We start from the raw sequence: 113,925 nt of genomic DNA on the forward strand, positions 1-113,925 counted from the left end.
TAAATTTAATTTTAAGAGATTTTTCTTTCTAGTATTTACTTATCCACCTTTTAAAAAGGTATTCTCAAAAATAACATTTACTTCTAACTACTGCAGAATTTTGTTTCTGAGAATTTCTACTAAATGGTTTTGCCACAAATTCATTTTGTTTTTTCATTAATCTGTATGAATTGTGTGACTTTTTTCTATCTTTCTAGAAGAAACAGCATGTTTCTACCATAAACTGAGTATACTGGAGTACAATGTTTGAATTTTCTCTCTGAATTATTTTTGTAAAACAGTCAAGATGCTAGTTTCCCTTCTTTTAATGTATGTGAATTAGAGGTGCAGCAGCCAATCAAGTAACAATGGTGCCAGTTCTCTGCGCTGCAACAAAAGTGTGCAATTTGACAGTAGATAAAATGCTAAGTACATATGTAGCTTTAAGTGCTGTGTAACACAAATAAAAATTAAGAATGTATTATTTACCAGAAAGTTAAATTGGCTTAGGAATAACGTTATCTTTGGGATTTGAGATAGTTAATTTGATGAAGTTTGAACCATTTTTTTTTAAATTCATGAAAGTAAGTAATTATATGGTGCAAGAACACCATATTAAAAATTGTACTAAAGTGCAGTTGTAAATGGGCTTGTTCATTTGCATGGGCCCTTTTTCACCAAGATACTTAATTCTACTTCATGTCTATGTTTTACCTTGTTAGCAGTCACATTGTTATCAATGAAAGAGAATCTTGATGGGCTGGGACGCATTCCTTGTTTAACATTGCATATAAATTGGCTTGATAATACCTAGGTCATTATCTATAAAATATGCATGGTCGCTTTTCTTAAAAATTACTACTGCAGGGGAGAAGAATCGTACTAGATCTGGATGTAACTCTAAAGCAGGAAAAAAATTAGCCTTAAATTTGAGAGCTAATATTGGCACATACTGTATCAGGAGCAATACATATACTGTCTGTGTAATATGTTATATGTGCATACAAACATGTGAATCACATGCATTTTATTGACTCTGACAGCAGAAAATGGGAAAGCTTAATCAAATGTAAAGGGATGAGGGCCTCTGACATTTTCTCAAAAAGAGAAAGGAACAATTTCTCAGTTTAAACTTCATGTTAAAGCATAGCTAATGTCAGCTCTGGACTGCAGTTTGAAATGTAGAAGCCTACTGTTGAATTAACAGAAATTTACTATTTTTTTAATTTAAGAAAAGTCTAGGTTTTGGATATCTCTGATGTTTGCTTTTTGGTTTTGTGAAACATTTATCATATATCTTTTTTTAATTCTCTTTTGTTGTTCTGTTTCAGCAGTTGAATTATTCTTGTCAACTTACCTAGAATTGCGTGTATATTAAAGATACTGCCTCTTAGGGAGATCTGCATTTACAAGAAGTACAGACAGGCTTCAAAACTAACAGTACGTCTTAACCTTTGCTTAACAGAATGAAGGCACTAGTTAAGGCTAGTTTATCTCATTCAGTGTTCTGTCTTGAATAATTAAAAGCAAAAGCATAACCCCTTGTTTATCTTAATGTATTGTTAGTGAAGGATCAAGATGAAAGGAATAATTCTTGTACTTTGTGCTTGACTCATTAGTTCCTGGCTGCAAGAGCACAGTTGCATCTCAGTTCTTGATTCTCTAAAGAATATATGAACAGATCCCTCGATATCTGTGAAAAGAGCAGGATTTGGGAAAGAATGTGAGTATTCTACAGATTCTTACAATGATGTAGGCTGGAAAGGAACCTCTAGGGGCTTTAATCCTATCTCTCACTCAGATTAGGGCCAACTTCAAGCAGTTGCTCAGAAAATTGCCCGGTTAAGTTTTCAGTATTTCCAAGAATAGAGATTTCACAAAAATCTCTCTCCTTCTCACTGGTCCAAGGTTTTACTGCTCTCATTGTGATTTACCCCCCACTAATACGTAGTTAGGCTTTAAACAAACTGCATCCTACATCTATTGACTTTTGCCCGGTTAACTGTGCAACTCCCATGAAGATTCTGGCTCCTTCTCTATACTGTGGCCTTAAGTTGTTAAAAGATAAATTAATGAATTTTAATTTGTGAAGTACCTGGTAATGCGCATAGTGTAATCTGGAATCTTTAAACCACTAGTGGTTATACCCTGACTACAAGTACTGGAAATGGCTGAGGGTACAGTTTTCTGTCCACAAGTCAGCTCTGGGTTACCTCTAGCACCATTTTTTTTGGTGGATGCACACTTGGTTCTAAGTGCAGTGAGGCCTTTTCCACAACCTAGGAGCAGCTTTGTGCATTTTCAAATGAGCTGTGATTTGTTGTAGAATGGTAGAACTTTTGCTTCTTTGAATTTCTTGAAATGTTTTTGAACATCAGATCAAATATCTGAAACTTTGATTCAGAATTTGACTTGGTTGCCTTGTCTGCTGATCCTGTCAGTTGCAGTTTTCTTGTGCACTAGTAGATTGAGGTCCTTTTTATGTCTAAGATGTGCTACATAGCTGAGGAGATTTGCCCATATGTCACATTTTCTTATTACAGATGGCAAACCAGTGTTTGTATGCTGAGAAGACTGTTTGTGTTTGTTATAACACTGCCAATGTGGTTTGGGTGATCAAACATCTTGCCCTCCTTTAATTCATAGGAAAGTGACGAGTACTTTTTTTATAAGGCATGTGGATCTACGACTTGTCATTGTATGCCGTTATCTCTTACTGCTGTTGTTCAAACAAGAGGTCAGCTGATTACGGAAGTGTTGTTTTGCCTTTACCTTTTGCCCTGGAATGTTGTTAACTAAAGCAGGGCTACCAAACATGGTGGTATTGTCATTATGCTGGAAGGATACTGGTTGGATTGCACAGAACTTTTTTCTTCAAATTAACTTTATCTTCTAACTGTCTTCTGAAGATTTGTTTGTTATATACAAGACTGTTTGCCTGGTCTTTTTAAAGCTAACACTAACAGTTAGGAATTTTTTTCTTTGATTTCAAGAAACAAGGGAAAAATTCTGAGGTATTTTACTTCAGGGTTTTATTCGGGGAGGGGCAGATAGGGGATGGGAACAAAATTGGATGAAAGTTTATGTGCCTTCAGTAGTTTTACATGTAAGGTTTTTTCATATCTGTTGCTGTTTGAAGTATAATCATACTATTTTTTGGGGGGGAGGCGGGAGCAGGAATGTATTTATATTGTTAAAAATGAATATTGTTCACTGACTATATAAGACATGAATTACAGCTGTTTCAATACAGACTTAATTATCCCTCTGTCTTTACCATGGCAGTTTTTGTCTTTTGTACTGCAATATGCAGGAATCCAAGCATAACCCATATTTCCAACTTCAAATAGTAATGAAGTGTTGTGTCTGGAGTAGTCGCAAAGAAATTAAATGATTCGATAGTTGGAGGTCCTTAACAGATGAAGAACGCTTTTACCATAGCAGGCTGTCATCACTGTAAGCAGTTTTTAATTCTTGGTAACTGTACATTGCTGATGAGTGGGAAGCTACCACTTATGTATTTAGTGAAATTTAACCACTTTCCAATTATTTTTGAGCATGTGTATTGGGCCTGGCTGAGCCCCACAGCATCCCTCACGGTGCTGTGCCTGCACTGGTAGCTGGAAAGGCGGTGGTAACACACCGGTGTTTTGGCTGCTGCTGAGCAGCACTCGCACAGCACCAAGGCTGCCCCTGCAGCCTTCCCCCCGCCCCCATTAGGCTGGGGGTGGGTGAGATCTCGGAGGGGACACAGCCAGGACAGCTGACCCAAACTGACCAAAGGGATATTCCACACCCTATGACATCTGCTCAGGTATAAAAGCTAAGAGAAAGGAGGAGGAAGGAGGGGGGCATTTGTTTTTGGCAGTGTTTGTCTTCTGGAGCAACAGCTATGTGTACCGAAGCCCTGCTTCCTGGGAATGGCTGAACATCATCTGCTGGTGGGAAGTAGAGGGTAACTTCTTTTGTTTCCCTTCAGTTCCACACATGTGAGTTTTGCTATTGCTTAATTAAGCTGCCTTTTATCTTTGACCCACAAGTTTTTTTTCATCTTATTTTCTCCCTGCACTGTTCTGCGGAGGGGGGGGATGACAGAGCGGCTTGGTGGGCCGCTGGCATCCAGCCAAGGCCAATCCACCACAATGTTACCCACTTTCTGCAAAAGTTCACCCTAGAACTGCAGCAGCACAAGACAAAGGTAGCTAGCCAAGCAGATTCCTGCATCAGAACATAACTCTCTGACCAAAACCTGACTGTTCTGGTTTTACTGAGTAATTTTCCACAAAACTGAGTTTTCTGTCACGCTCCTTTCTAATGGGAAGACCCAATGCAAAGTAACCTTTACTTGAGACTACTATTGGTGGATGAAACACAGTGGCAAATGAGATCGCAATGTGAACCAAATGGTGTGAGAGAAGGCAAAAGGTTAATGGACAACGTTTAGTACTGCATTCAAGACACACAGAGCTCGGCTAAGAATTGCTGACATTCCCTCATTTTACATGATCTATTCATAAAAGTTGCCTTTCAGTTTATAAAAATTTCCATCTAGCGCAAGAAAATGCTGTAAATATTTGTAACATCATGCTTTGTTTTTCTCTTTAACCTGGCAAAAAGTGTTTTGGGGAACAAATGGAAGTGTAAGGTGTTTTTATATAAACCCCCAATTGTTTTGTATATTTCAATAAGCAACAGCTTTAATTTGTAAAGCATCTTCTGGTATTGCATAAAAAGGCTTCCATGCCTGTTGAGAGGACTTAAAGCCAAAAAGAAGATGCAATATTAAAGAAACCTGTTTTCTGACTGTGGTGTAGGTAGTTAATTTGATTTTGTTTATACTGCATTATATTATGTTTCTTTTAGGTTAGTGTATTTGCTGGCTACTTGGTCTATACCTGACTCTTTTCCTAACTCTAGGAACTTTAATTTTGTTCCATGCCTTTTAATAAATGCCATTACAGCTGTACTCACTTAAGTTTTCCTGTGTTCCTGTCTGATGTGTTTGTTTTTTTCTTGTGTTATAATTATGCAGCTAATTTTTATTTTACTTTCTTTAGCATGCATGACCATCTAAGCAAAGGGGTTTTTATATCGAAAGTATTTTAAGGGGACTAATGCAAATCTTCAACAAAAGTTGAAGTTCAGCAACACCTAAACTTCCCCCTGAGCAGGGCAGTAATTTTCATTTTCAGAACAGGAATATATTCTACAGCCCTGAGCCAATACAGCAGTAGAACACTGCTTAATTCTTTGAGACAGGGATGAGGGACATCAAGCCTTGGGGTCTCATCAGTAAGAATTCTTTTGTTTCTTCTCTTACCGTGCTGAACTTTTCTCTAGCCTTAGGATTCAAGCTTGTATCGTTTGCACAAAGATATAAAAAAATGTAAATAGTAGCTGAAAAAGATGGTCAGCTTTCAGCTTCCTGTTTCTCAACTTCCTTGTCAATTGCTTTTCTGCTTGTCTTTCTGTGTATTACACAACACTAATTAGGCCCTTTTATTCTTGTATCCAAAATTTGAGATTGATGGTAAACAGGCAATAGTATTAAGCAATAGATACAAGTATGTGGATGATGTGGGGAGTGCAGCACCTCTTTCTGAGCTAAAATTCTCAACCAATCTGACAAGGATTAAATGTCTGCCACCAAGTCCAAGCCTAGCAGGTCTTGAAGAATCTGAGGTCTCAGACATGCACTTAATGACTGCCGGTGTCTCGGGATTAGGACTACAGCACTGATCAAATCTGTGCTACTACCAATCTCTGAATAAAGATGCTTTTGCAGGAACAAAAATCTAACTCAGTTTAGACTGTACTGCAACTTTCAGCAAAATGCTTATTCTCCGAAGGCTAGCTATGTAGTGCCCAAGTGTAACTCCTGATTTTGTCCTTGATACTTAAATATTTGCTGAGCATTCTGGAGAAATTACTAGCTCTTGGTGGCCAAAATGTGGCTTCTTTATTTATTTTGGCCAAGTCTGCCTGAGGAAGTGTGGTAGGAGAGTGGACTTCCTACCTGTCTTCTCCTTAATGAAAAAGTAAAACTTCCTCTTTAACCAAAAAATAAATACCATCTCAAATTCTTGTCTGATGCTGTTGTGCTCCTGTAATATAGTGGCAAGTAATTATTTTTCTGTAAGTAGTTAACATAAGTGTACATCTTGGAAAATAAAAAATCACTTTTAAATAGCATGGATATAAAATTTTTCATACCAGAATTTGTTCTGTTACTTACAAGCTGAGACAGAAAGGGCAGTAACTGGTGAATTTGCCAACGGATAAGATCTCATATGGTTTGGATCAGTCCCAAAAGATTACTCTACTGCCCCAGGGCTTGCCCATTTACAGAGCTGGAAACAGGACAATACATGTTATAAAAATAAACTAAAAATCCCCTCTTGCATTTTCCTTAAGTGTGCTTGGATATTTGGCCTTGAGTTCTTCAGAGTGTAGCGGATGAGTATAAGTATGTGTAAACAAAAGGTATGAAAGTGGAAGTCATGTAGTAGAATATATAGGTGAGAGGAAGCATGGGAGGTATAGGCAGAGGGGAAAAGAGACCTCGGAGGAACGAATCCTCCCAGAGACCATTTGCAGACCAATGCCTTTGATGTTAAAAGATAAACTCTGCTCAGATGCTGCAAAAAACAAGGGAAATTGTCCATTGACAATGAGGACAAACCGCTTTAGTGTAGTGTAGGGTAGCAACATGAGTTGCCTGACTCCAAAAGGAGAGTAATACTTTCATCTCAAGTTAGTGATCATTCCCAGTCCTTAATATTTACTGCTTAGTCCAAGTAAGTTTATCAGGGACACCCTTTTAGATCTTGTTTTTTATTTCCAGTCTACTTCAAGTACAGCTGGTCAGTGTCCACCTGAGAGAATCTTAGCCTTTAATGCAAGCATTAAAAATTATTTGGTTGAAAAGCAAAGACTTATCTTCTGTGGTAGCTACATTAAATGTACTGTGTAAAGTAGTTTTCCAGCTATGATTTAACTGGTTCTGTCATGTGTGCTATATATTACTTGTATGAGGAAGGGTGTATAACAGTTTTTATTGAGAGTTTTGTATGTTGGATTTTTCCTGCTCCAGAGCCCACCTCGGTCTGAAAAGCCAGATTATTCCATGTTTGGAAAGTTTTTTTAAAAAAAGAGGACTGACTGAAGGCTATTGCACAATGCAGCAGGCTAGTAGCTCTGTGCTTGGATATAGTTCCTATTTCTACCTTGTGATGGTGGTACCTGGTACACACCTAGAGAGCTTATTTGCAAACACTGTTTGGTGGCTAAGTACTGCCTTTAAAAACAAAAACAAAGCTTTTTTTTAAAAAAGCATTATCTTAACACAGAAATGATACAAGGCTATCTCAAAATACAAAGAAATTATGATAAGTCTTTTGTTCAGTACTATGAATTCCGTTGATGATCTGGGAAAACTGTAGCTCCATAAACTATTTTAGTCACAGCAATGTGGGTGGGTGCTTGGAGGGAGGGTTGGGGGTTCTTTTCTAATCAAAAACTTTCAGTTAAGTATTGACAAAAAGTTGAGATTGTCAGGTTTAGTTCTCCCCAAAGAACATGGCAATGTCAGTCGCTGGTTTTTCAGCATTTCTAACCTGTTCATTCCTTCCCTCCCCTCTTATTTCCAGTTCTCTCCCACGGCCAAATTGCTCAAAAGTAGTATGAGATTTAAAAGCAACAATACAGTGTGTTTAGCAAACTGTCATTCCTGTATGCACAGAATCTGACTCATCTGCTCAACAGATTGGGAAATACCTTATGAATTTTGTAACTATGGTTCCTCATTTTACAAAGCTGTGAGAGCAGTTTTTCTGTTTAAGAGCAAAGTAAGTTTCTGAAAAGGGTTTGCTGCCTAAGTACTATATCACTTCTGTTAACTGAAAGTTGTTTCTACGTCTTCCTTCATATATGAAGTTTGCTTGTGTTACATACTCTTTTCCTTTCTGTGTGTGTATGTTTTCAGCATGACTGGATGGCTTAGAATTCTCCCTTGCTGAGGCTTTGATTATCTTGTCAAAAGTATAAAGCATTCACGCTGTTTCTGTATGTGTTTCAAGAAGTTTACCCTCTTCCTCAGAGCCTTCATTAGTCTGTCAGATACTGAACTGGTCGAAGATTTTGATAGGAGACCTATCCCAACTATTGGGTGCCTTCCCTTTCAACAGTAATTGACAATACATTATGCTATTTGAGTTCCTGAGTTTAAACATCTCCCAGGATAAGATCTTTCAGTGTTGATTCATCCACAGGGATATAAAAGTTAATACATAACACCATACTTCCTGATGCTAAGACTTGTTAAGGCATAAATGTCGTTGTCTTTCTGCGCTGGGTTGGCAAGTCACTGTCTGCCTGTCACAACATGGCCTGGGGTAATTTCACCTTCAGGGCATGCTATGTATGCTTGCAAGATTCCCAAAGTACATCCTGGAACTCTTTATAGAGCCCTTTATTCAGGATTCATGCAGGACTATGACTGCTGCTTCTGTAATTGTTTTTCTTTGAGGAAGGTATTCAGTTACTGTGCATCTTTTTCTTTAGCTGTTACACAAGCTGCTTATTCTACAGGGCTTTGATTCTCTCAACTTTATATTATGGGAAGATTATATTTTTCACTTAGTTTTTATTTTGATGCATCAGATTTTAATCAAGGCCCTTGAAAAATACCCCCTGGTGTTTTAAAGACTGGAAGGAAGTGTAAAATCACTTAACCTGGATCTTAATGCACAGTGTTATATTATTAAGACACTTATAAATTAGGATATTTGGTTTACGTACTGTATAATGTCACAGACTACTTCAAATGGGTATGAAATAAATTCTGTAATTGTAATTAGACAGTGAGTTGATGTAGTACATAGCAAGAAAAAAATACTCAGCCTAGCGCGGAACTCAACAGGCAGTAACCATTTAGTTCCCACAGACTTACATTATTCAAATCTCAAGTTCTTCTGGTGTATAGAAAGTTCTCCAAGAAGGCAAAAAGAGGATTAAGTGTGGGAGTAGCTCAGTAACTACTCCTTAGAGATGCGTAGTAGCCATATGTTGCCCATATCAAGTTTTGTTGTGGAGGGAGAGAGAAGTTTTTTTAATGTTTGCGGCTTTTCTATACACTTTTCTATGTAAGATTATATTTTTAATGGACTTTTTTTTGCCTACAGATTTAAAGGTTACAACTGACAATGCATTGCAAGACAAACTTTGATTTCTTCTGCAGATTGATCTATGGGTATTTTGTGTATTCAGACAAATTTCATTTGTCTCAGTTTCCCTCTTCATGATATCATCACAGGAGTTTTGAGAGGAATGTTGTGCATGACCAAAACCAGTTGCAATGCCTCTTCTGCAACTCAAAAATGTATTTTAATTACAGGATCAGAAAAGTAGTCTAGGTAAAGCACTTACTGGTGCATTGTATGCTTACTGATTGCCTTGTCCAGATTAATTTTGGGGGAATATTCTAGAATGCAAGTTGCCCATGCATTCCTCAGGAGGATAAGCTACAATAGATTTAAAACATGCCCAAAATTTTTATTCTGGATCTTAAATATTTACTGTAGGTCCAAGTGGTCGCTTTTATACACTTAGTGATCCTTCTATGCTTATGATTCTAAACATGATTATGTAAGTGAAAGTTGAATTGTTTTGAGTAAAGATTTTGTTGTTGTTTTGAGTAAAATATATGCTCAGAAATCTGGATTCCTAAGAACTGGAAAAGCTGCTGTTTGAGAAATGTTGTGCTGGATAGATCTGTCATTCAGAGGCCAGCAGAAAAGGACAGTTCATATGCAGTATATTTTAATTTCATGATAACCTGCAATAAAACACTTGCGTTGTCATTAAGGAGTGTTTTTTTCTGTACGAAGAGGAAAAAAATAACCGTAAAGGCAGAGTAGGTTATTTCTGAATTTCATCATTTCCAAGATGTAGCTATTATTTCTTAGGTACAAGGTAAATTAATAATGTCTATAGATGTTCCTACAGTTCTAATACGTATGTTGCGACGGAGGGAAGACACAGTCACCCAATATGAGTGATCAGCAGACTTCATTTATTGTGCCTTACAGTCACCTTTTATGCCTTGCTATAATTAGCTCATACATATTACAAAAGTTAAGCTCATTATTGGTTAGTTGCCTAAATACCAAGCCTGCCCCTAGTTTCTCTTCTGTAGTTTTCTGTTCCCACCTGCAACATTCTTTTCCCACCAAAATCTTCCTGTTACTGTGTAACAAGAACAGCCGAAGACAGTGTATTTTTGCTTTACTTCAGATAAGCTGAGAGCGATGTGCATTTCTGTCCAGCCAGCTAGACTATGTTTATGTGAACTTTTTCAGCTAGCCAGTTATCCACATACGTAGACATCTCTAAGTGTTTTTCTGCCAGCAATGCTTTGTTTTTTTCAAATATCTCACCATAACACTGATCACAATTAAGCAATAGCTTAGGTTCAAATACATTTTCCCTATTCCCTAGCTATTGTGCCATCTACGGTGACTTCCTGCCTAAATTTTCAGATTAAAGCAGGAGTGATTACATTTAAAGAACAGTTTAATTTTGGAAGTATCTTCATTTGGAAATTCTTTAATCCTAGACAGTGCTTTAAAAAAAAAAATGCTCTAAAAGCCAACAAATACATGTTTCAAATACTTGTGTTTTTGTGGACTGACAAGCAGTATCCCAAGGCCAGTACATACAAAAAGGCATTTTCAGGCACAGACCCTTTATCAGAGATGTACGCTAATCTCCCTAATTTTGGGTCTACATAAAATGAAACAATTGACAAGTCTAGTTGTGTGAGTCTTTTCCTCCAAATTTTTAGGACTCTTGAGAATGAGAACACCTGTCTCCCAAATACTTTCTTTTGCTTTTATAGAGAAGTTTCCGTCATCTTCCAGCATAACTCTGATCCCTAATTTTTATTTAGGTACTATTGACTGACATGTACTCTGTTCATGGTGGGGAGAAGCAGTCAGTAGGCAAATCCCAGTAAAGGTCAATGATTTTGTCATTTAGCTACTGTATTTTTGTGGTGCAATAACAAATGTTCAGTACTAGACAGAATTCAACCTTTAATTACTGTGGCAAGTAGTCTCTTGTTGCCAATCAATTTCTGGACAGCAGCATTATTGATAGACTTGAAGAGTCTTGTGGGAATATTGTAAACTATTTGAAGATAAACAGGGCTGTCAGCCTTGCAATTAATATTAAAAAAACCCCCCAACAACAAAAACCAAACAAAAAGCCCCCAAAGCACCAACTAGGTGACCTTCTATTGCCCAAGAAATGTCAATCTTATGTCTTTATTACAATTTATGACAATATAACAAATGTCATCACCCAGGTTCTTTTTCTTTTCTGATTGCCAGTAAATGAATTGAGTTATACCTAATCAAATTTTGAAGGACCAAAGAGCAGACCTCATGCTGTGTTGTAACCAACAAAAGCACCCTCTTTTTGTATGCCAAACATGAATGCATAATGGTATGAAACTGAAATCCAGCTCATCCTGCTGGCTTTGTGTTCCCAGAGTCTAAAAATGCAGTAACTTGAGGTGCTTTCTAATTAAGATAACAACAGTTTCTTTTAACTGGATAAACAGCATGTGAAAGCTGCACTGCCTACAACTCAGGGAGTGAAGGTCAAGGTATTTACTATGAAAGGCTTGGTTATCAGATTCTTCTCTTGCCCATTACAAAGTGTTGATGCAAATATGAGATTCCTAGGTGGCAAGAAACAGTTGGTCTGTAGGGAAAGAAGCTGTGGGAAAAGAACCCCCAGGTGCCTGAAAAGGTAGAGGAGAACTGCTTATAGTGTCTAGTCAACATTTGATTTTGCCTTCTTATAAGATATGTGTATGGATTTTTTTTATTTTCATAGATAATATAGTTTGACAAGTGCCAGTATTTCCCATTTAATGATTATAGGACTTCTAGACTGATCTTGCCTCAAAATACAGCAAAGCTAATGGTAAGAGAGGGATAATACAGTCAGTGGGATTTGGTTTTCTTCCTGTACCTATAAAAGAAACTATAATTCACTGTTGACTTATCTATTTGTTGTTATTAAGATTTGTGCAGCTGCAATAGGAAGACCAGCACCTCTGTGGATAAGCTTGGGGAGCCTAGCAGAGCAGGAAGCATTAAGCTCATTGCACAATTCTTTCTCTTCTGATTTTAGCAGTTATTCTAGGATTAGTCTGTTCATCTATCTGGAGTTAAGAAAGTGACAAGACTTTTTTTTTTTTTTTTAATCCTGTATGAAGGGGGTGCTGTTACTCTTTTTTTCTTTACTTTTCCTTAGTGACTTTCTGCCTCTCTCAACTATTGCCTTCCATCAGCATAGCCCTCAAAACAATGACAGAGCTTGTGTATGATAGCATGGAACAATCAGAAGCAATGACTAGTCAGCAGCCTTCTTCCGTGAATATTCCAAGATCCAGCAACATTAGGATGCTGCCCCATAAAGTGATTGACACTAAGTCCTTGTGGTTTACAAATTGGAGCAGACTGTGGTGACATCAAAGTTTCTATCTGAGAAGTTGACATTGCAGCATCTCATACCCACTTATATAGTATTAAGCCTCAACAAACCTATGTAGGAATATTACCTCAGTTTCACATTTAAGTGGGGGCGAGAAGTGAAGAGAGGCAGAAAGGGGTTATCTTATCAAAGGTCACAGTGAGTTTGTGGCAAAGCTCAGTTTAGGCTCCTACTCCTATGCTAAAACCCACAGATAGCAGCCCTTTTGCTCTGTAGAACTGCTTTTCTGATTAGCAGCAACTGTCAGCAGGCTTTATCACCTACCGTGCTCTAGCTACGAGATGTATATGGCATGCTCTGATGTCTGTTTCATCCAGGGCCTATCCTCCAGGGAAATTGTATAGGAGCATTCAATATTTAAGGTTCAAGTTTAGGTATCTCTCACTAATTCTTTTGCAGAAATTCTGCTTCTTGACTTCATTTGTCAGGAGTTGAGACAGTGTCATAGGGGCATCTAAGAGTACAGACAGAATTGCTGCAAACAGCTTGAGAGGTAGTATTTCCTTTGTAGCAAAAGTCATTACAAGAAGATGCTTTTCTTCCCTAAAAAAAAAAAATAAAAATACTGATGCATTTTCATTAGAAGCTGAAGAGGGTAAGCCAATTTTTCAGTTATTTCTGCTTCACAATTGCTGTGCTTATTCTGGAAATTAAGTGGATAACCAGAAACCAGTTATTAATCTGATTAAATAGGCAAGAGAGGCAGAATTCAGATGGAAGGAACCTTCCATCAGGTTGTAGTTACTCTTTTCATTGATAGCTGGAAAGAAGTGCTTGGTAGCAATATGTCTGAGAATGCAACTGCATTATGAATAGCTGAGTTATCTGTTAACAAGGATGAATTACATTTATTCACTCTGAAGATGTTTGCTGTGTCTTTAAAAATATGTTTGCTGAAAAAGCCATTAGTATCAAATATTTTGTCTTTATATGTAAGAATATGTAGCATAATCTATGCCAAACATCCTTACAAGAAGAATGTGTTTTAGATGACATAGTAACATTCACTTTCTGCAAAGGAGACAGAACAAATACAGACAGCTGGGGCAATGTTTAATCCTGCTTGCCTTTCTGATTTTCAATTATCTCCATTTAGACAGCTGCAAGGAAAAAACTGCACAGGAAACTTCCAAGTGTCTCTGGATATATTCAATTGCTTTGACCATTGCAACTATTTTCTTTATCACAAAGAAGAGAAATGGAAGCAAATAGTGGTACAGATGCCTTCAGGGTAGTGAGATTTAATTCTGGCAGGGACAAAGGAAACATTCTCATTACAAACTAGGTCCTTCAAATTTGACAGTGGAAACACCCTGTCAAGAACAGAAAATCTATGTGAATATTATCCTGTATTTTCATTACACATTTTGCATGAATTACACTAGATTTGTCTAAGCTGTAAGGATCAGCATGTTGGGACACTGATCTGTCTTACCCTCCTGAATCTTTGTCTTCCTAAATGAATTAGCTGACAACCTGGGCAGGTGACGTCAGGGCACAAGTGATCTATGACTCATGTCAGTGGCTGATTCAAACCTGGGTCCAGATCATTGTGCTGGTTTTGGCTTTTGGGAGTCTGTTGTGAACTGAAGAAAGACGTAACAATTTAACTAAAAGTTAAATTCAACCTTAGATTACCATTTTCAGATTACAAAGCGAAGTACTGGAACAGATTGCTTAGGAATGCTGTGAATTTTACATCACTGTCACTATGAAAAACAAGTTAGACAAGTATGTCAAGAATCATTTATGTAGAGTTGATCTTGTAGAACAGAAAACCAGAAAAGATGACCTCTCAACATCTTTTATGACTGTGCTTTGAATTTAGATATGGAAGCAACATGTATGTAAAGTAGCCTTTGTGTGTCATTTTAATTATTTGGTTCTGAAGTATGTCTTAAACAGCAACTAATGGGCTGTTTAAGACATCCGAGACTGGAACAAAACAAGGTTTGTTTCAGTCTACATCCTGCATTTTCTTCAACTGATACACTTCCTTGTTACTTTCTTTAAAGAATGTTTATATTGCTTTTTTAAAAACTTGTTTTCTTTATAAATATAATGATGTATTTCTTCAGGCCTCCTGCCAAAGATACTTTGCTGTTTGCTGTGTGAGGTGTTTATAATTATGAACAGGTGTTCCCACTACTTTTTATAAAAAGAACAGTAGAAATTGCACTGATTACTGGGTCTGCAACTCAGTGGGGTGCTAAGGGAGAGAAATTATTTTCCATATCATTTTTAATATGCTGTGCAGAACAATTGCTCTCTGAATCATTCTGTATAAACTACATGCCACCATTGAGAATGAATGCCTCCAATGTCAGTAATTTAAGACAGAAATATGTAGTATTGACATCTGTAGCTTGTTACTCCAAAAGCAGGGCTGCTTGTGATCTAACTGGCCAGCGCTGAAGAATCAGGTCACTTTGTACCCTGGTCAAGATGAGTAAGGGTAGCAGAAGCTGGATAAAAACGTATACACTTAAGCAGGCAGAACAGTAGTTAAAATACACAGGGACAGACCAACTTACATAAATAAAAGTAAATAAAGCTGATTGTTTTATGAAACTGGGGTTTGTTTCTGTTGAAATCAGACACAGATTGGTCTTTGTCGTGGTAGCGCACCAGGAACAGGTGGGGCTTGTGTCACTCAGATGCAGTGGTGACGGAAGCCTTGTCTGTGCTAGCACTAAAGGGCACTGACGTAACGCCAATGCAGCCAGTGAGCAAACCTCTGTCAGGAGGGTCCCTGGTGGCCCCTGGTGCACATCAAACGTGCCTGGATCCATCTTGCTGTTGGGCTGCCCCCATTCATCTCCTTGGCACTTCCCTACTGGAGTCACTGGGCGATGGCAGCTGCAAACACCCCCCCTTAGGCCACGCTCTGAAATTCAGGCTGGCAGTGCTGCAGGACCACCGGGAGCTGTCGGAGGGTCACCGTCCCCCGCAGCAGGAGCCTCCCCAGGCAGCACTGCCGGTACCGGTGACAGCACAGCTGTGGGCTTCGCCGGCGCCGCGGCCGAGGCCTGCACCGAGGAAGCGTCGCTCAGCGGCAACCCCGAGGGCCGGTGGCGTGTGGCCCCCCACCCCCGCGCCTGAGTACCGCGATCGGTGCCGACCCCGCCGAGCGGGGGGCAGCCCCCCCTGGCCCCTGCTCTCCGGGGTGCGGGCCGGGCCAGGGGGACCCCCCCCGACGGCGGTCAGGGAGCAGTGCGGCTGCCGCGCACAAACGGGCGTAGCCGCCTTCCCCAGGGATGGCAGATAACCCTTCCCGCCACATCTCCGGGCCCCGGACCCCGGGCCGGCCGCTACCGACCGCAGCAGCCCTTATCGGCTCTGCCACCCGCCCGGCCGCGGCGGAGGCGGTGTCCTGGGGAAGGAAAGGGGCAGTGCCAGGGAAGATGTAAGAAACCGAAAAGGGAAGAAAAGCGAGGGTTTTAGGGCGAGGGATCTTCGGCCGAGGGAGGAAAGGGGCCTCGCTGAGGGCAAAGCCGGGGGGGGGGCCGCGGGCGCGGCGGCGGCGATAAGGGCCGCCAGCGGGTGCCCCCGCCCCGCCGGGAAGCAGGCGCTAGGGGCAGCGCGACGCCCTCGGCCCGGGGACCGCGGCCTCCCGCCCTCCCCTCGGGCCGCCCTCCCCTCTCCTGGCCGCGGGGAGGATGCGGAGGCAGCGGGGCCACACAGCACCTAGGGGCGCGGAGGCGGCGGCGGGGACATGAGTCCGGGGGGCGGCCGGGCGCTGGGGCCGCTCTTGCTGCTGCTGCTGGCGCTGCCGCAGTGCGTGGGGCGGTGGCGGGGTAAGTGCGGCCGCTCCCCGGGCCCCCGGCCGCACCCGGCGCCGGTCGCTGCGGGCCGCGGCTGGGCCGTGAGGGCGGCGCCCCTCGGGCGAGGCGGAGAAGGCGCGAAGGGGACGGCGGCGGCGGGACGAGGCGGGCGGCGGCGGGAGGAGCGCGGCCCGGCGGTAGGCGCCTGACCTGCCGGCACGGCGGCAGCCGGGCGTTGGTGGTGAGGTGGAGGCGGTGGCGGGCCGTGGTGGGCGGCTGCCCGGCGAGTGGTGAGGGCCATGGCGGCAGCGACCCCCGCACCTGCTGGGCGAGAGGGCCTGGCTGGGGCGGGAGCTGCGCCTGAGGGAGGGCTTGGCTGGTAGGGCTGGAACCGTGTGGTGACTTCGGTGCCAGAGTGAAAAATGTTATGGTACTAAGGGTAAGTAAGTCGTAAAGTTTCATCCGTAGTGGTCGGGGCTGGGGGGGGTGGGGGTGACGACGATGACACGAGCCGTGTGTTATCTCCCGGAGCAGCAATCTGAGGAGGACACTCCCATGCCTTATCAGAAGATTGAGGTATCATGAGGAAGTTCTTACTGTGGCTGTGCGTGAATTTATTTTTCTGATCTAGGTTGGCTGCCGTTGCATGCTGACAGTTGCCTTCTGTCCCTGTTAGGAGCACACACTAAAGTATACAAAAGCATTGAGAGTTAGATGTAGGAATCAATGATGCTTCCCACAAGTCTGAAGGCACTCGGAAATGCCCTGTGAAGTAGAACTGAAATGCTGCGTGTGGAAGAGCAGTTTTATCACAGTGGTAAATTTGGTGCATAAAAAAAGCTGGCTGGAGTGTTTAGCTGCCCTCTCCTTCCAGTTACAGTTATGTATGTACACACTGTGTAAAGTTAGGCACAGTTTTGTCAAAAGCTGCTATATATGCAGTGATATTTGTATTCTGTAAGAACTGCACCATCTTTATCAGTCTTTGCTGTCTTAGAAGAGTGAAAATTTCCATACAGCTATGTGCGGCCTCATGAGATAACATCAGCATGTGCAGTATTAGTTTGATCTTTTAAAATGTAATAAGAGTGTAAGCATATCCATGCTTTGTCTACATTCAAGCCATCCATTCTGAGGTTTATAATTTGGAAAGTCAGTGCATGTATGAAGATAACAAAAAGAGCTTTCAAAAAATGGAGAGAAATGCATGTAACACATTAGAAGTATGAATACAAATGAGAGAAGCTCATATTTTATTACAGTCTCATGTATATTTATAGCCCTATCAAATTACAATAAATTGGGTTGTATATGATATGCTGCTAAACTACTTCTAATATAAAATGATTTCTAAAATGACTTTATTATAAGTGAAGTCACTGAAACCGTAAGGTCGTTGTAATGCCAGGGTGAAAAGTCTTATGTTAACTGAGGAGAAATTACTTTCACTGACTTTAAGTCATTTTCCTCCTGGAAGCATTCGCAACATCATTTTTACGAATAGCATTTATACCATATGCATGTTGATGATACAAAATACAAGTAGATGGATAAATAGCCCAAATGTCTATGCGTAAGTAATAGAAACAATAGAATAAATAAGGAAACAAAGACAAAAGGGAAAGAAAAGGAATATGGAGAAAAGATCAATGTTGGATGAAGCTGTTTATTATATGTCTCATAAGCCTTCCTAACTGCTGAAAAGCTGATTTGCTTGTTGTCAGAGACTAGATGGTTGGAGACAACTGGTGTAGTTATTTTGTTTAATCCTTTCTGTTTATTTTTTATCTTTGGTCTCTGAATACTACGGCTGTGGTTTTCTTGCAAATTTGAAAACGGGGTGGGAGGAGATAGCGTTTTATTCTATGTCTTTTAATCTGGGTGTTATCCTCCATTCCTTGCCAGTTACCCATACCAGACCACCATTATGGTCCGCTTTAAAACAGAGCAAAAAAAAGTAACTGTGTCTTTCTGTTCTTAAAGCAGTTGTGAACAGATCCATTCCAGATGTCTGTGCAACTTGCCACATTCATGCTACATGTCATCAAATTGAAGGAAAAAGTGTCTGCATCTGTAATTATGGATTTGTAGGCAATGGAAGAACCCATTGTCAAGGTAGGCTGCCTGTTCATAAAATGGCAAGAAAGTACATTCCTAAAATGTTCTTTCTTGAGTAATATTATTGAATTTTTCAAAACATGGTAAAAGCTTTCTTATTTCCTGGCAGAATTTCCAAAACAGATAATAGGTGTGGATTGTTTTCTCCATGCACTGCCCCCTCCCCTCCTGCCCAGCTATCCATGAGCTGTACTTTACTTGTACTTGATGTAAATATAATTTTGTACTTAGTTGCTTAACTATTTTATTCAGTTTCTGCTATATAGTGAAGGATTTAAATTAATTTTGTCTTAGAAAATGTAGGGGTTTACCAAACATTTACTTCTAAAACATAAAGTACTGGAATGGTTTATTTAATATTTTTTATCCTAGCTTCAGGAATAGAAACTAAATATGATGGGCTTCACTTAATTCTTCTTTTCAACCTATGCTTCATTGAACTGAAAACTAGATAATAAAACTGACAAAAGTAGCACATTTTTACTGATTTTTCTAGTTCTGGGTAACTAAAAATTAATTTCAGAGTTGAAGATCTGTTCTTAACAGCGTGCATATATACACAGATATGTTAGGTGTGTCTGTTACACAAAAAGTGTTGTTCAGCATTGTTTTACTACTGTAGCTGATATGTCCTTTTAATCCTCTCTCATACATGACAAATCAGTATGTAAATCAAAGGATGATGTCAAATGCTGTGTCTGAGTGTAGGTAATAGCTTACCACTGCTTAAAGGTGAAGGTTTTCCACCTCTTATCTCTTCCACTCCATCTCTTCCCCTTCTTTCACAAGCCCTGGCACCCACTGGGCCCTGCACAGAATTCAGTTTTCTCATTATTGTGGGAGAAAGCAAGCTGTATATTTTGCCATGTTAATTCTCTGCCAGTTGGGTAAGGTCAGCACAAGCTTCATCAAGTGCTGCAGCCAGTGTATGCCACAAGGAAGAGCAGAGGTGGAGAGCAGAGCCCTCTGGTTTCAACAGCTCATAGGTAACTCAGGCTGTGTCATGAAACTTTATTCACAGTTTCATCCAGAGACAACCACCTCTGTTGGTGTAAATACTCCAAATTAGTAGCAGTGTATACATCCCAAATAACTTAGACAAAGTCAGGAGAAGTCAGATTTCACAGGAATGAGTGAGGAGGGAAGGATACTCTACTCTTCTTAAGCTCTTTCTACTGTGTTTTAAATGTGCTGACAGATAAAGATGAATGCCAGATTGGAGCCAGCAAGATCTGTGGAAATCATACATTGTGTCATAATACACACGGAAGTTTTTACTGTGTTTGCCTTGATGGATACCGAGCCTCCAACAACAACAAGACATTTATTCCCAATGATGGCACTAACTGTACAGGTAGACATCGTGAAGGATCTTGAGCACCAGGAATCCAGAACTTACTACTGCACAAATCTGTTTTTCCCTGTCACTTTATAACTTGCTTTCCAAAACTGTATCAGAGCACTTCTTGTGGTGGATGCAGACAGTGATTTGACATCTAGTTTCTAACAGCCATGAATTAGTTCCATTTTGCATTCTTTGCTGTGTTACAAATTAATGCTTCACAGTCGCATTCAAGTGATAATCTTTCCAGAAGAAGCAGCTAGATTAGAGAAAATAAGATGACCCCTATCTTTCCCCCAGAATGTCATACGTATGTTTACTGTAGAATTAGCCAGCTCCTTGTTATGGTGGTAAACTGTTGCAGCTGATTAAGATGCTTGCAGACAGGAAGTTTTTCTGGGGTTGTTGTAGCAGGAGGTAACGCTGGAAACTACTTGGCAGGTAAAACAGAAACAGTTGAAAAGAAAGCTTGCTACAAAACTGAGAGTCTCCTCCTTCCAGATGCTTGGACACCGGGCAATGATAAGCTCCTTTGTTTCCTAGAAAAGCCATCACAAGCTACATAGAACCCATTATGAAATGTTGTATTTGTTTTAAGCTTGGGTCCTAGATTAACTAATTAAAAAAAAACAAACCCCAAATTATTACTAAGTTTGTATATATTTCTCTGAATTTTTAGATATAGATGAATGTGAGGAGTCTGGGCTCTGTGGTCCCAATGCAAGCTGCATGAATACTGAAGGAAGCTACAAGTGTTACTGCAATGATGGTTACAAATTAGAAAATGGAGAGCATTCTTTTCATCCAGATGAAAATATAGTTTCATGCAAAGGTGAGAGTCTTTGGATGCTGGTTTTGCTATTAGATAAAATCAGGTCTTATGTGATATAATAGTACCTGCTCTGACCTGTGCTTTTAAGTCTGCATGGCAGAAGCCCTCTCTGTGGACTTTGCTTGCTGTATGAGTTTTTATTTCTTGGGTTCAGTTTGTTCCAGTGGTGTGTGGATGGTAGGGTCGACACCAGGTATGATTTCTACAGGCTCTCAGCAGTGGTTCGGTTGTGTAGGGTCAGAGAAGCTTAATAATGCTCTGAAGGTGATGTAGTTAGTTTCTGAATAGGAAGAAAGTGTGGTATAATCCATTTGCTTATATATTCACAGTGCATGAAGGGGAAGGGCAGAGAGGATAAACAGCTGGTAAGAGAGGTCATAGGAATGAAACAAGTCTAGTGGAAAGGAATAATAAAATAATAGTTTAGCTATTTATTACATACTGTGGCACCTGCATAAATAAACTTTTCTGTTTATCTTGCCATAACAACCAAAAAAATTTCAGTTTGAATCTGTTCCTCCTTTCTTCTTAGTGTAGATTCTCACAGATGCAAAGTGCTAGCAGTGTAAGCTGTAGTTGTCTAGAGTATGTAATGAACCCAGGCATCCCAGGTGGAAAGAACTGCCTTGATTATGTCCAGCTCTCATTTCTGAATTATTGCAAGGACCATCAGTAAAGCTCACTGCCTGTGGTCCATCCAGTTTTTCCAGCTGGAGTGCTCTGCTTCATTTTGCCAAAATCACTGATAATCCTGCTTATCTCACAGTCTGTGTCACTTGCAGAGTTGGACAAAGGAGCTGAAGGTGTGTAGCTTTTGTATGCAGGCTGGTTCAGTGTGATGAAGGAATTGAGGACCGCATTTCATTTCAGTGCATCCACAGTGCTTCACTTTTTCCATGCGCAGGGAAATAAGGCTGTGCATTGGGGCCTGAAATTTTCCTCTGGTGTTGAGGTACCATTCAGTCATTGATGTAACGAGACTGGCACATGTAAAGCACCATCACATTGCAGTGTCTTCTCTTTGTTGTTGTGAATGGCTCCAGCTGTATGTTAGTAAAGATTTAGATCCAGTACCTGGATCCATGTGCTCCTTCAACTGTGGCCAGTACAACTCTTCAACTCTAATAGTCTACCTTTTTGGCGACCCCTCAGATTCATCAGATTTGGTGTAGTTTGTGACGTGACCATCCAGTTTAGCCCATTTTAAAGTGTTTTTTTGTTGTGATTATTGTACTGTGAGTTCTTTTGACCCAGTCTCTTTGCAGAAATTGGATGTGGTTCACCTCCTGAAATGAAGCATGGCTACATTGTAGGGAACTACAGCTTGCTACCAGGAAGTGCAGTTCATTATGAATGTAAAGAAGGGTTTTACAGCAACGAGGGGAAGTTCTCATATTGCACTGCAAACGAAACTTGGGAACCTTCCACTTTAAGCTGTAAAGGTGAGAAGAGTCTTAAATCTTTCTTAAATTCTTTAAGGGAGTTTATGCATAAGAGGAAGTGTGTTTGTGAGACAGTCGACTGTTTCCTCAGTCTGAAGGGTAATTTTCAAGATCTGGCTATTTGCAAAAAAAAAAAAAAAAAAAAAAAAAAAAAAGATGTGCCACCTCTTCTTGTTAGTGTAGTGTCATTTTTGATGCTGATTCTTGTGTTTTTATAGATATTGCAATGTGTCCTTCTGCCTGTGAACCAAGGCCTAGAAAACTAGATTTCTGTAGCCTTTCGTGGGAAAAGCTACTGAGTTGGAAGGCATCAGTGACCTTTCATGAAAAGGAGCAAATTTTCTGACAGCTTGTGAAATTTTTTTCCAGGGGTTGACAGTAAAGAGAGGTGTCATACCACCCCTCATCTCTGGATAGCCTTTGTGATTTTAAAAGCATTTGCATGACCACATTTCCCATGACCATCTTTGAAACTTCCACTTGCTTTGGTGTTCCAATTGCCCATTCTGTTGAAGTATTGCTGCTTACAAGTGAAGGATTATCTGTTCCTCTGCGTATTTAGAAAGTCTATACATTAGTTAAATGACACTTGAAGTGCTAGCTAAGAGAAGCTACAGCGTATAACAATTCTAGGGGGGAGAACTGTCATTATCACTTAGGGAGGAGAGTTCCTTCTCTCAAAATACAAAAGCCCTCTTGGTTTCTAAAACTTTCCCATTTTCTAACTAACACACAGACACACACACACACACATGAAAGTGGATAGAAATGTGAGGTTTGTGTGTGTGTCTATGGGAAGTGAATACATTAGAATAAAGATGCTAAATCACTGTGGCTGAGAGAAGTGAAATATTAAATATCACCAGAAAATTAATAAGAAGGAAAAGATAAAACAATACAAAATTACTGACATAAAAAATAAAACAGTTGAAATGCCAGTTTTCTCAAAAAATAAATAAAGGACAAGGAATCTGAAAACAAAAATGAAGTGCCCAAAGTCTCAAGAGGTCTGTAAAGAAAGCTTGTGGGATGCAGTCCTTATGAGTTGTTGGTACATTTGTTTTATATTAATATTCTTCAGTGATTGCTTTTTCATGTAGTTTTTTATATCTACAATCAAACAGTAGGCCAGGTCAGAGTTTCTGAACACATCTGTCATGGTTAATTGAAATAAAATACATCAACCACCAAGAAACAGCCCACGAATCTGAAATGACAAACCTATTTCCTCTTGGTATTGCAATCTTTTTTCCTGGACCTCAGTTAGGACTTCTCTTTTTGTAAAACCATCAGGTCTGATTTTTTTTTCTTTTTAATAGTGGCAAAGGCACCTTTAAATAGTTCTTTAAATTCCGAGAATTTTCTTGTTAATTATTTATTGCTAATTCAATAATTTCTTCTGGCCAGGTGTAATGTCTTCTTTTTCAGAAAAAGCAGTGTTTGTCTTTTGTCTTCCTTCTTATTGTGATATAGGAGTTTTGTTTATATAGTCATGATGAAACTGGCCATTGAAGGTAGGTCAGACTCGGTAAGGTGTGTGACCTAACATCAAGGTACTGTAAGTGGGGCAGATCTCCTTGTTTTATTTAAATGTAAGTGTATGGATGTAACATGTCTGTGAAGAGTATAGCTTCCCTGGAATATTAATAAAAAAATTGTCTTCAGATGAAGTAAACTGTTGAATGTGATGTTGTGTCATGCTAACGTGAGTGCCTTTTAGATGGCTTAGAAAATACCTTAGAAAAAGGACATCTTGTCAAACAAATTGCTTTTTGGTACTACTTGCTTTGTTTTATGCATTTGTAATTGACAACTTGGCATGTTTGTGAATAGACCAACTATTACAATATGTTTTGAACATCATGTAGACTCTGGCTTTAACAGGAAGCTTTTGTATTGTATGCTGTAACCTCTTCTATGGTTTTGCCTTTCTTGGGTCCTTGTGCACTTTTTAGAATTTTACTTCCTAAAGGCAGTTTCTGCTTGTCTGTCTCCCTCTGACTGTTGCTTACTTCAAATGATACAGAACCAGCTTGCCACTTGTAATCAGGATTGTAAAAGCAGGAGAATCTTAAAGATTAAAGAAAAAAAAAACAAACAAAAAAACAAAACCAGGCCATTTTCTCTATATTAGCAGCCAGGCTGAGGAAGGAGTCACAGATTTAGCAGGCCATTCTGAGAGAAAGACAGAGAAGTCATTGTGTTTGGAAGCAGCTCTGGAGTAGCTACAGCATGCTTAGTTACATTGGGGGTGTTGCAGAGGACATGAGGGAGTGAGTGTTGGGTTACTGCAGGAAAAGAGGCTTAGTTGATAACAACAAAAAAAATACTCGCTGAGTGCAGTTGTCATTTCTTATGCTGCTTGACTAACAGATTTATCTTCCTCTTTATACCTCTCCCTAGGTGTGGATTGTGGGGTTCCACCTTCTGTTTTAAATGCACATCCAGTATTTGTAACTGGGACCACATATGGAAGTGAAGTTATTTATAGTTGTGTCGATGGTTACTTTGTTGCAAGCGGCAATCAGACTGCAGTCTGCAATGCCAGAGGACAGTGGGATGGCACTGATTTGGTGTGCAAAGGTAAATGAAATTTGCCTTCAAATTTATTTGGCATAGATACTGTTACAACCACCATAATAAATCGCAGACATCAGTTAGAGACATCCTCTTTGGGTACTCAGATTATACAGTCTTCTGGCATATGAAGTTCAGTCACAAAATAAAAGTGGTATATTAAACAGGGTTTTTTTTTTTAATCTGTGCTGCTAATGAAGCTGCAATAAATTATTAAATGTTAACATATAAGACCAAAATCCCAGTGCATGTCAAGCATTGGGATTATCATGAAATGAAAATTCAACCTGAATTCCTGCCATTTTTCTATGTCAATATCTGTGCTGTGGTTGAAGCCACTGCTCCAAAATTGAACCGCTATTAGCAGTTAGTGTCCCCTTAAAATTCCCATATTTGACCAGTTACCATTTGCAAACTATGACTGCTCAAGCATGCTATTGTTATTTGACATGACTCATAAATCCCTTATGTTACTGCGATTTGGAAGAGTGCAGCCTAACAAGTTCCTTGACAAAGGGAAAAACTCAGAAAAGAAGAAGAAAAAAAAGGTATATTTAAAAAAGAACTATTTTGCCCACCAAAATGTATAGTCTATTTTTTACTCTGAACTCATTAATTAATTAATGTGACCTCAGGATAATTACAGTCTTCAGTCAGTTTTTACATTGGCATAACTTCACTTTTCCATTCATTGGGTGATAAGTACCTTTTCAGTTTAATCCAGCAGGGTAGAGTCTTCTGTTCATTGCAATCAAACATAGTAATTTTTTTGAATATGCAATTTATATGTTACAACAACTCTCTACTTTTAGAATTTTCTTTAATATTCTTATTCTGTGTCACCAGTCTAAACAGAAGGTTCAATATGTTGCACAGAAACATACTTCTGCATTTATGCTTTTCAGTCTGATTACAGGATGGCTGTGGACAGATAGCTGGAGTTAAGCAGCAGTAATTTTTGTGTCTCATCACATACTGTCCTTCTATAAACTAAGCATATTCTTTGCATGTGCATTAGTTATTCTGAATATTGTTCTGACAATTTACGGTAGGTACATACATTCATACACACTGGGATATGAAAAGGAATGTAATCGTGATGGTGGATGTATTGGCCATTGCAATATCTGTTTAACTTTTCTTTGAAAGGCTGTACAGATCTTGATTCTATAAACTTTGTTTTTCACTTCTTTGTTTTCCTTTGTATGAGTAGAATTTCAGAATCACTTATTAAACAGTTTTAAAAGCACTTGTTTTCTGCATATAAGCTTTAGTAAAAGTCAGATTTTAATTCTTACATTGTTTACTTCTTGCAAGTAAAGTGATGCAGAATCTTTTATTGGGGTCTGGTGTTCATTGTGGATTTGAAAGGGAATTTTAACCCTAGTAATATTCTATTGATTTGTCTTCACTCTCTATTCTTTTTTGTTCCATAAATTTATCATGGAAACCTCTGAGCAAATGAATTAATTTATAAGTGCTTTAGCCCAGCTTTCTAATTATCTCTAAAGTGGTCTGAATAATCCATCAAATTTTCCCCCAGAAGTGCTCTTTGTGCTTGCCTGTTCCAGCTTCTTTTTTTTTTTTTTTTTCTTAAATCCACTGGCAAAGGAACATAACCTTCTTGATGCTGTTCTTTTACATCACTCCTTGGACCGTGTGTTGTTTTTCAGATCTATTGTTCCTAATCATAGGTAAAATAAAGGAATAAACAGCATGTGGAGGATAAGACAGTGTTGCAGGGAGATAGATCCATTTGTAAAAATTTGCTTAGAGATCCTTGTTCTCCATTTCTAAACAGGATGCTTTTTTGTTTTATTTTTTATGGTTCATCTTGAAGGATAAGTGTTCCATCTTGCTAGAAAGTCTCCAGTCACAGAATTCTGGGTTCTAAAGGGCTAACCTGACTTCTGGAAATCCCTGGGAAGTGAAAAAATAGTGAAGTGTTACTTGCTGGAACAGTTAATCTCTCTTCTTAAACACATTGATATGCCTTACTTGTTTTAATTTTCAGGTTTTGATACACTGTTTTTCTGTCCCAGAAATAGACTGTGGCAAACCTTTGCTGATTCCACACACAGAAATGACCTGGGACAACTCTACCACTCTGTGGAGCAGAGTGTACTATCAGTGTAAAGATGGATATTATTCTAATGGAGACAGGAATTTTTCAGAATGCACAACAGATCAGTCATGGGAGAATATTACGTACATATGCAAAGGTAAATATTACTGTAGGAGTTGCCGTGGGATTTGCTATTTATATAGTTTCTCATTCTTGTTCTGAAGGTAGGAACAGGAGGAAGGATGAAGGCAAGAAATCCATTTCTGATTTATGATGTAGGGAATGTGGTAGTACTTTGGATGGAAAGGTCGTGGAAGAGAATTTTAACTGGGCAACAGTTTCTAGTGGATGACACAGATCTTTCTGTTAGCTGTCTAGCTTTTTATTTCAAACAGAAAGGGTCTAATGCAACTGGAGTTTTATTGCTGCACTGAGAACCTTCAGCTTTAAAAGCCAGGAGAATGTCACTAGATGAACACAAGGCATTTAACACTGTTTTTTTGTGGCACTAATAAAGTGCCCTGTGATGAATATAGGGCAATGGAATCCAGAACTTTGGTCCTTTTTTGTTTTTTTTTTTTTCCTCCTCTCATAATGCCCAAGGTAAACTTTGCTCATGGTTGCCTTTCCAACCTAGATACAGTTGTCTGAATTTCAGTCCAAAAGGATTTTCTGTAAAAGAATTGGGCCCTGAGAAGGGAGATACGTAACAAAGATGTCATAATGTGGGCTTGGAAACAGGATGTACTGACATTTTAATAGTAATAGCAAAAAAATAGCAGGTTTTAGACTATGGCTGTTGTGTTCCTTAGTGTTGTTCTGTGTCCTCAGAAAGACGTATCACAAGATAGCTCTACAACTGTCCATCTCTTGTTCTCAAGCCTTGGAACATCCACATGTTACTCAGAAGGACTTGCAGGATGTCTTTGCTACTGCTTCACAGACCAAGCATTTACACAGAGTTGCCACTTGATGCCTCTCTTGCCTCACTTCATGTCTTGAGCATTAACTGCAAGTATAAACCTGTGATGTCAAATAAAATGAGCGTACAGAAAAGCAGTTCGGTCACTTTTTATAGTGCCCTACTAAAAATGGAACTGCTGTTGTTAGAAGTAAAGGTTCTTATTTGATTCAGGCAATTTGCATAGCAGCACTGCTGAATTGGTTTTGAAGTCAGCATTGTGTAGAGTAGCTAGTTAATCAGGTGTGTCAGTCTTTGCAATGCCAAGAGTTCTGTCTTGAGCACTCTGAAACTTTGAAGGGCTTGAACCTGCAGACTGCATTCACAGCATTACTATGGATTTCAGCAAGAGCTTTGCCAGAGGCAAAAATGTAGACTCCAGTGTTGGATCAGAGGGCCAAAAAAGTCAGTTGCAGTCAAGTAGAATGGAAAAAAGCTTTTAAAAAATAACCTGACCAGTCCAGGGTTCTTTGGGAGGGGAAAAAAAAATCATGAAAGGGAAACTTGTTCAGAGGTCCTCAGCTTCTTAGCTTCTCCGTTTTTCGCACTTACTAGAGCTAAATGGCTTTGAAATGAAATTCGTGTTTCAGTAATGATGCATTTCAGATGTATATGATCTTAAGTGTGTGTGTAATTAATCAGTAATTCCCATTAAAATGAGAGAAAACCATGTACCATTCCAAAATAACTTATGATAGAAGTCAGAAAACCATTTGTCTTTTTCTACTGCCTGATAAACATCATTAGAAGTGAGAAATTCCCCTAAGCATGTCCCCCTTGGCAAATAATCACTTCTTCATTTTTTAAGAAGTGATTGCTATGGAATGCCCTTTATTTGTGTTGTCTGTTGCACTGTCTGTTCAGTTATATAGTAAATGGTTTTGTGTGTGTGATAAATATAAAAGTATATTTAATTGTAGATGGTTTAAATATGGAAAAAATTGCTTACAAAATTAATATTACTGAGAGGTGCTGATTCGATTAAGCCACCAGCGGTGAAGTCTGATGATAGTCAGCTGGATTACAGCCTTCCTTTCCCAACCCTTGATGTGTGTATAATGCAAAAATATATATATATCTAAATTCAAGTGATTAAGGTGCAGAGAACATACCAGCAATTAAATACCTGCTGTCCAGTATGCTCAACATGTAAGTCTGGACATCCTGTACAACTTGTCCTGGAAGATGAACTTTTTCCCCTACTAGGCAGAAATGCATGGTTTCATTTATTTTCATTGCAGAAATGGTGTGCTGTTATTCCAGGCATACATTGCACCTGGTGGGATTTCGTAGGAAATCTGGGAAGTCTATTTTCAGAATGGAAAAAAGATCCCCTGGGGGGAATAATATCGCTGTTTGTTACAGGGGAGGGCTATGGCTATAAAGTGCTATAGCATTCAGTGGTGGAATACAAAATCATTTGAAACAAGCTTGATTTTCCCATTTTCAATTTCAGAGGAGAAATTGTCAACTTAAACTTTTTCGGTAGTAATATTTATCTTACTGATAGAGGTTCTGGGTGTGGGCATAAACTTGAACATAAGGTAACATAAGAATTATAGTTGCTATTTTTTATAAAAGGGAAAAGTATAAAATGAAGCCTTTGCTCTCATGTTTTTCTTTTTGATAGATTCTGCAAATAAAGTTTTTTTTTTTTAACTTATCATGGCTGTAACACAGCCAGAAAAAAGGTGATTTGTGCCTTGGCTATCTGAGATACTTGTTCCTAAATCTGCACTTGCAAATGGTACAGTGTGCAATGTATATTGTAAGCTATTATCAAGTCCATGAAGTATATAATCTTGAGAAGGCAGGGTGAGGGACTGGAGGCTGTCTGAAATGAAAATATGTAAATGAGTTGATTTTATCTTTCATTGAACTTGTATATAAATGTTTAATATTAAATATTGGGAAGGACTAACATAGGTGCTGAAGTAGAATATTTTTCCCTTGTAACAGGTGTCGATTGTGTATGTGCGTGGCTGTACATACATACACACACATGTAGCTTAACTTTTGGGAACCTACTTCTTGCACATCCTGGGAAAGTTAAGATGCAGTATGGTGAATAGGGTGCTTACAGGGTTGTCTTGCTCTTAATACCGTGTGCAGCTGTAAAGCTGGTACTTTTTTCAGTCTTCATTACAATTACAAAGGGGTCAGTTCATGCACAAAGGGGGTAGTGTCTGGTGCAGTTTTCTGTGATAATTGGACAATTGTTAGGGATATTTTGGAGGGAGATAATCCTTTTACCTACTGCAGCTCTCTTCATCCTGTTTGCAGAGTCCTCCAGTGTAGTATTCATCAAGCATTTTCCAATTTCCCAGTCCCAAGTCCTAAGGACATCCTTGTCATGGGGAGAGCTTTTTCACAGTATTTAATCTATCCTTTCTGTAACAGTTGGCTCTAGTCCTGGCTATAAGCACATAGGCTGGGTTGACTGCTGCTCATTATTCTGATCCCAGAAAACTCCTTCTCTGGAAAACTCCTTCTCTATGTCTGTGTTCTTTGGAGGTTGTTAGTATTTGGTGTGTTTAGCATCTATTGGTGTGGGTAGCAACAATATGGTGTCAAGACAGACAGTTTGTCCAATTTTCTTATGTTTATCCAAGGAAAAGAAAATACAAGTCTGCATTAGAGAATAACTTCTCAGTATTTAAAGAAGTTTCCAGTAGCATTGTTATTAGAAATGCATTTATTGAAATGGTTTTTTTAATATAATAAGTAAAATACTGTCCTTGCAAAAGAAGCAGCTTCTGCACATGGGTGGGAAAAATCCATGGATATGTAAAAAGGCTGGAGGAAGGGGTGAATCCCACCTGCCTGGAAAGGTGATGTGTATTATTGGTAAAGCATTCCAAAACTCAGGCAGCGGGGAATATCTGTTGCAGTGAAAAGGGAAAATTGACCTGTGTCCCTTTAATGCTGAGTTTGACGGCACAGCAATCTTACTAGTTTGTTGTGAGAGCCTTCCAAGGTAGTGTTAATAGAGGAAAAAATGATCCAGTCCCAACATCCTGTGAACCTGGAGCTCAAAAAGGGGCAAAATCATTCTTCACAGTAGTGCACATTCTGTCTGATCCTAAGCTTGGAGCTTCTGCGTCATAACCTTTTGTGTGCATGCTGTTTTTTACCTCACCTCTTACTAAATGCAATGTTAAATGTCCACCTTTTACTAAAGGTTGGTTTTCTGTTTCAGAATGCTTCATTTTTCTGTGTTTTGACTCCCCACCCACAGAGTTTAGCTGTGTGTCCTGGTCTCTGGAGATTTTGTTGAGATAATCACATAGAACTTGGGTATTATGGTAGTGAAGAGTATCTTCAAAACATCAAGGGGATAAGGTGTTAGTTGGTTTTGAGACATTTCCTAGAAAATTGGTGTTGTATGATAGAACTGAAAATCCTAACAGGTGAAGAGAGTGGAGGATACTTGCTAAATACATGATTCAGTGATTTGAAGGTTTAGAAGGAAGAGTGGTTTGATGAATTGGTCCAAAGAAGGCAAAGCAGATTGTCCACACTGTGCACTTTAAAACACTGCAGAAAAGGGAAAGAATACTTTCATAGTGGAAAAAAAAGGAAAAAAAAAAAAAAGCTTGGAAGAAATCAGAAGCAAAATCAGAATCTAGTCTGGAATAAACAGAGCAGGATTGTCTGTCAGGTGTAATTTAATTTAATTTTAACTGTAGACCAACAGCAAAGATAATTCCCATGTAACTGAGAGGGTCTAGTTACTTACTTTTTAATCCAGAATTGTTTTCCCTTTGCTTTCACTTTCCCTTCTTCTCCTGTGCTTTATTCCTGTTCCCAATGACTGATTTCCACTCTAGCTAGAATCCTCCAGGATGTCAGTTTTTAGCTTCTCACTTGTACAGTAAGAGATGATACAGAAAGGCAGCTGGAATGTTTCTGTGTTGGCAGCATCAGTAATTTCCATACAACAGTGAATGGGTTAACTGTCACTGTCCTAATTTTTGTTCCTAGCTATGTCAACAGTTACGAGTTTAACAGAAAAGGTGTCACTCTCACATCTGTGGGCATTGATTCAAAACCCAGGGTTTGGTAGTAATAAGCTCCCTATCAAACCATTAGGATAATTATAGTCATCAGTGAAAAGGATCTGATTTGCCTTAGTTTTTGTAAAGGCCTAACTTGATGTGTTAAATCCAGACATACGTTAATCTGGTAATTTCTTTAATTGCCTGGAAAAAGGTGGAGTCTGTGTTATGAGAGGTGGTACTTCTTAGATCATAGTGATGCAACCCAGTTAACAGTTAAACAAAAAAACCCATAGCTTTTTGCAGGGCTGTTTAGGCTTTTGTTTGTTTGGTTTTTTGAAACGATGTTAATAATCACCCAGTTTGCAATGGCGAATACTAGTCTTGGGGAACCTCTTTCAGGTGGGGTAATCCCAGCCCATCTAATCCTGTCTAATGTGACACCCTTGATTGATGCATCTTTCCTCTGTAAGTATGGTCACAATTGCATCTCTTATGTTTTTGTCAGTCTGCTTCAATGCATGAGTTACTCTGCCTCCTGTTTGTCTCCTGGTAATGTTTTTAGACCAAAGGAAGTAGTAAATCATTAATTATCTTGTCTATTCCTTCCTGCATGATGGTCTCTACCTATAGCTTTTCTGTTTCTCTGTGGATTTCCTCTGTGTAAAGTTTGGGGCTGAAGGTGAAAACCTGCTAATTTTGCAATTCTAGTTAAACTGGGAGCAAGTAGGTTACTCAAAATGTGGAAAACTCATAAAAATTTATCATGCTATCCTAAATGGTATAAATACTGAAGATATGTCTGTAAAATAAATTCGTGTACATTTGAGAAAGTTATTGTGCAAGAGGTGTTTGCCTATATGCTATGGAACAGGTGCCTTGAAACAGTCTGAGCAGAAGTTCTCCTTGAAGCATTGTTTGCTCTCCGTTTAATTTCTGCATCTGAACATATGAGTGGTGCATGTTTATAGCAGATGGCACTTGCAGCATCATTCACAGTTTTCACAGGACTGAACAGGCAAAACATACATAAAAGCTAGTATTTGGATTTCTTCTTTCCCTAAATTGCATGCTTGTGTGGAGATTGGTGGTTGGAGCTCTGTGAGTTGTGCACGTGTGGATGCTCTTTTAGCTACTTGCAGAAGATGAAATATTGGATTGAAGCTGATTCTATCTGCTTTCTGACAAATACCATTTCTTCATGCAAGTTCAAAAATGCTTCACTGCTAACGTGTATCTTGGGCTGAAGTCAGTGGTAGTCAAGTGTTCTTACAGCTGTGGAGTAGTGGATTGTACGTGTGGAGGAAGTTAGGTGGTTTTAATGAGTGTTCAGACACAGGGTTGTGGTTTTTTTCCCTGAGTCAGCAAATAATAACACTGAGTACTGGGAGCTGAGCTCACATAGGTTGTTAAGTGAAGAATTAAGGTTGGCCTTTACAGCACAGGGTTAAGGCAGAAGACCATGAAAGTACAGGCATTTATGCACTGGCTGTAATTACTAAGATTTTCCTACACACTCGGGCACAGAGAGAGGCCCTGCTTCCTAGCAGAGCGTTTGAAAGGGGAGTAAAAAAGACAGACTTTCACTCCTTGTTTTCCTCTTAGAATTAATTTCTTGGGCTTTCTTAACATGATTTCTCACCTTCTGATGCTCACTGGCACTGTTGAATCACTTCGTTACTTACTTTATGTGTTTTCCCATTTTTGTTCTGTATACCAGCACTCCTATTTCCTGTCTGCTAACCGCCAGTGCTGTTTTTATCTCTCTACCCTCTCACAGATTTACCTTTCAGTATTTGACTTCAGGATCTTTTTCCACCCTTCTGCTCTGGTCTCCAGGCATTCGCATATCGCTTCTAGGACCCTTTCTCTTGGGATGGAAGGGAGGTTGTGAGGGTAACCTGGAGGTCAGTGGAGCAGCTGTGGCATCCAGTGGCCTTCTCTGTTAATCACAAGTTGACATTTCTAGTGCTGAACTATGAGGAAACTGGGGGTCGTTACTTGTCCCATCTCATTTGTGAGTCTGAGTGAAAGCTATTGATTGAAATCGGGTATGTTGACAACCTGAATGCCACTGTCTGCTAAGATGTCATACTAAGGCCTGGCATGTATAGAGCATTTCCTGTTGAGAGAGCCCAAGCTGTGGAAGACACTAGCACTGTTAGATTTCACAGAACTAACCTGTTAGGGAACCTGTTTTCCTCTAGGTGTGAGGACAGTTTTTTCAGAGATACCTTTGTGCTGTTATTGGGTTATACTGTTGGGATTAATGTTAAACCAAGCACTTGGTGTACATTTGGTTATCCAAAGAGTGTGTGATTAGTAAGAATAAGGGAGGAAAAGCAGTCTCCTCAGAAAGCCCAGGACTTTGTTGTGGTCTTTGCTCTGTGGATGTTACAACTTTTTGTCCTTTTTTGCTCCTACTTGTTTGGACTGGAAACTTTTGAGAAAAGGTCTGCCAGGTATTCTGTGGGTATATGGCAATGGCACAGTGGCTTAGTTCTTCCCAAAGTTCAGAAAGCACAACAGACAAATTGATGTAGTTACAGAAAAAAATTCTACTAGTTCTGATGACTTCTTTCCAAGGAGGCCACTGTAAAAGATTTCTTTCTGTGACTGAATACCCGGCTAAAACACTTTTTTGTTTGCCACTTTATTTTGCTTTATTTTTTTCCTGGGTATTTTATGAACTCAAAAATCAAGTGCCTGATTTTCTTGCTGAGCAGTCTTGGCAATTTTTTTTTTTTTACTTTTTATTTTTGTAATGCATTTTAATTCAGTTCTCATGGATATGCAACCATTTTCCCTCTGGCTGTGCTCAAATGAGTCATTTTTGCCTTTTGGTCTTTTAGTAAAAATTTATCTGATTTGAAGAATACAGTAACTGAACATACTCTTTTGCTTTGTGTGGGTACAGAAGTCTTAGTACTGTAGAGTTTCTAGACATTACTGTGAAACAGATAATAATAATAATAGGCAGTATTTCAATACAATTAATCAGACAGCCATATGTAAGGAAATTTGTTTTAGAGGACATGCAGATTAATCTCCTCTGTAGAAGAGGAAGCTTTCAACAACATTTCCATATTTAACGACAGCTTGTAATGTAGGAATTAAAATTAGTTGGGAGATCAACTAGTCTTGTGAATAAGGCATCTTTTTGTTGAGTATGTGGAGAGGGAGATACCGTTAGAGAACTGTTTTATGACAGTTTAATAATAAATAAAAAAAGGAAGGGGAAAAGAAAATAAAGTGCTGCAAAATAAGCAAACCATTACACTGCAGTTCTAAGTAACTACCTACATATAGGAATTTTAGAGACTATTGATGTATTTGTTTATTTCAGTGACAGCTTCATGTCCATACGCTACAAGGGCCCTCCTGTGAAATGGTAGTGAGGTTTGCATACAGAGGAAGAGCAACCTGCACTATGTTTGCTTTTACAACGGGGCATTGCACCAACTATTGTGTGAATATTTCTGGAGAATCTGCCAAACTAGTACAGGCTTTTCAGCTTAGAATCTGTATGAGCTTGGATTTGCGACCTTTGTCATGCAGTGAATGTAGTAAGAAAACACCGCTGGGCAAAGGAATGACTATTTGAAGACCAGATCACTTTGTAAGCAGAAGGAGCTTTGCTCTTAGCTCTGGGAGGATACTCTATTTAGTCTTGTGATGGCAGCTGCTCTGTGTCTCATGACAGCAGTGAGAGAACTGCCTAAAATAGAGCAGAGTTGATCTTACTGGTTCTGTCTTTTTCTCTGAGGCATAAACCAACCTTGAAAGTGTGTAAGTTAACACAGGTGTGTTGAAGGGTTTATCTATGGTTGCTGTAACTGTCTTCCCTGGCTGTGTGGGATTCATGCTTTTCATCTAGTGCTTGTTCTGAAAAGTGTTTTACTGTGGCTGTGTTACTTCATTTATTGTGAAACAAGGAGAAATGTCAACACCTTTTGAAAACATGTTGAAACCCAAACAAATAATGAACCAAACCATTCATTTAGGTACAAAAAAGCTCTTTTCCAGTCTAACACAGAAGCTTTCTTAAAATGCTTTAATATAGGTTGTTGTATTCAGGAGACTGTTTTTTTCCAAGTTTGTTGGCTTACTGGTAGCCTCTTTTTCTTACAGATAGTTCATTTAAATCTGCTTGACTGTTTTATTTGCAGTTTGATAAGACTTCTAATCCATAAGAGCCAATGGTCTACAAATCTTCAAGTTGATTTGTGAGTGACTTGTTCTTTAGGAGACAGACCATTGCATGTCACAAGATCCAGTTGCTGGCACCCAAGTTCAAGGACAATATAGAATGGGTGGCAGAAGTAGTGGAACTGGGGCATTGTTTATTGCTTTTCATTTTTGGTGGTGTAATACTGTCATAAGCACACTTTAATGGAAGACTTTGACCAGGAATACAGGAATACCTATACATGGTAGATGTTTAATGTATTATGACTAGGAAGAATGTCTGAAGCAGATCAAAATGTCTTTTATTATTGGCTTTTTTGCCTGGATTGGTCACCCAATATGAAAGGTTTTAGTACAGTATATACTGTAGGATTTTTGTGTAAGAAACAATGCTGTTGTATATGTGTGCTTTTATATATAGGAACATAGCAGTACTCTGATATAGTTAATGAGCTTGTTCCTTTGCTGTCAGGGAACTATAATGTTCCTCTTCAAGATCTGTTAAGTCATTAGAATTCAAATTGTTCTAGATTAAAATGCAAACTTAGAAAGTATTTTGTTTTCATTAGTCATGGTAATTTATGGAATTCTGGCTCTGTCACAGTCATTAGCTCAGAACATGTTTCTTCTGTTAGCCTTGTATTTTAATTTTAGGAGCTGACGCAGTCAAAGGAAAATTTACTACCTAGCTTCTGCCTACCTTGTCTCATTTTTCCTGTTTGGAAAAAAAAACCCACAACCAAACAGAATAAGGAAGAAACAAACGATGGCTCCAAACAATAAAATTTGCATGAGAAATAATAACTGTTTTCATTCTTTGTTCATCTTTTTGCTCACAGAGGAGGAATTACTAAGTAATTTGTCCATATTCAATGAAACCTGTGTGAAGTGGCGAAGGAAAACTGGAAGGCTGGGCTTGCAGGAAACATACACAGTAAGTGGGGCACCATTTGAGTTTGGGAGTAGCCTTGTCCTGCTTAATCCTGAGTCAGTAGTGGAGATATGTTTTGTGGCTTTTGTTTATATGGTAGTTTGTCTTGCTAGTCCTGGTAAAATGCCTAGAAACATAAAGCTCACTGGGTTAGGAAAGAAACAAATCCCTGTCCTAAAGTTAGTTGAAAAACTCAAAAGCTGTTGGATCCTTTTCTAGTAAATCACCTAAACATCTGCTTGAAACTGTAAGAAATGTTTAAGCACAAGTTTATTCTTTAGTGAAATTACATTGTAGAGCTCAGGGTCACATTGACATAGAAAACCTTGCAAAACTTGGATTCTGTCCCTGATATTGATGCAGGTGTTTCAAGCAAGCAGTGTATCACTTGCAGATACTGGATGTAACTTGTTTTGGAAATGCAAGATTTACTGAAGTACTGTGCCTTGCTTGGGATTCAGCCATCTCTTATTTGAACATTTTAGAACTGTTTTTCATGGAAATTGAAAGCAACTTTGGTAACTACTTTTTCTTTCTTTTTTTTTTTTTTTCTTCTTTTAATTGCCATCTATAAACATCAGAATAAAAGTTAAGACATAAAGTCTCAGAAACAAGTAGTTCAGTTAGTGTTACCGAAAGCCAAACCAACATGATAAGGATTCCCATCTTTTGGGAACGGCAATACCCCAAGCAAGGTTGTTTTTTGAGCATGTACAAATAGGGTGAAAAAGTGGATTATTTTGGATCTCCGGGGCAGTTAGGTTAATGTGGACAGTACATTTCAAGGTTGGGTGATATGCTGGAAGACAGCCTGTCTTTCTTCTCCTGTGTTGTAAATCAATGTAATTTTAATTTGCATCCTTTTATTGAGCACTGCTGAGAAGGAAAAAGCGAGTTCCCAATTACCGTAACAATGCAAAACTAGTGCTTTTCATGTACCTGGTGGTAACTGGGAAGCTGTGGATCTCCATTGTAATGTGTTCTGCACACGCTCTTGCCTGAATTCATCTACTTGCAAGACACTTCAGAATAGTCAAAACTGAGAATGATGCAGGCATAGGGTGCTTGCAGTGAAGTTCAGGACAGTCTGGAGTGCCTTGAGCTCAACTAGATAAGTTTTGCATGTCCCTGCATCTTGTACAGCAAACGGCAGGTTTCTTTTTCACTGCACTGGGACTCTCTTAGGGAATCACAGAATGGTCAGGATTGGAAGGATCCTCTGGAGATCATCTAGTCCAGCCCTCTGCTCAAGTAGGTTCACCTGGAGCAAGTTGCACAGAACCACATCCAGGCATGTTTTTAATGTCTCCAGAGAAGGAGACTCCACAGCCTCTCTGGGCAGCCTGTTCCAGTGCTCCGTCACTCTCAAAAAAGTTTTTCTTTGTATTCAGATGGAACTTGCTGTGTTTCAGTTTGTGTGCATCACCTGTGTTTTACTGTTGTTTGGTGTTGTCTTACTACTGCTTCTGTGGGGCAAGGGGGAAAAACTAGAGAAAAGAAAATAGCAACCAGATGTAGTTTCCATTTGTGTGCTGTAAACAAGAAAGAAAATTTACTTACACCTTACTACTTGTGTTGGAGGTGTTTGTAGGGTCCGTGTTATAATTTCTTCTATTTGTTGTAGAAATGTGTGAGAAAACAGTCATAAATTTAACAGACAAAATAAATTAAAAATCTAATTGATTACATTGTCTTGTTGCACAAAAACAGTTAGTCACAAGCCTATTCTCTTGATTGAGTTGATAGTCTAAACCAGATGTAATCCTAGGTTCTTAAGGCTTAATTGAACTAGTATTCTGAAATTTGGAGAGCCACAACCATCATTTTTGTTATCTCCAATAGTTTCACTTATTGGGCCAAAGATGGGATGAGAAGACGTTCTCAGAAGATGTGATATTTAACATCACTACAAGTGAAGATAATCCAAAGGTGTGTTTAGATCTTAACCCTGGCAGTAACTATGTGGTGAATATTACGGCCATCTCTTCCAGAAACACCATTGTCTCAGTTACAGTTGCAGTTCAAACAAAGGGTAAGTTGTGTTTTGTATTCTCTTGTGCTTACAGAAGAACTTACTGTGCTGCAGAGTTTACTGGTTTGAGTCTAGCAGACGGGTTAACAGGCTGTCTGCTAGACTGTATCATTCTTTGTGCTGACTACATACATGCAGCCACCATCAGCATCTTCTTTTTCTGGAGGACATTTTTGTTTCTGCTCACTGTGGCCATTGAATCGATGAGCAAACAGAGCAGTGGCAGTAAGTGCCCTTCAGAAAGATTTGGCGAACTTGCTTCAGGATTTGTCTTCTGACTGAGGCAGGATTGCTGCAGTGACGTTCCTGGCTACATGCTGGAATTTCAGTCCGTGGTGCAGTGCTTAGTGGTTTCAGTTCCTTGCCTTGAAAACTGACTCTCGGCCTGTGGGAGAATTTCCTGTTGCTGAGTTGTGTGATACTAACCTAAGTGATGTGAGCATTATAGATAATATTCCTATGTTTTGCAGTGATGACCAGTGTTCTGGCAGTTCTTCAGTAATTGTAGAGAAGACATGTTCTAACAGCAAGTTTCTGTAGTATTTTGGTTATGGAAACTTTAAGCTTGCCTTCTGACATACTGATATGGATGCAACAGACCTCAAGAAAGAATTGCCTTTGGAACACACAAAAATGCTTTTTCTCATGTGCTTTTTCCTAAAGGGCATTAACTGTGACAAATTGTTCTATGATAACTTTACTTCTATCAGAAGGTCTGAACTCCTGGATCTTTCTGTCATTATTACTTCCCTAAGTCTGGACAAATAAATCCTATCTTGATTTACTGAATAGGGTACTTGGGTTTTTCCAGAAGCTGTTTTCTCTGGAAAATGTTTGTTATCTATTTACTGTGTTTGTTCATTCAAAAATAAATGAGATTCTACCTCCTTCTCGGAACAGAATTAAAATAAAAAACTTTTTTTTGTTTTTATTTTCAGCTACTCATACTCAATTAAGTTGAAGAAGGTAAAGTTTTTGTAATAAGTTGTTGCCTTTTTTATTGTCTCTACAGTAAAGGAAGCTTTCAATAATGTATTAATTTTTAATGATACCTGCTTGAAATGGCAGAGAACTGTCAGGGGAACTGATGTGGAAGACAGATACTCAGTAAGTGACAATCTGTATTTTGAATCTACAAAACAATTTAATCAATCACCTATGTGAAAAAACCTTAATTTTTCAAACACTCACAGCTAGCAGTGTTCCTCACTCTAGTAATGTCTCTCATAAAAACCCAGGGACTATGCTTGGATAGCAACCTTCAAAAAAGAGAAACCACCATGCTGTTTTGTAATCTCCTGTTTCTTGCTTATTTTTTCCCCTGTTCTACTCTGGTTTTTCTTCCCTATCTGTGCTTTCAACTTTGTCATGTGCAGGTGTCAGGCAACTGTTCCAATTCTACAGTCAGTCCACTGTGCCCTGTGATACGTCTTCAATCTTCCGTCAACCCAGCAGGGCATTTCCACATGAACTGTCTCTGCCAGGACTTTTGACCACCTGCTGTTGTCTCAAATCTCTGTGTGCTAGGAGGTGCTCAGAGATTATCTGAAGGCATAGGGTCTGTTTAAAGGAAAATTTGCACATGATTAAAATACAGCAAGCATTTTAGTTTTCATTAACAGAGGAATGATCATGAGATGCCTAAAGTTAATAACTTCATATTGATTTGGGACATCAACAACAAAACACACAAAAAATCCAACTGAACCAAAAAAACCCCCACGGGTCTGTAAATTTGCCTGCAAATGTATGTGTCTGTAACTAGATCCTGGAGAGTACTTGGAATTTTGGCAGAGGTCAAAATTACTTGCTTTTTTACTTGATCCTCATGGTCAGACCAGAGAGGTGTTCATGTGAGCTTTTTTGACTCATTTCTATGCACTGTGAGAGTATGCAATGAGAGTGCCCTCTTACTGGAAACCTGTATGTTAGCAGGAAATCAAGGCTTGGGCAAAATAACAGTACTAATACAGAAGAGGATAGACTAGGACAAGGATAACTGAAAGAACTAGGACAATGTCAGAGCTGATCAAGAGGGACTGCAATTCCTGACAAATTTTGGAAACATTTGAATTTGGGTAACTGTCAATGCCAACGTTTTTGGCCCTCCGTATGCAGTGATGTGTTTTTCTGCTATTTCTTCTAATTTAAAGCATGACAAGACTGAATGCAAGTGCTCTATTAAAACATTGCAACTTCCATTCTGTGATTTTTCGTTTACAGTTTCATGTGCAAGGCCAGCGTTGGTATCAGAAGGAGTTCTTTCATGAAATGACCTTTGACCTTACCACACACAAGCAGGCTCCAGAAGTTTGTTTTGATTTGCAGCCAGGCACCAACTACTCTGTTAATATTTCCATGGTAGCTTTGAATTTTTCACTGCTCGTTTCCATGACAACACAAATCACAGGTAGGTGGTATCATTTATTTTATGTATTTACAGGAGCACCTATTGGGCAAAAAAGCATTGTTGATCTTGGTGTTGTATGGTGGATTGTCAAAGTGGTCTTTCCATGCTCGGACTTGTTCATTGCTGTTTGTTTTTGTCGATCTTATAGGACTGACAGTCTAGCAGCAGAAGTGGGAGAGAAGCAGGGGTGCAGTGTTTTGAAGTGTCATTTTGCGACAGCAGGGAAAAGATAATTTGGTGGGTTAGACACAAGATTTGTATCTAGGGGACCTGGGTTAAATTCCCTGCCCTATTAGTCTAAGTCTCTTTTTCCATGAGTTGTCTCCACTGTGAAGTGGAGATAATAGCACAACTGCGCTTCATATGGGTATTTGTGACAACAGGTATCACTGAAGTCTGCAAGGATACAATGTGCAGAGTCCTGCAAGTACCTCAGATGGATACCTTCATCTTTAATTGGTGGAGTACAAAACATAAAAGGCACGTGAACAAATAAGGTTCTGTAGGGAGAATCTCGGCTTTGATATTTAGCAAGATATTTTTATGGCACTAAAATGCTGTGATAAAAAAAATCTGTCATTTTTTGTTTGGAACAGTTTTACACTATCTGAATACTATCAGACTTCCTGTATTAGGTTATTACCGTTACACTGTGAAGTGCAGCGTTTGGTGCTGTTATCATTCCTCCCCTTGGGGCCACAAATTGGAATAGGTAACTCCCTAAGTGTCTGTAACTGTGTTCAGTCACTAGGTGGAAGCAATTCTCTGCTGACTGCTTATGAAGGACAAGTTTTGTGGTGGTTTTGAAATTGATAGTATTACCACATTTTAAATAGTAATACCATATTTTCAATAGTATATGTAAGTTTTATAAGCTTCTGGAAAGGCAAAACATGTCTTTTTTCCTAAAGATACTTTTTAGGATATACAATGACATGGATTTATTTTTTTTAAATGAAATTACAGTAATGATTTGATAATTCATTTTCAGAAGTTCCCTAGCTGTCACTCAGAAGTAGTGTCTGTCAGTTCATGAGTACATGTAGCTTTGTAGAAAATAACACACTGTCTCAGAATTTGGTTGACTGAGGTAATTTTTGAATACATACTCAGAGTAAAAGCATAGCTATTTACACTGTCATCCTGTGATATTTCCTGAACTCTGTCACTTACTCAGAAGAGCTCTAGAGAACACTTCGCAGCAGGTGCTGTTTGAAGTGGTATTTGTGCTTTGGCAGTTGGCATGTTATCCTTTCTTCTGAGTTAGTGCTTCACAAATGCACATGCATAGCCCCAGAAAAGGTCTTTTCATAAAGTTAGGTCATACACATCTTGAAAGAAGATCCTGCTACATGAGCCATTTTATATCTGGTAGTTAGGTTTTTTTCAGTGACCAATAGAAGGTAGCTGTTGCTCTGTCATTAGGTATCTTCATCCAACTCTTGCCATGCAAACACTTCATATTCTGCTCTTTTCTTCAGTTTAAAAAAGCATAATATGAAGTGTTTGCATGGCAAAAAATGAAAGCAGGTCTTTTTGCAGTTGAAATTGAGTGAAAATTAAAAAGCCAACAGTTATTATGCTCTGAAGCTCACCAAATAATGGGAATTTAAATAAGATATTAACTCCGTTGCTATTTCAGCTTATCTCTGATTAAAAGAATACAGTTAAAATAATTTTTCTGGCAGTGTCCCCTTGACTTTTGTGTTTTGGGAACTGCATTAGCTGGACAAACAATTTATATTAGAACTATTTATAAACACAGAGTAGGTATGTAATATATATATTTATAATTGTCCACTTATTTTGTAATCATGGACCTTGTTAAACTAGAGGGTTTTGTTTCCATGGTGAGTAGAATGATCTCGATTTACCTGCCAGCTTAAGTCTGAAAGGTATTTTTTGGCTCTGGTGGCTTTCTGCATAAATGGTACTGTGTAAATATAAGATAAACCTTAAGCATGGAGCCTCTGAGGAAGATGACTTAAAGTGTTTTACTGTTAATGTACTGAAGGTGGCCTCATTTGTTGTCTGAGGTTTCATGTGGCATTTTTAACAAATGCACAGTCAGTTGGTCTGTTTCCTCAGCTGGGGGCAAATCCTGATGTTGTGTCTTCTTGACTTCCACACACTTCCTGCATTTTGAGAGTTCAGGAAATCTTAACTGTGGAGTTTCAACTACTGTGAAGAGACATGTCCCAGATGATTGCCTTCCTGACAGATTTAATTTCCTGGCAGGGATAGTGTAAATTCTTTAAAGTCTGTTAAGGAATACAATAAGCATATAAATGCTAGCTATAAGTGTGGGGTTTTTTTTAAAAAAGGAAGATTAGTAAATGTATGTTAAGAAAGCTACTTTCTTATATATTCTTATATATATATATTCATGAATATGAATGAATATTACATATTCAGATCAATCCTGAATATCTATATCTCTATTTACATCTACATATCTCTTTAATAGAGATACATCTGTAGTATTTCTAAAGAAAAAAGCAAGAACTTGGGACTTAAAAGCCTGCTTTTCTCCCTGGCAAGTAGCATCCTTTAAAAATAGTTCTGTGCTGAGCATGAAGTTGGTTTTGCCCATCATCTTCTGGATGGTAAATAGAGCCTAGCAAATGCTTCATGGATCATTGAAATTCTGATCCTTTTGTACTTCCAGTAACAGGCATCTTGCACAGTCTTTTATGTCGTCTTAGCTTATTTTAGAAGAGCTCTGAGCATCTGTCTACTTGAGATAGGAAATAGAGTCAATTATGAAAAATGATTAGGCAGTGATCATATTTTAGTTTTAAGAAGATGGTAGCAAGAATGTCTTTTAAGCAAGAAGGAAGTTTGTTTCTGAAGGAAGAAAAGGAGTGTCTTGTGAGTGTACTTTTTCTCATTCGTTACTTCTGTTGGGATTATGCTACTTAGACATTGCTCTATTCCTTTTCCTTTTGAAGATCATTTATTAAGGCATGCTCAGACAAGACATTGTTCTTAATTGCATTATCTTTTTTCACATAAGAATTTTAGATGACTGAATTTTGTAAACCACTTTGAAGTGTTTGAAAACCAGAGTAATAGAGAAGGGCTAATGCTTTTGCTTCTAATAGCCTAAATAAGAGTAACATCTTCACTTGAGCCACATGAAAATACTACTGATACTTAAATCTGTTTGCGAGCTTTGCTTTGGGATAGATTCTTTATGATGGATATGACAGAATTGTGGTCTTTGGGAAGTTCATGAATGTCTACTTATTTACAGTGTCCAGCTAGTTATTTTTAGTTTAGACCACTGTGACCTAAGACATCATACTTACAAGGCAGAAAATCTCCTGGACACTAGAAATAGATCTTTTGTGCCTGAATTACTGGATTACATTTCCTTCTTGTAAAATAATTCATATTAGATTCAATGATGATTTCTCATTATCTCCTCTTGATTTATTGCTTAGAACCAGGGTGTTTTGAATTTGTTCAATGCTTACTGTTCAGGCATGCTGCCATGTCTTACATACTTGTGCATGCACTTTTCAGTGGGTTTGGGTAGGTTTGACCTTGAGCCTGTGTCCCTCACATGGTTGTGGTTCCTATGTTTCTCAGGTGCTGTTCTTTTTGTTTTGGTCCAGGATATACTTGCAGGCCATATACTCATGTGTGTATCCTCTCTCTCTCCATATGAACATGTAAGTCAGAAAGTAGGCTCACAAGCAGGGAGTCTAGAAAGGGTCTTGAAACAGAAGAATAAATTCCATTACATACTAGGTATAATCTTCTAGAGCCCTCCACTTCTGTCTCAGTATGTGAAAAACGTTCTACATTACAGATCAGGTTGTGATGTCTAGTTTGTTTGCCCGCCCATGAGTGTACACACACGTAAAGGATACTTATTATCTTTTAATACTTGTTATTATTGTTCTGCTCTGTTGTATAATGGAAAAGATTTATACGTGTTCTTTCATATAGGGACTTCTTTAAGGCCTGGAAAAGAAGGGAAAAACCAAATCAGCTTTCCAGTGAGGAAATGAAAGACTGCTGGAGATGTGATCAGACAGCTCTTACTCTGACAGCACATCATGTACCTCCAGAAAGGCAGTCCATTATAGTGTGCGCCTTCAGAGCACCAGTACTGCAAAGAAGGGAGTTCCTGATTTATGTAATGGGGAAAGGAGGATGATTAAAACCTAAACATGGTTTTATTTTTTTAATCTAGGGAGGAAATTAGCTGCCAATCCTGTAAACTCCTGCATACATATGATCATGCCTGCATTTTTGTATTTTTACGCACAGACTATTCAAATGTTTGATATTTAAGTTCATATGAACTACACTTCTTTTTCTGACTTCTTCATAGCAAGATTTTTTCTTAAATATTTGTGACGTCATGATCCATCTGATCACCACTTACCATTCTATTTACAAAGCAATTGATATAGGTGACATAGTATGTGCTTTATAGCCAGTGCTTTACAAGCTGAACAAAATTATTTGCTTTTTTGTCTTCTCTGTCTGTGTGAATCAAGGGTTCTTTAGTATTACTTCAGGTAGTCCTTTACAGATTTGCAGTGATGTATTTGGATTAGCCTGCGTGTTGTCCTCAATTGGTTAGTATAACTAGCATTAAATAAGATTAATGAAATGTGAAACGGAAAAAAAGAATACAAAAATAGGCTACAACAGGGAGGAAAAGAGATTGTGAGCTCTTTTTCAGCTCTGACTTTGTGTGACTTTTTCATGTATACATTATTATCAATTGTTAAGATACAATCATATCATGATTGTATCACATATATGATTGTATCACATATCATAAAGTGGTTTGGGTTGGGAGGCACCTTTAAAGGTCATCTAGTCCAACCATCCTACCATGAGCAGGGACACCTTCGACTAGAGCAGGTTGCTCCAAGCCCCATCCAACCTGACCCTGAGCGCTCCCAGGGATGGGGCATCCGCCAGCTCTCTGGGCAACCTGTGCCAGTGGTTTTTTACCACCCTCGTTGTAAACAACTTCTTCCTTATGTCTAGCCTGGATCTACCCTCTTTTAGTTTAAAACCATTACCCCTCATCCTATTGCTAAAAAGTCTGTCCCCATCTTTCTGATAAGCCCCTTGTAAGTACTGAAGGGCCACAATAAGGTCTCCCCGGGGTCTTCTCTTCTGCAGGCTGAACCACCCCAAGTCTCTCAGCCTTTCCTCATAGGAGGGGTGCTGCAGCGCTCTGATCACTTCTGTGCCACCCTGGACACGCTCCAGCACGTCCATGTCTTTCCTGTGCTGAGGGCTCCAGAGCTGGATGCAGCACTGCAGGTGGGGGCTCAGCAGAGTGGAGCAGAGGGGCAGAATCTCCTCCCTCCACCTGCTGGCTGTGCTGCTTGTGATGCAGCCCAGGACACGGGTGGCTTTCTGGGCTGTGAGCGCACTTATCGGCTCGTGGCCGTGGCCGGCTTTTCACCTGCCAGTACCCCCAAGCCCTTCTCCGCAGGGCTGCTCCCAAGCCCTTCATTCCCAGCCTGTGTTGGTACCAGGGGCTGCCCTGACACAGGTGCAGGACCTTGTTGCACCGGCCTTGTTGAACCTGGTGAGGTTCTCATGTGCTCGTGGGGCCACTTCTCCAGCTTGTCCAGGTGCCTCCGGATGGGCTCCTGCCCCAGGGGCATCAGCCGCACCACTCAGCTTGGTGTCCTCAAGCTGATGACCTCCATCCCGGTAGTTTATTAAAGCTCAGCTGCTTACAGTTACACTTTCTGTTCTGCTAAGCTGCTGATAGTGCCGTCTTGCATTGCTTTTGATGTTACCTGTGCAATACAGCAAGACTTATGAAAGCAGTGAAGAGCATTAATAATACATCTGAAAACGACATGCCCCCCTCCCTTTGTGAGGAAGCAGGGAGACCCTCTCTGTTTGCACTCTGCCTGGCTCTAAAAAGTGATACTTGGGAAGCACTGAAATTTGTTGTTTTTCAGCACAGAGGAGCAGAGAGGGCCTTTGAGTCCTCAGCAGGGAAGGAGCAAACCAGCTGGGCAGCTGTGGCAATTCCAGTGTCGCTACATCTTACCAGCCTGCTTGCCGCCGTGTCCTGCCCACCCCATTGTGGAGCAGCACGCCGTGGTTTTCCCCTCCTGCAGCTCACCCCCAAGTGTGCCCTGTGCCCCAGGGTCACTGTGCTGGGGGCTCCAGGTCTTGCTGTATGAAAATGCCAGTGCCAGCGAGCGCCCCTGTCAGCGTGACAGCTGCAGCCAGCGTGCTCTTCCACAACCTGCCACTACCAGCAGTTAAACTGATTTCCAAACAGTTTACTTCCGGAGGATGTGTCACAGGAGAGAAAAAAAGACGGAGCAAAAAGAAGGGGTGCATTTCTTTCTGCCTTTTAGTTGAAAAAGCACTTTGGGGAGTTTTCCCTGATCCAGTTTTCCTCCTGTGCCGTGGCCGGGTACAGTGTCAGCGCCTTCATCTTGGTGCATCTGGACAGCTGCTGGTCCCCTGTGCCACGCGTCCTGTCCCGCCAGCTCCAAGTCACGCAAAGGGCGCCTGCGCTCTGCTGAGGTCGGGGTGGAAGGCAGCGCCGCAGAGCTGGGAGCACAGGCGGGGGATGTAGGAAGCAGCTGCCGCTGCAAGGCTGGATGCTCACCCTGCAACTCCAGCTCAGTGCAGTGCCCCTCTGCCCCCCAGGCGAGGTCCTGACATCGGCTCAGGAACTGGGGTGGGAGCAGTGCTGGCTGTTTGCAGGATCCCAGCACAGAACTCAGTAGCTGAGGTTAGGATGCTGTCGCACCAGGTCCACGCTTGTGGAAATGCCAAGCGCGCCCCTAAGCCAGGCACCCAGAGCAAAGAGCACCCGGCTGCCATGCTGCAGGCAGACCCTGAGCACCTCTCGCTGGGTCTGCAGAACAGCAGTGATGAAAACTCAAGCGTTTCGTAGGTTGTATTTCAGAGGTTAGACTTGTGTTCCTGCGGTCACAAGGGCCAGGTGCCACAGGAAGGACCAGAGGAGATGACGGCGGATGGCAAGCCATAGAAATGTTGGGGTAGGCCTGAGCCGGGAGATGTGGTTTCGCGAGCCAGTTTGATCCACGTGGCAGCATCGTCAGGTTGGGGCGTAGAGTGAAGAGGAGCGACGTGACAGACTAGCCGTGTGCCTGCTGTCCCATCCTGTCCCGGGGCTGCTGTGCCCTGTGCCTCTGCCGCGGACCTGGTGTTTCCGCCTGCCTGGCAGCCCCTTCTGCATTCCCCTCTCTTTCCCTGTTGTGCAGCTAATACCAAAAACATGACTTGTCCCTGCCTGGCCACGTGTCAGCGTTTTGTGTCGCTGTGGGGCAGCCAGCGGCCAGTGCAGCCTGGCTCTGATCTTGCTCTGCTTTTCCTAGGCTTGCTGCAAGCCCCCTCCTCCCTGGGTGGTCCCGTGGGCTCTACCCTTGGGAACCTGAGGGCATTGCTCTGCCTGTTGCTGTGCCTCAGGGGCAACACGCAAGCATCATGCAGTCTGGAAATGGCCCGTACAAGAAAAAGCAAGTTGTAGGCAGATTGACTCTTAAGAGAGGAGTCCGTCAGCTTAAGCAACGCTAGCAGGCTGCAGAGAGAGCCGTTCGGCATCGTGGCCCATCCACAGTGGTATCGCGGCAGCTACGCACTCCCCGGCTCGCCTTGCCCCGTGTGCTGGGCACAAGCTCTCAAGGCTGGCTGCAAGACAGGCCCTCGGCCTTGCTGCGGGGCTTGCGTCAGAGGTGGCACCGAGCGCGCTCCCGACTCCGCACGCCGCCTGGCTGCCCCCTGAAGCTGCCCACCATCTGGAGCTTGGCCCATGGGAGCGCTGCTGCAGAGACCCCCATGTGTGGCCAGGGGGGCTCTTCCCCTCGAGGGAGGCCCGTGTGCCCAGTTTCCCTCTCGGACGGTGCTGGGTGCCCTCCCCGGGCTGGGCTGGGGTGCAGGACCTTGCTGCTGCAAAGCCGCAGCAGTGGCTGTGTGGTGTCAGCTCTCCCGGCACGGGCCTGGGACGGCTCAGCTAGTCACACTGGCTTTAGAGCAGCCGGTAGGGAATTTCACATTTATGGAATTATTGTGGCACGAGCACTTCAGCGCTTCATTTCTCTTCTCTTCCTTTTAATTTTGTCTCATAAGCTCGTCTAGTCTCCCTGTTCAATATTGTCAGCTCTTCCTCTCGCAAGAGAACGCCTGAGCTTGCTGCCTGCTAGCAGAGACCAAGCATGTAGCTCAGCGCACAGAGATCTGGGGTTTAAGAGGCTCCTAGAAAACACGCGTTCAAAGGCTCGCTCCCGAGGGATGCTGACTGGTGCCACCTCCGAGGAATTTCAGGCTACGCCTAACCTGCTGGGACACCACACCCATTAGCCCAGGACCTTCTGTGTTAATAAACCCCAAGCGATGTACACCAAGCAGCACGCGCCGCGGCAGGCAGGGTCACCTTCTGTGTGCCACACACCACGCGCCCTGTGCGATGCCTTTCCCGGAACCAAAGCAGCCCCCGAGGGCGGCTACGGCTGGTGCTGCCCCGGTCGCTCCTCTGCCAAGCGGCAACGCTGCCCTGGCCCTGCCTGCCTGTGGCAAGCCCTGACCTCAGGGGGACAGCAGGTGTTTCACTATCTGGATGCGCGAACAGCCACGCGAAGCTGTGGGCCCAGCTTCACTTTTGCAGATACGAGCCAAAAGTTCTTCCGTGCAGGCACAGGGGTTGGCCCTGAGCTGCAGGTGGGGTGAGGTGTAGCTGCCCTTACCATCGCTCAGCCTGTTCTTCCCTTGGGTGATTAAATAAACGTCGTTTTCCATTGCATCACTGCCTGCAGGTGCTCCCCTTCATTCAGCCTGGTGCCCTAGGAGTTAAAAGTAGGCTGAAGAAGAACAGGATTTCACAGGGCACTCAGGCTGTCCCGGCATTTCCCTGGGACACAGGGTTTACCTCCAGCCACGGACACAAAGAAGCTCCGTTCTGCTTCCCCTCACGAGAGCCACGGGTGAATCGTTGGCCTTTACACAGCTCCAGAAAACAGCACCTTGGCAAAAACTGCACACCATTGCTGTGCCGGGATTTCCGAGAAAAGTTCTCGTGAGCTGCGCTGTGTCGCTAAAGGGCAGAGGGTGAAAACGAAGCTGCTGAAGGGTGCTCAGATGGAAAGCTGAGGTGCCTGCAGGATGCTTTTGCTGTGGCTGCTTTCTCTGCTTCCAAAAGTTTTCTCGGTGCTCACACTCTTGAGCAAGGGAGAGCGGCAGCCCTAGAGGGAACCTCCTGTTTGCCTTGCCAGTGACATTAGGCAAGAATCTCCACCCCTTGTCAGCCTCACTGCAGCCCCTGGGGCTTTGCAGAGGAAGGAGCCCACAGCGCTGCTCTCGGAGCTCTGCCCTGCCTCCACGCTCGCTTCTGTAGGTGGATGCCCAGGTGCGGGCTGCAGCTTGAGCCACTACCGTTTCAGGGCCTTGCTCTGACACACAAAGCGCGTGTTGCTGCATGAGCTGGCTTCACGTCTGCTGCATGGCTGCGATTTACACCAACTTGTGGGCATGGTGGCAGCTCGCTTGATGGTATGTGGAAGACTGAGACGTCCCAGTCAAGATCCCCTAAACCACGTTTCCCTGCTTTCATCTTCCCTTCCTTCGCTAGGAGCATTTCGCTTCAAAGACGTCCTGGCCTGGGGAGTATTTTCCCGAAGAGAAAAGACTTCTTGTAAAGCAGAGTTCAGTCTCACACGGTGAGGAGCCAAAGCTGCAGGAGGCAAAGCACACCAGTGCAAGCAGAGCTGCCCTGGCTGGTGGCACGGCACCGGGCACTAGCTCCATTTTTACTGTCTGCCTTGTTGAATTCATGCCTTTCCTGTGATGAATGGCATGGTGTGACATTCAGCCACAGATAAGGAGAACAAAGGCTGCAGTCAGCAGAGGGAATCACATGAGTGGGGTTTCCAGAGATGATCAGTCTTTAATGAAGATTTAAGTGGTTCTTTTATGTGGATGTGAAATATTTAACCTCCTTCCTTCCTTCTCTTCGTGAAGTGATGTCTTTCTTCAAGTTAAATATCTCTTCTCGCTCTTTTTTGAAGCAATTATACTGTCATATATATAGTGCACTTTAATTACTCCTCAGACAGCAATACAAATGGTAAAAAAAACCCTTCTCTATTTTGTCAATATCTCTACTTTTTTTTTTTTTTTTTTTTTTTTATGTACAGCAGTGATTTTGACTTCCTTGTTTTAAAATTTAGTAGAAAACTTTTCGGACAGAAAGCCCTCAAATTACCTTAAACCCCACCCCCTTGGTTGCCAGAAATGCCAATCACACAAATGATGTCATTTCTGCAAAGGTTTGTTTCAGTTAGAACTTAACCTTTAGAGGAATTTTTGGGCTTACTTCCCTGAACTTGGGAAGGGTTGCCATCTGCTTTTGGATAAAGCTGTGTCTTTATCACAAAATTATGTAGGAAAGCTGTAAAGAGGACTATACTGGCACCAAGTAAAGGTTTTTTAATGAAATATAAACAATTTAGTTTAACAAACTTTGTGCCTGTGCATATATAGGGTGGGACAGGAATGGATTTGAACATTCATTTTTGACCTGTTTATGTGTAGGAAACTTATGTTTGATGCCTGCATTATACATCCAAATGTAAGTAGTACAGTGTTGTCCTGGAGTTATAGCTTCAAAACTGTACAAAAGGTCAGATGACAGAAAAGGCATTAAGCATTCCTGTTACCAGTACTGGAGAATTTACTGGAGAAAACATGGAAGTTATCTGTGTTCCGTGTATTGTGGCAGTTTGCATGTCAAGTCCTCAGGCTGCAATGGTAAATAGTACTGGCAAACCCCAGGGCTTTAAAACAGGAAGTAAACAGCTCATTTCCAGGATTAAAGGAAGAAAGGTAGCTGTTCCATTGTAAAATGCTTTCATGGTATCTAATACTGAACTGCTTCCAACTTGGTAGCTTTTACTGAAGAGCATGATTATAGTATAACACCAAGCAGGCTTTTGCTCCAGCATTGAGGCGTGTGCTGTTCCCCTGTGCTGTTGCAGTGATAGGCACTTCCTGGCATGCACTTCTTTCCTATAGCCTGACTTCGTGCTCAGAGGGAGACTCAGCAGCTGGATTCTTACTGTAAAAAACGAGCCTGAATATGAAATGTCCGAGTGATAGTAACATAGCACTGCTATGACAAGGAAGTGCTTCAAGTGGGACTATCTTGGGATATACTTGCATTTCTTGCTATGTTCTTCTGCGTTTTCCTGGTGCTGCTACAGCTATGTTGGTCTGTTCTGCTGGTGAAGACTTTAAAAAATCCAAAAATCTTTTAACAAAGGCAAGGTGCTAGCAGTACCTAAACAGACTGGAGGATCTTGTTTTCCTCTCATAGCCCACCTAGTGCAAGTCCTCATTTCTCCATAGCATTCTCCCTTTCCCTTACTACTTTGCATTGGTGCAAGTTGTTCACTTCTCCTATTAAAACAGGCAGATTGTTTTCAGTGTACTTGATGTTTGTAGTAATCAGTATTTCTTACCAGCAACTGAAAATGGCAAAAGACTCCAGGCTTTAAAAGGACTGTGCTTTTTTTCAGATTTTGCCCTCTTTTGCCCACTTACTAGGGTTGTCAATACTGGATGGCTATTTATTTTCACGTTTTGCATTTTTCCTGTCAAATTATAGAAAATTAAAAAATGTAATTGTTACAAACTTAGCAGTCTTTTTGTCCCCTATTCCCCCTTGCACTGCTTATCTGGAAAAAAGATGCTGTTGCATGCAATGCACATTCTGGCTGGCATTGAAGAAGAAATTCCCAGGTTTTTCCTGGAAATAGGAAAGTTCTCAAGAGAAATCAATAATTCCACCAGTGTCTCCTGCTGGTATTGGATGCCAAAGCAAATGAAGATAGGGGAAATACACCAGATGAATATACCCTGACATGTATTTGCCTGTCACCCAATCCACTAGCAATGTTCGCACTGAGGAACCATTGAAGTTAAAGGAGGGTTTAGTGTTTAAGTTTGCTTAGGTTTGCAAGATGCAAAGTACATAAAGATTGGATGTCAAATATTATTTGTTCATTTACTTCATTTGGATAGAAATAGATAAATTTTAAAATTATCTGCGTTTGCAGAAGTATTGAGAAGACCCTCCAAAGTAAAGACCATTTCCTGTTCTTGCAGGCAGCCATGCAATGCACTTCATTAACTCAAAACTATCTGAAAGGGTTTTCTGCCCTGCCTGTATTAGAGGGAAGCCACTGTAGGACACTAAGGCTTTGCTAGATATCAATCTTATTCTCATTTCAATCCTAAACATTTATAGCTGGTTTCTTCACCGGTGGTTCACCCATAGCCTGGTTTTGAAGAGGATCTGGTAAAGGGAACTACCAGAGCCATTCATTTGGCTGAGTAAGCTTTCAGGAGGTCCTCTTCAGGATGCTTTTTGCCAAGAGCATAGTAGGGTTTTTCGTGCTAGGGATGCTTGTATGGACTGTTGTCCTTATTTTGGGTCCACTGTGCTTAAGCTGTTCCTTTCCCATATTTTATCTGTTTAAAGCACAGATCATGTAGGCTTTCAAATAGGCTCCAAAGACAAGGTTTTGATTTTCTCGAATAAGGCAGTTTCTCCCTTATTTGAATCTTTCTTGTAGTCATCCTCTGCACTGGTTTCACTTAGCTCTGTTGGACTGGTGACTGGAATTTGAGACACTGATCACACCCGGGCCTTTTGTACCTCTGGTGGTACTATCCTAGTGTTACAGAAATCTGTTTTTTAGAGTAGCCTTTTCTTTTCTTTTCTTTTTTCTTTTCTTTTCTTTTCTTTTCTTTTCTTTTCTTTTCTTTTCTTTTCTTTTCTTTTCTTTTCTTTTCTTTTCTTTTCTTTTCTTTTCTTTTCTTTTCTTTTCTTTTCTTTTCTTTTCTTTTCTTTTCTTTTCTTTTCTTTTTCTTTTCTTTTCTTTTCTTTTCTTTTCTTTTCTTTTCTTTTCTTTTCTTTTCTTTTCTTTTCTTTTCTTTCTTTTCTTTCCTTTTCTTTCCTTTTCTTTCCTTTTCTTTCCTTTTCTTTCCTTTCTTTCCTTTTCTTTCCTTTCTTTCCTTTCTTTCCTTTTCTTCCTTTTCTTTCCTTTTCTTTCCTTTTCTTTCCTTTTCTTTCCTTTTCTTTCCTTTTCTTTCCTTTTCTTTCCTTTTCTTTCCTTTTCTTTCCTTTTCTTTCCTTTTCTTTCCTTTTCTTTCCTTTTCTTTCCTTTTCTTTCCTTTCTTTTCCTTTCTTTTCCTTTCCTTTCCTTTCTTTTCTTTTCTTTTCTTTTCCTTTCCTTTCTTTTCTTTTCTTTTCTTTTCTTTTCTTTTCTTTTCTTTTCTTTTCTTTTCTTTTCTTTTCTTTTCTTTTCTTTTTTCTATGTTTTGGTGACTAACACTCATTCTGAGATGTACTAATGTGCTCTTCTAACTACTCAAAGGAACTAAGAATATATGGCAAAAAAATCTCGTTAGCAGCCCCAAGCATAATACCTTTTACTTTGTACTGTTGAATTTCATCCCATTTCTGCATACAGCAGCTGTAAAGGTGATTCTTCTTGCATAATTTCTCTATACTGTATTTGTTTTACAGTAACATTGTTTGAGCAACAGTATTAATCTGTATGCACCTGAATTTTCCACTACAATTGTTGACAAAATGCCAGACTTAAGTACTTTATTTTGTTTAGTCTTGGAGGGACTCCTCTAATAACCTTCCTGCACCTCAGTACTTCTGCTTCCAACATGCTATATTTTGCTAGATCCCTATTTACTAGTTACTTACCCACTTAGTTTTTCTACCAAACCTCATTCTGTCCTGCTGAACTTATGATTTTTTATGTTTCAGCATAGATGTGCAGCTACCTTTATTCCACTTGTTTGAAAAATCTATGCATCTCAGCAAGATTTTGCCTGATGTGACTTGACTTTGGCAAATCTGCATTGGTTTTCTTTTATTTGTCTCCATGACACTGATTATTCTTGGTAATGGTGCTCTAAAGCCTTTATTTTCTATACCTAGGCACTACATTTGTTACTCTTCAATCATCTCAGCAGCTTGATAGACAGTTTTCAGTCATACATGTAAATATCTGTGATAGTTCTTTTGGACTTCTAGGGTAGAGGTAGACATTATCTGTGCTTCACATTCTGCCCTCTTGGTTGTGCACACTGAAGCTCTTTTCGTTTTTGCTTCCAGGCTGATAGTGGTGTGCAGTTGTCATCATTGCCATTGAAATTAGAGGCAGAAGTGCTTGTTCAGTTTTGGCTTTGATGCAAATTCCCACTAAAACAAATTAGAGTTTTGTACCCATATTGAAATCCAATTTAAGGGGCTGGATATTGCTAGCTGACTGTGAGCAGTAACTAAGGAAGTTGCCTTCTTGAAAGTGCTTTTGGCACCTATAGATTCTCCTTTATTCATAGCATTTTATTTCTTGTAGTGGGCTGTGTACCCAGAGTTTCATCTTTTTCTTCTTGACCATTTCAGTTAGTCTAATAAATAATACTGCTTCTTTTAACAAATCTTTCCTTTCTCATTTCACTGTGGTCTACTGCTGTTGTGGGGCATCTTTCTTTTTCCCACCTAGCAGATATACTTAAATACAGGGGTCTGAGTTGGCGCTGCCATGCCATCATGCTTGTATTTGCTCTGTATTTTTCTTGACCAGACTATTTATGTTGCTTGCAGACTTTAGCTGTCAGAGTTTGAGGCTTAGTTAACAAAGGAAGTTTTGGGGAAAGAATAGCTAGAAACCCTCATGCCTGAAATACTTCAAAACCCTCTCTGAAGCACTGGTATTTGTTTACTTTCTAGATCCCCCTTTCCCAGACATAGAATTTGTTGCAGTAAAAGGTTCTGCACCCTTGCTCAGACTACGGAAAGCAGAAGATCAAAATGGACCGATCAGGTTTGTCTCTATGCAGTTTTACCCTTCAAAAAACATTCTGCAGGTTTATGTTACTTACATATTGGAACTTTTTCTGGGGGTCAGATTATTTTTGTTAGCAATGGGAGAAAACTTAAGATGTAACTCCCAGTTTCTCCTCCATCAGCAGAGTAATATTTTGTTTCAGACTTTTCCCAGCTGGAACAAAATTCTCGTTTTGGTAATTGTGAGTTTTCACTGTTGATTTTTAGTTTGTTTTTTTTCCTTTATCCACAATGCAGTCAGAGTAGATTTTTTTTGATGGATCCAACCACAGCTCTACTCATGTGGTTTTTCTGTTCCCACAAACTCATGCAGCCAGTACAATATTTTTTTCTGGGACCCAGAGGAAACGGTGAACAATGTCTGAAGTATTGTTTTCATATTAGTGTGTTACTACCAAAATATGTTTCTAGATAAAAAGGATGTACGCCTTACCAAGTGATGTTGGTGGTAGAAGGAAAAGGTGGTTGTAACAAAACATTTCACCAAAGAAAATATTTGAAAGCTTATAGTGTTTCAGCAAATTACTAGTGTAACAGCTCTGATCATTATCCTTCCTATGGTTGGATACCAAAAATTAAACGTTGTTTTGAGAGATCTGAAGGCAGATTTGATTAATTTTTTATAAATGGTACCTGTCCTGTCCTTCTTTAAACAGAAGAAGTCTTGTTTCTGGGAAATGATCAATAATAATCTGAACTTACGTGTCAGATGACAGAAGCAAGAGATGGCCTCCAATAACTCAGTTCAATGCTATTCTGAACATGAATAAATATGTAAAGTTAATGTGCATGTGATGAGGAGAACCATCTTTAGGCTGTGCTGCTTTTTGTTCAAAATGCAATGGAACACACAGAGACAAATATTTTAGTGAAAGAAACATTTGTGTTGGATATTGTTAATAAAAAGCAGTAAAGAGCAGTTAATAGAAAAGACAATTAATGAATGTCTGATGCTTAGTACATTGAAGTGAGGGCTAATGTTTACTTTTTTTGTTTCGCTCTAGTCTTTATCAAGTGATTGTTCTTCCTCTGGGTTTGCAAAGCACTTTTATTTGTGACTCCTTTGCTGCTGCAGCTTTCTTTAGTAACACCACTGATGTTAAAGGATATGTGGCAGCTGAATTTCAGGCGAAGGATGTTGCTGATAACATGTCCATTGCTCTTGGAGACAGACATTACTACGGGAAGTTTTATAATGCTCCTTTAAAGCTGGGAGAAGAGTATTGTGTTTTTTTGAGAATAATAAGTGAGTGGAATAAGGTAATCGATGCTTTAAAACCTTTTCTTTATACCTGTTGAATGAAACATTTCTGGGGAAACAAGAGGAAAATGTTAGCATTGTGTTAAAATTTTTTATGATGTTACAAGAATCTGTTAGGCAGAACGAAGCAAGGAAGCCTGCAAAAACTGATCTGTGAGTCACTTGTAAATAGTTCTCTACAAATTTGGAAGCCTACACCCAAATCTCAGTAAATTAAAACATCTTGTATTGAGAAATGTAACTCTGCCTCAGTCCGAAGGGAGTGAAATAAAAGAAGTACATGTAATAGCTGTTACTGGTATTTTACTAATCTGTGCAGCACATGTTTTGTGTGTCATCTACTTTAACAATGATCTAAGTTTTCATAGCCCAGATAAAGTAATTTCTGAACCTGATACAAGGCTGTTGTTTCTCACAAATTTTTAATTAATTGTGTGAGGGAAGTAGGGGAATTACACATGACAGCATAAGTAGTGTCATTAGGCCAAAATATACTGGAACCTGGACAAGTAATATTTTTGAAAAAATATACTCTGTGGAGCAGGATTGTTAATGAGTCAAGTTTAGCTGCTTTAAGCACTCCTAAATACATTGTTGAACTCTGTTTATGTGCCCTTGGCTTTTATGCATTCTTTTCCCTAGCAGTTTCCCTTCAATATTTGCTGATACTGGGGAACATTTCCTATTGTTACTTGTGTTGAGGTTTTTCTTGCACAAAACAGTGCAGATTGCTTATGCATCTCTGCCAGCTGTTTGTTAAACTGCTTCTAAGTTACATTATTCTTTCTGTTTCATGTAGATTATTTCCTGATGTTTCATGTCTAGCATTGCTAGATGTATTTTCTAGGCCACTGATTTAATGGAATGTTATTACTGCTATTGGTACAAGTCACTCTTTGCTTCCCTCCATTTAGAATGCAACAACTTAATACACACTTTCCTGCTTGGCTTTTGTTACATGATGAAGTACGTAAAGTTACATACAGCATTTAGAAATCATTATTAGGATTGCAAATACCAAACAGCTTTGGTTCCCAGCTCTGCTCCATTGAAACGAAACTTAGACCTGTGGCTCAAATATACCGGTTTATCTTCAATTCTCATGCCCTTGTATTTTGTGCAATTGGTGGTATTAAGAAGTTGAAGACAATCAGAGTTACAATTTGAGGGTTGTTGGGTTTTGAGCATTTGTTAAAATCTGCTAGGTAACTAAATTTGGATTCAAGAATTAATATTTAAAAGCCTGCTTTTTAATTTGCCTTCAATTATTGATACATGTGAAATGTATATCAGCATTTCTGTAGTGCATTTTATTTGTGAACACATTTCCATTTGAATATAGACACACTAGAAATATATGTCATAGACACCTAACTAGCGTTCCCATTACTGACTTCTATGTTCTGGCATCCTGCAGAGTCCCTTTTGGCTCCAGACCACTTCATGCTGAGAATGATACAATTTGTATCGTACATGCTGCAAAATCAGGGCATGGTTGTGACTTTGTTGCCATTATTCCTCAATATACCACACACATTTTCTTTGTGGTAAGGCGGGGGGAATCAAGTAAAGTTGTGTGGACACTTCAGCCAAGTAAGCTGTTCCGTTTTATTGAGTCCACATTAATTTATCCCTTGCTCAGATTTGGAGGTCATGAGAAAGATGTCTACTGTGCAATTTTTACTGTTGGTTTATTTTTCAAGGTGGAGGATTTAAAACACGTGTGTCATTTGTTTAGGACAGTCAGATGTGTTAAAAGACTGGTCAGGTGATCTGAGGAGATTGTTGGGGATGTACAAGGAAAGCAGTTAGGAAGTCAGAGATAAGGGAAATCACCATTTTTCATATTGATGAACTTGGCAATTGGAATATAGGGATGATGGAGACCAAGGGAGGATTTGGGAACAAATGAGAATTTACTGTCATTATCATGAAAACAAATTGTCCACCCTTGGAAGTTTCCTTCTCCGTGAGGGATACTACTGATTAAATTACTCAAACCCATCTGGTACCTATTTTAATCTCCAGTGATTACTTTATGGATTCCATGCTGTGCAGAGCGCTGAGGCTCATTGTGAAGGGCAAGAACTAAAAAAGCTTATTGGGGTTTAAACTTATTTGAGATTAATTTCTTTAGCATAGCTTTTGTTCAGGTTTTTTTTGGATGGTTTTTTTTTTGGATGTTTGTGCATGTAACAGAAGTAAGAGCAAGGCTGTGAAAGGTGAAGATGATTTGCAGTCTTTTTAGGGGAAAAGCTATGACCTTTTTGGAACACTGGCATCAAAATGACCCCTACTATGAGAAGAGTCTGTTGAGATTAGCCTAATAAAAAGTCATCTGAGGGAAGTGAGGCAGAATGTCTTCTCTTTTCTCGAAATCTCTTTTTAAGTTTGCAGCTGTGGAAGGGGTTTCTATCTCTGGTTTAGTTATCTGTGAAGTACCTGTGAATATTCAGGTTGAAATAAGGACTTTGAAAGCCATGGATACTGAAGTTATTTAGAGGAGTAATTTCAATTATAACTTTCTGGAAAGGTGCTGATTCGTCAGATGAAAGGAATTATAATTTCATTTAGTATATAGTGCAGATCAGTGAACTTTGCTGCTTAGATTCCTGGGAGCTCTGTAACTTCTCTGATAAGCAGGAGATGGCAAACTAGGGCATGTCATGGAGGTAGCTATTTCAAGATGACGGCACTCACACCAGTGCCTCCAGGATCTGGCATCTGGTTGAGTTTTTAAATCCACCCTTGTTCTTTATTCTCCTTCTCCTAAGAGATTTTTGTCAGTTTTTTATCTTTTTAAATAAACAGAAAATTCCTTATAAAACATGAGTTTAAGAAGCACTGAGATTCCACAGTTCAGCATGCAGACACAAGTAAGATTAAGCATATAAACATGGCTTTGCCCTTTTTGCAAATGCCTCAAAATGTAGCCTTCAATTTCATAGAAACACTGTTATCCATAGCAACATAATACACGTTTCACCAAAACATGAGAAATATACATGTATGTATTCGATGAAAGTCTGTGAAAGTCATGTAGCAGAAAAGTATGTCTAGAAGCATTATCAAAATAGACTTCACAGTAATTATATGATAGACAGCAGAACTTTGAAGTTCTTGTGTGTGTGTGAGTGTGAAGTGCTGGGGTAAAAAAACTTTACAGGCACCAAAGCTTACTGTAAAAACACCAAACTTGTTAAACAAGTCTGCAAAAGCAGACCCCTGATAAACATTTATTCAACTACTGTGAAGATAAATTACTTCTATATTCTATAAATTATTCTAAATTCTATAAATTCTATAAAGTATTCTATAAAAACTGTTAAAAATTAGCAAACAAATTGTCATAACTGAAAAAAACCCACGTCCAGTATTTGAAAAACATGCCACTAAGTACCATATTTTAACATATACAGTCTACATGGGGGTAGAGTTAATACAGCATATTCAGCCTTATCTTAGCATTTCCTAAATTCTGAATTCTTATGCAAGCAGCTTCCAAAGATCCTTCCATTTTACTTGCATGCATAGTTTGTAGAAAGAAGGGAAGAGTGATGGTCTCAAAGAATAGAGCCAGCCTTTCATCAGAGCTCAGTCTCTAATCTTATCTTTATAGTTTATAATCTTTTCAGACAGGCTAGAGGCTGCTACCAGGGGAATAACAATCTCCATTCCCCATAGTAATAAAATACAGTATGTTGCGGATGGCTGCTCCTGCAGAGGATGTTAGTGAAAATATATTTCTTTCATGAGAAACAGTGATTTTTATGTTTTCATTTTCAGGTGAGGACACAGTCCTGTGCTGTCTGGGCACAAATTAAAAGTAAGTCAACTTTTCTTTCAATGAGAAAATGGAAGTTGTCGTGGCTTTGCTTGGCAGTGTAAACTAGTAATTGCTATAGCTGTTTCTTTATTTGCCACTAATGGTTGGTTGACTTTGAGGGTTGGAAAGGTTAGAGGCAGAAAATTTCCCTTTGGTCTTCCATTCTAATGCATTCAGTAGTCCAATCTAGAATGGATTCTCTGGCTTCTCCCTGGTTTTCAAGATTACTTTTTCTATGCATCACATCCAAGTCTTTACAGCAATTTTTGTGCATAAAGGATTTGAAGCACAGAAGATCTGAAAGTTTTAAGATAGTTCTATATTGGATTAAAGAATTTTTTAAAAAACACTAACATTTTCTACCTTTTAGAAGCCACATTATTTATTTTGGTAAGTTCAAGTGGTCATTGGAAAATTGTCCTGTTATGAACTTAGGAAAACAAAAGACACCAGGCAAAAATGAAAAGTATGGCTAATTTTTGTACTTCTAAGTACACTTTCTTAAAAACACAATGGCATAACTTTAAAAGCCAGTGAAATTCTCAGTGTGCTTTAGCTTTGTTTTACTTTTTTGACTGTAAAATGTTTCCAGTGAATGAGTTTACCTCAGAGGGGTTTGGAATCCAGTAGACATCAAGTTTCCCTCCTTTCCACTGTGGTAGAAAGTGTTCTCTTCACCTATTTCATCATGTTTCAGCAAAAAGCAAACTTTCTCCTCTCCTGGCGAAGTGGCAGTGCTGGACTCCTGTGCAAACTCTAAATTCTGCTTTTGAGTTTAAAGATTCACATATTGGAGTTAGGAAATGTGGTGACACTGGAGAGTAGGACAGTACTTTGGAATACCAGTAAATCGTATGGAGCACGGAGTGCTTGAGGTGCATCTCCACTGTTCACAAAACCCACATTTGACTAGTGCTGTTACTGATCTTGTGGTGACAACTGTTTGTTTATTTCTAGGTTACCTTTTTTTGTGTACTTTCGAGATCTAGTTCGTGTTTCACCACACTTAGAGTATAATTCAGGCAGTTTGTGGTTGTGGAGACTAGGCTAAGATCAAGGATTCCCTGGGTTTGCGGGCTGTATTGCTAGAGCTATATAGGCAAGAGCAGTGAAATAACTGCAAAGGCAGACAACTGTCCTCTTCTGAATTTGTCATTTATCAGCTTGTAGATCTTTGTCAGACGCTGTCTTGTATATAGGTGGATTTTGGTTTTGAGATGAAAAGAATGGGCACTGGAAGATGGGAGTAGGACAGGTCAGGCCTTTGGCTTTCTGTTGTAAATCCATTTGCCTTTATATTCAATGGACTTCTAGCCACATGGTGTCCTTGGCCTAATGTACTTCTTCAGCTGGAAAGGCTGACAGTATTTTTGGCTTACTGAATCCTTTGAGGAGTATTTCTTAATTCATCTTGTGTGGAAGGCAAATCTGTAAATTAAATCCAAACCAAATGGGTCTGTTTCAGATGCCCTCTAGACAAAGCTACACATTGTGTGATAAATCATTGTCATAAAAAGTGCTAGAAAACTGTTAAAAGCATGCTTTCTTCTGTCATAAGGACATAAAATGAATTTTGAGGGTTTTCACCAAGTACACTCTACAGTGTGTAGGGAAGACTGTTCTGTCATTTTTATGGAGGGCTGACATCTGCCTCAGGGTTGCATAACTTGCTTATTGAAACTGGTATTACAGTGACATAAGGACAGATATAATTTTTACCAAAACTGAACATGCTTGTAGGTTGAACAGATTTTCCTTGTAGGGTCTCTGTCTGAAATTCTTTATTTTGCCAGACTCACAGTAAGTTTACAGGTGAGAGGTGTTGCACAGATACAAGACGCAGGCCTTGCTTCACTAAGAAGTGTTAGGCCAAGATGGTAAACTACTAATGTTCTGCTTAAGGGTCTGTATGATTTTTTGCGCTTCAGATCAGTTGTTAAGGGTGAATGCCCAGCCACCATTGTGCCTGTAGAATCATAGAATGCTTTGGGTTGAAAGAGACCTTAAAGATCATGCCACGGACAGAGACAGCTTCCACTAGCCCAGTTTGCTCAAAGCCCTGTCCAGCCTGGCCTTGAACACTTCCAGGGATGTGGCATCCACAGCCCTCCTTGCTGCCCTACGGATCTTGAACTCCACCATTACATGGTCACTGCAGCCAAGGCTGCCCTTGAGCTTCACATTCCCCACCAGCCCCTCCTTGGTGGTGAGAACAAGGTCCAGCATGGCATCTCTCCTCGTTGACTCCTCTGTCACTTGGAGAAGGAAGTTACCAATGCATTCCAGGAACCTCCTGGATTGCCTGTGCTGTGCTGTGTTGTCCCTCCAACAGATACCGGGGTGGTTAAATTCTGCTATGAGGACCAGGTCTTATGAATGTGAGGCTGCTCCCATCTGTCTATAAGGGCCTGATCTGCTCCATCCTCCTGACTGGGTTGGTAGCAGACCCCCACTATGTCACCTGCACCTGCCTTCCATTTAATTGTGACCCATAAGCTCTCTGTCAGTTCCTCACTCATCTCCAGGCAGAGCTCCATGTACTCCAGCTGGTCTCTGACATGTACATGCACTGTAGAGCTGGTCATTGGTGTACATTTGGATGAGCCAAAAAAAGAGTTCAGTTTAAGTAACAGAAGTTGCTTTTCTGATATTCAGGCACTGTGATTCTCAAGGTGGACGTATACAGTAATTTCACTGAGTAAGTGACATTTTTGCAAGAATTTAAATTTTTACAAAAACATTAAATGCTCATGCTTGCAGGATTTAATAGCAAGTAATGCTGTGGAATATTGCAGGAATAAGAAACAGCGTCCTAGATGTCTGTGGGAAATCCAGTAAGAAATAGGTAACCTTTGACTAATGCTGAAAATGGAATAGAGGTGGCTGGAAGGGACTGAGTTTCGGGTTTCTTAAGTTACCTTCAACAGCAGGTTTTAGTAATTCAGGTTTTGACAGCATATCGCTGTAAGCCTTCTGTTCTGTCCCTGTGCGGCTTCTGGTATTACAGCCTTGGGTAAGGCTGTCATTGCCAAGTTTGTTCCAATTCTGGCACTTGGACCAAAAAAAAAAAAAAAAAAGGACAGGAAAATGAGGGATGGAGAATTATAACCACTTCTGAGAAATACACCATTTAATCTTACTTCCTCAAGTGGACCGTAGCTCCTGGATAGTCAGCGCCATTACCGCTTGACTAAGGAGTTAAGTCCATCATCTGAGTTTTGTTGCAGTACTTCAGCTTTGAGCAGATTCAGTTGGTCAGTCAGCAGACTGAAGCTAAACTACTTGGTGTTTGTTTGAATTGTTTGCTACTTTCTTTCAGATTTATCACCCACTCTGCAATACATGAGTGCTGTTGGATTAGGGTCAGTTGCTGCTGTCTGCCTTATACTGTTCCTGTCATTCTCAGTGGCACGGTATGTAGTAACTCCAGTTTTTTAGTTCTCCTGTACAAGGCTTATGCGTTTTTCTTTTCAGATACTTTTTCTTGCCAACCTAATTAGTTTTAGGCCTCTTGGGTGGTTAGAAATGATTATTAAAGAGTTCCTTCAGTGGCCATTAATGCTGTCCATTGCTTTAACTGATGCCCTCTATATCTTAGCAGTCACTGGCAAAACATCTGAAAAGTATGGGGCTCATCTTAATAAAGGAAGGATTCAGACAGTGAGTAGCACCTGGAATTTAGTTCAAAGGTGTTTTGATTTAATAGTAACTAAATAAATGACATTTATTTACTCTGCTACTCTGGAAGTGCAGTCATGCCAACAGAAATGTTGAAGTACTTTTCTTATGTAAGGAACCAATTTCTAGTCTGCCCAACTTTATTCAAAAAGCCTAAAAGGATTGTTTTTCAGTAGCAGTTGATCTTTAGCTAAAGGCCACAATAAAAACATGTTAGAAATTTTTGAGAATTTGATTTCTTTCTGTTCCATGGTCCTTCATGCAGGGGCAGTAACTTTATGACTGTCTTCCTTTCAAAGGTAAAACAAATATGTGCCTTTAAGTAACTGTGAATGTCTGTGTTTATATAAAATCTCTCCACTGAAAAATGCATCTTTGTTGCTCTTCAAATATGTTTATTTCTAAGAGTAGCCTTCTGATTTACATCCCTTGAAAGGTCAGGAGCCTCCAGCTGGGGGGCTGTGAAATCTAGAGCATTGATTGGTTAAGCTGCTTGTTTGGAATTTAGAAATAGAAGGACCTAGTCTTATACAGGGGTGGAGAAAGTAGGGTTATTTGGATTGTTTGCAGCTGTCTAAATTTCAAACCAGTTCTTACAATCTAAATTTCAAAATATCCAGGGTTGTTTTGGTTTTTTTTCTTCTTCTTTAATTGAAGAAAGGGGTCTCAGGATTCCCATGGTGATAGGATGCAGTGGTAAACTTAGGCTTCCAGTCTTGGGTTTTTTTAGATTTTTGAAAAACATTGTCAGAGTCAGCTTTGACATTTGAGGCAGAAGGGGCAATAACTGTCTTGGTGTCTAAACAAGCACTCCTGGCAGAGGGCTTATTGAAGGAGGAAAGGTGTCCCTGGGCTGTCATGGTGTGAGAGGCTCCTCAGTTATTTCAGTTTCTCTGGTGAAAATGTGAGAGAGGGATATAAATACTTTTCAAAACTGTCAAATCAATTAACAGCACAGTGATAGGAAAGCTATTTAAGATAATAGACAATATTGAAAGAATCATGTATGAGTATGAACCAATTGTGAATGAGTGAGGAGACTAGGTCCTGAACTTCCATTTCAGTCTTCTTTTAAAAGGAGTGAGAACAAAAAAACCCCACAAAACCCAGGTGACATCCTTGGGGAGCTGCCTACATTGAGTACCTTTGACAGGTCATGGTGCAACGTTGGGGACCAGGACTTGATAACTGAACCAGTATCTTTTAGGCTTTTGATCCCATGTACAGAGAAATTCTTGAATTCATTCTCCTGCTTTAGAGAAGAGAATCCTTGGCAGAAGTTAAAGCTGTCCCATCCCAGTAGGAGGCAGAGAAGGGAAAACCCAGATGTCAGTTGTGATAAGACCCTTTACAGTGCTCACAAGAAGTAGCTGTAATGTTCATAAATAACAAATTCTCTTTTAGTTTTAAATAAGCAGCAGTTTAATGCATTCTGATAAGAATGTAATTTGAAAAAACATGTCAAGTCAGCCCTTTGCACTGTCCAGTTGTAAAGCCGTGGTCCTCTTTTAGGCACTGTATTCCAAGAAAGATGTGGCCCATCAGGAGAAAGAGACAGAGGAACTTGACAAAAGAAGACATGAGACCTACTTGATCTGACTGCAAGTAGGGCAATCTAATAATTGGTTGCTTAGCCTGGCAGAGAAGAGACTGCCAAGAAGCATGATATACAAGTATACAAAAAGCCATTATAGAAAGAGCAACTTCCTCCTGTCCATAGTGCCCATGGTACATGTACCATCCATGGATGGGCAGTATATCTGTGTGCTTCCGAACAGTAGGAGAGAGAGGTGTGGGAGCAGATTGCTGTGAATCCTGTGGAACCATGGCTTCTGGATGGTCTGCAAGAGCCTGTTAAACAAACATTTGTCAGGAATGACACCACAACTGATCATGTCATGGTGTCAGGTGAATGGTCTTGGGTTGGGGTCCCTGTAAGTTTTTCTGTTCTGCAGCTTCTGTTACGAAGAACTACTGTATTCAACTGCTCACCAGTCTGCTGCCTCAGGGATTATATTACCACAGCAGGACAGATTGTGAATTCCCAGTAACATGTTTGCTAACAGCGGTTTTAACTGTTCTGTAGTGAATAGAACTCTGACACTGGATTCACAAAGCACACGGCCTGACTGCTGATTAATTTTTTTCATTTAAAAAAATGTGGTAACCCATAGTTGTTATTTTTAAGATACCTTGTCACAAATTCACCTTGCTTCATTCCTCCTAATCCTTTGCTTCCTTTTATGCAATGCCCATTCAGATGCGTAAGCACAGTGCCAAAAGTTGAGCTTTCTGAAGTTCTGCATTGGGCGTAAGTGTTGTCAATTACAAGGTTAATGTAGATCAGTTAGTCATCAGAGCCTATGGGAATGCTTCCTACCCATCTTGCACTGGCTGTAAAGTTCAGAATTTATGCCAGCACCTTAAGTCTTTAAAAACTTAGAAGCTCTGTCATTTATCCCATCAATATGGATAATGCAAGTTCTCTGTTACGTCCATGCTTGAGACTTGAATGGGTTTTAAGTATTTTTTTTTTTACTGGATCTTTTTTTTTCTTTCTCCAGCGCTTATCTCCACAGCACAGTGCGCTTCCCACCTGCTGCTTTTGCCTGTGAGGCTGTACATTTATCTGCTACAATGGATGTGGCACAAACAGGGATTACATCATCATTCCTAGAGACTGAAAATGTCTCTCGCCTCTGATGTGTTATCCCCTGAAGTCAGCGTAGAGAGAATGCACTCTTCTTACCAAAGCCAGCATCTGTCGGGTATGGACGTATCTGCATGGTACATATGTACTATAGCATGGGCAGCTGAAATGTGTTTGTTACTGGAAGTGAGATATTTATTGTGTCCCCTTGTGTCTGGATGGTGTGGTTATGCAGAGGAGAACCTTCTCTCACAAACAGGTTTGTGTCAGAGACATTAGCATCCACCCAGTGTGTTTGCCACAGGTTTTCATCTATTCCAGCCACATGAATGCCTGATAATGAGGGTCTGTATTGTACTTCATTACACGAATAATTCCTTGATCAAGATGAGACTGCCTGAGGATCAACTGCTACTTTAGATACCTTGGTAAACTGGTCCATTGTAAGACAAAATCCAGATCAACCCTTATATCAGATAAAGTACCTATTGTATTTCCAAGTATAAAGGTAGAAGACTTTCATCAGTCACTTAAATGTAATGGTACTTCAAGAGCAAGTACAGAGTTAGCCATGAAATTGTCACACTTAAATATTGTCAGTAGCAGGTGTGTTCCAGAGATACTGCAATCATTGCTCATAACAATTAGCAATTATTGCAAATAATATAACAATATATAAAATTTGCCATTTGCCAAAAAGCTGAGCAACTTTAGTGGCATGTGAAACTAAATAAGGAGCTACCTGTGTTAAGTGCAGTTTTGTTAATCTCTGTTCTGTAATTAAGCTGAGTAAAGCCATTAAATTATTGTCTGGTTAATGAGCTGTATGTAACATCTTGTTAGAGTAACTTAATGAAGTACAATTAACCAATTTCCTATGGTATACTTTCAGTTAATATTTTTTCCTTCTGTAAGAAAAAAGCAAGTACATTTTATGACTTCCACTCCTGTTCAGAAGTTGCTTTGTGATATATTAGCAAAATCATTCTGTTATGGTGAAATAAAAAAGCAATAGTTCTGTTTTTTACTCAGTGTTGTCATTTTTTCGGACTTACATTTTATGTTTTACCAATTTAGGATACCCATTCTGGGAATTCTAAGTGTTTCTGATTCCTGGTGGCTTTATAATTTTGGATATTCTGTCTCTCTAGATTGTGTCATACCTTTTTGATGTTTAAAAGGGGTATTTTAATGTGTAACAACGGACTTCATAGTTGGTAGCAGAGAGGAATTACAGTCAAAGTTACATGAGAGAACATTTAACTGCTGTACTTAACTGGTGGTGCTTGTTTTTTGGATTTGGGCAGATATCACTTCTGTTACTCAGCATTTCTACTGCTTACTAAATCTGCCCTTTGGGTTACTAAGTTTTCAGTAGTTAGTAGCTGAGTAAGAACATCTTTGTCAACATTAGTGGTTAAAAGTTGTTAATGTTTTCCTTCATTGATTGAGAAAGAACAACCTAACTGTTCATACTGGGCTACTGTTACTTAATTTTTCAGTTTCTTCTGCAGAATTCATTCTCACACGTTCTGCTTATAATTCCCTTTCTCAATGGAGTAAGTCGCCAAGGTTTGGCATAGCAGTACAAACTGCACCACTTCATTCTGATCATTCGCCTGCTGCTCTGGTCCTGTTTGAGAGTTCATGAGCAGCTGTTTCTGAATAAAGGAGAGCTGGAGAAGCAGGAAATTATTTAAAGAGATAGATGTGCCATCCTCTGTGAAAGAAAACTTCTTTTACCTTTTACTAAGACCAGCAGTGTTCCAGTATGTTATGCAGGACCAGGAATGTAAAGTCCGTCTTGTCAGTGGGTGTAGTTGGAAAGTTGGAGGTCTCCATGTAACCTTCAACAAGTGATTTCTTTTCTGTATGCCTTTTCTTTACCTAGCTTGCCTTTTCTGACACGTACTTTACTGAAACGTAAATTTTTCAGAACAAGGTTTTTTCTTACCAAACATCCACGCTTCTGCATAGTAGAGTGGTGCAGCATATTAATAACCAGGAATGAACCGATAAGAGAGAAGCAATGAGGCAGGACTGCCTGCCAGCCTAAGTTTTCCAGAACAGCTTTTGTCTTGCAAGTTTCCCTCTTTCCCTCTGCCTCCTTTATCGCTCTTGACAGACCTGCCTCCGGCTGTGAGCCTGTCTTCATTTGTCATGCACTTATCTTTCTTCCATCTACATCTGTTTCAGTTTAATGTGGGAAGCACAGAGAAGTAATTTAGCCTTGTCCTCCTTAAATAACTGTGCAAATGTTAACAGTTCATTTGTTAAGAGTCTCTCTTCCAGAAACTATTGCTCCCAAGCTTTCCAATTAAATATTTTTAATTACTTTTTAGGGAAAGTAGAAAGGTTTAAACAGTAGGAAATTAAGTAATAGCTGGAATAGAAGAATGTTCTTAAAAGTTCTACTTAGAACAACTATTATAGGACTGGACAAAAAGAACAACACGAAGTTATAGCGGCTGTACTTACTTTTGTCTGTTACAAAAACAAGCTTGTGTAGTGAAATTAATCTGGTTTAAGAATACTGCTAAAGAAGACCAGTTCTCTGATATTCCATTAGAAGGAAATATGCCATTATGCTAAAAGGGGTTTCACTTCAAATATGAACTTTTTAGACTTCTGATGAAATAGCTGATTTACAAAAATACTTAGGAAAAGATAGACCTAGCAGGTGCCACTTTGAATGGGACTTTGGAGTTAGAAGTGTGTGTCTGTAAAGGGTACTTTTGTTACTCTGATTTATAACCCTTATACTCAAGTTTATGGAACGATCTAGCAGTTCAGCATTTTACACGTAGCATCCTGCCAAACTAATTGCAACATTGACACGATCACACCATCATGGTTTGAGAAATTATAGAGACATTTCTAATGATCCTTCACTGCTGTTCCTTCAGTTAACACTTAAATTCTCCTGTTTCTTCAAATGTTTTTTGCTCCGCTTCCTCAGATAAGTATTCCACACCATTACCAAGTAAGGTAAAGCCAAAAGAAGCTACTCTGCTTCTACCGTTCATCTGTACCCATTCATGGTGCTACACTGAGATGTGCTGTATTGAGAAACTGTTTGGTTTAGATACTTACCAATGTCTGGATTATCTCCAAAGTGTTTTCATCTGTAGTGGAAATGGGAAATTGTTAGCCCTGGATAAACAGTTATGTGTAAGCTTAAGTTAAACTATTTTTTATCTTTTATTCTGTAACAATGAGATAACATGCAGGTTACTGTAAAATTCCAGCATTTATGCATGTAATTGTGCGGATGTGTCAAATGGAAATTTTTTATTGTAAAATACACTTTCTAGTGAGTGTCACGGGTCCTTTAAATCTTTTGGTGAGATTTCTGTGTCCTGGGCATGATAGGGACAGCCAGAAGCCATTCAGCCATGTTTGTTTGTTTCAGTATTTACAGTACCCTTATATATATACATATATACACATAAATACACATATATATACATATATATACATATACATACATACATACATATATATACATACATACACACATATATACACATACATACATACATACGTATATATATATATATAAAAAATATTGATCTGTGGGGTGGTATGTTCCTTGTTTCTATGTGTGCTCTCAGATTTAACTGTTCTCAGTCACCCTTCCTATTTCCCAAGTCTTGCACTATTTTGCAGGGCCATGTCATATTCAGCAGAATTCAGCCAGAGTCCAGCATGAGCTGGCAGATCCATGATCTCTAGCTCAGATGGAAGTGCTTCTGTTCCCAGTGACAGCATTGCTAGGAGGTTACAAAAGTCTCTGAAAAATCTCAACTGTTAAATTGCTTTCAAGGACAAAGCTGGTTGCCTTCTGATGACATTCTGAGAAGACTTGGTGAAATTAGTTGGTGACTCCACTGCTGAGCTCCAGTGGAAAGGAACAAGTGTCAGCATTGCAAAAGCACCTCCACAAGTACAGTTCCTGGAAGCAGGAGCAATGACCCTGCAGACACCACAGACACCTGTTCCCTTTGGCTCTGACAGTGGTGAGGTCTGAGGAATGAAATGAATTCATGAGGGCAATGAAAGTATTTGTGGTATGGTTATTATGGAGCTATTTCCAATCTGAGGTTAACAAAAGAGGCACCTTTACAGTCACAAAAAAAAGGGAGACTTGCTCTGAAGTTCTGTTCCACCCTCTCCTTCCCCAAATATTTGTGTGTACTTTTTCCAGAAATACTGCTTTTGTTCCTGCAATCTTACAGCTGAATGACAAGAGTAACCTTTTTATCGGCCATTTCCCACCATGAGGCAGCACAATTGATGTATTTCAGTTGCAGTTCATAATTTATGTTCCCTGATGTCCTTGTTGGATCATCATGTTGTGAAAAAACTGCATCTATTATAGATGTATAACATATATGTTTGTACTTATATATGTAGTTCTGTTTCTTTCATTTCACATAAGAAGTGAAAATACAGTCAGAATTTCACAGCAAGGGTGGGGAAGTTCAGTTTCTGCCCCCAGGAGTATAAAAAATGTTAACATACTGGGGAGCAACACAGAAGGGTTTATAGAAATAAGTCAGGTCTTAGTAGAAAGGTAATTTCCAAAGGCCCAGATTTTCTTGAGCAGCTTTTAGCCAGGAATGTTTTAGCCTGGCTTTGGTGACAGTTCATACAAAAGTCTCTCCTGCAGCCACCCCATGAGAGATGGAAAGAGAGCAGAATGGTTTGGAGCAGTCTGGTGAAGATGTTTCAAGCTAATGGGCACAAATCAGCTGTGCCAATACACTGGATAAAGCCTAACATAACGATAATGTAGGGGTGGTGTAAGCCGGTTATCAGCTTTCCCTTTTAGCTCTGTAAAATGACCTATTGGTTTGGCTCATCGCTAATGAAGATGTTAGGAATTTGCATTTTGTTTTGCATTCCTGGGCATTTTATTTCCATGTGTACAATTAACCAGTCCTTTCCTATAACCTGGAGTATTCATTTATTCACACAAAACCAGAGCCAAGTGAACGTGAAATGCCAGACAAGTAGCAATTGTAAATATCTGCTGAAAGGCAGGGAAATAGTGCTTCAACAGCAGTTCTTCATTTTTGCAGTATACCAGCCTCTTACTGGCAAATGAATAAAATTATTATTATGCAATTATGCAGCATGTTGCAGAATGGCAAAGTGAGTGTTCTGTGGCTAAATGAAATCTGGCTCCTTCCAGTTCTGTTAAATATTACCTTACTCCCTTTATTATTCATAGATTTAATCTGCCAGATGTTCATTTTTATTACAATAAAGCAGTCTCAAAATCCGGCATACTTCCAGATTTTCTGAGTTCAACTTTCTACTCCAATTTTTATGAAACTCCCTTGAATTTATTGAATTATCCAGGTTCTCACCCTGTGCCACTTAACATTGTTTTAAGTTTAGTGCAATGATTTATGTTTACATTGGTTTGGAATCTGCTCTGATGTTTTAACTCAAGACAGGAGGAGAGTAGAGAGATAAATATGTTGTGCATTTTCATGAGGAGATTGAAAGCAGTAGCTGTAAGACTGTTTCCTAGTATGGCCACAGCAGTATCCAAAGACTCTTTAGCAGTACTGTTATTTATCCACTGTTTCTCTGCACAGGAGGTCTCCTAAAAGCAAGGTAGATGGGAATTTCCAGCTGCACTTTGCCTTTGTGGTGATCCCCTTTCTTGTTTGAAGATGCAATTTCATAATTATTTTTTTTTTCTTCTTAGAAAGATTTTTTCTGTTGGTCGATCCAACAGCATTTGAGATTAAATAGGGTTGTTTGAAGTAGTTTAGGATCCTGCTGATCTGTTTTGCTTTCTGCTGGGACTCCTGGGAGTTTGTTTTTTTCATCACATATCCTGAAAATTACCACAGCAGGACTGATTCATGTTTTTCAAACGGACCAGACTGTTTGAACACATTTTAATGTATTGGCTCTGGGCATTTTGAAATGAAAAGCCATGCCATCTTTGATAAGGTATAACAAGTATTTCTTTATCCAATAAGATGACTTAATGCAAGCACCTGTTCTGACTTTGCCCAGGTTCACCCGCCAAAACAAAAGGCAGAGTTAAGTTAGAGTAACAAGGCCTTGATGAGTGCAGAATGCTTCTTAGAGTATTAGCAAGGAAGACTACTGCCTTACTATGAGAAGTGATCCAATTTAATCCAATTTAGATGTCACTCTGTTTTGCATTTATCCATAAACAAGTCCCAGCAGATGTTAGTAAATCAGCATGACAGCAAAATACTTTTGCCTCCAGGCATTTTATCTGGTACCTGGAATTTCCCTTCCTAGATATATTCCTTGTTAAATCTGCCTTACATATGAGTAATTGCTTCCTCTGTTTAGTCATATCCTAAAATACTCTTTCTGTGTGGTTAAAGTCTCTGCAGTCAGGATATGCTTCTCTGTAGGAATAGTGGCCTAGTGGCCTGGTGAAACTTGCTTGAAGTGTTGGTCCGTTGTGTGGAAAGAGACATTATTTCACAACACTGGCCCTCATCTCTCTGGATATCAGGTGCTTTTTTTTTTTTTCCTGTTTGTTTTTTTTTAAATTTCCAGTCCCTTTTGAAAACCTTAGCTCTGCAGTCTAAGAACCCGGAGCACTTAGCCTGAACTTCACTTCTATATCCCTTTTCTGTTGTTAAGGTATGCTTTACTGTGAGTGGCATGTGAATCAAGATTTAGAACCAGAACTATAGAACATCTCAAGCTGGAAGGGACCCATAAGGATCATCAAGTCCCACTTCCTGCTCCTCGTAGGACTACCTGAAAGTAAACCATTTGACTGAGTGTCATCCAGAAGCTCCTTGAAGGTCTTGGTGCTGTGACCACTTCCCTGGGGAACCTGTTGCAGTGATTAACTACGCTTTCAGTGAAGAACCTTTTCCTAATGTCCAATCTGAACTTCTCCTGACGTAGCTTCATTCCATTTCCTCATGTCTGGTTGCTGGTTGCCAGAGAGAGGAGATCAGCATCTCACACTCCACTGCCCGCAACTGCCCTCATTTGTGTGCTTGGGATCAGTTTCTCCAAGTTCATTTGTGCTAGTTGAATTGTTCCTTCTGCATTACTTACTGTAACTGTTTCACGGTTCTAAAGAAATGAGCCTGTTAGAAACTCTTCCCCATAATAATGTCTTTGCCTGCAGACACATTCAAGAACAACAGGAATCACAAAGTTGTCATGTTGTGAGTTTGGTGAAAGCAGGCAGTTGAGGAACACTATAATCCAGCCTCTATTCTTTGTCAGACGAGAGAATCCAGTGCACAGGTAAATGATGTTACAAATGCTCTGTCCATACCTTTAGGAGACATGCAGTACAGAAGAATCCATTGCACAGTCACTTACCTCTCTCTCTTGCATGGAAACAGCAACAGAAATCTTTTACTGCATAGTATGTGATTAGTCTCCTGTGCCTACTAAGAGCTAAGCTCATTTAGCAGCAATGCTGACTCAAGTCAGTCACAAGACAAGACACAAATCCAAGGAAAACCAGGCTTGGTTAAGCACAGTGTTCACAGATCTGCTTGTTATCAAAACTTTCCAGCATGTCTGCAGGCTGTTCTTTACAGACACATTTAAACAATTATAGAACAGTGGCTTTTTCTCCAATACTTATTTGCAGTCTGTTAATTCTTAAAACCTGTTATGAGCAATGGAAAAAATCAGCAGAGCTGAGGACAACTGTCACAGAGAATCATGGAAGTGTTTTTCACTAGAAAAGAGCAGTGACATTCTCTGAACTCATGTCTCTGAATTGAAGAGAAAAAAAATCAATGCAAGTGCAAGCTTACCTTAAGTAGGTCTTACCCAATAGCTGCTGGTCCAGAATGATGAGATGTACGCAGAAGAAGGAGATGGTGGGCAGAGTCAGGCTTCCTCAGGGAACATGTTTTCCCAGTGCTCTGGTGTTCTGGGAAAGATGGATGCAGCACAGACAAGATCCAGGGAAGATGAAGTGCATAGAAGGAGGTTTACAAGCTAAATCTTGGTGTTCGTACAGAGGAAGGAGATAGGTTTATGCAGGTGTGCTGTAACGAACTGAGCAGTGTAGGAGATTTTAAATGTGAGGCAACATAATGATTGGATTCATTCTGTTAACAAAAGCCTTTGAGTCTCAGACTTCTGCAGTGGGCTTTTAAAGGTGGCCTCTAAACCCGTTCTCTTTGTGCCCCATTCATACTCTTACACGGTTACATTCTTTCCAGGAACAGTGGTGAGTCTGCAGGTACCTACCTCTCTCATGCTCTGTATTAGAGGTCCTTGCATGTGTTAGCTGCACTTTATTATTGTTTTTGCAGCTTATAGTTTATATGTTAATTCCGCTGTTGCCTGGCTCTAGCAAAAATGTGCTGCTTTTTGATGAGAACTGAGTAATCTAGGAGAAGTCTCCACTTCAGTTGTAACCTTTCTCACAGCTGAAGAAATCTGGCTACTGGCTGCTGGGACACAGGCTACACAGGCTACAGGTACAAGTCTTGAAACTGAAAAAGCTCCAGGTTTCTTTCCAGCTATCCCCAAGTGCAAATCACTATAATCTGTCCTTGTTTTTCCCTTCAAGTAAACAAACAGCTTTCAAAACTGATATAAATCTTTTTCTTCCTGTCTTTGAAATCCTTAAGATGTTATCCAAAGAACATACCATTTTTTGACTTTCACTTTGTTACCTTTTTATCTTGTATTAATTTTCTCCTACATTATAAGTTACATTTATTTCCCTTTGTCTCTCTCCCAGTGGAGTCAACATCCTCTGGGCATCTATTCTTTCCCTGTTTGTAGGGGAGTGATGGCCCTCTTCTGTGGCAGAAAAAAACCAGCCAACAACTCATCAGTTAAACCCCTAGGAAATGCATTGTATTTAAAAGGTCTTCCAGCCTGAGGTAGAGATGAGGATTTCAAATGTGCTTGCTATGCCATTTGCTTTTTTTGCCCTTTTCCTCTCAGATTTCAAATCAAGGCAGAAAAGGTGCATGGGTACACTTAAAATATGGAACTTTCTGTCCAGCAGCAAGAAAACCAGAGAGAAAAAAAAGTGCCTGTTACATTTAGTATAATTGCAATCCTTATCTTGCAATCTAACATCAACAAAACTTTGTTGATTTCTCATGATAAATGATTGATCTAAGAAAAAAACATAAGGAGAGTTCATATTTTAAAAGTACAGTGAAGAGGCAGACTGTCCCAAACTGCTTTGGAACACCATCCCAAAAGGAATTGCCTCTTTTGCTGTTGGAATTTTGCAAAGGAATTGCTTCCTCTGCTGCCAGTCGTTGGATCTGCCTCCATCATGGTTCCCTGTAGATGCTTAGGATGCTTGCCATCACATTTAAGAATGTATTTTTCAGACTCACAGGATCTGCTGCTTATCTAGACTTTTTATTTCTCTGTGGTGCTCTTAACAGACTGTCTATGACTCAAGGCTAGTGCCGATGACTGTTAATCTTTCTAGTGTGTTTGGCAGAAAGAGTTACATTGCTTTTGAGATAACCTTCACCAGTAGATTTTTAATCAAGGGATCAGCAAATGAAACGTGGAGCAAGTGACAGAACCACTCTGTTCACTCCCAGTTTCAGGCTGCCAAAGGCTGCCTCGCGCAGACAGCAACTTTCATATGCGTCAGTAGGGAAGCATTACCACAATTAGAATTAAAGAACCATCTAAATGAAGAAGGGCCCTGACACCCCTCAGAGGAGTTCTTTTGTGTAATTGTTAAGGTTTTTAAGAAAGCGTTCAAGACCGAGCATTTCTGTCCAAACAGGCCTCTTTCTGAGAGGAGATTGAAGGTCTGCTGTTATTTTAAAGCTACAGGTTCTAAAATGCCATGACTGGCGCAGAGTGAGTCTTCATCTCCTCTTTAGATTTCTTTTCCAAAATTCATACTTTTCCCTTCTCACTTTCCATGGAAAAAATCAGAAAACTTGATTAAGAAGGAAAACAATAAGGTAGACAAGATCGCTGAAGTAAATTAGGGTTTGCACCAAGGCAGTGCTTGTAAGTTTTGCTTGGAAGGTAGGTCTGGGGCATATACCTGTAGCAAAAGAAGAGCCCTTGGGGTTTTGACATGGGACTTGGATATGTGTCTGTGGTTGTGGTTTGCACTTTTGGTTATGCTACTCTGTACGACTGAGGCATTGGCGCCTCTTTGAATCATTTATGGACTCATCCATTTGAAAAATATTGTTTAAAAAAATAACATTGTCAGAAGTTTTTATAAACAAATATGGTGGTCTGTTTAAAAGATGTTATTATGTAATCCAATTTTGCTTTTAAAAAAGAAACATAGATGGTGTGGATAAACTGCATTTTTAGGCATTGCTATATTCACTTCTTTATTTGTTTTTAAACTGCTTCTTCTCCTTTGTACTTGGGAGAAATCTGGTCAGAATGCAATGGCCTTTCTTCCCTTTCTACAACAAACTTCTGTTTCCTCTGCTGGTTAGCTGGGGTTAATCATCTTAGAGTGCATCTCACTGGGATGAAGAACTTTGTTTCTGGCTCTGAATATAGGCAGTCTTCTTGCTTCCACACCTGTCAATCTGTTCTTGCCTTCATTACCTGTTCTTTATACAACATCATTTTCCTGAAGAATGCAAAACACTTTCCCATAAGAAAGCATGAGGAACAGTGAAGTTAGGGGTTGTACTGGCTGCTGCAGAGTGAATTGGTAAACATAAAACTAGAGCTGTTTTGGCTTGTCAGTTTTGTATCATGAGTGCCGATTTAGACAATGCAATCCCTTTCTTTTCCGATAACCATCTTTTATAGCTTAGAAGGTGGTTCTGGCACACGTGCCTATCTGTGATCAAGACCTGGTTTTCAGTAGCACAATACAGATTGGTTTTACATTACTTTGGCGAATGAGAAGGTTACATGAGGTGCTCGCTAATATAGCGGTATTTCACATGGATTTTTAGCCACCTTTGTGCTTGTGATTATCGTGGTAAGTTTCAAGAGCAGGTGAAAAATAACAATATTCCATGCTGTAGGAATTCATACATTATTTTCTAACTTTGTCAAAATGATCTGTGTGAATGTTACACTGAAGGGTATTATATCTATGAAAAAATACTAAAATACTGTGTACTCTAGTGGTGTGCCTGATACTGGTTCTGAGCAAGAGGAGGAGGTCATAGGCCTCTTCTATATCTGTTTGCTTAGTCATATAAAGAAACTATGAGCAGAACAACCGGTCTGCATTCTCTAAATGTGGTGTCAACAGCAGGCAGTCTCAGCCATGTGGTCTTTTCCCTTTCTGTTGCTTTAAATTGGATACCAGCTAAACTCACAGCACCCTGTTTCCACAACTCCCTAAGGGCAGTGGAAGGCAGGACAGGAGAATACTTGCTAGGGGACTTCAGTGGAGTTATCTGCTCTCTGTGATGCTGTGTCTCTGCTAGCATGTGGTACAAGCTAATAGACGCAGAGACCAGAAATATCACAAGCATCTACTAGCAGGGTCTTAGGCTTCGAGCATGCAGTTGTGATCTGAATACTGTGGCTGCTGCATGACAAGTGTCTGAAATTCCTTTGAGCACAAGAAGGAGTAAGGACAGTAAATGTAGTCAAATTTAGTGTAAGTTTAATTTTTCCTTTCTCCTACTTTATAGGAAACAGCTTATTAACAACTGCAAAACAGTGCTAAGCTGTGGCTGACAGTCATCTTTTAGGTCCACAGTAAAGTCAGTGGTGGAAACTACAGAAATTTTCTAGGGGAAAGGACAATTATCATTGAAGGAAACTGGAGAGAAGCCAGGGAAAAGAAACTATTGTCACAGGAAACATGAGTAAGGAGAGGAATGACTCTCACAAGAGATGAAGGAAAAGAAAGCAGACAAAATCTGGGAAGAGATGAATGCAGTACTTCTGTTTTTTGTGTTGGTTTTTGCAATATCCATCTTTGTTGCTGGCCATCCTCCTGGTCTTGGCACTGGTGAGGCTGCACCTCAAATCCTTTGTTCAGTTTTGGGCACTCACTGCAAGAGGGATGCAGAGGTGCTGGAGTGTGTCCAGAGATGGGCAACAGGGCTGGGGAAGTGTCTGGAGTACAAGTCTTATGAGGAGCAGCTGAGGGAACTGGGGATGTTTAGCCTGGAGAAGAGGAGGCTGAGAGGGGACCTTACTGCTCTCTACAGATGCCTGACAGGAGGCTGTAGGCAGGTGGGGGTCAGTCTCTTCTCCCAGGTAACAAGTGACAGGACAAGAGGAAATGGCCTCAAGTTGTGCCAGGGGAGGTTGAGATTGGACATTTGGAAAAATTTCTTCACTGAAAGGGTGGCCAAGCATTGGAACAGTCTTCCCAGAGAGGTGGTTAAGTCACCATCGCTGGGGGTTTGTAAAAGACATGGAAATGTGGGACTTAGGGACATGGTTTAGTGGTGGATTTGGCAGTGTTAGGTTTACAGCTGGGACCTGATGACCTTAAAGATCTTTTCCAACCTGAACAATTCTATGATTCTGTGATTCCATGATTCTGTGATCATAGCCAGCCACGTTTATAGTTGTCAATTTGAGGGGGTAGCCAGACAGATCATTTGCAAGTCAGTAGCATGTGCGTACCAATTGCAACATCATGGTCACTCTACATGTGCTGGTGGGGGAAGCAGGTGAAATTTTATTTCCCCAGCAAAATGTTTCCCTACAGAGAAAAAACGGTGCAGTGGGAGGAGTGGGGACAGTTGAAGCAGGCTTTGGGTTAGAGATCAAATCATAGTTCTCCCTGAAAACACTGGGATTTTTGTTTTCCCTTCCAGTGTTATGCAAAGTTTGCTCCCGACTTGCATTCTGTAAAGCTCAGGGGGATGCAGGCACCAGTAGTCACCTTTCTAGCCTGGATGTTAGGCATCCATCAAAAGCCAGATCTTTTCTTTGTCTCATTGAGAGCAGGAGCTTCAGCTTGAATCTCTCCCCTTGCAGAAGACCCTGAGTATGTAATCCCAGACACTTTCATAGTAATTGTAGAAAGTGCATCCCCATCCACACAGCAAATCTTGTTCAGATGCTTTCCTCTGATCCCTTTAAGGAAACAAGGCTTTCTGCTGCTTTTGTTTGTTTGTTTGGTTGGTTGGTTTTTTTAAACAGATAGTGTGTTTGTACCATTTTTTATACACAAGCACGCAGCCAGTGCTTGTGCTCTAGCAATCTACAGCTACAAGCACAGCCATGATCTGAACTTGGGCAGGAACTGCACACCAGCTACATGGCTGAATCTGTCCTACATTAGCACAGGAAGGCCAGCTGCAGCATCTGACACTCTTCAGACAATGTTGTGTTGGTTTCCCATGTGGAACTCCACCATCTCTCATCCATTTTGTGTCTGGCACTGTATCTCTCCCTCCCTTTTCATAACTCAGATTTTTTAGTTAAAAAAAATATGTAAATCATTGTAAGTTGAAATAAAGTATTTCCTTTTTTTTCCCTTTTTTTTTTTTCTTTTTTTTTTTCCTTTTTTTTTTTGTGTGTGTATTTTGTTTCAGAGATGACAGTGAACCAAAAAAACAGCTCCTGATTTGGCACTATTGACCTGTACCAGCCTTGGTCCCACCATGTGGGGTTTTTCTGAAACTGTGACTGATCCAAGTGCTGACATAAGTGAGAAATATAGATGATTAAAATCTGATACAACTGGGTTTCACAGCCTCGTGTTATTTTTCCCAGCTTGTAAATGGTTGTTGGTACTTACATACCCAAGGGCTTCTACTGGCTCAAAAATATTTTGTCAAATATAGGGATAATTTTGTGACAATAACATTCCATTTCCTATGGAAGAACACAGTTTTACAGAAAGGTTGCTGAAATAAATAAACACACAGACATTGTGACAGGTGCAAACTTTATTAATGTCCAGTGATCTGAAACCACCTTTTTCCACAGTGTTCGCCATGTAAGGGAACAGCTGGAGAGAGGACAGGTATCCCTTCAGAACCTCATAGTACCTGTTCCACCTCTGTGCTCACCTGAGTATTAATTTTCACATCCAAAGGCAAGCCCTCAAGCCGGAGCTGCTCTGTTGGGCTTTTTATCTGCAAGGCATTTAGGTGCTAGCAGTTCTGGGGGGCAGGCAAATGCCCACAAGCATCTAACTGGGTACCTACATCCTTACAAACAGGTTTCCTGAGGATGGAGATGTCTGGAGCTGTTCTGGATGAACAGGAGAGGCAAGGGCTGCTCCTGCTTACTGTGAGCTATGGATGAGATAAAGGTGATTCTGATGGCATCAGTGGGCCTCTGCTGGAGCTCTACAGGGCTGTGGAGAAGTCCCCTAGCCCACTAGCCCACTACCAGTAAAGGTGAACATGAAAGTAATTGGAGAGGCACTTCTGAACACAAATGACACTCCAGTAACACTCTCCCTAGGAAGTGGAGCTGGTGAAAAGCTGGACCAAGCCAACCAAGACTGCAGGTTTTCACAGCATCAAAGTGTGAGATACAGCGAAGTGCCTGAGGAGTATTTGTTTAATGGGTGTTTGTGCTGGCAGGTAAGTAATCCTTTATAGCTAGGGGAATTGAGAGAGTCGGTGTTTGCCGGACTCTGTGAGTTGCATATATCAATATGCATTTGTATATATATTGATGCTGCATTTCCTTGACTCTGATAAAAGGTTTATGTGTTGCAAAAACAGGCTTTTGACTGCATAAAACTACTTTCAACCCCTAAAGTTATCTAAATTGTAGTAGAAGAGGGGGCAGTTTGGCCTTCTAACTCCGGCATCGGTGTTTTTACCAGCACATCACATCACCACACCCCTAAGAGTACAGCTGTGCTACTGAAAGCCTGTTGTGAGGGCTGGATGCATACCTGCACCGCTGCTGAGGTGTAGTTGTAGCTGGGAGAGCTCTGGTTTCTAGATTGCCTTCAGGTCACTGTCAAATGAACTGATCTGATGTCCTTTGATGCAGATTTCTCAGGGAGGTGGGAGATACATCTCAGGGTTGTCACAGGACAACTTTGGGTCTTGCCTGAAAATCTGTGAAGGTGCCCACTGCAAATTCAGAGCTTGACTCTTGCTTGATATTGCACTTGCTGAGAAACACAAGACCTTGCCACGCCAGTTTGCCATGGCATGGCTTTTCTTTGACCACTTCTGGACCACTTTGCCATCTTCGCTTTTCTCAATGAAGTGCTGAAAGGCACAATGGTATCTACAGACAAGAGAAAGTTTTACAGGAATGGAAAACAACAGTAACTGGTACGGCTACTGCAACCAAGCCAGAAAATTAAAGGCCTGGAAAGTTCTAGTGTTACAAATGAAGAATGACTTCTTACTTACTCTCCAGCAGGAAAGGGTTAAGCAAACAAAGAACAGCTCAAAGTGTCTGAGCCAAAGCACATCCATAAAAAGAGCAATTCCCTTTAGCTCCAATGGGATGATGCCCAAACCACAGAAATGTTTCCTTAGAGGCATTTTTTTTTTTAAATTATTTCTTGATTATTACCCTTCCAGTGTCTCTTTAATATACATACTTCTACATGGAGAAGGGATGAATGGTTGATACAATTGCAGATCTGTCCTGCACTAGCTTTGCATATGATGCGTTTATATGGCTTCCTATGTGTTTGATTGCACAGCACTTGTAGTCTATTTTTCATTGCAACAACTCTATATGGTGCAGAACTGCACTTAATAAGAACTCTTACTAAGTTGAGGATGGTAGAGTAAATACAGGGAGCTTATTTGCTGAGATACTTTTAGCCATTGTCTTACAAGTGACCTCTAAAAAAAAGGTCAACTAAAGAGGACAGGTATTGTTAAAAAGTATAGTAGAAAGAGATACTTGTGTGCCCTATGCCACAAAGCAGTCTCTATAGAACTGTTCCAAAAGTCTTCAGCTTTCACCTCCTTCCTTTACACTTCAACCATCTCCATGCTCTGTGCAATATGGGTGGTTATGACTGTTCTTCCACTGAGACCCTGGCAGGGTTCAGGCATTCCATATACATAGTTTATTCACAGAGTAAATACTAGTTTGGGAACATTAACATCATCTTTATTGTTTCAGTGCTGCAGGTCTGGCAACAATACAAGCAGGCTGACCAGCCCACTGGCTGCACAAACTCTAAAGTAGGAAGCAGGCTTGAGGTAGGGAATGTGGTGCGAAGCTGTACAAAGCAGCAGGGCAGACCCTCTGTATTAGGGTATGCGGGCTCATCACTTAGGCATGTGTTTTGCCATTTAGAAACACAGAAGGTTTCCTGCATCCAGTAAGAACATTACTTAAGAAAACTCTTCTTATTAGCCACAAGCTGTGTTGCACAGATATTAAAACTCCTTAAGCATTTCTTCCAAGACAGACCCTTGCCCAGGCCCTGTGGCAAGAAATCATGTTTTCCCTTTTAGAGACACTTCTCTAAAAGCTCAGGTCGAAAAAAATGCACTCTAGCAGACTCATAGGAGTCTTACATTTTCTTCACATGTTAAGAGTGCCTGGAAATACTTGCAAAGGCCAGTAGAGCCTGATCACCCCTATCAGCCTTGCTGTGAAGTAGCTCTGCTAAGAGAGGGTTGGTTCTTCCACATGACCCTCATGTCTCATACCTCATCTCCCTGCCCCCTCCAGCTGCTTGCCCTGAACTGTTGGGGACCATGCACATCTTTATGGTTTGGTCTGGCAGAAAGTTTTCTGACAAACATGCATACATGCTCTAAGCTGTTTTGAAGTGATTTGAAGCTAGATTCCCATTCTCCCTTCGAGTGCCCTTAGTTTTGTCCCAGCAACCACCACATTTTCCATAAACTTAAAAATCCCTATCTTTGAGATTTCGATTCTGCCTTCTTTTTTTTTTTTTTTTTTTTAATTGCCATGATAAATCTCATTTAATTTGTTTCAGGAAATACCAACAGGTGAACATATCTGACAGATCCAGAGACAGATGAACTGCTTAGACCTGAGTAGGGGTAAGAAGGGCTTTTAGCTGAAGTCAGAAAAGGAGGAGGCTACGTCCTCTTTAAGCTGCGGCCAAACTTGCTACGGCATAGAGTCTAAGAGCACACTTGTGTCTTCATCAGTTCATCCAGCATCACACAGAAGTTGCTCGTTCTTTTTCAATAATCAGAAAACAAAACTCAATATGGGTTTGAGGTTTGGGTGCCTTTTTGTTTATTTTTTTATAGAGCTCAGCCAACATTCAGTTATATTTGGCAGATCTCTGGAAACCCCACTCATGTGATTCCCTCTGCTGACTGCAGCCTTTGTTCTCCTTATCTGTGGCTGAATGTCACACCATGCCATTCATCACAGGAAAGGCATGAATTCAACAAGGCAGACAGTAAAAATGGAGCTAGTGCCCGGTGCCGTGCCACCAGCCAGGGCAGCTCTGCTTGCACTGGTGTGCTTTGCCTCCTGCAGCTTTGGCTCCTCACCGTGTGAGACTGAACTCTGCTTTACAAGAAGTCTTTTCTCTTAGGGAAAGTACTCCCCAGGCCAGGACGTCTTTGAAGCGAAATGCTCCTAGCGAAGGAAGGGAAGATGAAAGCAGGGAAACGTGGTTTAGGGGATCTTGACTGGGACGTCTCAGTCTTCCACATACCATCAAGCGAGCTGCCACCATGCCCACAAGTTGGTGTAAATCGCAGCCATGCAGCAGACGTGAAGCCAGCTCATGCAGCAACACGCGCTTTGTGTGTCAGAGCAAGGCCCTGAAACGGTAGTGGCTCAAGCTGCAGCCCGCACCTGGGCATCCACCTACAGAAGCGAGCGTGGAGGCAGGGCAGAGCTCCGAGAGCAGCGCTGTGGGCTCCTTCCTCTGCAAAGCCCCAGGGGCTGCAGTGAGGCTGACAAGGGGTGGAGATTCTTGCCTAATGTCGCTGGCAAGGCAAACAGGAGGTTCCCTCTAGGGCTGCCGCTCTCCCTTGCTCAAGAGTGTGAGCACCGAGAAAACTTTTGGAAGCAGAGAAAGCAGCCACAGCAAAAGCATCCTGCAGGCACCTCAGCTTTCCATCTGAGCACCCTCCAGCAGCTTCGTTTTCACCCTCTGCCCTTTAGCAACACAACGCAGCTCACGAGAACTTTTCTCGGAAATCCCGGCACAGCAATGGTGTGCAGTTTTTGCCAAGGTGCTGTTTTCCGGAGCTGTGTAAAGGCCAACGATTCACCCGTGGCTCTCGTGAGGGGAAGCAGAACGGAGCTTCTTTGCGTCCGTGGCTGGAGGTAAACCCTGTGTCCCAGGGAAATGCCGGGACAGCCTGAGTGCCCTGTGAAATCCTGTTCTTCTTCAGCCTACTTTAACTCCTAGGGCACCAGGCTGAATGAAGGGGAGCACCTGCAGGCAGTGATGCAACGGAAAACGACGTTTATTTAATCACCCAAGGGAAGAACAGGCTGAGCGATGGTAAGGGCAGCTACACCTCACCCCACCTGCAGCTCAGGGCCAACCCCTGTGCCTGCACGGAAGAACTTTTGGCTCGTATCTGCAAAAGTGAAGCTGGGCCCACAGCTTCACGTGGCTGTTCGCGCATCCAGATAGTGAAACACCTGCTGTCCCCCTGAGGTCAGGGCTTGCCACAGGCAGGCAGGGCCAGGGCAGCGTTGCCGCTTGGCAGAGGAGCGACCGGGGCAGCACCAGCCGTAGCCGCCCTCGGGGGCTGCTTTGGTTCCGGGAAAGGCATCGCACAGGGCGCGTGGTGTGTGGCACACAGAAGGTGACCCTGCCTGCCGCGGCGCGTGCTGCTTGGTGTACATCGCTTGGGGTTTATTAACACAGAAGGTCCTGGGCTAATGGGTGTGGTGTCCCAGCAGGTTAGGCGTAGCCTGAAATTCCTCGGAGGTGGCACCAGTCAGCATCCCTCGGGAGCGAGCCTTTGAACGCGTGTTTTCTAGGAGCCTCTTAAACCCCAGATCTCTGTGCGCTGAGCTACATGCTTGGTCTCTGCTAGCAGGCAGCAAGCTCAGGCGTTCTCTTGCGAGAGGAAGAGCTGACAATATTGAACAGGGAGACTAGACGAGCTTATGAGACAAAATTAAAAGGAAGAGAAGAGAAATGAAGCGCTGAAGTGCTCGTGCTAACAACGTTTGTTTTAATGTTAGGAAACCTGTATGATGGATGTTGATAGCAGAGTGAAGGGTGGGGTTTTTTTCCCCTCCAGAATAATCTAGGCTTCCTTCAAGGATAGCAAGAAGATATAAATAGAAATTATGCAGGTTTCACCTCAAATTACTCTGTCTAAAGGATTATCAAAAAACAAGGGCACTAAGCCATCCTTATAAATCTGGGATGTTGATCTTAAAGATACTGTGCAATCAGAAGATCTAAAATGTGCCTTTAGGGGATGAAGCACTGTGGCCCTAGGTGAGGACAGCTACCATTGCATGTCACAAAAAAGCCACATGCCTTTTGACTTTCAGATCCTTTTCTAACATGGAAATGTGGCACTTAGGGACATGATTCAGTGGTGGACTTGGCAGTGTCTCGTTAACAGTTGGACTTTATGGTCTCAAAGATCTTTTCCAACCTAAATGATTCCATGACATGTCTTAATTTAGCAAACACTGTATTCAACTCGAGGCCTAAATACAGGTTTTTAGAAATGGAAATGGGATCTGGTGAGGTTTCATATCTCTCTGTACTTAGCTGCATGGCCCTTCTTCAAACATACTCCAGCACCTCTATATCCCTCTTGTGGTGAGTGGCCCAAAACTGAGCACACAAGCCTGGAAATAAATAAATATTTACAAACAAACAAACAAACCAGAATTCATTTTCACTCCTTCTTCTGGAGTTTTAATAAACCATGTTGAAAACTTTCTGTCATTCTAAATCCACATAATCCAGCCCATGGGTATTTTTCCTTATTGTAAGTGTGTTAATGTGGATTTGTTTCATTTAGTCCCAAGGTTATTCACATATTTTCTTCTGACAGAAAATGAAGAAATGAAATGCAAGTGAAGAGGACACTGGGAAAAAAAGAACATGTAGAACTGGAACTCTTGCTGGTGATGCAGCTCAGGAATGTGTGTATTGTGTAAAATGCAAAAGCATAAAGCTCCTGATCAACAAGCAGATACCAAGAAAATAACAAATGTCATAACTTTAGGAATGGAAATATTAGCTGAAGAAAAACATTTCTGTATTTAATATCCAACTATTTGCTAAATAATTTAATGATAACCAGAATGAAATAAATCAATTACTTGATTTACACTCTCTGTGGAGATAAATCCTAGAAAAAATTGCTCAATGTCTGTTTAGGGAGCAGCCCCAGTCAAAACCCAGCAGATTTCCAGGCAGCTCTGGCTCATGCAGTATAGCTGGAGCTCAGGATCAAGCTGGACACTGTAGTGCTTATAGTGTTTATAAATTTATGAGCTATACAATCCACTGGTCATGTAAGAACAGCTGCCCCTGCTCCAAAACTAGCCTGCCTTTGCAAGCAGTTTTCCAAATAACATCCAGCACAGAGTGATCTAAGGGTCAAAAGTTTGCTCCCAAGAGGGGCATCCTTGCAATGCATCATACTGTATTTTGGACAGCCTTTCCTGTGTGCAGACAGTCAAATGACTCAGCCACATGTCTTGTGAGGATAAAGAGACATACACACTGAGAAAAAGAGAAAGCTCCTTATGTTCAAGATAGCTTGAAACCTGTGGCTGCTAATCAGAAAGTAACTTCTTATGCTAGAACAAGCTGTTAAGAGTCCCATAAATTTTTTTTGCCTTAAACCTGAATAATAGCAGCTGAACTTACATGTTGTCTCACAGAGAGTATCAAACTCCCAGCAAAAATCAAGGAAGCTGTCCCAACCCTCAGACTTCCTTGTTCCTACATTAGATTTAGATTAACAAAACCCTAAATCCTCTTTTATAAGAATTGGGATTAATATGGAAATCAGGCAAACCTTGAGGTACCCACTGATTAATCAAGGTAAAACAAAAAAAATTCCTCTGCAGAAATAATGGAGATTTAAAACATAAATAATTGCTGAGGCAGTTGTCACACTCCTTGTGATGGCTTTTCAGTGCTGTTTATATTAAACGGTTAGCAACTTATTACCTAATACTCGTCAGCAGACCAAGCCTTAGCATAAAATATGTTCAGTATCTAATATAACCTTGTGGAGCATCTATGAAGGCTATGAGCTTTCAGCTTTCCAAATAGCTGAAAAACATCCATGGTTTCCTTTTTTGTTGAACTGGCTGAAGAGGAGAGTCAGCAGATCTGTGGTTTAACCTTTGTTTCTTAGTATTATGTTGTGTAAGAATAAAATAAGTACGAATTGTAAGTATGGCCAGGCAGCAAAGTCAGCAGTGACTTAGCAGCCCTTGAACAGCAGCCGTGCACCATCAACACCCAGCTTGTTGTCTGAAGATACTCTCATGTTTCTGGCAGGATGATGTCCCAAAGCATGTATTTAATATAATAACTGTTCAATCCCAGTTCAGCAGCATGCACAGTCACGGCACGAGAGCTGTTAACCCAGGAAGCGCCTAGGCTTGGAGGGAGGATTTTGGTTTCGTCCCTCTGGCTTTCCTATGACTTCCTACATTCCTGCATCACACCAGCATCTCAGTGCTGCTGCCATTGCTTCCCACAGGGAAGGGAGTGACCTGCCTCAGCATTTGTGATGCTTCCACATTAAATGGCCTTTTCTTTTTCGTTTCCTGACATGCAGAAGAAATTGCAATGGCTGCACCTTTGAAAAGTGTTGGCTCAACAGATTGCCTGCCAGTGGCACATCCTGTTATTGTAGCCATTATCTGCTTCTGTCTTACATCAACTGATCCACTGGATCGGGTTTATCACAGCAGTGTTATTTCCAGCACCCGGCAGCAGAGCAGATGTCGGCTAACTCAGCTAGTTACCAGCTGATTTTTTCCAGCTTTCTAGTTTTGGTCTGTTGCTTCAATTTTTCCCTCCTCCTGACACAAACTGTGCATCCATTTTTAGCCTGATCACATTTTGCTGTTTGGGGGCTGGCAGGCACTCATCTCAGGAGTAAATGCTATGACTTGCAGAAAGTACTAATGAAGGCTGGACAAGGGCAGAGCACTGGCAAGCACCCTCACATTGTAAATATTTCACAAGAGGGAATATTTAATCTCTGAGCACACACATTGCATGGCAAAGTCACTGTGTCTTGGTGTCTGCAAAGTATCTGCATTCCTGGAAAATAACCATGGTTTTGTCCCTGATATCCAAGCCACACAGGATATAGATTTTGTAGTGCCTGGGACAGAGTGGGACGTACCCTTGGAAAACTGATGTAGTGTTGCAGATATTTCCTGTGGCCAGGAATATACATACCCTGGTCTTTTAGCCTTCTACTTGTCTCTGATTCAGCCTGTGAGCTATGAAAAACAAACTCATTTAAAAAACCAACCAACCAACCAAAAAACACAACAAGAACTACTTGTTACTTTTCAGATAGCAAAAGCAACTGCCAGGGTAACTGGCTTCATAAAAGCTACAGAAGCCCAAATGCATCTTTTAAAGGTGTCCTGTAGGAAGAAGCAAATGGATTATTTATTTTTTCTTGTATGTGGAACTTTTTTAATCTTTCTGGAGAAAGGGTAGAATTCAATCTGTGTAGCCTATTGCTTCTGGCAGCTTCCAGATGTCCAGTGAACTGGGAATACTGAACTACAATGATATTCAAGAGCAAACCAGACTTGAATGGGGAAGGACACCACAGCCTGGAGGCTTTTTTTCTTAATTTATTCTTCTTTGTGAGCATCCAAGAAAGCATTAGAAGAACAAGGTCTTTGAAAAAGGCGAATGTCCACTCCAGGCTGCAGACAAGGCTTACTCATCTTCTGTATCTATGTAACGAACCTCTCCAGTGACTTGCAAAGATAAGAACAAACAAAATAGAACAAAAGTAGCAAGGAGGATAATGGACCTTAGAAGGTCTCTAAACCAACCTCCCATTCCAAGCAGGGTCAGATGTGAGATAAGATGAAGTTGCTCAGGGCTTTATCTAGCGAAGGTTGGGAGCCAACAAGGACAGAGGTGGTATCGCCTCCCTGTGCTGTCCATGTGGGGAAGAAAGGTTTCACCTACCTCCAGCTTCTTTGGCCTGGCTCAGTGTGCTGCATGCCGGGGCACAGAGCTGCCCCCAGCCCCACTGGCATCGCTGCCGGGGCTCTGCCTGCCTGGGGCAAGGCTGCTCTTTGTCCCTGTGCAAGTGCATGAGGCCTCTCTGGTCCCTTCCTTGCCTTCTCCCAAGCTCTCCATGCAGCAGCCCTGCCCTTGTGCATAATGACCGGTCTGTTCCCATTTGGTGTTGTCTGCAATTACTCAGTATTTGCAAGGAGTGGTTTTTCTTTTTTTTTTTTTTAGTGTTTATGAAAATACGATCAAACTTAAGAAACTTCTTCAGAAATAAGAAAAAAAGGAAAAAAAAAAAAGAAGAAAAAGAAGGCAAAGCAAATCACTCCCTTAAATATTTCATTCAGGATCAATTGCCTATTGACAGCTGTAAAGGTGGACTTGAAACCTTGTCTGTTTCGGACAGAATCTAGGCAAGCAATCTCGCAAAAACCAAATGTGGGACCAGACCTCCACCCACAATAAACTAAAGGCAACTAGGTTATGTTGAATTTGTAGATGTTATGGAAATAACCCCAAGAACTCTGTGAAATTTTGGAAATTTTCTTCCTTCTCCTAAACAAGCAAATCTGCTGCAAGCTGGCATTTCTAATTAAAATCGATATTCCTAACAAGCCTCTCTCTCAGTCCAAGAGGTCTCGTGTGAGAAATTACAGCAGCTACTCAAAATTTCAGGAGGGAAAAAATGCAGACACATAGACTAGTCTTGGTGGAAAGAGATTACTAGAAACCTTTCATCCAGCCTCCTGTACAAGGCTGGGTTACCCTCACTGCCAGGTCAGGTTGATCAGGGCTTTATTCAGCCTTGTTTTGAAAGCTCCCAAGAAGGGAAATTGCATTGTCTCTCTCAGCATTGTGCTCCACTTCCTCACCATCCTCATGGCAAATTTTTTTGCCCTTGTGTCTTGTGTAGCCAGAATTTCTTTTACTGCAATTTTTTCAGTTGCCTTTGCTGTGCACTGCTGAAAAGGAGTATGGCTCTGTCTTCTGAATAATCATCCTTCAGGCTTAAGAGAGAAGGCAGTAATCACTGCTCTTGACCCACTGGCTTGGGTATTCTTGCCTGCACAGTCCTTGTGCATTTATAGAACTGTTGGGATATTAAAGAGAAAACTCTGCTCAAAGTCTGGATAGCAATGTTATGCAAGCTTGGCTAGACCTTGCTTATTACCATACCTTCATGGGGGTATAGAAAGTGCCCATATGGCAAAGCAATGCTGGTGTTTGTTGCAAGCAAGAGCCAATCACACATCCTTGATCTCCTTCATCAGCACCACACTGCGTGAAAGCAAGTGGCCCTCTGAGCAGGGGGTGCTGTGGGTGCCAGGGTATGGCAGGTGTTGATGCTGATGGCCCTGTCCCCATGCTGCAAGACCAAGCAGTCACCTGCCTACAGTAATCATTCCTGCCCAGAAAATATGAAAGGCTTCACAGAGAACAGCAGAAAAAACTCCCAAACCCTTGGCAGTCTCAGCTTGGCTTAGATGTTGGCAGGTCCTTTGCAGGAGTGAGAGAGGAAGGATGAATGTTGCTTGTAAAGCATTTCCTCAGCCAGGAGGTGCAGACAATCCAATGTTCCTCCACCTCCCCTGCCTCCCATGCCTTCCCTGCCTTCCTTGCCCAGGATCCAAGCCTTGCACACAGCAGAGCTATGCCTGCCTTCTTAAATCACTGTGCTCCTGCTAGAGTGGCTTTGGGAACTGGTGATGGCACTTTGCAGTTACTGGATGCTGGGCTTCAGTTGTATGGTCCATGCTTGGACAAAACTCCTTCAGACTTCAGAAAGGGTTTGTTCCTGGTGAAGGAATGCAGCACAGGGCATTTGATAGTGTTGTGTCTGTGCCAGCCTTATGAGGAACAGTACCTCCAATATTTCAGTAGCAAGAAGCACAGAAATCTGTGCATTCCCTTGAATGTCACACAGCTTTTGGGTTTTCCTCAAAGCCACTAACTGAGGCAACATCGAAGGAACTGTGTCTCCATGGTCCTTCATAGTTGTGGCAAGCTTGGGAATCTAGTAATGTGTATGGTAGTAGCAACTGAGTGTCCAAGATCTACTATGTCTCGGTTCTTCAGTGTGCTGTCCCTCACATGCCATGAGCCCCCTGGGGAGAGCTCCCATCTGTCATTGTTAGTGCAGGGTATGGAACCAAATATCTTTTTCTATAGCTTTAACCTTCCAGCTGTGGGCACCCACTTGGCCTCTGTGATGTCTGTGTAAGTTTGGTGTCCCTTCACTATTCAGAAATGACCACTCACATGTGATTGTCATCAGTTGACCTGGGTGGTGATCCACTTGCAGATGGCACTTCTCCATAACTTTTCTATGGTGGCTGCTGAGGTGTCACTGGTGGTTGATTTCTGGATCACTGAACAATGGGGACAGGAGGAGGCAGCTCTCATGAAGAAACCTCACACCATGGCCTTGCGGTTGTGCATCAAGTTGTACACCTGTGCATCTTGCACTGAGGGATGCACATGCAGAGCCCCAGTGACACTGTCACAGAGGAAATTGCAGAGATCTCCAAATCACAAAAGGCAACTTCAACCACAAACTTGCCTTCCTTCTTCCTGTTCCCTCAACAGGCAGAGAAGGAGGGCAATGGTGGGAATGCACAAATTCAGAAGAATAGACAGCACAGCAATACGCTAACAAGCTGAGCTCCTGCCTGCATGTGTACTGCCAGCCTGGCATTTCAACATTGTTCCTGGTATAAATACTGCTCTTCAAATCCTGCAGACTCCTTTGGCTCTTTTACTAGAGGGTCTTTGTTAATGAATTCTCTATGGGCTTGTAAATTCTGCGCCTCATTATTTGTCACTTCTGGCTAGAAGCCTGCTTGGCACTTCATTAACAAAGATTATCATTGTGAACCATGACTAATTCCTCCCAAAGCACTTCCACCTCTGATGATCATTTTTTAAGTTTAAAAATAAATGCCAGCCCCCCCCCTTTTTGCTGGAGCTTGTGCAAAGTACGATGGCAGCTTGGCAAGATTATTGCTGGGCTGATCACATGTTGGTTTGTGTCAGAAGTTCCAAAAGGGGCTCTATTTTGCTTTATGGATGAGAAACAAATTTCTTTAAGTTTTATATGAAATAGGAGAAACAAGCTTGCCCTTATGCTGCCATACTGACTTGCTCGCAGGAATTAACTTTGTAAACTTGTAAAAATGGAAGGACCAAAAAATAAACAATTATTAACCCGCCTGAAACAAGACAGGAGAAACTGTGACTTGCACTGGTTGGAGCTTGCAATGGTCATTATTAAGTTCCACTTTGCAGCGATCGTTATCCAAACCAATCTAGATGTCAAAGGAAAACAAAGCCATTTTGCCTCCCCACCTGCAAAATCACACACCCTTGGGCTTTCATTTTTTTGCGGTTATTTAGAACTGTAACCTACATCGCTACATACAGAGGGTTAAGCCAAGCAGATTGTACAGTCCCAGTTTAGCTCAAGTTCTCCACTGCCTGTAATTCAAGGAGCATTAAGTCTGGGTAAAAGGGGAGCCCCACGCTGTCTGCAACAGCACAGCTAATGGTAATTGAATTATCTGTAATTAAAGTTACTATGAACAGGCTGACTGATAGCAACAGGGAAGGTAGTCTTTGTTTTAAGATGCCGTTCAGCACACGTTCCTAGTAACTCTTGAGGAAAGCATCTATGGCTGAAGGAGATCTTCATAATCAGCCCATGGGAAGGAACACTTCCACTTTTGAAGTAGATGATAGTATGGCAGTACAAAATCAAGCCTGGCATCCCTTGCAGTAGCTTGGTAGTAGCAACTTTGGAGAAGAAGGAGCTTGAACTCTAAAGGAAGAAACAATGAAAACACTAAGCTTATGCTTACCTTTTCAAAGCACAGATAACCTCTGAGTGTGCTTGGTTACACTGAAAGAACGTGAAGACATTGGGCATGGTTATAATTAATTGTCCTCCTAGATTTGTGATATAAAGTAGATATAGCGAAACTATCATCATGATGCAAGGCTCACCGGGTATTTACATCCTCCCACTACAACCAGGGCAAACGCGAAGGTCAGGGAGCAACATTCGTAGCGATATTGTTCCTATGCAAGTTATTGTTTCAATGTTTTTCAAAGATTTCAGAGCACCAGACAAAAACTGTGTATTAACTCAGCTTTGCTATTGCTTTCTTAGACTGTTGATAACTTTGCACAGGACCTTCAGACATGTGACTGCCTGGCTTGACTGCAGCAGAATGGCAATATGAGTTGATATGATTGAAACAGATTTGGAAAGGCTTCTGTAAAGAATGATGAAACTGGAAAAAAAATGTTTGCAGTTTCTTTGGGCAACTGAGTAAGGGTTCTTATTGCTCTGTCTTCAGATGCCATCTCCTTCTCTTTCCCACTGGTGCAGAGATGACCGTGTGGGTTTGGCGACTGCCTTGGTGCACATAGGGCTCAGTGCAAAAAGTCTGAACTTGAACACCTCTCCCAAAATCTTTGATGTTTAATCTAAATTTTCAAGTGTTTGCAGAAGTAGTTTTCCTCACTGGTGAACATGAGTAAAACAAGCAAAACTTGTTTTCTCCAACTAAAATGTAGGAAAACAAATCTATTTCAATATAAATTTTAAGAAGAAAACTAAATCCGTCTCCTAAATTCACAGACTTCCTCTGGGATGGCAGCTGTGGAGTTTTCACCTTCCCAGTGTGACCTTCACACATTTTCAGACTGTAAAACTCGTGCTGGGTATCAAGGCCTGGTGGTGCTGGATGGATGTAGCAGAGCAACCTGTTTCTCTTTCTTGTTTCTTCCTTACCAACCCCTCCTGCTGCATGCAGCCCCCACAGATCCTATCCAACCTTTGCACTCCACCAGTACTTGGTACAGGCATAAAGGTGTCCTGTGCTTGTGGAAGATTTTGCTGTTGCAGTTGTTGCAGTTTTTGCTGTTTAGCTGTCACTGTGATCTAAGCCTAAAGGTTCTGAACAGCCCACAGGTTCAGCAGAGCAAAAGGAAGACACTCTTTTTCCTCAAGGTCACAGGAGGAGCACTGAATAATCTCTGTGTGTCCAAACTGGAACACAACGAGGATTTGCAGAGGGCTTCCCATGCATTTGCCATAGCAGTAACAGCACAAGCACTGGCTTACCCAGCTGCTTTTCAGCTTGGTTCCAGCAGGAAAACTACACCACCCCAAAATACCTGCTTTAAAAGAGGCGGTTCCCTTCTCAGGTATGACTTTCTGGCATCTAGGGAAGACACGGAGCCTGTGCTTTTGCTGAGAGACGTCAAAAGGGATTCATACACAGAGCTTTGGGATCAAACACCAGGAAGCTGCTCTTTCCTCCACAGCTGGGTAACTCACGCCTTCACACAAGCAAATGGCTCAGCAATGGCTTCATGCACATAGATCCTTCCCTTTCCATCTCCTGCCTTAGAGTCAGCAATGGAAAGGCAACAAAGTCACTCTCATGCTGATAGTTGTCAATTTAAGGCTTGAAGCTGTCCAAAAGCATTAGTGTGGACCACAGGTCCCACTAGCATGGTATCCTGTCTTCAGCTGGGGTCATAAATGGATGTCCAGGAACCACCAGCAACTTCACTGCAATAGATTATGCTGCATCTCCCCTGAGTTTTCTCCCAGCCTCAAACTATTTTAGCTTGAGGCATTTTCTGTAATGGATGTGGTTTCTTCTATTTTGTAAATACCAAATAATTTGTTATCCTGGTATCATAGTATGATTTCTGTTAGTTTTTTTGAGGAAACATTACAGCATCTCAACTACACCAGCTCCACGTCAGAGGTATGATAAATAAGGCTGATATGCTTTGCAGAGAACTAACCAAAGTCTCTGCAGCAGTGGTCTACTTTCAAGCACACAATGTCATCAGGGAGGGTGGTGTCAGGTTGATAAAGAAAAGTTAAAGAAAACTTGTCTTTTTCTTCCATTTCCAGGTACTTCTGTTCACCTGGTTATATAACTTACTCCTGTTTATTTGTCATTAACCCCTGTTTATTTGTCGTTAACCAGCTGTGATTTCAATTTATAAGGTAAACGTGGCACTGCAGCCACCACCTTGTTGTGCAGCTGTTGCCATTAAAGTTACCTGTTGCACGCAGGGGTCTTGCACTGATGTGGTCGTGACCCTTTGGTGAAGGCACCAGTGAGAGTGAGGAAGAAACCATGCAGTGGTCATGGTTTCCCCTTGCACTGGTTTTGTCCATGACCACCTGTGGGGAACTGCTCACCCACCCTGTGAGGAGCCACCTCCCCTGCTTGGCTTTGGACCTGGCTGCTGCTAGCTTCATTGGGGAGCCTGGGACAGATTCTTCCTAGATGAGGGTAAGCTTTGCCAGGAGGTAAAATGGAAATACAGAAACTGGGTGGTTTGAACAAGGACACAGATCAACTGGAATAACTGGGGAAGAGAACTGAGGTTACCAGTTTAAAAACCTCAGCCACTACACCATCCCATTTACTACTCTGGTACCAACAAAAAAGGCATACAGATCTAAAGGTACATAGTTATAATGAGCAACTGGTTTCCAAAGGTTTTCCAAGGGAATTACCAAAGGAGCTACCCACTGTCATGGTGTTACAGGTGAAATTGTCCTCTTCCAAGGGCAGTAGAATACGGTGCCCTGGAAAGCAGTGGTCCTCAGCTCAGCTGATACTTCTGCCTTGCTCCTGACCTATCAAAGTGGACTGCAAGATTGCTACACAGATAATGAAGTGGGCACACTGTGCAGGGGTGAAACCAGCTGGGCTTAGAGCTGAGGGTAAACAGACACGTCTTCACTCATGAGTGATACAGAACTGAAAACTACATCTCAGGCAGCAAAGATTTGCCCTGCTTCCATTTATGCTGCTGGTGCAAAGCTTTGGAGGTTGGTTTGAGCTGCATGAGATGATCTGTGTGACTGAGAACATCTCTGGAGGGTGGATCTTTAGGGTATTCTCTTACCAAAAAATAATCCCTGTTTTTATCTTCATGATAAAAAGCCTGTGCTATAAAAAATCATGTCTTTCCAGGAAGAGATTACTAATGCTTATAAATAACCTACCCTTCCCACAGACTATTTACTATTTTCTTACTTTTCCTCCCTTAGAGACACAACTCTGTGAAGGTTTGGGTCAGGGAGAGGGGATTCTGCTTATTGCACCATATAACTTGGCTACTCACACCAAAGCAAATGTGGCTGTGGCGGAATGTGGGGTCAGTCTCAGTAGTAGGGTAATGCCTCTGAGTTAGGGGAATTTGCGTCACTGGGAATGAACTTGGCCCCAGGTACTATTTCCTTAGGATTTCATAATGAAAACCAGGCACCCAGCCCAAGCAAACCTCACCAGAGGCACAGCTACATGAATGCAAACTCCTAACACTGCAGTGGCTGGAGATGGGGAGGATTCGTAGTTCTGCCAGGCAGGGAAACTTGTGGCATTTGGGTGCATCCCCAGAGGGGACAGCGTGCTTTGGTCCTCTGAGCTGCCCCAGCCCTGATCGCTTTTAAAATTAAAATATGCTGAAGCAGAAAGTGATACCTGTGTGCATATAAAGTCATATTAGTTGTACCTCAAATATCAGCTCCTGGCACATTTTGCTTACCCTGAAGTGAGTGACTATTCTTCCTAAAGGCACTGAACAGTGGTTGCATAGGCATGTGTTTCTTCTCCCTGTTTTTTTGCTCAAATGTCAGTGCTGCTGTAGTTTTCATTTATATATATTGAGATCTCACCTGCAAACATGGATTCACAGGGTGTCACACATATCTTCTTCAGTGCTCATGTTAGCTGTCAGCTCCATCTGTCTGTGCTGCCCTTTGTGTTCGACTACTTTCTTTACTACGTTATTTGGAAAACAGGAGGAATAATTTTCTTTTGCACTTGTCTCTTCATCTTTCTCTTTTCCTCCATCACTCTTGCCAAACATGCTGGAGTGCAGAGTTTTCTTTTGTAACCAGTAAGGTTGTTTGGGCAAACCCTCTGAAGACTTTTTGCCCAAGCTTTTAGGAGATGACCCCCAGCTCTATCCCAACCTTGTTTTTCAAACAGATCAGTAACAGTTTTGTACATGGTGATACCAACCCTTGATGCTGGGACCTAGCTAACAAAACCAAACCTGCTTCTTACAGATCAGTGACAGTGATTATTTTAATGGAAAAGGCTTTTATGTTTGATGTTGAGTCCCCAGGAAAATTATAATACTTGTTGGCAGACGGACGTCGTTCATGCTTGGTGCACAAAGTTACCCTTGTTACCAATCAGGCAATCACTGGATGTGAACTGTGTATATATTTACCAAGTCTGATCAATTTTCCCACTATACTATCAGTGGTAGGCATATAAGTGGTTTGTTTTTTTTTTTAAGACCATATAAGCTGTTTCATGAAGAATTAAACCACCTTAAAAATATATAAGTTTGCAAAGCATTTTTCAAGTCTTACTTTGTTTCTATTTTTAATGTGTTAAATAATACACATTATTTATTTATTTATTTATTTATGTTACTCAGAGCTTCTCAGACATTGAACTGTCTCCTAGTGGGAGGTCCAGTTGTGGAAAACTGCAAAAGAAATGTGTCTTGCTGTTTGAGTGCTTTGCCCTCTAAATGATTTTGCTTCAGGCATGTTCCCTTCAAGCATGCAACTTGGCCTTGTTGATAAACAGTGGTGCAGTAAATGGACTTGTTTGTAAGCCATTTCAGGTGTATTTTATGGTGGAGTGGTCAAGCACCAGTCCAAACTGGAGATGCCACATTTCCCTGTTCCCACCCTAGACGAGTTAACTGTACATAAGATCCCTGCTCAAAAAAGCTGGACTGGTAGAGAAAAAAGAGCAAAGTGACATGCCCAGGGACATCTGAACCCATATGTTGCAGGCAGCTCACTTTCCTAGCCACTTGCAGTTGCTGCGTCAGCAGCAGAAACTACATTGGAGAGCAAAAACACTGGCCCAAAATAGAAGGGAGACCACCCATTAAGAAATACTCAGTTCTGACCAGTTTTGAGGCAGACCCAAATCAGGTTGCATCCAATGGTAGACAGTAAAATGAAAACCCTCCTTTTACTTCCCCTTCTGCCCATGGGAAGCTAATGGAATTGTTTTGCTTTTCATGCATGGTATTTGCAGGTTTACTCCCTGGTGTGAGCGGTGTGAGGTTCTTGCTGTGCCTGGAGCCATTAGCAATCCTGCTGGGCATTCAGCTGGGATTATCTGTCCAAGCTTCCATTGCTTTACCTGCAGAGGGGAAGTGGGACCGTCTCTCTGTTGTATTTAATCCACAGTGTATCTGTACCACTAACTGCATCGGACTCGTTGGGACTCCCTTGCCAAGCCTGCACCAGACAGGAAGGGAAATGCTGGCCAGGGCATAGGTTTGCTTCCCATGTGCGGCCAGGTCACATTTGTGTGGTGCACATTCAGCAGTACACACTCCCTGTACATCTGCAAATACCATGGCTGAAGAGGGAGGGTGGGTACTGAGCAACATCCCATGTCTTCTTGCTTTTCTGAGTATAGTAATGGCAGGATCTCCTCTAATGAGTTACTGAAAGGATGACACAATTGCAAAAAACTGTTCTGCAATGGCCAGTAGGTTGAGTAATACTGTTTTTCTAGGTTACCACATAGAAGGATGTGTGGGCTGTCTAGCATTTTGTTAGCTACCATCAGGCTTTGTTAGAAAAACTCCATGTGTGGTGGCAGAGATGCTGCAATGCAGGCCATGTTTTTGCTCTTCTGGGGGTTTCCCTGGGTTTTGAAATACACACGAACCAAAGGTCAGACTGAAGTAAGCTCTGGGGTTAGAGACACTGCTGGGAAAACAGGCAAAGCTCCTTCAGAACAAAGTAAACACGCCTGAATCATGGAGAAGCAATGACCTTGGAGCAATGATCTGACAGCGGTTACTCTGCAGACCCTCCTGCTCCTGGCACCTTTGATAAATCGGTTGGGTTTCCAGCACATGGAGTGCTGAAGGACAATTTGTACTGAAAGCCTCTCTGTGCCAGAGACCTTCCCTAAGACCCATCCCTGCTGAGGGCTCTGGGCCATCTCCCCGGTTTTACAGAGCTTATGTAGGTCCCACCCCTGCCTCCTGGCAAACCACAAAACTGTGGCAGGCAGAGCACATTGTGGGGGACGGATGGTCCAACTGCTCCTTCAGTGATACTGACCTCCTTTGCCTGTCGATTACCCACATAGGACTCTCCTCTGCTTTCCTCACTGCTTCACTGGTAATTACTTAACACAAAAAGTGCATTTCCAAACAATTTGCTCCATGCCATGGTAAACTGTCTTTGGCTGCTGGGTCAATTTTATTTTGTTTTCCAGCAACTACAGAAGCAGAAAGAGAAACTTATGCAGAACGACAACCCAGGTCTATAAATAGCTGAGTTCAGGGAATGGAGGACCAGTTTTCTGGAAGCTATTTCTTGGGTGGGGGACTGTGTCCTAGGCATGGCAGAGAGCTAAGCACCCTCTCCTGGAGCTTTCCAGGAGGCCACTGAGCTCAGCCCGTTTGCAGCTGGGTTTCTTCAATGTCTCTTTTGGGATGTACCTTTTGAAGTGACGTGCCTAGGAGAACGACAGGAACGCCCTAGCTAGCAGCAGCCAGCCCCTCTTGCCCTGTGAGCACTGCTGCCCAACGCTGTAGAGGAGCATTTAACAAATCATTAGTATTTCTGCTTTTCCCCACCTTCTCCCTGTTGTCTGCCATCACATATGGGAGCTGGTTGTCTCTCTTGGGTGGTGACTGACTGCTGATTGGTACTATACAGCTTTATTCCCTGTCTAGAGGCACCAGCTATCAGCACAACATGGTTCAACCATGTAATAGAGCCACTGCATTTAGTTGCTGCCCCTGCTTGAGCCCTATAAGTTATTCCCTAGCTTCTAAACTCATGAGGAGAGAAAAGGAGAAAGCTGTTTCCCTCAAACTATTTAAATCCTGCTGAAGATGTCAGCTATTAATTTAAGAGGGCTAGGGAGAAAAAAAAATATGGAGGGGCTTTCAGGGACTTGGAAACAGATAAAAAAAGGCACAGACTGTGGAAGGCCAACATGATCAGTTAATGTCTTACTAATCAGCTTGTCTTCATCTCAATAGACAAACCATCTGCACCAACAATTATGCTTGGGCCACTGCCACAGTCAGCAGGATGAAAAGCAAAAGAAGCAAAAATGCACGGCATCTGGAAGAGAAATCAAATGAGCCTGTGGGAACTGACTAGACGGTATTCTGACAGTAGCTAAGAGCAGTGGGTGGAAGGAAAGCAACAGACACCAAAGGCAGTAGCAGGTTGATGATGCGGGATGGATAATAAAAGGCATGACCCAGCCAAGGAAGGTCATATTCACCTTAGCACTGGGTAGGTCTCAGCTGCAGTGACATGTACATGTGAGAGATGAGAGCCTGGAGAAAAAGCTAGCTGAAAGAAAAAAATGCTATACAGAAGCCTTAGAAACATACAGGTAACTGGGGAAAGGCTGAAAGATCTCATTTACCAAGGGAGAGAAGAGAAGCACCATCTTCACTTGGGTTTTGGTCATTTATGAAGACACAAATACATTCTTCCCAGGGCCTATGAGAAGTCAGACAGGTAATCAGCCTCATTTTCTGCAAGCGTGACCTGCAACGGCAAGTGGAGAAATGATGTCTGCAAGGACAGGCAGAAAAGCATTGCCTAGAGCTGCCCAAGCCCCCAAGCAGTCTTCTTCCCTGACAGCTTTTAGGTGTGTTTAGACCAAGGTCTGTCCAATATGACCTAGGGATGTCACATTTCTGCTCAGTGCTGATGGTTTTTTTTTACTATAAATCCCTTCCAGCTGTATATTTCCATGATTGCGTGGGCCCCAGCTGAACATGAGAAAGGAGAGCATCATTATGAAGTCTGGTCCCGAATCATGCATGTTTTGCTCAGACAAAACAGACAGAAGAGACTTGCCCAGCGGGGGGGAGCACCTGAGGAGATGTTGCCTGCTGGTGTTTTCCTTCCCTGAGCAGTCCAGCCAGGCTCTGCCTTCAGCGCCTTCAAGGGATGGTCCCAGCTTGCATGTTCACCGCTGAGCAGCCCTTTATGTGGCAGAGCTCTCCCCACGCAAGGGCAGGATGCCCTCAGCCCTTGTAAACTTTGGCTGCCTGCTGCGAGAGGGTACACCTGCGCTGCTCTGTGGAGGGCGAGTCTCAAGATCTGCACTCTGTGAAAGGCAGGGACTGCTGAACTCTCTCTTGCAATAAATCAAAGCAGTAACAAAGACAGATGTGTGTGGAAGGAGGTGTAAGCATGGCCCCTGGAGCCCAGCTTTGGCCTATTGTGTTACCATGCCAACAATGTTATCAGGGAAGAAAGCAGAGAAGGTGTTTTCCCAAGTCTTTAATCCCACAGGGGACCACTACCCTGGCAAAACAAAAGCTCACGTTCAGTTGAAGAAATCTGTGCTTTCTAAGGCCAGATAGCCTGGGAAGCTCTAATCAATGCTACAGAGATCTGCTGCTCTCTTTGACAACAGGCTGAAAGTGATCCCTCAGTCACCCTGGGTGATGACTTACATTTCCTGAAGGGATGGTGCAAACAAATTGCGGGCATGTTCTAGCACACAGCAGAAGACTTCTGCTGCTTTGGAAAAAAAAAGCACATGCTGGAATGAAGGGCCAAGAAGAGTGAGAATTTCTCAAGCCCTTTTGATTTGTCAGTTCAGAGGCAGTCCTCGTGCATGCTAATGTCAAGCCATGCTGCAGCTTAATGCTGGTTGCCAGCACATAAGTGTACTTCAAGAGCAATCCCATCAAAGCCAGAAGAACTGCTCCGGAGGTCAGACCAGTGTAGATGACACATTGTCACCATGCACTGCATGCTCTTAAAACAAGATGTTATGAGGGCTTTAATGCATCCCTATGCTAGGTTATGCAGTGTCCTTGCTTGGGGCATTCCTTCTTTGAAGACAGTAGCTAAAACTATTTTTGGCGTGCATTTTGCTGAATGTCTCAGAGGGAACAGCCACCAAACCAGTCAGGAAACCAGAGATGGAAGATGCAACTATCCCTGGGAAGTCAGGCAAACCCCAGCTCTGGTGTGGAGTGGGCAGGTGAGAAAACGAGAGCACCTCAAAGGCAGGTGCTGAGCTGCTTCTTCCAGCTGTGCTCCAGAAAATCTCCACTTCTCCTGGCCTTAGTGCCTAGCACCCATCTCTGCCCACCCGTCCCATGCCTATCGACACTTCTTTATATTTAGGTTGTCAGCTGCTGGTGAAACCTCTCTTTTCATTTGTATATTGCTGTAAATGCAGGCACTGGGAACAGCAGCACCAAATCTGCACTGGACCCGAGCAAAACAGGCTCTGCATGAAGTGTACACCAGCCAAACTAAAAATTACCTAAGGCTAGGAGTGAATACATCAAAAAAGAATTGTATTTATTCAGATCAGTGAGTTTCTTATTAAGAAATTATTGGTACAGGTTGAGAACCATTTACATGGCTCCTGTTTTGCTTAACCCCTCACTGTAATTAAACATTATATACGATGATGATGTTTACCACTGGGCTGGATTTGTTCCTAAGCTGCATAGGGAAATTGGCAAATACTTGCTGATCTACCTAGCTTGAGGACCGAGACTTCAGATCTTCAGCAGCAAAAGATACCCAGCTTTTCCTTGAGTTAGAGGTCTTCAAGATGTTCTGTCTTCCAGAGAGGAAAGGATAGAATCAGTGCACAAATCAGTCCTGACTTTACTTACTGTTGATACAGCCTAAGAGATCTGAATTGGTCCAGCTTCATTCTGATTGTTAATCACCTCCATGCACCTCTGCACCACTATTCAGAAATTTCTTTTTGTTAAATCGTTGTTTCAGCTGTGGTGGTGGTCTTTCTAGCATAAATCAAGAATTGAAAGCACCTACATCAGAAACTGAAAGGAGTTAATTCCATACGTTGTCAAACTGTTTCTTTAAAGGGATTTAGAGAACAGTTTCCTTTTTGAAGAGCCTGGTCCAATACACAACCAAAGGGTGACGAAATGCAAAAGTTCTCAAGAACAACAGATACTCAGAAAAGAAAACTATGTACAAGCACATAAATATTCATCTTTGTGTCAGTGTGCACATATCAAATCAGTGTTGCAAAACAAATGAACAAATACACATACACATTCAGTTTCCACCATGCTTTTTCTTTGGCAAAGAAATGTGGTTTGTAGTGTAGTATCTCGGGAACTACTTGGGGTTTACTGCCTGTGCACACCACCATTTCAAGGGGCTGCTAACTCCAGCCATTTCTGAGGGAAGATTAACTGACTAAAACTGGAGAACTAAAGTGTATCTGTGCTTTTTCCAGAGAGGAAGTCACTACCTTCTTTATTTTTTTATTTGCTTCCTGTCAACCCAAATCAAAAGTCATTCAGACAGGGTCTTCCAAATAACCTTGTTACGATTTCTGGCACCAGAAGCTGCATAGTTTTCTGTGGTTTTGTGCTCCTTCCATGTGTTTCTGTATTTTCCATTGCTGTTGTCTGATTTTGGTCCATGCATGCCCAAGCCTGCATTACGTTGGCACAGCAACAGACCTGTGGTGAAGACGATGGGGGTTCTGCAGTAAGCTGTTAACCTGCCCCCTGTTCTAGCCAGATCAGAGTGAAACTGGCACCCATAAACAGGAACACGAAACTGCTGAACACTGTGATGCTGGCACAGCTGCTGTCATAAGTCTTCATTCAACCAAGAAAAACAGAGTGGAGATAGCTCTGAAGTACACAGCTTGGACATCATCTTGACCGTGCTGATGTTTAGTACAAATTCTGCTGATTTATTTATCTGGTTTATATCTGATGAATAATGTGGAGATAGGTCACGGCACAAAACCATCCTCACTGAGATCAGCTGGGGCTCAGAAAAACAGTCTCTGTCCAGCTCTTGAACTCTGTGGATCTTCCTGCCCTTGGGGATAAGCATTTCTCTCATGGGCAGGTTGACATATATGGAAGCCACACATCCAGGCAGGGAATCCCTGCACGGCCCAGATGTGTTTCCATCTAAGACCTGAACAGGTCTCCTCTAGCTAGTGTCTGCAGAGCCTTTGTAGATGTGGTGTAAAGCCAAACTGGTAATCGCTGCTGGTGGATGGAGCTGCAGAAAACTCAGCTATTTTTCAGGCTGTCTGAATGCACCCAACACAAGTGGAGCCAGGCAAGCCCTGTGCATGTGCTTTGGCTTTCCTTTCCCAAAAGCAGGGCAAGATGACCTCTTATCTTGGTCCAAGTGGATGGGTGATCATGGTTTTGACGGGACGCATGGGCTGTGGTGAGCAGGTAATCCAGGCAAACCTTGAGGTGCAGGAAGCATTTTCAATCTCTTGATGTCACAACAAATCCCAGTTAAAGTCCTGCAGGCTGTGTGGCCTATGCAGGTGGAGAGCCCACATGGTGTGAAAGCAGCAAACTTGAGATGTCAGCCCATATTCAAAGCATGATGTTACAGTCTTCAGGCTTCTGAGCAGGGGGGGAGAAAAGATCTCTGTGAAGCTGTGAAACCCTCTCCATCTATATGTCACAGACAGCCTCCACTTTTAATGTCAAGGTAGAACAACCAGTCCCAAGTATTAAGAAACTGGCACAAGAGGGCCAGAGAGGGCAGCCATCATAGAGAGTTAAAATTCTGGTTAAAAATAACGCCTGATAGCAGCAGAACTTCTCTGGAGTTAAATATGGAAAATAGGAACAGCTTTCATTCCACCTTAGAAAAAATAAATCATGCTAGGGTTTGCTAGTAGCTTCCCTGACGAGGGTGATAGGGTCAGCTGGACCTCTCTGGCCATTGCCACCGTCCCATGGCGCTTGACACCAGATGCAGGCTGGTGTAATGCCTCATCACTTCAACGGAGTTAAATGGCCTTGATCAGCAGATGGGCAAGGGCAGAGGCAAAAAGCTTGTTCTTTCCCTGCCCTATGGTGTTGGACCAGCTCCCAAATAATGGGTGAGAAAGCCTTACCTGAGCACAGCTTCCTTAAGGCCCGTTTCACATTTCAGCCCTTGCACCGCTGCCTCTCCAGTCAGCACACTGCATGCACCAGCGCACAAAGTGAATGCAGCTGGACTGGCATGTTCCAGTGTGCAGGTTTTTTTGGAAGAGGCTGGTGCCAGGATCACAGGGCAATTCAGGCTGGGAGATCCTCATAACACAGCTATAGTGTTTCTCCTTTTCTAGCTGAGCATAAACAAATTCCTGTGTGATCCTGGCGGGCTCTCCTTCCCTTGAAGGGCTGTAACCCAGCATCACACAGTGTGGTCTGGGCTAAAACAGAGCTGGACTGCGCACAGGCCTTGCTCACCACAGGGGATTCCCTGCTCTGCCAGACGTAGTCTTGCCTCAGAGACCTGCTAACAACAGCTCTTGTTCATGCTATCTGAGTGGAGCTGGGTTTTCCACAGCCCTGTCTGCCCTCAGGTATCACCAGATGAGTTTCATGCAGGAGGCAGGTCCATGTCACCCATAGCCATCAGGATGGTAAAGTTAATTGTTGCTTTTTGCTCACTTTCCTCAAGCTGGAAATTTAGGAGCAGATGGACAATCTGGGTGGCATTACAGACCAGTCCACACTCTGACCCTCAGGCTCTTGTAAGTGCTACTGGAAACACAGGAAGTAAAATGTGCGTCTGAAAACCATCCAAAAGGCAGCTCACATGAGCCTGCAGAACCCACACAATGAGTAGCCCACCTCTTTGGACTTGGTTGCCTGATTGATTTCACCAGGAGGATGCTGCACAGAGCAGACCTGTTTGGGTGCCACTGCAATACTGGGAGTGCTGGGTCTATTACCCTCACCTGCCTCCCTGGATCACCTCCAGTCACTGCTCTCTTGCAGCTACCTGTGGCTGTGACAACATCCAGCAATGTGCTTCCCAGCTCAGTAGAGAGGACCTCAGTGTGGAGCTCTGGCTTGCTCTGGCTTGGAAGAGAAGCACTTATCTAGAGCTGAGAGGGTCATTCCCAGTTCTCTGAGCTGTTCATTCCCCCCCAGTCCTGTAATTACTCGGCTATAAACTGCCTCTTTTCAGTACAGCCCTGTGGGATTAATAGGTGTATGCTCTTGAAGCACTTTGCTTTTTCCTTCCTAAATTGCTGTTTTTCAGCAATCAGCCAGCTGCAGATATACTAGGAAAAAAAATACTTTTTCCCCCCACCACATTTGGGTTTATTTCTATTTTTTTTTTAACACCAGCTTAAATTCAAGAGGATCACTAAGTTAATAGCACACTAATGCAGTTCTCAAATTCTGTTGTCCTTTGTAGGCTTCAAAACCTAAAAATTCGAAGTATTATAAGAAAAAGAAAATTAACTGCAACCATTATGTCTGAGGGAGAGCAGCAGTGTTCTCTGCTTGTTTATACTGTTCAGGCTTGCTAGTTAGTAAAATGAACTGAACTCATTGGTTGCATCTCTGATACTTCCACAAACACTCACTGCATTTGGCAGTCATTGTTGTTATCCTGCATCCCAAGATTCAAAATGATGCTACGAGCAGCAGCTTTTCAGGGGAATTGGGAAGAAAAACATTGCAATCAAACCCCTGGGTGCTGAGCCACTTGTCCCTGCTGGAGGCAGGTCCCTGCTCTGCCTGAAAACCTCTGGGTGAGATGTGCCCGTGTCCCCAGGTGTTAGCAGCGGGAGAGAGAGCAGGCAGGACACCTCCCCACTGTGCTCACTGTGCAGAAAGTTTTGGAGAAAGTAGTAACAAAAGCATTAAAAGAGGCAGCCAGGTGATCAAAGTCATTAGAGAGAAAACCAGAGAAACAAATCTGTGACGGGAAAACCGCAGCAAGCACATGCTGATGTTCACAGCATCCCAAGGCCAGGAGTGTGTCTGAAGCAAATGTTGGCTTTCGGCCCTCAAAAGAGCAATGTTATTGGCAGGTCTAGCAAAGTAACTGAGAGTGAAAGTCCAAAGACAATTTAAACCTCGCTTACTGGCACATTTAAATAAAAGACAGCTCATGATAACAGCAGCTGGCTTAGTGGAGTAATTTATGCATTCAGCACTGAGCATGTGGTCGGATGTTTTGCTGAACTGAGACCAGTGCTAACCTCTCTCCCTGCACCGACTTGGCTGTTCCTTCTAATGAGGTCTCAGCCACAGTGGTGTACACATTTTGGAGTTGACTGTTTTGTCCCTTCCTGTGATATATTAGTTCTGTGGCTAAAGCAGGGACTTTCCTCTGCAGGGCCAGCAGCTGCAACGAGCAGTAATACACAGACGTAACATGCATTAGCTCTGTGAAAGAGCACTCAAAACAAATCAGCATGACTCTCTGTGAGGACCACAAATACTCCCAGTCCCTGCTCTGCTTTGCTCAGCTCAACATAATTTGTCATAAAGTATTTCAAAAGCCATGTAAAGTAACCTGCTTAGATAGGCAGGTTAAGGAAGAGCAGGATCTGGAGTTCCCCTGGATTTACAGGCGGCAAACAAAAGCAGAAGTGAGTCCAGTCCTGCTGAATTCACATTGATTAAAATGGTTCAGCCAGGGGGAAGAGATTAACCTTTTTCTTGTTGTTCAGTACTGATGATGGAAATTAATCTCTACTGTTTTCAGGGACTGGATTTATTCAGCTCTTGCTAAAGCTGTTCAGAAAGTGATACCTTTTACATACAAAATGCCCTACAACATCAGGCAAAAGATGGGCTGTGTGGAAGCCCATGGGGCATTTTTCACAGAGGTGGGGTCCACCCGAAATCGACAGTGGGTCTAACCAAATGTGAAGTCATTGCCCTTGACAGACCCCGGTCCCAGACTGACCCCTGCATTGCAGGAATGTGCTCTGGTGGCTCCCTGGGGATGGGGAAAGGCTGTGCTCAGTGAGAAAGATGGGTGTAGAGAAGGCAGAGGACGGATGCTGCTTTGCTGCAAGTAGGCATGGGCACCAAGAATGTGTGCCAGGCATGGGAAGGGGCCATTTGGGGGACCAAGCGTGTCCAGGGGCTGCGCTGGTTGGGTGCCTGTGCCCCTACTGTGTGCATCCATGCTTGCCCAGCATCTTCTTGAGGGAGCCACCATGGGAGGGGGTTTCCAGCTGTATTTGTTCTCTTGGCTCCCTGCTGGAGTTTGCTTACAGTCAAGAAAAGGCAATGAAGATTCTTACCACATTGCTGCCTGGGAGAGGGAAATTAGATGCACCAGACAAATGCTAAGCCAAACAAGTGCTGGAGGGATGGTGAAACACACACTCATCCTCCGCCCCAAAGGCAGCTGGCTATTCATGGATGTGTTGTGATTTAACCTTTTCTTACAGCCCCACAGGCTCTGGCTGTGCTCTGCAAAGAGCCTCTGGATTCAGACTGGCATAGCTTTGCCTGTGTCAGGTTTGCTCACCAGGTACTTCTGTGCTGTACTGCTAGCCACCAAACGCTTGACAGGGACAACAGTGTTGGACTCTGCAGCTTTATCATCACTGTTTCCCACAGCAGAACATGGACTGGTATGCTCATAAGGGAAATAAAAATTTGCAGGCTAGTCCACATCCTATGGCAGGGAGGGGATCCTGCCTCCCTGAGGATGGGGAGACGTGTGTGCCCCAAGATGCTGCATCCCCTCTTCCACCTCATTCACCTGCAAAACCACCCTCTGTATTGCCTTGGTCCCAGGAGCATGGCTGAAGGGCAGGGCAGGGAGCTGCTGTCTGCTGGTGGCGGTGGCAGTACAAGGGGACCACCGGGAACTGGCATTACTCCTGCTAGCCCTTCCACCTTTCCCCCCTGCCCCAGGTTAGCAATCCCAGCCGGGGCAGCCAGCCAGCCGCTGCCCCACCTGTCAGGGGGAGATGCTCATAGAAAAGCAGTGCTGGGGAAGGGAGCCAGGGAGCTCTAAAACGCATGGGAATACTTACATAACATAGCTGACGTGAATCCTGAAGTCTTGAAGATTTATTTTCTGGTTTCTCCCAAGACTTCTTGTTCTTTAAACCCCACCTCCCTCACTGGGGTAAATCAGCTGCTTTGTGTTTGTATATGTGAAGAAAAAGCCTGACCTTTCCCTCCCAACCCATTTTTCAAACACAACATAATGAAAAAAAATCTCTTGTGCTTATCCTGGGACATATGTTTGTGAAAGGAGGTGTGTGTGCAAGACAAGGAAATCAAATAAGTACAAAAGAAGAAAAGGGAGGAGGTGAAATTTTCATAAACTGTTTCCTCTCAGTCTCCTCACAGCTTTTTTCTTTTTTTTTTTTTTCTTTTTCTGTCCCTTATAATTTGAAAAATGTCATCACAACAACGGATTGGGGCTTAGTCAAGAAAAGAGGCCTTGTATTTGGCCTTAAATTCTGTTTTGTACTGCATGCCTTATAGACAGAAAGTTACAACCTGGCACACAACAACACTGAGAAAAAACATATAGGTGGGAAAATCAGAAATATTACAGGCAGAAAGGTTTGCTTGCCATTCCAGAGTATTTCTTGGGATGGACTTCTAATATTTAGCACTGTCCAGACTGGTTGCTATAAAACTTGTGTGGGCTTTAAAGAACGAGAGGACATTCATTGTCTCAAAAGTTTTCTGGTGAAATCAGAAACGTGGTGCAATCTAGTCCCTGACAGAATAACCATGGAAAATGGCACTGTTGCTAAGCTTGTAAGCCTCTCCCTCTTTTTGTCAGCATTTTTGTTTCCTTTGAGTCATGCCCACAACTGACAGTGAAACATATACCTGCCCATGATTCACAGCAACAAAAATAAATAACCAGAAAGAAGAATTACAAATGCGGCACAGCCATCAGCATCAGGATGGAACAGGGTCTGTTCTTCCAAAGGTAAGCTAGCAGGGTGCTTTAAAAACCCTGTAGATGTTTGACCAGAGCTGTTTGATCCTGCCGCTAGAAATACCTGCTTGTTTGCTCATGCCTGCCAAGCACAGGGCACGAAGGTGGTGTGGTGAGGGGGTGGGCAAAAGGCAGGCACACCCCGGTGGAGCAGCACGGGTGCACCCTGCCCAGTTCACCCAGCGCTCACAGCTTGCTTGCTCTGAACCCCAAAACAGCATCCTTCCAGAGCCCTCTTGTCAACACTTTAGCCACAGTCCCTCCACAGCTCAAATGCTTAATTTGATTAAAAAAGGAAGACTGTGTCATGTCAAAAACCTTGTGGGGATGTGGCATTGCACCTTCACATGCATGAAATGGCTACTTTGCTGTTTGGTACTGGCAAAGGCTCCCTCATAACCTCCCTGGGGAAGTTCGACCCCTTGGGATATCTGTGCACAGGAACACAGCTAACTGCCTCAAGCTGTGTTTACATACCATGTCAGAATGATTTAAGCAAGCTTCCTCGTGTGTTTGAATGTCAGATAGTTTCATTTCATAACATTCGTAATTTTATATAAATAGAATTGATTACTAACCATTAATGCCTATTTTTTTCTCTTCATCTTTGGATGCTTTTCAGCATAGGTATGGACAAATTGGTGCCCCAAAAAACCTAGCTGGTTGACGGACAGTGATAGAAAAAAATTTTCAGCAGAATCTGGCAGATAAGGTTGATGCCTCACTTTGGAATGCTGGTACACACAGCGTAGGCACCCTAGAAAGCAGGTGCGTGGAAATGCTGAATGTCACTGATGTGCCCAGCATGCACTGCAAACCTGGGATGTGAGGGCCCAAGGCTGTGCTCCTCAGCGTGGAGCATGAAATGCACAGGTTTCTGGCAACGTCGGGGTGGAGCAGGTACAGCAGACCATGTTGCAGAGCCATATGTACACATCTGTGTAAATAACCTTGTGCAAGTCCTTGCTGCCATCATCAAGCTAGGCTGATGGTCTCACTGAGCTCCCCAGCAGGCACCTCCATTCTCATCCTGGACCAGTTGGTGCCCTCCATGTCAGGCAGCTTTGCCCCAGCTGGGGAGGTTCTTTCTTCCTCCCTCCCCCTGAAAGTTTTCATCCTCCTGGGACACTCCTGGGGCACTTCTGCCCTGGTGTGTGATTGAGCTTTCCCTCTGGAGATCTCAGGCTTGCTATCCCAAGCCAGGCAGCCAGAGCTGATCCAGTGGGAAGGCTCTCACTGACTCTGCAACAGCTGCTCTGGTTTGCATTTCTCTTCCACAATTCTGAATATACACTCACTGAAATCCTTGCTGAAAACATTGTTTGCCATCGGAAGATGCCCATGTCCATTTTGATATCTTTTCTATAAAACAGCTGATAAATACGGGCAGGGACAGGCTCGATTTTTCATATACATGAATTGATTACCTTTCAGCCCACTCCTAAAAATGGTATAGGTGGCAGAAAGGGAAAATGGACAGCTGAGCCCCCATACCCCACTTTGCCAGCACCAGTGAACATGTGAGAAAAAGTGTAGTGGGTCCTAAGCTCAACATAGCTTATGCTGTGAAATTGCCAAGCATGCAAATGCTGCACACTGGCATGGCTTGTCAGGAAGCCTTGCTATTTCAGATTTGGGCAGTCATTTTTATTTTAGCTCCTTCTTTAAGATAAGATTTAAACATCTTAATTGTGTTCATATAGGAAGAAGCTCTGCAAAATCCTGCTGCTTCATAGAGGCAGCTAAAAGTTGGTGTTTCTGAGAAATGTCAAGAAAGATTGATGGATGGGGCAGACCCTGAGCTGTAAAGAGCCTGATGCTTCTCCTAAAGTTTAGCTATCCTTTTGACATCTCTTATGTATGTGGCATTTGTGTATTTTTAAAAAATTCATTGAACAATGGGGGGAAAAAGCTTTGCAATTGCTTTCTGAACACACTCCATAAGGATTCTCTAAATTATCATGTTTGTGGTGAGCTGTCAGTAAGCACCCCACCCCTGAATCTAAAACTCCGCTTACTACTGACAGAGAATGAGGATGGTACAACGCTATAGTTCACAGGTTTTAAGAATGACAAAGATTATTGACCTTTTTTCCTTCCTCTGCCTCTCCCTCCTTCCATTTTTATCAACTAGCAGGAACCTGCTAGGTAAACACAAACAAAATCTGAACCACTGCTGACAGAGGGATTTCTCCCTGTCTCCCTCACTGCCACTGAAGGCAAAAAGAGGTGGAAAATATCCTCAGTGACTAATCAAAGGACTGACAGAAGAATCCCAAGTGGGAAGCTCAGAAGCCAGGCTGGGATGGGTCCCTCCAGATAAATAAATCTCCACCAAAAGAATGGCCTGCTTGGAGTTTTTTCCCTCCTTTTCTTTTCTTTTCTTTTCTTTTCTTTTCTTTTCTTTTCTTTTTCTTTTTCTTCTTTCTTTCTTTTCCCTTTCTTTTCTTTCTTTTCTTTCTTTTCTTGTTCTTTTCTTTCTTTTCTCTTTTCCTTTTCTTTTCTTTTTTTTCTTTTTTCTTCTTCTTCTGTTCTGTTTCTTTTTCTTTCTTTTCTTTTTTGTTTCCTTTTTTTCCTTTTTT

At 41.5% G+C, this 113,925-nt stretch overlaps 1 protein-coding gene and 1 long non-coding RNA gene across 16 annotated transcripts; both read left to right on the forward strand.

Moving 5' to 3' along the window:
* The first annotated feature begins 15,973 nt into the window (after positions 1-15,973).
* On the forward strand, positions 15,974-68,547 carry SUSD1 (sushi domain containing 1). Of its 15 annotated transcripts, XM_037373148.1 has the most exons (17): positions 15,974-16,340; positions 18,291-18,422; positions 19,624-19,779; positions 20,447-20,599; positions 21,865-22,041; positions 24,445-24,624; positions 26,661-26,840; positions 36,670-36,764; positions 38,604-38,793; positions 39,806-39,900; positions 41,017-41,203; positions 55,989-56,082; positions 57,110-57,365; positions 61,153-61,192; positions 64,512-64,605; positions 65,136-65,169; positions 67,435-67,589. In XM_037373148.1, exons 1-17 carry the CDS (start codon positions 16,259-16,261, stop codon positions 67,483-67,485), a joined length of 2,196 nt encoding a protein of 731 aa, XP_037229045.1. In that variant the 5' UTR covers positions 15,974-16,258; the 3' UTR covers positions 67,486-67,589. The 15 variants fall into 15 exon arrangements, with proteins under 15 accessions (XP_037229045.1, XP_037229049.1, XP_037229052.1 ...); XM_037373143.1 differs by lacking the exon at positions 65,136-65,169 and having other exon boundaries at positions 15,978-16,340; positions 67,435-68,547; XM_037373144.1 differs by lacking the exon at positions 65,136-65,169 and having other exon boundaries at positions 15,978-16,340; positions 18,294-18,422; positions 67,435-68,547.
* A 2,547-nt stretch (positions 68,548-71,094) lies between these two features.
* On the forward strand, positions 71,095-74,414 carry LOC119141918. The gene is made up of 3 exons (XR_005102085.1): positions 71,095-71,539; positions 73,904-74,037; positions 74,169-74,414. It is a non-coding gene; the product is annotated as an uncharacterized LOC119141918 (long non-coding RNA).
* Positions 74,415-113,925: the final 39,511 nt, after the last annotated feature.

This window comes from Falco rusticolus, chromosome Z (assembly GCF_015220075.1).
Source record: "Falco rusticolus isolate bFalRus1 chromosome Z, bFalRus1.pri, whole genome shotgun sequence".
Lineage (NCBI taxonomy): Eukaryota > Metazoa > Chordata > Aves > Falconiformes > Falconidae > Falco > Falco rusticolus.

Bases quoted from the DNA above. Each gene is read 5' to 3' on its own strand.
- SUSD1 (XM_037373143.1), top strand. From the start codon at position 16,259: ATGAGTCCGGGGGGCGGCCGGGCGCTGGGGCCGCTCTTGCTGCTGCTG. The intron at 20,600-21,864 runs GTGAGAGTCTTT...GTCTCTTTGCAG, and splicing joins AAATATAGTTTCATGCAAAG to AAATTGGATGTGGTTCACCT. The intron at 26,841-36,669 runs GTAAATATTACT...TTTTGCTCACAG, and splicing joins TATTACGTACATATGCAAAG to AGGAGGAATTACTAAGTAAT.